Below are 143,004 nucleotides of genomic sequence, written 5' to 3' on the forward strand. Positions count from 1 at the left end.
GGCTATTCTCCTGCTGCCACAGCCCAGGATGCAGCTGGCTTTCCCTCTGCAAGGGCACACTTGGCTGATGTTCAGTTTGCTGTCAGCCAAGACCTCTTCTGTGAATTTGTTTTCCAGGCAGCTGCCCCCAGCGTTCTCTGATGCCTGGAATAAGTCTGCCCAAGTGCAGGATCTTGTGACAGTTATTGAAATTTCCCATGGGATCTCCCTATAGACAGACTTTCTGCCCTATATGCCAATTGCTGCCTGCAGCTGGGCGTCGGTGAACATGCCAGGGTTGCTCTGTATCCTGCTGTCCAGATCTTAACAAAGATGATGGAAGTCTCTATGACAGTGTTAGCTCCTGGGGGATGGCATGGGGACTGGCTGCCGATGGGACTTCACACCACCAGCTGCTGTTCTTGGAGTCTGGTTGGATGTTGGGATAGTTAAGGGGAAAAAACTTCACTACTAGCCTCTATTCAGCATAGCCAGCCACATCATCACTGGAGATCATCGGGTTGGTCAGGCTCTCTCCACCTTTACTGGATTCAGTCTGAATGTTTCCCATTTCTCTTTCTCTTCTCATGCTTGAACATGACTTCCAGGATTTCTCCATAATCTTCCTGAGAACCAGCACTGGCCTATAGCTCCCTACACTGTCACTCCTAAAGATGGACATGGTATTTTCCTTTCTCCAGTCATAGGGGACTAAGGGCAACTTCAGCTACTATTTGCCTATTACACTAGTAGCAAATTCACAGCTAACATCTTCTTTACTACTTGTTCCACCACCACTATGCTGAGGCACAGGCTCTGAGCTGGGAGAATGGGAGCTTGTCACAGGTGACTGCAGAAAACAAGGACCTCGTATTGCACTGTTCTTGGATCAGTCTGGTTTTTAAACTCTTCCAATCTGGAATGTAGAGGATCAAGTTCTGCAGGCACTGCATAAATACAGAGAAAACACAAGACTCCAGTCTACACATAAAAATATTCATGTTTATTCATATAGAGCACGAAGGGAGAATCTTATAATGCTTTATGTCTAAAAGAGTTTGCTTATTTACTCCCAGGTTGTGAATATATTATGAATAATGCATGCGTGTGTTATCTCTGGAAACAAGGGCTTAATGCTGCCTTAATGCCTGATTCCTTCAATTGCCCTTCAGGTGGCTCTAAGATCCAGTTAAATCAGCTACCAACACTTTCTGGCCGTGAATCTTTTGAGCTTAGGGATTACTTTAAAATTGGTGATTACTGCCGTTATTTACAGATTGTCACAGGTAGGGAGCACAAACTCATCTTCCCTCAGATGGTTCTTGCCCATTTTTGACAGTTGGAGGATGTGAAGCTTTTATATTTGAGAAATGGGGTGAATACCAAGCTCCTCATCATTTCGGAGAAGCCTCTAATGCTTTGTATCCTCCTCATTGTAGTTCATTACCACTGTAGATGTTCGAGGGGATTTGGGCCTTTCATTACTTTTTCCAAAGGTAATGGAGATGTATTCAGCTCCTGACAGCTGAAGTACTAGGGAAGGATATGGAATGATCCTGAACAATTTTTTTCTTTTTTTCCCCTAGAAATAAGGTCAAGAGAGATTATTGTTTTTTTAAATTGTTCTTCACTCATCTTTGAAGTAGTCTCAAGTCGTCATGACAGGAAATCGACTGAGTTCAGAGAACAGAAAAAGTGGGGGGAGAAGCAGTCATGGAAGAGCTTGCTCAGATTTCACTATGGTAATTTCACAAATGATGCTTTACAATTTTTCTATTGTCCTGAAAATAGATTTAATGAGCTCTATAGTTCCCATAGTGAGGAGGGGGAAAATGTATTAATCACAGTACAATGGATCATGGGTTAAAATGGCTCGTAGGTTAGAAAAAAAAAAACAAAAAAAACACAGACTCAGTGATACTCAGTGAAAAACAATGTTCTGAAATACTTAAGATGGTATTAAAATAATGTATTACTTTTAATCAAGTAAGAGTTAGAGACCTGAGCAGAATCAAATATTTTTGTATAAAGCTCAGATGAGAGGCTCACATAGAGAAAGGACATCATACCAGTAAAATAATATATAGCAGGTGTAGTTAAGGTTTGACACAACAGATATGTCATTTAGAATTTAGAAATTCATCAGCTTGGAAAATTCTGCAGTAAGCAAGAGGCCATAAGTGTAACAGCCAATGACTGCTGGAAAGAATTCATCTGTGTTCTTGTGCTCTCTCACATGGGATTTGTGACCGTGCTAAACCTCAAGCCATTCCAGTTCTCTCAAAATTACAATGCTGATGCCTACATGTATACCACCTTTTTGGCTGTCACCTGGCTTCTGAGTTCTAAAATTCATATCTTCAATCTCCTCCGCAATTCTGGTGTGATAAACTTGTTTAAAAAATATAAATTAATGTTTTTATTATGTTAAAAATTCCACTTTGGAAGGCTGTCCTACCATGCAACAAGACCAGGACAGACTGGAGAGTTGAGCAGAGAAGAACCTGATGAGGTTTAACAAGAGCAAGTGTAGAGTCCTGTACCTGGGGAGCAATAACTGCATGCATCAGTACAGATTAGGGGATGACCTGCTGTAGAGGAGCTTGGCAGAGAAGGACCTCGGTGTCCTGGTGGAGAGTAGGTTGGCCATGAGCCAGCAGTGTGTCCTAGTGGACAAGAAGGCCAATCAGGTCCTAGGGTGCAAGCAAATGAGCATGGGCAGCAAGCTGAGGGAGGTGATCCTCTCCCTCTACTCTGCCCTGGCTGGTGAAGCCATATTCCAATTCTGGCTCCCCTGTTCAAAACATACAGGGTTATCCCAGGAGTCCAGCAGAGGACCACAAAGATGATTATGGGCCCAGAGCATCTCCCATATGAGGAAAGGCTGAGTAACTCGAGTCTGTTCAGCCTGGGGATAAGACCGAGAAGGGATCTAATTAATGTTTATAAATATCCAAAGGGAGGTGAGAAGCAAATGGATGAAGCTAGGCTCTTAGTGGCGTGTAGCAATTAGGCCAAGTAGTAATTGCCTAAAATTTGAACATGGGAAGTTCCATATTAACACATGGAAGAACTACTTTATGGTAAGGGTGACAGAGCAGTGGAACAGGTTGCCCAGAGGGGTTGTGGAATCTCCTTCTTTGGAGATATTTAAGACCCCTCTGGACACTTACCTGCGTGACCTGGTGTAGGGAACCTGCTTTATGAGGGGGATTGGACTCAATGACCTCTCGAGGTCCTTTCCAACCCCTACAGTTCCATGATTCTGGCATCTAAGAAAAAGCCAAAAACAAGATTTCCCATGAAATTGAGATCTAGGAGCGGAAACATGAAAATAGAAAGGCCGTGTACTGTATTTGACGTAACAGCAGACACAAATAACATTTGCTCAGATAGTTAAGTCTCTGAGTTGCACTTAAACTGACTTCAGCTACCACTGTCTTAAAAACGTCTTAGCTCAAGATTCAGCTGACAGTACAAACTTCTGCTCTGAGAAATCACAGGCAGTACTGAGAGTAAAGGACAGCTTCTATAAATCCCTGAAAAACTGTGGGACTACTGCCATCTTCTGGGACATTAAACAAGGGCATGTCAATACTACACTGTGAAATACTTTCACTTAAAAAAGCAAAAGTAGGTTTTTTTTTTTAGATACAGCAAAATATTTTGAGGACTTATTTGGGTCCTTAACACTAGATTACCATTATTTTACAAGCACAGTAAAATTATACTGCTATAATTTAAGCTGTGATGAAGATGGTTACAAGTTCTTGTTACATTCTAGTTCTGTGAAGTTTCTCAGAATAAATGCACTGGTCTTGTGAAAAGTTTTCTTTGTTTGAAATGATTTTTAATGATTCATGATTAGGGCAGTACTGTGTGTTGTGCAAACACATAAATAGGTAAATACATAAGTGTGTGATGCATTTTGAAGTAACTTTATTGCATATTTCAAGCTATTTCTACTTTGGAAAGAACTCCAAGGAGTTAGAATGTATTCCATGTGCTTGTTTATTCTGTAGATCATCATGAACAGAAAAGTTTATCATATTAATTCAATACCCGTTATATAAGTTGTGATTGTTTTTGTTGTGGCTGACAACGAAGAACAGTTTTCTGCCTGAACAGACGAGCACAATTCATAACTATGATGAAAGTTGAAAGAAAATGGCGAGACTTCCCAAGGGCAGGTTATATTTTAGGATCACAGAAAATAAATACAGTTAAGACTCTTCATTCTTTCCACTCTGTGTATGTATCTCTCCTTTTTAAAACAAACAGCAGCTTCCGTCTAACCTTAAGATCTGCTTGAGTCACCAACTAAATTAGCTGTTTAATGTGTAGTAATATGCAACAACTGGTTCTGAAGGAACATGTCACTTCTGCCTACTGACTTAAAAATTAGCCTTTGGGATGTTTTTAATTGTTTTAACAGTTTTTCCCTGCTCTCTCCATCCTGGCTGCATGTCTCCCACCAAGAAATTATGTTCGCCTTCTGGGCTTTTTTTGCAGGACAATACAAGCAAGCAAAGACAAAATATTACCTGTTAAAAACTATCTTCTGGGTGTGTGTGCCAACAGAAAACCTGCAGCCATTAAAGCACAGTACAGCAAGATATAGGAGATCTCATGTGGCCTTTAGGACAGGGCAACCAAGCACATGTTGTGCAAGTTGTATAATAGCTGGCACCCTGCCTTGGGCTTCTCTTTGCTGTTAACACCAGCCATCAATCTTGTTCCTCCTAAGGCTGACTGTCCCTGCAAGAAACTGCCTTACGTCTGTTCACTTGCTGCCTCTCACTTGTAAAAGGCTATTTTGTACTCTTGGCTCATCTAGGGACATATGCCTGTTGGGTCTGCAGAAAAAAACCCATGTCTCAAAGAAGTCCTTGAAGAAGGACAAGAGGAAATGGTCTCAAGTTGTGCCAAAGGATGTTCAGGTTGCATATTAGGAAAAGTTTCTTCTCAGAAGGAGTGGTGAGGCAGTGGCACAGGCTGCCCACGGTGGGGGTGGGTTGATGGTTGGAATAGATGGTCTTAGTAATCTTTTCTAACCTTAATGATTCTATGATTCTAAGTCTTCCGTGCTTACGTGAAATGGTGGAGAAAAGATATTATAGTGGCTGAGGGTCATCTGGGGTGAGTTTATGCAAACTGTCCAGTGAAGGATACTCTGTGAGTTTATAGTAACAGTATTTAAAAAAAAAAAAAAAAAAACTGGCACAAGATCTGTGGAACATTTAACAGTCTGTAAGATTCTATTATCTTAAAATGTTTGTTCCTTCACTTCATTATTTCTTCACTTTAGGGATTTGATTTAGTAGTTGGGTAGGGATAGTGATAGGAGGATGGTTGAACTAGATGATCTTGTAGGTCCTTTCCAACCTATGAACCTATGAACCTATTATACCAACCAAGATGAGATACAACCTGGCAGTTCTGACCAAGATAGTTTATCAGAGATGTGATTTACATCTATAATACATAAGTTTTTGTTTTTTGCTATGTCCTGGGATTAGGCCATACATGATGAGAAGTACTTAAACTTTTATTGCTATAACTGTCCACAGAAAACAAAGCTTGTGCTCCATATTTGTCCTTTTGGCATCTCATTCAGAAGAATTTTTATTTAATGCTTGGAAAGCTGCATTTATACTACTTGCTCCATTTTTAACTATGTTGAACTGGGTTGCCTTGGCATGATAACCTTGAGCAAAAAAGAAAAGCAGAATTCTCCATTAGTTTTTGTTTGTTTTGGTCACAAAAACCCCAGGTAACCCTACAGGCTTGGGGAAGAGTAGCTGGAAAGCTGCCTGACAGAAAGGGACCTTGGTGTACCGATGGACAGTCAGCAGAATATGAGCCAGCAGTGTGCCAAGGTGGCCAAAAAGACCAATGGCATCCTGGCCAATATCAGGAATGGTGAGCAGGACCAGGGAAGTAACCCTCCCTCTGTACCCAGCACTGGTGAGGCCCCACCTCAAGTACTGTGTTCAGTTTTGACCATCTCGATACATTGAGGTAGTGGAGCAGGTCCAAAGAAGAGCAATATGGCTTATGAAGGGCTTGGAGAATACTCCCTATAGGGAGTGACTGAAGGGACTTGGGCTTTTTAGTCTGGGGAAGAGGAGGCTGAGGGGAGACCTTATTGCTCTCTTCAAATACCCAAAAGGTGATTGCAGTGAGAGCGGGGTTGCTCTCTTCTCATTAGTGACAGATGACAAGACAAGTGAAAGCAGCCTCAAGTTGCACCAAGGGAGGTTTAAGTTGAATATCAGGAAAAACTTTTTACAGAAGGCATTGTTAAGCTCTGGAATAGGCTCCCCAGGGTGGTGGCTTAGTCACCATCCCTGAATGTGTTTAAAATCCATCTGGATGTGGTGCTCATGGGCATGATTTGGCAGTAGGTTGTTAGAGTTAAGGCAGTATGGTTAGGTTGAGGTTGGACTTGATGATCTTGAAAGTCTTTTCCAACCTGAGCAGTTCTATGATTCTGTAAATTACATTAAACACTGATTTTACTGGTAGTGAACAATACTTTGAAGAACATAGCTTCCATTACACTACGGAGACAATCTGTCTTCAGTCAATGTTATCCAAGTTATGGTGTGCTGCTAGGAAACATGAAATGCAATGCAGTGTAAATTGTGCAATGACTTGTAACCTTTGAATCTTAAGGAAAACTGTTCTCCACATCTCATATTAATATTTTGAGCGATAATTACTAAGTTGGCACCATTGTTATTTACAGGGAGAAGGGGGGTTTATTGCTTCAGGCTGTCCCTGAAGCAATAGGTTGTTGAAAAAGCAAAGTCTGTCCAACTTCACCATTTCTAAAGAGACAGAAGCCTTATTCACTTTCTCCTCCAGACAATTTCACTACTTTCTAATCCTGTTGGTTTTAGTGAACGAACTGATGACGGACGGATTCTCTAGGTGTCCTGCCTTTCTCTGGCCTGTGCAAATGGATTTGTTTGTCTGATGTCTCCAACAAAACTGAATTTGTGTGACAAATACCTGACACGCACACCCTGACTTCATGAACATTTATTTAGATAGCTGAGCCTATACATTTGCTTAGAAGTGCATCGCTGTAATGCCAATTTTGATCACAAGCAGCAGTGGGCTTCTGCAAACTTAGAGAAGATAAAATAACCATTCTGCGCAGACCTGAAAACTGGATTTCCCATTTATTATTTCATAAGAAGATGATTGCTGTTTTAATTTACAAAAAATTAAACTATAAATTCTCTAGCATCTCTCTCAAATTCAAGATTGCAAAGTAAGCAGCAGAAAAGAGCATGTTCTGTGTAAGCATGACAGAGCAATGTTCTGAACATGCAATGGAGGCAAAAGTGCCAGAGCAGTATTTCTGCAGGATTAATCAGTTGCACAACTCCTTTGGTAATGTTTAAGCCAAAAGACTGCTGTGTGCATTTGTACATGCCCAAAAACTGGGTCCATATGAATGACCTCCTACCACCTCTCCACTGCTCCGTGACTTCTGGTCTCCTTTCAGTTTTGCACAGCGGAAATCCATAATGTTTCACTTGCCAACAAGGACCATAAAATGTTAGGGCACGTGCTTCATTTCCAAAGTTGCAAAAGTCTTACTATTACTCATGTCTAAATACCGATGCTACATTCTGGAGAGTTTAGGTCAGTTTATTCTTGCTAGCACTGGGAAATGTAAGTTGAGTCTTGTGCCTGGAGGGCATATGGAATAAAGGGAATTCATCTTGAGTGTAAGACACATATAAGCCCTTAATGTTGCTCGAGATAGTGGCAGAGTTAGAAGAGCCCTGTGGAATATCCATTTGTAGAGTCCTTGATGATTCCAATAACCTCTGCTTTGTTCCCTGATTAGTCAAACTAGCAAATGTCTGGCTTAAAGGCTGGAAGATGCAGCAAAGTTTGTGTATGAGGTAGGCAACTCCAGTTTTGCATTGTCATAATCCAAGTGAAACGATATTACTGACTATTTTATAGTGATTATAAAGAGAAATTTGTGCATTTCTTACTGTCAACATACTTATTCATGTACTGCTTAAAACAATAATTGACAGCCATTGCTGTTCTCAAAATTAAACTGAGCCACATCAAATTTAATGTAATTAATGCACAGAGAAGAAAAAGTATAAGTCATGCTATTAATAAATGAAAAAGTATTTTGTTTCCTGATTCAGCTATGTGTTTAAACCCAATTCTTATTAAAACTTGTTGCCCTGTTTTACTGGATCCACAGATAAACCTATGTTCTTGACACATATAATGCATTTTTTTCATAGAATCATAGAATGGCATGGGTTGGAAGGGACCTTAAAACCCACCCAGTCCCCCATGGGCAGGGCTGCCCCCCAGCATCTCAGCTGTCCAGGGCCCCATCCAACCTGGCCTTGAGTGCCTGTAGGGATGGGGCACCACAGCTTCTCTGGGCAGCTGTGCCAGTGCCTCACTGACCTCTGAGGAAAAAATTTGTTCTTGACATCTAACCTAAATAATAGCAAATTACTCAGAATATATAGATACTGTATTACCTAGCTTAGTATTCTAATTTTGAAATATCTTATTTAGAAAGACTTATTCAATATTTGATTCAGAGAAATAATCCTCCTCTTGCAATATCCAGTATTTCCTCATTTTAAATATGTATACTCATATTACTTTTATGTACCATATCTTTCTTTTCATTAATGAAGTTTGACAATTTTTGACAGGACAGAAAGGAAATTCATTATATTCAGTAATAGAAAACACATTTCTCATTTTTCTAGCAGCGAGCAGCTGCAATGAAATTGCCTAAACCACTATATCACTATTCTCTGCCTTTGTGGTTCTTAAGGTCATCCTCAAGTGTCTTCAATCTCATGTTCACAGCTTGGCACCTGGTAATTTTCACAATCAAGAAATACAAAGAAGCTATATATTTTTATTCTAAGAAGGAATTTTTTTTCATTATATGAGAAGAAATAAATCTGTCAGGTTGAAAATATTAAAAGTCAGATGGTTAGCTGCAATATTTGCAGCAAAGTCAGTGCCAACTTTGTTTAGCAAACTTTGGAATGAAAATTTCTGCATGACAAAGAAACTTTCTCATTTAAAGAAACTGTCAATCAACGTGTATGGGAATTTGAATTTTTATTTTGACAATCAATGGACTTTAAGAGTAATTTCTGGTAGTTGGACTGAAAGATGCTCAGCATTACTCTTTCTTAATAGGTTACTCACTATTTTTGCTGTTGTCAGTTTCAGTGGACTAAAACAAAGCAAGAGTAAGTAATTTTCTCTATGTATAGAATGCCCAGAATTAGTAGCTGAGGAAGAGCTAAAATAGGCAGTAGTATACAATTCAGTCAATTTCCTTAAGAATTTCTTCAAACACTTGTTTTGTTCTCTGTAGGAAGATGAGAGGGGCTTCTTTGTTATGTATCTTCATTTCCTCCAAATATATATTTATTTTCTTTTTTTTTTAATAAAATACAAATAGGAATATTTTAGTTAAAATCTTTTGTTAGTGGAAATAGAAAGTATTCTGAATATGAAGACAGTAACTAAAAGCCATAAAACTATTAGATAAATAGCATGCTGAAAATCAGCCTACATTTTATTCATTCATTTTACTACTCAAATGCTCCAGAAGTTCCATTTTTCATATTTTGTCATCAAAAAATGAGCTTGATCTATTACAGTGGTAAATGTACGCAATGTAAATTGATTCACAAAGTTAATCATAACTACCACGATGTCATAACGGGTCTGATCTGTGCTCAGTCTCATAAAATCTAAGCAGCTCAACCCCATCAGGACTTGCTTTCCCTCAGATCTTCCTGGTGCTGGGTCAGTACATTCAGTCTCACAGCTCTTGAAGGGAAGGGCAGAGGGTGTGAGATGAGCTCTGTTAATAGGTTGCAGCAGAGGGAGGAGTTTGCAATACTTAAGATTACTTCAATAATGAGGGAGACAGTGAGACAAAAAGAAATGCTTTGAGGACTGCTCTGTTCTACCATCTGATATTATCTTTCCACATCAGACCTTCTGATGAATGACACAACCTCACTGGCAGACCATTCATAGAATCATAGAATCACAGGGGTTGGAAGGGACCTCAAGAGATCATTGAGTCCAACCCCCCTGCCAAAGCAGGTTCCCTACACCAGGTCACATAGGTAGGCATCCAGGCGGGTCTTGAATATCTCCAGAGAAGGAGATTCCACAACCCCCCTGTGCAGCTGTGCCAGTGCTCCGTCACCCTCACTGTAAAGAAGTTCTTGCTCACATTTGTGCAGAACCTCCTGTGCTGCAGTTTCTGTCCGTTCCCCCTTGTCCTGTCTCCACACACTGCTGAAAAGAGTCTGGCCTCACCACTTTGTCCCCCACACCTCAGATATTTATAAACCTGGATTAAGTCCCCTCTCAGTCTTCTTTTCTCAAGGCTAAAGAGACCCAGTTCACTTAGCTTTTCTCCATAGGGGAGATCCTTCCAGGCCCTTCACCATCTTTGTGGCCCTGCACTGGACTCTTCCCAAGAGATCCCTGTCTTTTTTATACTAGGGAGCCCAGAACTGGACACAGTACTCCAGATGAGGCCTCACCAGGGCAGAGTAGAGGGGGAGGATCACCTCCCTTGACCTGCTGGCCATGCTCTTTTCAATGCATCCCAGAATGCCATTGGCCCTCTTGGCCACGAGGGCACACTGCTGGCTCATGGTCAACCTGTTGTCCACCAGGACACCCAGGTCCCTCTCTACAGAGCTCCTCTCCAGCAGGTCATCCCCCAACCTGTACTGGTGCGTGCAATTATTCCTCCCTAGGTGCAAGACTCTACACTTGTTTATGTTAATTTTCATCCTGTTTCTGACTGCCCAGCTCTCCAGCCTGTCCAGGTCTCGCTGAATGGCAGCACAGCCTTCAGGTGTGTCAGCCAATCCTCCCAACTTCATATCATCAGCAAACTTGCTGAGGGTGGCCACTATCACCTCATCAAGGTCATTGATGAAGATGTTGAACAAGACTGGACCCAGCACGGACCCCTGGGGGACACCGCTGGTCACAGGCCTCCAACCGAACTCTGCACCACCAATGACAACCCTCTGCACTCTGCCAGACATCCAGTTCTCAACCCATTTCACTGTCCACTTGTCTATCCCACACTGCCTTAGCTTTATTATAAGGATGTCATGGGAGACAGTATGAAATGCATTGCTGAAATCAAGGTAGACTACATCCACTGCCCTCCCCCATCCACCCAACCAGTGACAACATCATAGAAGGCCACCAGGTTGGCCTTCTATGATGTTCTTCTTGGCCTTCCTGTGCCTCACCATTTTTTCTAAGACTAAGTGTTCCCTAATATTCAACCTGAACCTCCCCTAGTGCAACTTGAGGCCATTCTCTCTTCTCCTATCTCTGTTACATGGAAGAAGAGGCCAATTCCATCTCACCACCAGCTTCTCTTGGGTCGTGGGAGGGGGCAATAAGGTCTCCCCCAAGACTCCTCCAGAATTAGCAGCTCCAGTTCCTTCAGCCACTTCCCATAAGACTTGTGCTCCAGATCCTTCACAATTTCACTGCCCTTCTCTGAACATGCTCCAAGGTCTCAGTGTCTTTCTTGGAGTGAGGGCCCCGAAACTGAACACATTACTCAAGGTGTAACCTCACCAGCATTGAATTCAGGGGGGCGATCTCCTCCCTGCTCCTGCTGGCTGCACTATTTCTGATATAAACCAGGATGTCATTGGCTTTCTTGGCCACCTGGGCACACTGCTGGCTCATGTTCAGCCACGTGTCGACCAATATCCCCAGGGCCTTTTCTTCCGTACAGCCTTCCAGCCACTGCCCCAGGCCTGTATCATTGCCTGGAGTTGCTGTGACCAAACTGTAGGACCTGTCACTTTGTCTTCTATCAAAACCACAAGACTACTATGTAGCAAAGCAAGCTGCATTCTCACTACATTTTCCAGAAATTCTGTAACTTGCTAGCAAACTAGCTGCACAAAACAGCTGAACATGTAAATACAGACCACATCACTAGATGTCCTTCTCCAACAATTCTTCTCATTCTCAGTTAGCAAACACACTGTGCTCTGAAAAACGCCCTGGAATCAAGCACAGCACTACACAATCACCTGTTCAAATTCGAATAACCGTAAAGGTAGGTCAGAGCTCTGCACTTATGCAATATGTTTTGCTACACACAAATTCAGCCAGAATTCTCAGAACATGCTGCATGGGTACAGACATATTCACATAGAATATCAGTTCCCATCATCAGAACTGGATAAAAGTTCATAATCAGCTGATTATGCATGCTCCTCGCACACCATTCTAATGCTCAAAACTGTGTCTTAAGTACTGATTCCATGCATGTGGAAACTGTACTGTGAAACTCATTCAACAAAGTGAAGATTCAAGAGACTTGTAAGCGTAAGAGACAATAAATTGAAATTATATTGATGGAGTGGGGATCCAGAATATATGGATTCTAATGTGCATTCTAATGTGCATTCTAACATGCTGATGTTTGGGTGATTCTGAGGAGAAGACAAAACCTTTTCTTAATTAAATGCTAGCTTCTGATTTCTAGGTTGTTTTTCAAAATTGGAGGTCTTGCTTCATTTAAGCCTCCATATTCATGTTCTATCATGCAAGTTCTGTCTTCAATGATTTCAGTATGCTGAAATAGCAATGGAAATCATTTGACTAAGTCCAAGGATTGGAATCCTCTGTATGCTAGCAATGTAGTGATAAAGATATTTTAACTGGAGAATCATGAGCAGATCATGAATCTCAATGTGGAAAGTGATGTTACTACATGCCCCACCAAGAGCTTACTAAGAGTATTCAGTTGAGCTAGCATATCAACAATGAATGCTTGCATAGTCAAATTTGTCTGTTGTAGTAGAGCCTTATGACTTTTTAGTCTGGGAAATTATTCAAGAAATCATGCACAGTGAAGGGTATACTTTGACCATAACTTTCTATATACCTTGCTATCCTGGTTTGCTGGAAAAACAGCTGTTGTATGGACAAGCCAAAGTCTGCCTTTGATTTTTCCCTATGTGACTCTATGTACGTGAGTCAATGATCATTCTGTGTCAGAATTTGACTCTCCCATTTTACATAATGTGTTTTTTTAGTAAAATGTTTTTGAGGAAAACAAAGATAGGAACTTAAAACTGTTTGGTTTTTTTTAGATAGAAAATATTCCATATTTACACAATGCATGTATTAGTGGATGCTTAGTAAAGAGGGGAAAAATATTTAAGTATATTTTTACTGTATTTTCACAAGGACATACTTGAAGAACTGAAACATTTTGCAAGATCACAGATAGGTTCATAGGTTCATAGATGCATCTAATGTAGATTTCTCTTATTATTTCAGGATTGTATAAATGCAAAATCTCATTTTTTTTCCAGCTATACCTATTAGCATTCTGTTCTATTTTCTTTTTATTTGCTAGTAACACTCTGTCTCAGCCTCTGGGAAGATCTTGTTTTATGATCACTGCTACCACACAACACATTATGATCAAATCATATTCACAGAATGGTTTGAGCTGAAGGAGACATTAAAGACCATCTAGTTCAATTCGCCTTGCCATCGGCAGAGACTTCTTCCACCAGTTCAGCTGCCCAGACCCCATTGTTAGTGTACGTTTTTCAAGTACTGATGTCCTGTAACTTAGACACTACTCACATTCTCCTTCCAAGGCAGTATTTTTCCATCCTTTTCCACTTTATTTTTTACACTCTCATCTCAGCACATTGTAGTGAAGTCTTAAGTAATGTGACCTCATCACATATTATGTCTGCACAGTCAGAGGATGAGAAAGAATGAGAAAGGATGAGAACAGAACAGAGAAAGGATGAGAACAGAACAATCAGTGAAACCTTTTTTGATCCAAATTTCAATGACTTGAATGGTGTCGATATGCACAGCACAAAGACAGAGGTGATGTGAAAGAAATAAAACCACTTTCAATTGCATCTCAACATTTAAAAGAGATTCTATGGAGCAATTCTTCATAGTACTCTGCCAAATTCTATATAATGTACTTTTATTATGGTTTTATGTAATGAGCATTGCAACCTAAAACTATAAGACTGAAGTATCTGTAATATTTTTTTTCCCTAGATGGAGTACATATATCTATATGCACAAGCCAGAAGCTCACTTCTTCCCCATTTCTCAGCAGATAGAAAAAGAAGCAATGATCACTGTTAAATCGTCTCTTCATTTACACAACATTTTATCCAGAAGTTTGTTAATGTTTAGCAGTGGTGTTCAGCAGCCACCCTGACCTTGGCTGTTAGTTATAGTCCAAGGTCTGAGAATAGTAATTAAAAATCCTCTAGAAGCATTATACATGACACCTATAACTTTTTAAAATTTCTTTTTATGTTTATCCTTTTTCTCTAAAATACTTATTTGTGTAATATTATGAGCCATTGTATATATCAAAAATGACAACAGGACTGAAGCATCAGCTTTTCCTTATTTTTACTTTCAAAAGCAGTACAGCAGCTCTTGGTTGACAATTGTTAACTTCTGTGCAAGTTCAAATCCTGGGTGAAACTCTATGGGAAGACGTCCCATTTTTTTTGCTGACAGTTTCATTTTCAAACATGCTTCAGCATCTAAGTATCAGAATAAGCTACAGGATATGACTGCTTTATGCTGACACAGCGATCATCATCTTCATTCTTGTTGAAGAGACATTATTATTATCTGGAAAATACTTGCAGCAATTGCTACTCCAGCAATTGCTACTGCAGCAGAACAAGCAGAATTGTTTTTCTCTGGGTCTCTGTGCCCTCATCTACTGTAGTTTTCCTTTTGCTGATCTGCCTCAAACATCTCTTCTGGGCTGTTTTGCAAGCTTTGAGGGCTCTCGTTAAAAGTCCTTTGAACACAAGAGCAGTATTGGCACAGTATTTGAAAGTGTTAGTTACAGCAGAGGCAAATCTATCTATTTCTTGTACTGAAAGACTTCAACAAGTCTATGTTGTATAACACATTTTAAGCTCTATATTTTAGCCCTCAAAATTATACTGACTAATTAGATGTATGTGATCAGAGTAATTATTTCTTGGCAATATGATGCAATGCATATTCAGTTTCATGGAATTTTATCTTATATGAAATAATTGCCATAAAAACAGTAATAGTTTATATGTCCTTAGAGCATGTCAGCAGTTAATCCACAAAATGATCAAGGGAGAAAATATCCTTTTCCCTCTGGCCCTGGTTTATTGATGGGTTCCCATTAATTATGATTAATTTTCTGCTGGCAGTGCTCTCCTTAATGTAATCCAGTGCTAGCATATCTTCCCAGAGGTTTATTAATGGGTAGGTTCATTTATATCATGTCGCACAAATATTTTATAATGTTCTAATCTTGACAAAAAGGCAATGCCTTCCCAATTAAAAAAATATGAGGAGTAATTGTTCCCTATTTATAACCCACCAGGCCAAGTTACACGGTTGAAGGTGTCTATTGTTTTTAAATTTTATAAGATTTCTTTCTTTGGAAGCTGCTCTTCTCTGTGTCTGTCTGCAGACAACTTCCAGTGATGCAGTTCTGACTGTACGAGGCTTGATCTTGCTCCTGTCTCAGGGGCTGCTTTCCACAGAGCCCGGCAGGTTCCACCTCTCATATGAAAGTGTGGCTCCAGGGAGACCTTCTGACAGTTTTAAGGTTGCCTTCACAGTATGGTATGCTCTTTAAATTAAAAAAAAAAAATCTCAGAAATTTGAGTTTTATTTTTAAATACTTCTGCATAAACATGTTGTTAATTTTTGCAGCTTCCTTGAGGAGTCAGATGCTCCCGTCAAGACCAACTGCATACTGGGTTGCTCTGTTATAAGCATGGCTGGCAGGAAAAGAAAGGGATTTTTTTCCCCCTGAATTTAGCACTTGTGAAGCAGTGTTTGAAGTTCTGTACCCTTCCAGTGTAGGAGAGATATTGAAAACCTGAAGGAGAGGACTTACTCTGAGGCCTGAGGGCTGGAGATATAACTTGCAAAGAGAGGTTGGCAGAGCTGAATCTTTTCTGGATGGAGGAAAGAAGGCGCGTGGGGGACATAAGTGATGTCTACTCAAAGGAAGACATAAATGATGTCTACTCAGCGTCCTGTATGGCTGTAGATATTTCACTTAAAGATATGCAGTGATAGGACCAGTGGACACCAGTTGTTGGAAATCCACCTGGATTTAAGATAAAATTTCTTCGTGTTGAGAGTGGTTACACACCTGGGGACTGAGTACTCAGTCCCATCCATAAGAGTAGGAGAGAACTCAGAGCAGCCTTATTCAGCTGTGAAAGGAGCTATACTCCTGTGACTGATGGTGACCTAAGTTTGCTCAGAGAAAGAGATTGGAGTAGGTATGAAGAGATAAGGCAGCGGCCAGAATATGGAAGTATTTTTACCAATAAGTTCTAAACCTCCTGCCTTTGATGTTCACTCTTGTCTCCTCCATTCAGAGTCCAATGCTTGGTTAAACATCGATCTTAAGATAGGTTTGTGTCAATATTACAGCAAGAGTTAAATTTTTGACGTCTGGATAGTTCTCTGACAAAAATTATTTGCTTTCTCTTCATGACTGAAATAGTCCAGATAAAAAACAATGTGACGAGATACTCCTACCACACTGTAGGTAGAACAGAAGCTCTTTATTTGGTGTTCAGCACCAACAGCTGCAGGCTGATGTATTTCTTTTTCTGTTAAATGGAAGTCATAGTGTAAAAATAGACATTGGTGTTTATTGGAAGCTTAAACCTGCTGATGTTTTATAGATGTGGAAAGTTTTCTAATCACTATCTATTAAAATGACTGTCACATTGTTGCATAAATTAATCAGGATGACGCACTCCACCACAAGGCCTACTTAAAATATTTATTTTGAAAAAGCATTACCAGGTTTAGTAAAAGAGTAGTAACAGCCAAGGTTTAGATCTGCTATGATCACAGGCATTTTTTTTAGCATCTTATAAACTTGGCCAGACTATATTACCAGTGTCTTAGCAATCAGGAGCCATCAAACAGGTTCTGGAAGAACAGAAAATAAGTACTGAAAAATATCAGTGCATGCGAGGAAAAATACAATCACATGGTATTCCCATGAGACTTTTTTACATTAAAGATTATGACCTAGAACAAAGTATTTGTTCCATGCTGCTGTGAGGGACACTGTGCTCATTGCAGTAAGCGGCAATGGTACACCAGACATTAATTTGTTAGTGAAAGTCAGCATGGGTGAACTTTTCTTGAAGATTTGTTTAAAACAAGGCTTTGAGGGTGGATGTTGTGGCATACCAAAGTGGAAATGGTGCTACCTTTGATTACAATATTGGGTTAAGTTACAGAATTTGATCACTGCTCTTCCCTCTGCTTTCAAAGGTGAGTATCCTATTCCCTCTGAAATGGCTTTCTGAAGGAAAATAGAATTAGTGAGTACATTCAGCAAAGATAATTAAAGATTGATGAATACTTTCTGCTAGAAAATCTTCTACAGTATATACATAAAGATGGACAGTTGTTATAAACCACTAAATACTTTTACTGTATGGAAACATTTATTAAACACACAGAAAAAAATCCTTGCCTTACAATTTTTTAATTAAACCTACAGAAAAAAGGAGTAACAAACAGAATGAAGATGAGAATATGCCTAAGAAAGCAGCATTAGCTTTCTCATGCAAGCAGAGGTATCATGGGAGAGCAGCTTTGATGAAAACTGCATGAGCTGCAATGCTTATAAACAAAAATAGGTAGTTAAAGTAATCTTGTAAATTATCATGCATTATTTACCTGTGTAATCTGCTTTCCAGCATAACAATGATGAAAAACTAAAAATGTTTCTCACATCTTTTCTTCCAAAAATGACTACATCCACAGAAGTACAATTTTCCACCAATCACTCACAGACAGGTAAAAATAAATGCACTATCCCACACAGAAAATGTACATAAATCAAAATGTACTGAAATCTCAGTGATTGGGAACAAAAATGTTATGCATTAAAATGTATTTAGAAGAGACATTGCTACTGCAAGCTGCCAACTGATACAAACATTTCAAGAGAAGATGGGATTGAAGTGTGTGAGAGAGGGAGAAAAAAAAATGAGATACTTTACAATTTTGGGGAGCCTTTAAAGGCAATGCTGCGCAGGGCAAATACAATAAAATGGATATAGTATCTCTTCTTGCAGTGGGTATCAGAGCTAAGCCCAGGTGCAAACAACAACACACTGAATGACATGCAATACATTGTTTAGCTTCAAGAGCACACACAGAAGGTACATACAGGTATGTTCCTCTTAAGCAGAAGGAAAGTTTTGAATACAGTACTTCCTTAACATTTCTGAATGAAGTAGTATTGAGAAAAAGTTCCCACCTACAGTAAGAAATATGAACGTTGAAGGTATGTCATGGCTTTAAACAAAAAATGTATGAACATACCGTGCTAAGACCACATATAGAAGCAGTGATTAGAAATGCCTCAAGCTGAACATCTTACTTATAAACTGTTGGTCTGGCATAATAAAGATTTCCTGATGAAGACTGGCTGAGAGAGCTGGGTCTGTTCAGCCTGAAGACTGAGAAGAGATCTTACTAATGCTTATAAATAACAAATGGGAGTGAGTCAAGTGGATGGGGCCAGGCTCTTTTCAGCAGTGCCCAGTGACAAAACAAGGGGCAAAGAGAACGAGCTGGAACACAGGGACTTCCATACAAAAATGAGGAAAACTTACATACTTTGAGGGTGACAGAGTAGTGTTACAGGCTGCCCAGAGAGTCTGTGGAGCCTCCATTTCTGGAAATACTCAAGACTCATCTGGACACTTTGCTGTGTAACCTGCCATAGGGACCTTGCTTTAGCAGGGGGTTGGACTGGATGATCTCCAGGTGTCCTTTCCGACCTCTATGATTCTGTGATACTGTGAAGACTACCACATGGTAGTTTTCCTCTCGAGAGGGCTGTTGAACAGCCAGAAACTGCTTTCTGCAGCCAGACAACAATCCACCTCCCTCCCATCGGTGATCCACTTAATGGGAATTCCACAGGAAATTAAAGCCACATTTCATCTTCATTTTCATCTGAAATGTGAACGGATCCCTTGTATTCTAGATAGCCTTTTACTACTCTTTTTTCTTCATTAATATTTATGAGCTGAACATAAAATGATTTTCAACTGTTTGACAGAGACAACGCTTGTCACTGTGATTGCAATTACTGCTGCACTAAGGCCACAAGTCAACAAAAAGTATCCATGTAGTGCAACTGTGCCACAGTGGAGAAATATGCTCATTTGTGTTCATAAGGACATAAGGGGAGAAGGTGCCCCAAACTGCAACAAAGCTGTGAAGTGTATTTTTTGTTACTTAGCACACAAAGGCTCTTCCCTCTCTCCTCCTGTAATATCTTAAAAGGAATTTTTACAATAACTTCTTTTATGCTTTTTAATATTTTTTCACTGAATTATTAGCATCAAAATGCATAGAAGGGGGGGCTGTCATACACAGCAAGAGAAGACAAGGCACACCATTTATTAGTAATTGATACTGTGGAAAAATATTATTATATGTAGTTATTGACTCATAAACTACACTATATCTCATCTCATCTCAACAACATCTGACATCTCTATTTCCCCTCTGTAGGTCTTGTTATGAGAATCATAAATAACACGTGCTAATGAGATACAAATTGGTGATGTTGGAAAATCCATCATTCTGCATGATGTTTAACAGTAGATTACCAGCAATTCCTTTAGATTAAATAAAAGAGCAGGCGGTTTCAGTAGACTAGCTCAAGGAGATGGCAATAAATCTTCTCAGTTACTATACTACCAATCTGTTTTTCACTGCTAAGGATATTATTATTTCATTTAGACTTGTTTGTGCATCATAGACCATTTTATTTCAGTCATTCGATGCAGTATTTTTCTCACTGAGCTGCAAAGACTTGGGCTTTGATAAAGTACAATATAAGCAACACACTCAGGGGCATACAAGAAAATCTACCAGTCTGAAATCAGAACAAAAGTACATTGTGAAATATACATTTTTGAAAGTAAATTTTTGTTTTCAAAACAGTTTATCTGAAAAGCTTCAACTAAATACTGCCTAAGATGGTCAGTGGGAACAGAATTATTGGATCTTCGATGGTGATTTGTACTTCTACACCTAGATCAGGTTGTTCAGTGCCCCATCTCTTTTTTTTACTTCCTTCCTGACTGGGGAAGAAAACACAGAAACTTTATTAGTGAAAACAACCACAGAAAGTTATTTTCCTTGCTAAACTGACCTTATAGCCCTGATAAATTTCCCTTCCTTGCAATGAAGCCTGGAACTTTCCACTTGTATTCACTGTTCATGCTCACCCTAGCTTAATGTCTTCATTAATGCTTAATGTCTTCAGACATATGTGGCTTTGTGTAATGGTTCTCAGAAGATAAAGTTGTTCCCAGTAGGCTTCCAAAGGGCCATAAGACAGGGATCCTATCTCCTCCATGCCACCACACTGCATGAAGTTCTCAAGATACCCATCAGCAGTGTGATCTGGTCCCAAGCTCAATGTTTTGGAGTCAGTGTTGCTTTTAGTGGGTATTCTACTCTAACCAGCTGCACAGGGATTGGAAAAGAGGCTTGTGGCCAACATCTCTCTTGCAGGAGGTGCTTCTGGGTGAGCATCTGGATCTACGCATCCTCTTTTCCCCTTGCTTCTGGTTTCTCTGTCAATTTTCATAAAAATATGGGGCTGGAGACCCTGCGCTGTTTGGCTGAAAAAGTCCCACATTCTTCACCTGAAGCCACTGTAAAAGTATCCATAGCTTATTCAGTACAGCTATTCAGTAAAATCTTAATCTTCTCTGTCTCTAATTTTGTGCTGTCCACAACCTCCTACTGAGTGTCTGTAGTGCATCTATAGGTAGAACATGCAGAAATGGTTTGTGTGTTTGTTTTTTATAATTTCAGTGCAATTGTACTTTGGAAATAAATACACCTTCTACTACTCAATGCCAAAGTCCATATTCCATAGAAATGAAGTATTTTAAGTTTGTTCATCTTGACAATGATTCAAGCACAGTTTCATTTTCAAGTAAAATAATACACAGAAAACTATGAATTTCAAACTTCCATTGTGAAGATTTTGTGCTAATTTGCAACACCAGCTTGTTGAAGTCTCACATCCTCTGCTCCTTCAGTGCATCGCTGGGGCCTGCCTCATCTCTAACAAACTGCCAACACCTAACTCAGGAAAACGGTATTTTGCAAGTGCTATAGAATGATGAAAAGAAGTCCTTCTGAAGATGTAAAAAATGTCATCTCTATAGCAGACAGCTGTTTTTTGTTTGTTTGTTTGTTTGTTTGTTTGTTTGTTTTACTCACTTATTTTACCTTCCTTCTGATTTCAACTTAACCCATTTTATTTTAACAATAGGAAGCATGTCAACTCACTGCTGGACAACCAGAGGTGTTTTGGAGACTGCCTCCGACCTGTACTCTATCAGTTCCAAATGTTCCCACTGAGCAGCTCAGTACAGGTGGTGGGGAAGCCCTGATTCATGCCCTTTTCCTTAGTTGAAGCTGTAGTTTTGCTGTATCTCCTTATGTCAGTATGAGCTATTGCAGAAACTGTATACATTTTTTGTAGTGTAGCAACATTTGCATAAAGAACAGGGGAGCAGAAAAGAGATGCTGTCCAAATGCGCTCTCATCATGACCATAAAGCTTCAGTCTGACCCTTCCTCAACCACACTTGTACTATCACACACTGAGAGCTTCTATAATCTCCAACATCTGTTTAAGCCTCCTGTTTTCTCCACTGTTAGAAAAATGGCAGCATTAAACTGATGGCTTCGCAGACTCCGGGACTCTTCTCTTTGAGCTGATGTTTCACAACATGCCTTCTCCCCAAGAAATAGATGTTATTTGCAAGTCTTCAATAATTTATCTTTCTTACACTTCTATTGAACATAAAACATGGGAAATTTGTCTTAATGAAGTTAAATAAAGTCACTGTCACCCACTGTATGGAAGCCATAGTATTAATTCACAGAAATAGCAGAAGAAATCAAGTTATAAGTTGTAGCCCTAGAAATCCTTTACTTAGTTTTATTTTGCAGTTTCTACCCCTTTAAAAATTATGTTCAGTTATCTCACAGGTTTTAGTTGACATATTCAGCAAATATTCTACCTTTTACATCACTGATTAAATTAAGAGGCAAATTAATGTAAGGCCTCTTGCTGCTCTTGATTGTCAGTAATTTGGGTACTTACAAAGTGGTTGAAAGTGCATGTCATTATTAAAGATGTAGTGCTTCACATTCAATAGGTAGCGAAACATGTAGCGTTTATGTCATCTTAATTTTTTAAGTATGATTGCTTTTAATCTAGTTGAAGAAGAAGAGTTTTAAAGGCTGCAAAGCATTATTTCCTCATTCTGAAAGAATGATTAACTACTAATTACACAGAATATGGACTTCCACTAGCCTACTTTTATAATTAGAGAAACAAAATAACTCTTACAGACTGTTTTGTCTCTGCATATTCCTAATAAAAATACCCTGAGCCCATTCACTATTTAAGAGGTTAAGGAAGACAGCTTATCAAAGCAGGGGACATGTAGTACTAGAGAGGAATCTATAAATTAAACACTGAGCTGTCACACTCTGCTCTGAACCTTTTTTTCTTTCTTTCTTTCTCAAATCAAAAACCTAGAACATCTGCCATACTCTCCAAAACAGCCCAGAAGATGCATCCACAAAAGCAAAACTAGCCATCACGTCACATGACCTAGTTTAGAAAGGTTGCCTCCTGTGAAAAACACACATATCTCAGGCCTCTCTATCATTGTCATCTCCTTCCACTGTCACATATTGGGCCAAATCCCACTCATTGCTCTTTTGGACTACAAGCAGCCCTGCAAGACAGTGACAGAAAAGGCAGCATACAGACACACCTTCCACCTTCCTCGGTGCCTGGATGATCAGAGCATGCAGGCAGATGCTTTAGGCTGCAAATGCTAATTCTGACTGCTCACTGCTGGATCGCTCACTCCTGCTGGTCTGACACAGGTCTGATGGGGCTTTATGCTCACATCCTGCATCTATCCAGTCATGCTGTCCCCAGTACTTATTCATGCTGGCTTTGCCCTTTGGTGTCACTCACAGTCTGTTACAGAAGGACATAGAAAAGTTCCTCTAGACGTGCTAGCTATAGAGATAACCCATCTTGCAGTCTTAAGTCAATCAGTACACAAACTCCTCCTCAAAAATGCGTGGAGTGATGTGGAGACTGGGAAAGGGGAAGGAAAGGTATTCATTATCTTGCTCCCTGAATCGCTAATTAAGGATATATGTTAATTAGTAATGAATTAAAGTTAATTCCTGGAAGTCAAGCCTGTTTTGCCCATGAGAATAATTGGAAAGTGATCTCCCTGCCTATTTCCTTGGACCATGAGCTTTCTTACTTGTTTGCTGTTTGGGCCAGCTGGAGCCAGCCTGCCACAAAATCCCAGGAAAACACGTCGTTTTTAAGTTTTTGGTTTAAGACCCAAGGTAAAAACACATGAGTTTGTCAGTGCCTGTAAGAACGCTGTACATATGTCTGGTGCACTTTGTACAACCAATACGGGCTGCCTGTGCTTCCTCTCCAGGCCTGTGCACTGAACTTCACGCTTGAAACTTAGAAGCAAGAATTCCTTTTTAATGACACCATTTAGTACTTTGTATGGCTATAAAATGATAGCTTTCACAAGGCTGATTACACAGTTCTTGAGTAAGAAAGCCTGTTTATCTTCTGCAAAGTCAGCTAAACCCTGAGCTGCTTTTGTAGGAGTATTCAGTTTCTACAAGCTCACCAGAAAGATAAAATCTTAAGCCTGAAACTCCTTTCCAGTTTCATATTAAGCTACTTTATATTTATTAATACAAATAAAGCAGCTTTTTATTTATAAATGTGAAGGAGGGTGTTTAACATCCCAAGCATATAACTTCCATGTACTACATGTACTACAGCCTTTTCACATCACAAAGACGTTATCATTCTTAAATCTCTTCAATATTGATTTAATTCTTAGATAAGAAAAATCTAGTTTGTGAGAACCTAGCCATTCTTTCCACAGTTCCCTTATTGTCCTGCCTGAGGGGCTCTGTGTGTATTTACAAACTTCAGAAGCTGATACAAAACACTTCACAAAAGATGCGTCTGTGAAGGACGATGAAAAGTTACAAAGCAAAGCAGACACCAGAAGAGTATTTTAAAAAAGAAGCAGCATTTATTACAAGCTTATAATACAGGACAAAATAAAAGCATCTTTTAATTCACCTAGTACGTTTACGGATTGTATTTATTCTTACTTCTTGTATTAGAACTGGAATTTGGTTTTGTTAGAAGTAAATATTTAAAGTCACAGCAGATGTAGACAATGAGGAAAAAGGAGCCTTGGAATTAACTGAAGACATTCCAGCAGGAGTCAGAAGAAGAGAATTCACTATGGTTCAATCTGTTAATATGCCCTACTTAAACAGGGAGTGTAAACTTCGTTGAAAACAAGAACAGGAGCCTTAAAACAAAACAACACAAGTCCTTTTCCTTATATTTATAATATTATATCAAAGTGACACAGAAGACCCCAGTGATCGCTTGGAAATCTGCCACAGTCTAGTTTTTCTAACCCAATCAAGTCCATATTTCGTGGAATAATATGTCCCCCTTCTGCTGCAGGCCGAAAGTAAAGGCGATCAAATCGCAGCTTGCATTTACTCTCTATGCGCAGGTTGGTGTTGGAGCTTGTGTCCCACGTATAGCGGCAGTGCTGGGGTTTGCCCAAAAACTCCCAGATGTCCGTGATGTTTTTAGGTAAGCCACCTAGTTTAGCCACCTGAGGGGAGAAAATAGAACAGAGCTGTCGTTAATAACGCTTTTTTTTTCCCCCTGCAAAACGTGAGTTGTAAAGAACAAAGCTAGTAGAGGAATTTCTAAACTGTGTTATTTCTCAGACCTTACAGCATGACCAATTTCTGTCATACTTTCTAAATCCAAAGCACGCTGTGAAACAAAGAGTTCAACTCTGAAACCTTCAGGCATAGCAGTCAACACCATGTTTTCTGAAATAAGGTCATTCCAGCTTATAGCAGTGGAATTTCACTCTTAGTGGAAAACAAAACCCCAATTGTTACTAACACAGAAACCTCACATTTAACATGAGCAGCCAAAGATGGCTCCTAATCTTGAACATCTCCATGACTTTGAATCCCAACATCTATTTCTCCAGAGCACCTTACTCTTTCACTTATTCTTTTAGTATTAGCTCTCTAGAATCAGAGAACTGAACAAATAAAAGGATCAAGTTCTCAAAATCAGAAAGACGCTTTGGAAGCTGAAACTTGATTAACTACCCCAGTACCTTCTCAGAAATACATATTGAGAACTAAGCACTTAGTGTTACAGGGGAAAAAAATGCTCTTTATATGTGAAACCTCAGCTGTAACAGAACCTCAGTATTGCAATAACACAGCTTCTAACTCTTAAAAAGGGGAAATATGATTAAGAAGCTGCAGATTTCTGCTGTGCAGTTTGTTTCTCATAAAGACAATAAGAAAAGTCTGAGAAGATGTTAAAAGAATACCCTCCCAAAATAATCAGGTTGCTTATTTCTATTTACCTCGCTGTCTCTGAGGTTTGTATCCCCCCCAAATATAACAGTGGTGGACTCAGACTCCTCCTGCATTTTGTTTAACACTATTTGCAGTTGCTTCACACGCTCCTTTGAGTGATCTTTAGTGCTCTCCAGATGAGAAGTCATAAGGCAAAGTTCATTACCAGATATGTTCACCTGTACATGAAATAAAACAGGTATCAACACCATGATATGAAGTTAACAGACAAAAACTAATCAGACAATAAATTAATGAATGACAGAGCACATATTTGTTTTAAATTGGAAAAGGGCCTTACAGGAGGAGAGCAGGCTTCTTCTTTGTTTTCAGAGGTTATCACATTTGAAAACGAAGTACAGCCAGTGATTTAAGAGATTTAATTTTGCTAGTACTGAATGTAACTCAATTTGCACGTTTGAAGAAACGTTTATGCTCTGTTTCAGACTGCCATCGAGTAAGGCCAGCCCAACTCTTCTGTGATTCCATTGTTTTGAAGACAGACACACAGCAGAAGTACTGACTGACTGACTCACATGCACAACCAAAAGGTTCCTCATCATGGAAGTTGTTGGAAAACGTATTATCTCTTGTTTTAATACTTTCACTCTTGGTTTCTTCAACAGCATGGCAGTGAAATAGCCATCTACATCACCTGGAGAGGAACAGGTAAATAAAAGGTCAAGGACATCTTCTGCCATGGGATAAAGTTAAAGCTCTTCCTTAGATCTCCTTACTACGATCTGGGAGAAAAATTTTAATTTGCAAGATGTACAAAATGATTACTCAAGAGTTTCTTAACAAGGGTGTGAATATTTTTCAATCCAAATATTTAAGCTCATCTATGGTTCTTCTCAGGATAATTTTGCTATCCGTTTTTCAAAACAGACCATCAGTCAAGTAAGCCTTTCACAGGACTAATCTGCATCCAACTAAGTTGGTACTGAAATAGAGAAAGAAATTTAAGTATTTCCCTCTTCATCTTACTCTTTTCAGTTGCTAAAGAAGGTCAGAGCTTTTAGCAAGGGAGACAGATGAAAACTGTACTTATTTTTTCCAGTTTTTCTCTTAAGAAATTGAGGCTTACTTCTTACCGGGAATAATGGTGTAACCACCTGCTCTCCTCTGTAGAATACAGAGATATGGTGGGATAACCTCCTGTAAAAACACGACATCTGGGCTGTATCTGAAATCAGCAAAACAAGTTTTTAAGTTACCTACTGAAAGGTAATATTATTGCACTCTGATGTCGAACAGAACAGGGAAAGAGATTTCAGATATACTGCTTTCATCTCAGCTTTTATGTTATCATCCCTTATAGACATGTAACACCAATGGCAAGGGAGCCATTTTTCTAATAACAAATCAAACAAAGAATGTCAGTGGCCTTCTGAACTGTTTGCTCCAGAATGAAGTTACTCATACCACCAGAATGAAGCAAACAAGTTTCCTGTATTTTCACCCCCTTTTCCTGTTCAGGATGGAACTGTGAAGCATGCTCCTGATGTAGGCATAAAACGTGATATATGCAATATTGCTTATTAGCAAAAGATTTTTCAAGTAGTGACTGCAAAGTCTTTAACCCCTGAGATGCTGCACAGGCTCACACCTCCTCCAATCAGTATTAGGACTTGTACAACTGTATTACTGCATCTAACTTGAAGATAATCTGGACTTGAAGATGTTTTCATTATCTGTAATGAGAAGCTTGCTTTAAAGTTGGTACATAACAGTACAAAGACAAAGCCATGCTTACAGTGCCAGGTAAGAACAGACACCTCTAGCTCGCTCCTGCAGATTTCCCATGTCCAGCCCATCAATATTCCAGGTTATCAGTGAGAAGCTGCTGTCATCATCTTGTTGCATGGAGCCTGCACTGCTGGTATTACTTGCAGTTTCATCAGATGTGAGGTCAATACTAAAGAGATAATTTGTTTGTCAACATGCATAACATTATTCTTCCTGCTATTGCCTCTCTTATCTTCTAAAGTACAACGTTTTACAACCGTCACAATTTACAGGCAGCCATCTAAAACTTTCCCAACAAATAAGTTAACATGAATTGATCTCTCCTTGTAATTTATAAGGAGCACAGTAACTAAAACATAAAGAATTCAATCACATGGAGTCTTAGCACATAGAAGTAAGAGTTTTCTTCTTCCTCCTTATAGATACAAAATAACATTTACCATTCCAATTTAAACTAATTGGATGGCAACTAACCCCAATGCACCTGAGAAATTCATTTCTTTCACCATGCCAGGGGCAGGTTGTGCATGTAAGTTCTGCAAACACTCTTCATCCTACTAGAAATGAACTGCAGCCAAGCCTTTGTTTTTATGTACCCACCTTCTTAACGCAGCTGGGGCTTCTGAGCTCCCCTTGAGCATGTGCAAACTCACAAACACATGCAACAAACTGTTAGTCATTTTCGCTGGGAACATTCACCCCAAAATGCACGTCAGAAACATGTGCCTTATCTACCCTGCTGTCTCGAAAGACAGAAAAGCACTGTCAAGGTACAAGTGCCCGATTCAGTCACTGCCTGGGGACTAAGTCTCTGAAGAGAAGTCTACCAATGAAACACGGCCCAAAGCAAATTCTTTTAGTAAAGTGAGAATGTAAAACAAAGTACAATAGTATACTGAAGTCTGCTTCAGCTGTTGGGATACAGGAGTTTGATTATAACTATTTTGCAGTTTGAATGTATCTATTCCCTGGCATAGTGCAGTCTAGAGAAGAGGCTCAGGGGAGATCTCACTACTGTCTACAACAACCTGAAGGGAGGTTGTGGCAAGGTGGGGGTCAGCCTCTTCTCCCTTGTAACAGTGATAGGATGAAAGGTGATGGTCTCAAGTTGTGTCAATGTAGGTTCAGTTGGGATATTAGGAAAATTTCCTTCTCCAAAATAGTGGTAACACAGGTTGCCCAGGGAGGTGGTGGGGTCTCCAACTCTTGAGGTGCTCAAGAACTGTGTGGATGTGACACTGAGAGACATGGTGAGTGGGCATGGTGGGGGTAGCCACAGAGTCACTCAGCTCGGAAAGAACTCCTTCCAGGTCGCGGTTGAGAGCTGCAACTTGTTTATAGAATAACGACCAGAGGGGCTCCCCCTCCCGAGGCACTCACCAGCTGCCGGACCCCGCCGGCTCCCCTCGTGTGTGCTCGCCCAGCGGTGCCTCGAAGTATGCGTCCAGCGCCCGCTGAAACACAGAGGCACAGTGCAGGGGAACGGACTCCATCGCTCCCCCCAACCCCCCCCCCGCCGCCGGCCCTACCTCCAAGCGCCAGCCGCTCCCCTCCAAGAAGCCGCTCGCTACCGCCTCGTCGCCGCCGGTGATGGCGACGAACTCGGAGCACAGCACTTTCCTCCGCTTGGCGAGCCGCAGCGCCTCATCTTCATCCCCACCGTCCTCCTCCCCATCTCCCTCCCGCGGGGAGCGCGGCTCGCCGGGTGCCGCCACCTCCATGGCTGTGCGGGCGGGGCGGAAGCGGGGCACAGCCGTTCCGGGCCGCGCTGCCGTCACCGGGCGCCGCGTCCGGGCGCCGTGACCGGGACTGGGAACCATGCGGTTCACCGTGGAGGGCCTGCGGGACGCCATGAAGTTCATGGTAGAGTCGGAGGGTTTCGACAGGGTGCTCGGCAAGGTAGGGCCGGCTGCAGGGGAGCGGTCTGTGCGCTGACGCTTCTTTTCCAAACAGCTCTGCAGTCGCGGAATCATAGAAGGGATATTGCAATAACATAATGCTCCATTACGATTAAAAAAAAAAACAAAAAAAAAAAAAACCAAGCAGTTAAAATGATGTTACCGTGTCTGTTACGTATTGCAGCACATGGTAGCATAGCTGATGTGAGCTCCAGCAAATCAGTTTCAGGGTATTACATTTTGCAGAGCCAGGATTCTTCTTCTTATGTTTTCTGTGTATGCGTGGAACCCTGATGGGCAGAGGTGAAGTGAATGCATCTGAGCAAGCAGCAGTGCCAGAACCTTTGTTTTTTGAGGTGGCAGGATAGCAGGAGTACTCTCCTTGTCAGCTCTGTCTTCTGTTGTTTAAAGAAAGTAACTGTTCTCAGAGAGGAAGATTTATACTGGACATAAGGGAAACGTTTTTTACAGTAACAGTGGTGAGGCACTGGAACAAGTTGCCCGGAGAGGCTGTGGATGCCCTGTCCCTGGAGACACTCAAGGTCAGGCTGGACAGGGCTCTGAGTAACTTGATCCAGCTCTAGGCCCCCCTGTTCATTGCAGGGGAGTAGGACTAGATGGCCTTTAACAGTCCCTTCCAGTCTTCTTTCTATGAAAGCAACTCCTATCGTTGTGTTTCCCCAAGACATCTTGGTCTTATGTATAAAAATTATAAAGCTTTTGGGAGCTCATTTAGTTGTAAGGAGTCCATTATAAAGAGTCCAGTCAGTTCCAAGTGACATGTTCACCTTCCCTTCACCATTTTATTCTTCTCGCACCTTGAAATTCCATTAACTGGATAATGGGTGCAGCATTCAGCTCAAAAAGGTAACTTGCTGGAATACAGCCTGGGGAGGCAGGCTTCTTACCTTGCTTTGGGAAATGTTGTGACTTGTTCTGAAACCTACTTCTAGAAGCAGAATGCTAGAAAATCCTAGTTTTGTTTGAATTGCAAGCATCTACTGTTGTCATAGCCAGCTGGGTAGATGTGGAGAGAGCAACAGACATTGTGTTCCTTGACTTCAGCGATGGAATTGACACTGTGTCCCGTAACACTCTCGTAGGTGAGCTTAAGAAGAATGGGATCGACAAGTGGACAGCCTGGTGGATTGAGAACTGTCAGACTCATTGTGGACTTCCAGTATTTAAAGGGAGTTTATAAACATGAGGGGAATCAACTTTTAACAAGGGTAGATAGCGATAGGACAAGGGGGGGAATAGTTTTAAAGTAAGGAAGGGAGATTTAGATTAGACGTCAGGAAGTCTTTCACTGTGAGAGTGGTCAGGTGCTGGAACATGCTACCCAGAGAGGTTGTGGATGCTTCATCCATGGAGGTGCTGAGAGCCAGGTTGGATGGGGCCCTGGGCAATCTGATCTAGTACTTGATGTAGTGGCTGGCAACCCTGCCTGTGGCAGGGGGTTGGAACTTGATGATCCTTGAGGTCCCTTCCAACCAAAACCATTCTATGACTGACAGAGAGTAGTGATCAACAGCACAGAATGGTTGGAAGCCTGTAGCTACTGGGTGTGGTCTTATTCAACAGCCTCATCAGTGACCTGAATGAAAGGACAGAATGCACCCTCAGCAAGAATGCTGTGCTGCCCTTAAGTGAGACAGGGACAGGCTGCAGAGTTGAGCAAAGAGGAACCTGCTGAGTTTGAAGAGCAAGAGCAGAGTTTTACACCTGGGGAGGAATAACCACACGCATCAGTACAGGCTCACCTGCTAGAGAGGAGCTCTGCAGAGAAGGGCCTGGGTGTCCTGGTAGAAGATGGACAATAGTATCCTGGGGTGAAAGCAAAAGAGCATGGCCAGAAAGTCAAGAGAGGTGATCCTCCCCATCTTCTCTGCCCTGGTGAGGCCGCATCTGGAGTACTACATCCAGTTCTGGGTTCCCCAGTTCAAGAAAGTCAGGGAACTTCTAGAGAGAGTCCAGTGGAGGGCTGCAAAGATGGTTGAGGGACTGGAGCATTCACCCATACAAGGAAAGGCTGAGAGAACTGGGTCTGTTAAGCTTGGAGGCTGAGAAGGGGTGTCAAGTGCATGGGGCCAGGCTCTTTTCGGTTGTGCTCAGTGACAAGATCAGGAGCAACAGACACAAACTGGAACGCAGAAGGTTCCATATGAACATGAGGAAAACTTCGACAGAACAATGGAATAGGCTGCCTGGCTGTTGGGTGTCCTTTCCTGTAGATACTCAAAACCCATGTGAGCACACTCCTATGCACCTACTGTAAAGAAACTGTTTTAGCAGGGGGTTGCACTAGATGATCTTCATAGGTCCCTTCCAACCCCTACAGTTCTTTAATTCTGTGAACTACTTGAAGCCTTTATTTCCATTACTAAAATAAGGCTTGAGATTTTTTTCCTGTTCTGAAGAGGACAGATTTTAGGCTGAGGCTTTTCAGCTCTAGCTTCAGAGGGATTTTCTGGTTTAATTCCAATGCAGTATCCATATAGGGCTGAACAACTGTGGGTTTTAAGCCCATTCTTGAAAGTAGTGCATCACAGATGTGACTGGGAGCTGAAGCAGCTCGCTGAGATGCCTGGGAGGACAGTCACAGAGGCTTTGAGAAGTACAAACCAGTAGCTCTAGCTGTGTAAGTTCTGGAAGCATTCAAGTACCCAACTACTGCTGTCAGGGAGAAGGCAATGAGTGCCAGATCAGAGAGCAGATGCCATCCTTAACTTGCTGATAGGTTGGAATGCTCCCTAAAGGTAGCGGAAACTATTGTCTGCTCTCAGTGTCAGGCATGGGGAAAAGACCCTTATTGCAAATTGTGTCTGAAACTTAGTGTATTGTAGAATGGCTGATCCCTATAGGCTTGGGATCTTTGTTGGTCATGGAGTTATTTTTACACTAGGACATCGTCTCAGTGGTTTCCCCTTTGCTTAACTCATTTTTTTTTTCCATTTGAGGTTGGACTGAGTACTCAGTTACCACTTATCTTGTTATCATTTATCTGTAAATTCTTTTCCTAAATCAGAAAGGGACTTCAGTTGGAATTGAGCTCTTATGCCACATGATAAATAAGCAGTATTGAAACTGGGAACATTTCAATCATACGAGTAAAGAGAATAAGTCAATCCAGTTGATATGGTACAGAAACACTGAAATTATAAAGACACTGAAAAAAAAAAGAAAAAAACACACTTTGGAGCAACAAGTTAGAAAAAAATAGTAGGAATTACAGTAAATATTGCACCCATGTTTCACTCGAGGCAGTCTAAAGATATTTTTAAGTATTCATTACAAGCATATATATATATATATATATGTGCGTGTATATACTTATCTCAGATGGGCATCTTTCTTCAGTATTTGAATGTAGTACTACTAACTGAAGAGACTTGAATAAAATAAACAGTTGAAATGTAGTAAGTTATTTGTCTCAAAAATCCAGCTTCTTTTGTTGGTTACATGAGGAAGCATAGTACTACAGATGCACTGTAATTCTCTGTGTAACACCTTTCAATATAACACCTATAAACATGTATACACAAGCTACAGGGCTTGTAGTACAGTGTGACACAGCATTGGATAATTGTACTGGATAATTGTACCCAGGAATGCAGATTTCAGTTCAGGGAAGCCAATGGGATTAGCTCAGAGTTTATGGAAACGTCTCATGTGACGAATTACTGCCTTATGTCTTTCCAGCTGTTTCGTGAGTCCAAAATAAGATTCCTTCTCAGCTTGACTCAGGGCAGCACCTGCAGTTGGTATTCTTGTCAGTAAGCTCTTTATTCCTCTTTTGGTCATACAGATGAAACTTCTTTCCGCAAATCCAGGAAAAGTTGTGTGCGAGCTGAAGGTGGAGGAGGAGCACACCAACAGAGGAGGCACATTACATGGAGGCTTGACAGCCACACTTGTGGACGTGGTATCAACAGTTGCATTGCTGTACACAGAAAGAGCAGTGCCTGGGGTCAGTGTGGACATGAACATCACGTAGGTATCTTCCACCACATCCAGCACAGCTTATTAACTTCTCTTCCCTAACAAGATATTGACTCCATTATGCTTCCCTTTGCGTTGTACTACCTGCTTTAGAAAGGTGCCTGAAGTCTTGTTTTAAATACATGAAGTTGTGGGTGGAGGGAAGTACATCTGAGGATATTGCCATTTGGCTGCAAAATTTGAGCACGAGTTTTCATTTCTTATGTGCATTGCTACCCATTCATTCACAGAGTGTTAAAGGGGTGGTACGTTGGTAAATCTTAAGACTTAAACTGGCTTATTTCTTTGCTTGGGCAGATTTGTTAACATCCTCAAACAGCAAAATCTAGGCCAAACAGCTTTCAATAAGCCCTTCTTCAACATTAGTCCAAGATTTAAAAAGCAACCATTTTAGCTCTGTTTTAGACTCTGATAAATTACAAATTGAGCCAGGATCTCTCACTGGAAGAAAAATTCCTTTACTCTAGAGCATTTGAAGGTTGAGAATAGTTCTTCCTGTAATGCAATTTTTAAATAGTACCTTTAAAAAAAAAAAGCCTGAAACCTTCTTTGGTTGTGCTACTACAGCTTGTTAGCTTTGCTTCATTACTTCCACTGAATAGATTATGACTGCTTGGAACAAAAGTAGTCCTACTTGAAGTAACTAGTACTAAGAATTAAAAATGTTGGAGAAATAACTGCTCATTAAACCTGCCTAAAAAAAATTAGGGAAGTATCTGGGGAATGAGCTGTATCTTTACCAGATACCTTCCTTTCCCTCAGTACCTTCTGATTACCCACTGGTAACGTGGGACTGGAGCTTTCCACTAACAGCTGACCAGGAAAGTTCTTGAAATGAAAACCTGAAATGCACGTATGATCAGTTTTGCATTGCAGCAGTGTAATGAGAGGCTAACATTTTAATTATTTACACCATCAAAAATATCTGCTCAATTATGAGCTAAATCTCAAGGAAATACTCTCTGGAGGTGAGCCAAAATAATCAAGTAGCATAAATTTTAGGAAAGACATGGGTCAAAGAAAGCTGTAAGTCTTGCAGTGGACTACTGCTTTCAGTGAACAATTAATATTGGATATCAAATACAGCTGTTTTACACTTTGTTTTCCTTTAGAGGAAGGATCTTTTTTAAAAGCTGTCATGAGGAAGCTATTTCAGTAATGGTATGAACAGGGAGAAAGAGAAGGCTTATTTATTTATTTAAATCACAGGAGGATCAGCAGCCTCTGGGAGGCTGAAACCTTGCCTCCTGCACACTAATAGGGCTTGTGCAACATCAGCATGAGGCATGATCGACTTCCTGGACAGTGTGTTTTCAGAGCACACCCACACACTTAAGTAAATAAAACAAAAAGTCATGTAAAGAATGGAAACAGAGTTAAACTAGGAAAGTTTTGAAAGCCTCCCAGATTTCCACAGCTTTTCTCTGGCCAGGCTGTGGGAAGCAGTTAACCTATGATTAGGTTCTATACAGAAGTGACCTTCTGGGTATGTTAGTTCCAGAGACATTCTGCAGAAACCAGCCAGACTGGTTTAGAAAGGCCACAGGGAGCCTGCTGCGGGTGGAATTGGACTTGGAGCTGAGCTTGTAACAGAGATTCTTGGTACCTAATTCTTCCTGATCTTAAAAGGACATTTCATGAGAACCAAGCAATGGGTTTCTTCCTATCCTCCACTTACTCAGAGAATTGTTATACTAAACTACTGCTGCAGTACCCTGGAGGAGCACAAGGACTTTAAGCAGCAGGGACCTTCAAGCAGGCAGTTATAAGATGTGACTATTGTTTAGATTTGCTTAATTCTATTTGTGATAATCTAAAATGAAGAAATAGATTTGGATTTGTGCTCTATACGAACCCTTACCTGTTTTTTTTTCTTCTTCATTTAAGATATACTTCAGCTGCTAAAATTGGAGAAGAAGTACTGATTACAGCTCAGATTTTAAAGCAAGGAAGAAATATTGCATTTGCCAGCGTGGATTTAACAAATAAGGCAACTGGAAAGTTAATTGCACAAGGCAGACATACAAAGTTCATAGGACAGTAATGCAAGTAATTTCAAAAGTAATTAACACTGGGTTAGGAATCCCACAAAGAACAACTTTCTCTCTTACTTATGCAATGACAGTCTACACAGTTTAACACGAATTGGTCTCAGTACCATGATAAATGAATTTAGTACCATCAAAATGTTTAAATGTCTAAAATTAACGCCTGTTTGGGGATGAAAAAACATGGGAATGCATTTGTTTGGACTTTGAGGGTCAAGGTCACAAAGAAAGAGCCTTTGGAACAGCAGCTTAGTTTACTAGCATGACAGTGTTAAAAGATCTATTTTGTTTTGGCTGTGATGTAGTAATGTGAGTAAGCAACCCACCCTTCTGGCATATGACTTGCATTCACACACCACAATGTGTGCTTACTATTTGTACTGTAGGAAGGTGGTGAAGGGTTCCTATAAGAAGCTACTTTCACATTATGGAAAGCATAAAGCAAGCTAGGACAAAGCATAATTCACTGATGCTGAAACACATTCAAAACTTTTCAATAAAGCTTTCTGAAACAGCCTTTTTAAAGGATCTTCTTACCTCTTCATGTCAAATAGAAGTTAAAAGTGGATGTGGCAGAACAGGAACGCAACAGTTCACACAAAAAGTTTATCTTCTCATTGATTCTCTTTTTGAAAGTACAGCTACAGTACGACCACTTTCCAACTCCTAACTAAAATTCTATTAAATAAAAAAAATCATCAAGTGAGACTCAGAAGTGTGTGAAAGGTATTTCTGAAAGCCTTGCACCAGGCCCCAAGTTGAAGGTTGTCTGACACATGTTGAGTGTGGTAGAGTTCGAGCTGCTGTTTCATCAGCTAAGACTTGTCTCCTCTTGCACTGCTGCTGACAGGTTTAACCGTTTTCCTTAAACAGATGACGTGATAGTCCACAAGGCTGTCACACTGTATAAAAAATAGCAATGCTACATGCCCAGTCCAAGCTCCTGTAAACAGTGCCCTTAGTTTTACTCCAGTGGACAATTTGAAGTTAGTGTATGCTGGTAAAGTGCATGCAAAGTTCTTTTTGTCATGCAAGCTGAGTCCTCAGTGATTTTAGCTTTGTGACTGAACATGTATTTAATAAGTTTAGGACTTCTGCACATTCTAACTGAAGAGTCAGTGACTTATGTATCACCTGTTCATGCAGCCCAATTCCCATCTATTTTGACTACTATCAGAAGCAAGAGACAGAATGACAATGACAGAGGCACTGAATTCAAGTGCTGGTTCAGAGCACTCTGCAGTCGTGTAATAACTGTCCCAGTACAATTTAACACTGCTCCCTTCCATCAAAGCTGGTTGCCTCAGGAACTTACCCTAGCTAAGTGGTCTCATTCTATCACATAGTATTCATCATATCTACATAATTGCAATTGAAAAATGTCCAGGCAAATTAGGAATAGCAAACCTCAACAAGTAAACCATATCCTTGTGTTCCTATTCAAGCCTGGCAAAGACAGTTGCAGGCTGAGAGGGAAACCTTCCTGGAATAACAAGTGAATTCTTTTCTCCCATATGACAGAATAGTCTGTGCTAAGGGACACAGTATTTCAGTGCTGCCTAATTAATAAGAGGGACATCACTAATGCACTGACCAGTTGTTTCAGAAGCAGTTGATTAAAGCCATTATTTTAAGACATCCTTGTCCGTTAGCCCTCCATCAGCAACAGCAGTGATAATTTATTTCATGAAATAAGAGAGTTGGAGGCCTTTGAAGGAATTGTTACCATTGAGCTTACTTCAGAACTGTAGTGTTTTCTACTTCCACCCTAACCTGTTAGAAAATCTGCATCTTACCCTAGCTAAGTCTGAAAGCAAAGAATGGGAAATAATTAGCATAATAAGGACAAATAGCACATGGTTCCAGCTGGCATCAGAACAAGCAGATCTCCTGAGGGGTTGACCTGGTTCTATCACTGCAGATTTAGGCATAATTCCCTTACAAGCAAATAAAGTGACAGACATCACAAGATGGCCTTATATTTGTATAAGAAATCATATATTCAGAAACTCACATTTGTATCCACTGTACCTTACAGATGAGACTGTCTTCCATATCATGGAGTTGGTTGGTGGCTTTTTTATTCCTCCAGCCTATCAAACACCTTTAGACATGTAGGAATACTGTGTAGATCTGTCCTTACATGGGATCAAACTTCTACGTAGTGGTATATGACACATCATAGAACAGTTCATCTTTACCTGTGAAAGCAACTGCAGCTTCCCACTGTATGCAATATATTGACCAGCTAAGTGCTTCATGCTGCTTTCACCTTATTACTGGCTACTGCATCAATGCACCCAGACTGACACCTGAGTATTTCTGTATTTTTTTCAGTAAGGATTCCAGCTCTTGGGAAGAAGCAACTTGACAATGGCAAACTGAAGAGAATGAAGGTTAAGGAAGTTAGACCTGTTTCAGCAGTGCCCCTCAGGACTCATTGCTGTTTTTTTCTGTTGAAGCCACCTGCCACAATGGGCTGAGCAGTTTCAACCAGGCTTCTCTGCCAATTTAATTATGAGTTAGTTGGTTTACAACTCTCAAATTGGCAAGCCACTTAGAGGGAAAAGGGTAAGGAGACGGAATTAGAATTAGGCTGTTAAGTAACTGTTCTGAACAGCAGCTAAGTTTTGTTCTGCTGCACTGACTGGCTCTGAGCCACTGCCAGGAGATGTGAAAGGGCTTCTGATCATGTTTTACCATTAGCCATTTCACAATTTTGCTCTGTCTACAGAAACCATCTGAACAGTAGTAACAGTAACCCCCAAACCTCTCTGTTACCTCACTCTCCATGGGTGAGGAGAAAGAGGGACTCTGATTCCTGTTTCACTTCTTAAGAGTTCATGGACAACATGCTGACAGTTACTGCCTTTGTGACCCTATAACACATTCACTGAATGACTGCTATTACCAAATCTCGTGGTCCCAAGTAGCTATGGCTATGGACTTCACCATGTGCAGTTCTCATTTAACAATAGCAAGTTACCTGGAAGCTCATATCAAGAATGCACTGGCTATCCTGAAAAATCCCTGCTTTTGCTTGCTGAAGCACTACAGCAGCAGGAGGCTGTATCTTTAACATTCCTCCACTTCGAACAAACAGTAGCTGCTCAGATAGTTTTTCAGAAGCCCAGAAAAGCAGCTTGTAGAGCAGATGCTGTAGGCTCAGCATGGCTTTAGCACACAGTAATTGTGCTCAAATTACGGGACCTTCCCATATGTAAATACTCTTCAAGCAGAAAAACTAGGTCATAGTTATCTCCAGCCCTAAAAAAGCATTGCAGTCAGTCATGCAGAAGTTATACTTGCGTATCACTTGCTTTCCAGGTTAACTGAAGCAAGCTGCTTTATCTATCCTTGTGCATAACCTGTGAGGGACAGCCAGCCTCAGATATGCTGCAGGAAAAACTAAATCACAAAACAGAACCCAGAGTTGTAGACAGCTGTAACTTTCTTAGTGATCTTGATGCCTCAAAACTTTAGCAGATAATCTTTTTCATTTTTGCACAATTCAATTATAGCTCTGTCTCAATTCCAGAAAGCTATCCCAGGATCAGTAGGTTTATGCAGTTTCTGTATTTGCTGCTTCCCTAACTGCAAAGCTGAAAATGAGAGCAGCATTTCTAGTCTAATGTTAGAGAATAAGTAAATATATGCCATGTCTGTGCTTATGTACATGAAGCTGGTAGTCTATAAATTCTTGACTTCATAAACTTTCATACAACCAGCAAGAACTATAACACAAACTTAAATGAATCCTGTAACAGTGCATTAGAGTAATGTCATACTCAAGCAGCAAAAAAAAAAAACAACCTCCAAAACAACTACAAAAGACCAGTTTCTTCACAACCCTCAGAGAGCCAGACTCAGTATGAAATGGACTTCATTAACTACACATCACTTACTGACTCAGCAAATGACACGCACAAGAAAACATGCTGTTCTCCTGGCAGCAAAACAGAAGTGGGCAAGGAAGGAAGCCTGTAGAGTTCACAAAAGGGACATATGTACAATATGCAGTTCACTGCTTGCTAAGCTGCAAGAGCACAAGCTGGACATGAGCCCTCACAGCCCAGAAAGCTAACCGTATTTTGGGATGCATAAAAAAGAAGTGTGGTCAGCAAGGAGAGGGAGGTAATCCTGCCCCTCTGCACTGGTGAGGCCTCACCCAAAATACTGAATCCAGATGTGAAGTTCTCTGTATAAGAGAGACATGGACATGTTGGAGTGCATCCAGAGGAGGGCCACAAACATGATCCAAGGGATGGGGCACCTTTCCTGCAGAAAAAGTTGGGTCTGCTCAGCCCAGTGAAGGCTCCAGGGAGACCTGATATCAGCCTTTCAGCGTCTGAAGAGGGTGTACAAAAAGGGACAGATTAGCAGGGTCCATTGTGAGAGAATAAGCGGAAATAGCTTCAAACCAGAAGACTAAAACTGGATATGTGGGAAAAACTTTTTTGTTTTTTTGGTGTGTTTGTTTGTTCTACAATAGTGAAGTACTGGCATGAGTTGCCCAGAGAGGTGGTGGATGCTCTGGTGTTATGGTTTTATGATTTATGCCCCTCTGCAACTTGTTACATTGTGGGTAAGCACCGCAGATGGAAATCTGCTGTGTGGAGCCCCACACGACAAGTTGCAGAGGCCACTGAAAGCTAACTCCCAATACACCACATGATGTTATGATGTGGAATATCAATAATACAACAAAAATCATAAAACCATAACACCTGGCAATGCTCAAGGTCAGGCCGAATAGGGCTCTCAGAAACCTGAGTGAGCTGTAGGTGTCCCCATTCACTGCAGGGAAGTTGGACCAGGTGACCTTTAAACGGCCCTTCCAACTCAAATGGATTCTATGATTCATGCCACTGGTATTAAAATTAATTAAAATTAGAAAGTGATCCATCGGGCCTTACTAAAACATGCTACCAAGAACATGACATTCTTTGAAACATACGATGTCCTGAATATCGAGCATGTCCCAGCAAGTCACTGTACTCTTGTGTAATAATACACCATTAAGCACAGCCAATTACTACAGATCTCCAATACTTTGGATGGAATACAACACAATCCCAAGCCAGTGCATCACAGGTGGAAAAGATGGGCCAAGGACCAGTAAGGTTTCAGTCTACAGAGTGGCATTAGGAGTAAACAATCCAAGCTTGGAAACACTTCCCAAATTTCCACTGTTTATACCCACATATTTCCTGCAATGAGATCATTCACAAGGACACTTGGAGCACCCACCTAAGGCAAAGGTCAAACCTCCGCTTGTTTTTGTTCTATTTCAAGAGATCTTTGAAGAGATTTAATTTTAAAATAAGTTTAGAAAACTGAAACTAATAGAACTACCATCTTTGCACCAGCTTTGTGTTTGAGAGGTTTAGCACTGTCATGCAAAGCATCAGCCAGGTAGCAAAAGATCAGTGGCTTGATTTTCAGTTTTCAAAGCTTAAACATTATTTCAGAAGAGGGGTTTTATTTCTAAGAAGAAAATTGCTGAATAATCCTAATGCATTCTTATTACCTGACATAGCATAAATACAGCTATCTTTAGCATAATAAACCAGTTCTTAAGCTATTTATGTTTTGAGACATGAGAAACTGCAAACTACAAACCTATTAAACGTACTTACCTCTGGGCAATGCTTGTACAACCAGTGACATCCATCTTCCTGTATTTTTGTTAACACTTGTGCAGCTGAAGATGTTTTAAAAGCAAAGTTAAGCTATATAGCCACATACAGGCTTCACACTGACATTTATGTTTTTTAAATAGAATGCAATAAGCTTCCTTGCCCCAGCTATTTTATCTAAACAAAAAAATTAACAGGCCTTAATTTTCTACATTGTACTGATTCCACATTTATTCTTGCCCCATTCACACTTGCCAAGTTCACTTGAGAAAGCCTCAAGTAATAGTCTGGTAAAACTGCTATACTCAGGTGATATATTGAGCATACTTCAATACTTAGTAACAGCATACCAAAAGGAGCCACCCAAGATCCGTGCTTCCTAAGAAAGGCCTCAGCTCCTCTGAAAAATAGTAATTAGGCTTACACAAACTGTGCTTTATAAGCATGAATACTGTGAGATTAAGCCTACATTTTGAAAGTAAGAGCCCATCAAGAAGCCACTATGACAGAGGGCCTGAAAGCATAAGCCAAGTATTGATTTAATTGATTCCCAAAGGGCATTTCACTACAGAACCAAATAGAATAACACTGACATTGAACTAGAAGATCCATTAGGAGTACAATAACTTCAAGCTTAATCTTTTCCCTCCTAAATCATTTTGCAAGTAGAGAAAGATGCCTCCCGAAGATAGCCAATATGTATCTTAGTGTATGTAGTAAACTTACATACACTAAGATTTTCATGCCTTTGAGTCTGTTTGCTTCCCCTTTATCTTCGCTACTTACGAAAGGCAAAAGTCCATCAACTCCATCTGACAGCACAGCAAAAATCTATTTGTTAAGCTGTGTGGAACAGATCACTTATCAGAATCAATATTACACATCTACATTCTATTCCCATGACAAAAAGAATTGTACACAACCACCTAGGCCAACACTGAAGGTGTTTTTCCAGACTGCTCCAGTTGAACCAGTAGGACATAACGACCAAAGAACTAAAAATACCCATGTAGCAAACACTACGCCAGTGATTCGGTGACTTCCAGCAGCTGCTTTTCCACAGTAAACATTTTCCCTGCATACAGAATACCTTTGCCACTATGTTATATTAATCATAACACCATTTTACAGTTTGTATTTTTTGTGTTTGCAACAGGTGACACTGTCAAAAGATAAGACATCAGCAGAACTCAATTCATAGGATTTCCATGAATAAACACAGTTATCTTTCACCTAATTTATTTAAGTTCCAATTTTTTTTTCCAATTCCAAACGAAAGCTAAATACAAGTTTTAAACAGGTAAGCACTAGCTTTATCCAGAGGGAGCAGGCTTATACAGTTTTACTCCAGTAAAGTACTTAACCCTTAAGCAAAACCTTCTTTGTCATCAAAACTATACAGTAGTCTTCCTTTTATCATTGCACAATCTTAAAATGTTCTGTCAGAACCAACTTTTGACACTCCAAACACTATCTTACATTGTTTTATAATGTCTATTCCAAAAGAAAAAACCTCAACAGGTTTTCCGTAAGAAATGTTTTAGAAACCAGTATTTCCTGCACAGTTCACCAGCAAGTCTACAAGTCTCAACTCTCAAGAAAAAATAATCCTCTACCAACATTGTTTCTGCAGCTATTATTTTACTTTATTTGTAGCTGCTTTAGCGACTTCAGACTCCAGGTCTGCCTCATCTGTATAAATGCATCCAACTCAAAAGAATACTTTCATACAGTTATACAGCAACTTGGGGAAAGAGATCCAAAATGAAAGTGCCAGTAAACTCAGACATGGCCCAGCAAAACAAAAAAAAAAAAAGGCAAGAAATGCCTACACATTAAGTGAGATGCTATTTTTTTTTACTTTAAAAGAGAAAATTCCTCCCCACATATACCTCCTATTATAGTAGCCACTTTTCTGTTCATTAAAATGAATCTGATAGTGCTCTTTGATACAATCACTAACAGCTAAGCTGTAAGGCTTTTAAACCCTTTACATTCACTTCTCACCCTCCAAATACTGATGGTTAACACAGATGTTAAGGGGCATGACCAGCACAAATGGGAACACCACCACAAATGATCACCTTGTGCTTTCAGATGCAATTGTTTCAGTGTACAGTCCCTTCATTTCACATTTTAGTAAGATGCTGATGCAGTGCAGAAGTATGCAGAGCATCCTCTTTCACAAGGTCCATGCAGAAAACAACTGAAAAAAATTTTACAGTTCTGAGATACAAATGACAAAAAAAATCCAGGATGATTAAGTTTCACAATGTATAGTGTTCTGAACATGAGTCCGTTTCCTTCTAAATCCTGAAAGAATAAAGTGGTGAGGAAAGTGAAAATTCACTGCTGCATTCTGTGATCTTCCCCATTTTGCTGGCCAGTACCTTACTCTGGCATGTAAGGACGGAGGTGATCCTCTATGGTACCAACCGTCCAGTGAGTGAGCTGCTCCTGTGGCAGGTACAGGCAGATGCTGCATAACTTGAAGATTGTAGCTTTGTTTTTTGGAGTCTAGGGGCAAAGAAAACACAAAGTTATTAAACATGTGAGTCAAGACTAATAGGCAGACCCTCAGCAAACTCAACGCAATGAAACAGCATGATGCTTGTTGTGGAAGAATATGGGTATATAAAAGCCACTGTCTCTCACACAGTCTGAACAAAAGTCTTCAGCTATTAAAGTCTTCTCATTACTTTGTTCATTTTTCAGTCTAAACATTGCTGCAGCGTCACACAGACTAAGCCGATGCTTTAACGTCTCCAAAATGCTTTTAAGGTTATTTCAGAACTTTTGTTTTGCATTAAAAATTACAGAATTGTGCAGCCAAATTTGTGCCCTGTAAATAGCTCATGCATGCACAAGTATTATTTATAGCACGTTTCCTGTCAGAGCTGAAACACAAGCACAAATGCACAATCAGTTTTTCCACATGGATATTTTGCAATATAAGTCACTAACATTCCTGAGAAGAAAAAGCATTTTATGAGTCAGACAGTCCTAAAATGCTTATGCCCTGGGTAGCAAGCTAAAAAAAGGACAGATTAAGTTTACCTGCAAGTGCTGTCTGTCGATGAAAAGAAACACTGACTGGGTAGGGTTGTTGACAACAATTCCAGTCTTGTCCTTTCGGCTCAGAACATGCAGAAACTGTTTTTCGTAGTCACCATGATGAAACTCAAACTTGGCCTGCATTGTGTGAGGGAGAGGAACAAAACATTTATCCAGATAAAACTCAGGTATAATCAATTAATTTCATTCAATCTGGGGCTTTACAACCCACTTCCACTTCTTTCCTTTTCTCTCATCTGTGACCAAAACAAAAAAAAATCAAGAACCTTAGCACAAGTACACACTTAAGTCTAGGCACAGAAGTTAAAAAATTGCCTAGATTAATTCTGCCAACATGCAATGGCATTTACAATTCAAACCAAGGTGCAACTTTAACTGCCTACATAAATTCAGCTTATTCTAACAGAACATCTGTGCATCAGCTGCACAGCACATTTCTTCCAATAACTTACTACTGCAACTGAAAAGTTACTTTGGAATGTTTGAAGTTTGTTTCTTCCAAGGTAAAACTACAATGTAATAATCCCACCTATTTCAGATCTGCTTCTATTTACAAAACACAGCAACCTGGGGGTACTCACAGAACATTCATGACATACGCAGATAAAGATCTGATCATACTGAGAAGAGCCATGTTGAATCCATTTCTAGACACACTAGAATAACGTATCTATCTATACATGACATTTGAAAAAGTCCTTCACACAGTTTTCTTCATGCTAAGATCACAATTCATGAAGCACAACTCAGGAGATTAACCATTTAAAAAAAAAAGAACCAGCATACTTTAAGATGCACAGAAGTCACAGAATCACAGAACTATAGAGGTTGGGAGGGATCTCTAAAGATCATGTAGTCCAACCCCCTGCCAAAGCAGGTTCTCCAGACCTTACTGTGGTTAAGCAAAGATAGTATCAAGCCTTCCCTTCTCTCCTCTGTGTAGTCCCTTCTTCCCCACCCCCAGATACACTATTTAAGTTAAAAAGAATACCTGAACAGGCCTAAAGGGTTCATCAGATCCCTTCCACCGAGAAAAGAGGAGACAGACTATCTTCTCAATGTCATTACGAGGCCAAAGAATGAAGTCCATCTCCTGGGTACAGCCGATCACATCCTGCAAGTAGTAAAATTCTGCACTTAAAAGCCTCTCCACCAGCAGGAGATACAGATAAGCAACTCGTCTATATGTACAATTAAAAGGTGCTATTTATTATCACGTTTGTGAGGGTTTTTTTTTTCCCATTTGTATTACTAAGATGAACTAAAATCTTCCTTAACCTCCATTGAATTTTAAGAATCCAGTTAATATAAATTCCAGCTTCAGGAAAAGTATCATTCCTAGGAAAGGTTATTTGCTTCCCATCTAACAAAACCGTTTAGTTATACATACATAGTTGTTTCAATACATACCTATTAACAAATGCCAGCAAAAACCCACCAAGGCATATTTCAATGAGATAAATTAAGATGAAGCACAAGCACTGGAGATTTAAGCAGAATTTCAGAATGCACATGCTAAGCTACCCTCCAAACTAGACCCTACAAAAGCAAGCCTTCAGAACTCCCAGGCAGCAGAGATGAGAAAATAGGGAAGCACAATCCACATTAAGATTCACACGAAGTACAAGAATTCAAAACTCAAAGTGAAACTCAGCAAGCGTAAAGAATAACCTTACCCTGCGCATAGACTGGTAGCGGGGTGCATGAAGCTGTACTACATCCTTCTGCAGAAGCTCTAAGGAACTTTCCAAAGAATAGCTGGAATCCCGCACACCTCTCAGAATATTTTCTTCATAATTATTGGTCATGACTGGTATCACTTCAGACACTTCAAAAAGCGCTGACTTTTTCTTCTGCAAAAGAAAACACACATTGTATTAAGGTGACAATCATTTCTAGGTACTTGCAGTTAATTTATTTCCAGAACTGCTAATTTTCTATTAGCAGCCACGTACAAAAGTATCACCTCAGTTAAAATCTGCACACAAAACACAGCAGAATCAGAACCAGTTCAACAGCTTTTTTGTTACAGAAAATGAACATGTTTCTATGGTCCCCAAAGATGCAGACATCTTATGGGTCAAATATCAAGGGTCTACCTAGACATTGTTAGAAGTGAACTGCCATTATGCAGAATGCATGATTTCAGGCTGAGAGTCCTCTTCAAGTTTTTACATGCCAATCAAGTAAATCTGGTGAAGTCTACCAAATGTAAAAAACTACACTTTTAGTTAGAATAAACAGTTTTAGTACCCATCTACATGTTTCCTTGTTTTGCCTGTTTAGTTGACATTTTCTTCCATATTCATTCAATTTTTCATCATATTCACTTATTCTCAACATCTACTTTTCCTCTTCTTCTGTGGATGGAAACTCTTACAATTCTGGCACTATGTTAACTTTAAAACGCCAACAGGTTTCCCATTTTGGCCCACATTTACAGCTTCCAATAGCCTTCCATGAGGCAGCTGAGTAAAAGAAGACTTCCTCTTTTCCCCCCCACTTTCAGAAAGGGGAGGCAGCTTCACATACACACCAACATCCTCAGGTCACTGCAATACTGCCTTTAACAGCTCTCTTCAGCTGCCAAGATCTCCCTTCCGCTTTAACCATGTAAGTGCAGTAGCCTTGTCAATTACACTAGCCAGGTCTCATTTCTTAATTGAACCATTTCACAGCAAACAATTACACAACTCAGACTGTAATTAAGCTGAACAAAGTACAACAACTTGTACTTCTCCAATACAGAAGCTGCCAACTTATTAAACATGGCATTAGCATCCCCAGCGTTACAGAACTACAAACACACGGAAAGGAAAACCAAACTGATAAAAAATAAGAACTATAGAAGAGAAATACCAATGAGCAATTAAAAAAAACCTTAAAACCTTCAAGGGAACAAACTAATGATAAAAAGACTTGGCCCAGCATAAGTTATCTTGCACTGCAACACAGAAGCAGATAAACAAGAACCAAGTTACCTTGTCCTTGAACACAAAGGCAATGTACATCTTGAAGTCAAACTGGTCAGCTAAAGATTCTTTTTTCTTTCTAAGCTGAGCACGAAGTCTGTTCAGAGCTTGTTTCTTCCGGGAGTTTGGGTCCCCCATTTTGTTATATAGGTGGTACTAAAGCCTTTGGAAACTGTCACTAAACTATGGGCACTTTTTCATAAGACTCAAGTACAACAGAAACAAGTCATTTTATTCCTGCTAATACGACTGAACAGATAAAAACACGAGTGCAACCCAAAACTGCACCTCAGGCAGTATTTTATGGGAATGTCGTATTGGAAGGGTCAAGAAACAAAATAAGCAGTTGCCCAGTCATGGCTGGACAAGAAGTTTGACCATAAACCAAGAAAAAAAACCTAAGAATTTTGAACAACAACAAAAAAAAATTTAACAGTTTGGCTGCAGGAATAAGTGGGCGAGAATGAAAAAACAAATCTTATCACAATTTATGTGTACAATAAAAAGCAACTGGCACAAGCCCAATCCATGGGGGGGTTATTTTTGCTCTGCTTACAAAAAAAATGAAGCTGGTATTACAAACTGCGTTTCACCCCAGCCAGATTCATGACTCTACTGATTATTATTCTCAGATTCCCACTACTGCTGTGTTGCTTTTTACTCTTCACAACGATTACACTTGGTGGATGGCAGAGAAAAGGGTGCAAAGGAGGAGCGCACATCCTGGGAGATATGACATTTCTCTGCCAACAAGAACAAAATCAACTACGGACAACACAGTGCTGGTTCGCAGGGAAGCAAAGAGAAAAAACAGCAGAGTCATTTCTAACTTCATCCTGCTTATCATCGGGCACGTCACTGCCCCGAGGCTTCTGCTGCCAAAGGGAAGAGAGAGCATGACGGCCACCGATGAGAAGCGGGCAGGGGTTATGAGACAGTATTATCTCACCTGGAGACTAACACCCAAACGGACACCCCAAACCCTGACTCCTTCCCAGTGGGAGAGCCCTACATCCCCCAATGCCCCACAGGCTCCCTGGGCTGCTGACCCCCGGGGGATCCTTCTCTCCCCACTGCTGCTGCGCCCGCAGCGTGCTCAGCTAGCCGATGCTGTGCATGACCAATGCTCCCTGCTTCTCCTTGGGCCTCCCTATGCAAGGCGGCAGAGGCTGTAGCGGGCGGCCCGTACCCAGGGCCCGGCACACCCACAGTAGTGTGGCACTTCCCCCTCTCACTTCATGGTCACGACTTGGAAAACATGGAGAGTTTTGCTTCCGCTTTTCTTGCCAAACAAGATTTCGGTGGCAACTTTTTTTTTTGGCGAGGTTTTTTTAACCACAAGCCTAGGTTGCGATTTTAAACCTCTCAAACACCCTCCCCCATAAAAAAAAAAAGCAAACCTCCAATTATCAGGTTATTTTCCTTCTCTCTCCAGACATTTTGCCCCCCGAGGTGTTTTGATTAGCAGGGATTTAAAGGTTGGAGGTTAGCAAATTGGTTGGACCAGGTTAAAGAGGGGGGAAAAAAAATCCCACCTTTCCTTAGAAAGGAAAACAGAAAACAAAAACACGAGAAAAAAAAAGAAACTCCTCCCCAATTTTCCCCCCAAATGAAGCAAGAGGCTGAGAGACTCAGACAAGAGACCAGGGCCGTGGCTCGCTCGCTACCCGCAGCCGGCGGGCGCAGGAGGGGCAGAGGAGGCGGCGCTGCTAGCAGCACGGAGAGGAGCCATGTCAAGATAAAGCCACCAAGCCGCCGAGCCCCCCCATCCCCGCCGCAGTGGACACGGTGACCGGGCCGCCCGCTCTGCCGCTGTTCAGCCCCAGCCTGGTCCCCATAGTCTAGCTCAGTGCCCCGGTGCCGGGGAGTGGGGAAATGGTGGCGGAGAGAGGAAGAGGAGAAGAAGGAAGAGGCGACGGCGGCAGCAGCGGAAGGAGGAAGAGACGGCGGCGGGTCGCTGCGCTAGCGGCTCCCAGGGAAGGCGACGGGCATAGAGGCGCCGGAACGGCGGCGGAGGACGGGGACAGTCCAAAGGAGAAGGAGAGCTCTCTTCGCCCAGACGGTCCTGGGACGTCCTCGGATGCGACGACAGGAGGGAGCGGGAGCACCGCGGTCCGCGCCTGAGTCTCCGCAAGAGAGCGAAGAGGGAGAGCAGCCGCGCGGCAGGAGCGAGCGCTCAAAATGGCAGCGCCTGAGTCACGCCGGTGCCGCCCTGCCCGCACTGCGCAGGCGCGCTCGGCCGGCGCGTACCAAGTGCTCGGGCCCGCGGGGGAGCGGGATCTGGGCTGCGGGACGGGAGGCTCCGCGGCAGCCGCGGCAGCCGCGGGCACTCGCTTCTGGGGGAAACAAAGAGGGGACAACAACAGCGGTAGGGCGATCCCGAGCCAGTAGCAGCAGAGAAGCCGCATGGTTCTTGTCTACTCCCTTGTCCCCCCGGCGCCCCGTGTTGCTGCCCTCGCTCCCCACGTGTCCCCGAGGGACGAGGACCCGGATGGAGTTGCTCAATGCTGTACGTGGGGCGTGTTCAGCCCTCGGCTCTCGCCCTCGCCCGCCGCGAGCGGACCCCTGTGAGTCAGGCATCCATCTTGCCTTCCCTGTTGCAGGCTGGACTAGGACACTCCCCTGTTGTTCTGAACAGAGCAGAAGCAGGCCGTGTCTTACCCACCTGCAGCCTGCTGTTTGCTCCTCCTGCCAGTGCCTGCTGAAAATAACCGTGTGAGTGGAGGTAGAAGCACGGTGTCTAACCAGTAGCATTAGCTCTAGATTGCTGGGACTATCAGAACGCCAACCTTTTTCAGCTACAACGTCATCCCTGCCTTAACAGTGCTGTGTTGAGATTCCTCATTGCTCGGTTGAGGCAGTTTGCTTTGCTGTGCCGCCCCATGCTGCGTTTCGCCCTGTGCTGTGTCCACTGCTATTCTGAGCTCTGAGTCACGCTTGGCTTGCAACCCTCATTCTGACACACAACAGGCCTGGTGCAGCAGCACGGCTCAGAGAGGGATTGCTCTCTGAGGAACTGGCACCTTGCCCACCTGTAGAGGTGAAAGGAAGGAGTTTTCTTCCAACCCAGCGATTCTAGCTGCCTTCTCCATTGCTGTGCTTAGCAAAGGACATTTTTCTCCTTGATCACAGGCTCGTAAAGATACCCTGACAATGTTTAGACAAACTAGTAGACCAACCAGCTGAAGTGTGTTTATTATATGTAGGAATACATGCACAGAAATATCTGCCCTAATAAAGCCATGAGTAATAGCTGTCTTGTCCTACTTCTATATCATTGTGCTTCTTTTTCTCCGTGGTTTGTGCAATGCTGAAGCTCATTACGTAGAAAAAATGTACACCCTTGTAGTAGGGACAAAAATGTGTCATAGAGAAAAACACAATTCGTACAGTAGAAAAAAAGTAGAAAACATACATCAACACCTCAGTTAGAACAATACACACTATTATTTCTGTAACATTTCTTCTACTGAATAGAGGGGAGAGTTAAGATCTAGCAAAATAAACAGTTAAATGCTATTGATCTGTAATTCTCTTGGCCAGCTAATTTGTACTGTTATGCTCCTTCCTAGTTATACAACTTTATACCAGTTATGAAAGAATCTTGTTTGCCTAAAAGCCTGTGTTTTTTACACATGTATAATTTGGTCAAGCGAGAGACTACTCCTCTCTACAGGTCTTGTTTCAACTAAGTATGAACTTCTTCATTAAAGAGAGAGAAATGTGGGTACTATACAAAACAAACCTGAGAAGTGGGTTGTGGCAGGTTCTGCAAAATACATAATGGCTCTTTTTGAGGCTTCAATCCCACTAGAACAAGAAACAAACCAACAGCAACAACAAAAAAAAAAAAACAGTATTTTTTCTAGGTCAATAGACATGGTCTGCTTAGTTAAGATAGCACTAGCGAATGAGATGCTGTCTTCTAGTTTTTCTTCCACCCAAAGCAAGAACTTTGCTAATGTGTCACTGTAGTCCTGCAGTTTCTGGAGGATCAGATATGTGCACCTCCTCAGGGACTCCTGTCTGGTAGCAGGTTGATGTTGGTGTTCAGCTCTCACCCTAGAGAAACACTGGAGCAAGCAGCATGGGCAATGATTGCCTGTGGAGGAAAGCTTGTGTCACAAAAGTGTGTCATCATTAAAATTTTCCTCAGGAGACAAAGTGAGAGCGCAGTAATTCTGAGAAGCACTACAAATCTGAAATGTTTGGTTGCTTATGTTTGGTTGTTTGTTTGTTCCTTTTCTGCTGTGAAAAGCTTGTATTTCTGTTCTTCATTTAACGGTTTCCATGCTCTATTCAGTGAAGTACTGTAGTTTTTCACATTCAGGTTTCATGATAAGTTGAGGGCTTTTCTGCAAATTATTGACATCTTTATGGAAATATGTTTCAATTTTGGTGGTTTTGTGTGTGTTGTTTTTAGTTTGTTTATTTGCTTGTTTCCAAAATCAGTGTGATTTCAAGTTCTAGCTCCTGTTTTCACAATTTAATGGTTACCCATAAACATGTCAGATTTATTCTAATGCCTATGCCTCTGATCTCCAACTTAATTATTTGTTCCAGAACTTTTAAAGATCGTGATCAATTGGACATAGATAGGAAGAGATGAGATGGAGTCTGATCTCTTCATGTTTGTACTTTCCATTTGTATTGCGCTGGCTGCATATGTTAGAAGTAGTATCAGCCCTGAGGTTACTTGCTTCAAAAACAGAACTATGATTAATTCAGTGCCAAATGTTTATGAATCAGACAAAAAAAAATCAGTATTCCTTTATAATTCAAACAAGACAAATTAGTGGCAATTAGAACTCTTTCATATACTTAAGAGCGTATTGTAACTCCCTCTTTTCTGCCTTTATAGCAAACGTTAGTTTCTAACACATAACAGGAATGCTTTTGCATAGAGAAATGGCAATGTTTCATGAGGAAAGCGTTCCCTACAGCATGTTGTGGACAGCTTACAGCACTGAAGCTTCATTCATCTCTTCCCTATGTCCTGCCTCTTGTCATAAAGTGGACTGCACATCCTTGGGTATGGAGATACTGATCTTTAACTTTGGCTGAATTATACCCACTGTCTTGCTGGGTTTGTTCCATCTTAGTAATTACATGTGTATATATGTAATACTTGTCTCTAAAACTTTAGCATTTATTTTGAGAATGTCTGAAATTCACATTAAAAGAAAGAGTTCCTGCCCACAATTTGTACATTAACCTGCAAGTCAAATTCTATTGGACAAAATGCTTTGATGGCTGAAAGCCAATTGACTCCTTGTCTCTTAGCTGTGTCACCTTTAACTTACGTTTTCAGTGCTGGGAAAATGCATTCATCTTTATTAGACTGGTACAGTGGGCTGGCAAATGTAGTTCCATTCCAATGAATTTTTTATGTTTGCTCAGTAGATGCTTGCAAGAATAAAGTAATATTTGAAACATGTCTTAATTACTGAGTCTGTAAACAGTATTATAAATACTGACAATCAACAGAATTGGAGTTGGCTTTGGATTAATCAGTTCCATGATTCATTTTTTTAATCTGAAAGCATTAGAGAAATGATATTTTTATAAAGTAAATATGCCAGTGAGGTTAGGATCTGACCATCTTTTAATGGATGTCTTAGTGACTCTCACAGCAGTTAACTGAGGAAAAAATCAGAAGAGGCACAGATTTCTCTTTTAATCTTTCCCCTCTGAATCACTACCACTATTTGCAATACAATCTTCTTTTTACTATGCAGAAAGAAATTACAGACTCTCTGGAGAGATTTATTTTACAGCAGTGGTAACCAGAGAAAACCTGATCAGATGGTGCTGTGTATATAACCCTTTATTTGGTCAGTTTTATCATATAGATATATATATATAAGGCAATCAATCCCACAGGAACAGTACAGTGACGGAGGGGCAGCGCTAGGCAAAGCGAGGCCACGCTGCCACCTGCTGTCGCCCAGGGGACGGTAGTGGGTTGATTTGCATAGGCATACCGTGCTCGCAGCAAGCAGAGGCTGGAAACAGGGCCGTAGGCACTTAGCCCAGGCTGAGTTCTCCCGAGCCTCCTGCGGACTTCTGAGGAATCCCCAAAAGCTGCCTCAGGGCCATGTCTCTCAGAAGATGCCAACCGCAGACTAAGAGCAGTGATTAGTTTGCTGCAGACAGGCTTTCCCTGTATTTTTTCCCCTGCTTTTCCTTGCATCCTTTAAATAAAACAAATGATCCTGTTATTGGACAGAAAGGTAAAGAGAACAGCAGTAAGGAGTCCCACAAACCATCCTGTTTATTGATCCAAAGATCTCAAATCTAGGCTCAAGGCTTCCTCAGCAGGACCCTTCTGCTGTGAAGGCTGCACCCAGAGCAGGACAGACATGAGATATTCGCATGCTCCCGAGGCACGGCGCTGGAGCACCCCTGCAGTGGTTCTCTGCATCTGAAACAGCCACAGCATTTGCTTATGTCAAATAGTAACAAATAGGAAAGCATTTGTGATACTTACGTAATAAAATCATTTACAAAATTACAAATAACAAATCCTGCAGTGAGCTCTGCGGCTTAATGCTTAGGAAGTTTCTGTGCAGTCTGAGCTGTATAAACTGATAATGTTTATCAATAGCTATAGAGTATAAAAGCTCTAAGAAGTATACATTCTCTACTGCCATGAATAATCTAACAAATTGGCTGAGCTTTAAGGGAAACCTTGGTGTGTTTGCTCAGGCTCACTTGAAGTGCAAATAGTCATAAGTATTCACCACTCCAAGTTTTATTTTTTCATGACACATACTTAAGTTGAAATGCAACATGCTGCACTCCATCTGAAGAAGTGTATATTCAGCTACTAAATGTAACCTTTAGTCACAGAAATGGGAGTTACTACAAAAAAAAAAAAAAGAACACTGACCCTTGTTTTTTATTTTTAATTTTTAATATAATTATTCTGATTCCCACAGTTAATCTATGAATAAGCTATTAATAAGCTCCCACTGTTTATGACACGGTGAAGGAATTCTTTAGAAACTTTTCAAAGCAAAGAAATTCAACAGAAGGAAAACTCTTGAGAAACAATGGTTTATTATGGGACGTGTTCTTCAGCTGGATAAATTGAAGGAGTGGCACCTTTGTAATAAAACTCCAGATCATATGCCTCCAGCAAGGAACGGATTAAAAGAAAAGCAAACAGAACTGTCACATCAGAGCCGTCACCCACTGCCTTGGCCCTTTCCAATTATCAACATCTCCAAAAGCAGTTATTCCACTTCTTAACTTTCTTCTTTTTTTTCTGAAAACTTTTTATAAATTAAAATTGAATTGTGGAAAGGCAATCTTTAAATAGGTTTTACTTGAAAACGTTAGCATTATATCACAATAGCATATATTGTATCATAGGCAGAAAATACGTGCATTTCTTTTCATGCAACTCAAGTCATGCCTGTATTTAATTTAAATGTTCTACATAAAGCATTTCCCACTGTATATGTTTATAGAGTTTAACGCTGGAAAGACTTCTTTCCATGGTTAATCAGAGCTTAGTGTAACTGCTAGTGTTCTGGAACATGGAAAGCAAGCAAACAAGCAAAGCTATGGGAATCAGGTTCCAAATTAAAGTAACAATAAATAAAAAAGTAGAAGGTGAGGGTTCTTCAAACAACAGCTGTTTGAGCTCTGGAACTACTTGTCACAGGATATTATGAACAATGGCCCTTTGAACAGCTCAATGGGAGACTGAGCAAGTTTATACAAGAGAGCTGAGCTTTCATTACGCCCGCTGTTGTGGGCGTGACTCCCACCGGCGGGATGCGGCCGGCGCGGCCCGCGATTGGCTAGGAGCTCGAACGTCTCCTCATTGGCTGCGCGGCGCAGGGGGCGGGGTTTTGTCTCCCGCCATTTTGGGCGTGCGTTACTTCAGGCGCGAGTTGGGGGTCTCTGTGGGGTGTGTTTGGGCTGTTGCGCTTTTGGTTATTTTGTCCTGCAGTGATCTGATGAATTCTAAAATGAAACAGAGTCTGAATGTGGAGAACGCGTCTGGATCTCTGCAGGTATGAGCTTTGAGCTGTTGCCGCTATAAAGCAGGACGGGGATAACGAGCAGAAAATGCAGCTTGGTGAGGCCTGCGTTTTGGATAACCTTGACGTGTCTAGAGGTGCTCACTGTGGTGTCTTAGAAATGGGCTGTTAGGGACGCAAGTCATATATCCACTTGAGAAATGAGGTGTGCTCCCACCTGGCTTAATTCTCTCAGCTTGGGAGCACTATGTTCTGCTTGTGTGTGCGCTTATGAGTGCGCTTCTTCAGTGCACAGCAGGGGTTTGTTAGTTTAAGACAGAAGTAACTTGCTGTCTTAAGGCTTCTAGATGCTGCTGGCCTGCTGCAGTTTGGTTACTGGATTGGTCTGGGTGGTAGGACTCTGTAGAGTGGGTTTGTCATGGGGATGAGCTTACAGATGAAGCCGTCTTGGTTTGAGCATCCTATAATTGTAGCTGTGTCACTTTCTTTTTTTCTGTATCCACCATAATAAGTCCTTGTTGCCTTGAGATTGATGAAAAACCTTAAAAGACATTTTCCGAGACAGCTGTTTTGAACTTACCCAAGGCTATATTGAACTTGCTTTTTTTTTTTTAAGGGTAAATATGTACCTCCTAGTATATTCCTTAAATGAAATTGTAAAAAAAAAAAAAAGGCACAGTGTAGTCTAATAGCACTCAGTCAGGACAGATTGATTGCAACAAGAATTTATCTGTGGAGAATGGTCTTTAAGTCTGTCTCTGTTTGCTCTTTTATATACTTGTGATGTGTTCAGTCAAGTATTAGTAGTTCCTTAGCAGAGCATATTGAACAGCGATCCTCAATAGCAGCCAGTAGTGTCTGAGAATCACAATGTGTCATTCTCATAGTGGTTAGTGTTTGTCCCGCAGTTTAACAGCGGGGTAATTGGTGGCAGAAACTACCGTGGGAAAGGTGAGCTCCTGTCACATGAAGCATGGTGTGGATCGGTGACTTTCTCACGCTGGTGTGTCATTGTATTCTGGCTATTTTTTGCTTGGTTGTCTGCCATTGTTTGCTGTCCCATGGTGGCCACTTAACCAACCCAATTGGAGAGCATTAGTGCAGGAAATAGGTATTTATGCATGACAAGAAAAGTGATAAACACGCTGCTTATACAAAACAATAGCCTGTCTGGATCCAAGCAAAGAAGCCATGACTTCAGTCTGGCTAATTGAAGCAACACATCTATGTAAATGAATAGCGCTTACTTGTTTATAGGCAATAAAGCTCTGTGGCTATGCTAAATAAACTTGCGATCACAGCCTTTTCGTTTCTGTTCCCCCACAACATAATACTGCTATTGTCCTATATGGTTTGGGGAGCTTTAATTGTAGTGTGTGTGCCACTGCATTCCAACTGGCCTTGATATGTAGTCACAATATTTCTACCTAATGGCCTATACAAGCTCTGTTAATAAGACTGAGGGTGGAGACAGAGCTTGACTTGATAAGATTATTGCTGTTGTAAATGACTATATTCCCTTCTTTGCACAAATTTTTAAAATGGGCTGGAGTGTCATCTCTTCTTGAAGGGATGAACCATCCATTATGCTAATGGAAGCACAAACTTGAGTTTCAGTTTATGTAGGAAAGTGTGGCAACCCTTTGAAGCAGTGTTTCTTCTCTTTAGAAATACCTCACAGATGCTGCATGCAGTGCTGCCCCAAGACGGACTCTGAAGATGATTCAGCCTTCAGCAAGAGGTTGCCTGGTTGGAAGGTGTAATGAGGTATGAGGAGCACCTGTAGCTGTGTAATTATTTCTACTTGTACTGAAATGCTTTTAAGCTTTAAATGAGAGATTATGTCACTAATTAGTGGATTATATGCTAAACTTACTATTTTAGTAATAAACAATATTTAAAATCAGTAATTCTAGAGTACTTCAGGGAAATGTTTTTGAATGTTCTTATATTAAACTTGGTTATGGACGAGGCTGTAAGTCTGTAAGCTTAAACTATGTGAAGAAATTGGAGGTGGTAGTCTTTACTTGCAGTCCTGGGTGAGTTTGAACTTGTAAGTTTGTAGGTTTCTGTTGTGTTTTAATACATTTAAATGTTGCTCTGAAGTTAAACCTGCCTGTTTTTTATGCAGAAGAAATCTTCAGTCAAGAGGAAACTCTGGAATAACAGGCTTACATCCTCAGCTTGCAAAGCTGAGACATCTGTGGACAAAGAGCAAGAGAATGAGAATATAGATGATGGCGTTCAAGCTGTAGATCTCATTAAAAGTATGTGATAATTCTAGAAATATTGTCTTGCTCTTAAAATGCTGCCCTTCTACTAGGATATAACTTGAAGCATGGTTGTTCTGTCAGTTACTTGAACATTTTTGTTTATTTGGAACTAATTACACTTTCCCTCTGTAATATGCTAAATACAGTATAGCTATCTGCTGTTAAAGAGTGGTTGCCAGTACTGGTTACCATGAACCCACTCTACAGTGTTAAATCTGTTAGTTCTCTACTTCAGCTTGCCTATTGGCTTTGAAGTGACTAAGCTGAAATGAAGGTCTGTTTTGGTGCAGGGTGCTGATGCTGAATTTCCTGGGTTCTTCAGAACTAATTATGAAGTACCATGGGTTTAGTGGGAATCTGTTAGCGTTCAGCATGGACAATGACTTTGGAATAAGATACATGCTGTAATGTTTGAGGCAGCTTCTAGAAGACTCATCCTGTGTAGCTACTAATATAGTGTGGGGTCTTTTTCTGTGAATGTTGCTCATTGTGAATTTACTACTGATGTGTGGGGAAACACTGCGTGGTTTTTATTCTTGCAGTATATGGAATGCTTGTATGCAGTATGCAAGCTAGGTACCTTAGGGTGATCTCCCAAGTTCAGTTCTAGCTTGGACTTAACTGTAGCTTCTTACTTTAGAAAGTCCTTCATCTCAATATTGGAAAGAAGTGGCTGAAGAAAGGAGGAGGGCTCTGTATGAAGTGCTTCAAGAAAATGAAAAGGTAGCTAGTGAAAGCTAACTTAACTTTTGTATCCCTGGTTATTGTTCTGCTGTTTTAACACTTTGTTTTGTTGAATCCAGTTGCACAAAGAGATTGAACAAAAAGATGGTGAAATTGCTCGCCTAAAGGAGGAAAACGAGGAGCTAATGTCGCTGGCTGAACACGTGAATTTTTTGACTAGTATGATTGAGGTACTTACAACTAGCTTTGTAGAATGAAATGTGCAAGGCTGTTCTTAATAAATCATGACTTCATTTGTGCGCTCATAGAACTGTAGATGGCTGGCTGAGCTGCTTCCCATGGGCTACCTCTGATGAGAGGCATAAAAGCCCCTTCTGGGGAATGAGTTCTTTCCTACTTAGACTCCACTTGGGTAAGAGCCTGCAACAGTACCTAGATACATTTTTCCAAAAGAAAGCTTCAACCTGTTTTACAAAAACAGGCTTTGCCTGTTAGAGCTGGTGGTGGGGAGGAAGCATTCATTTGCACTTTACTGGATTGACTTACATTTTTTGCTACTTTGTGGCCCAAGAGAAGCCTAATGTACGGGGACTGCAAGATTCAAACTTGTAAACTTCAAAATGGCTTAAGTAAAACTTAAGTTAGTGGTTAAGGTAGTGTGGATGCTAATATTGCCAAACTCTATAGGAATTTAAAAGTATGCTGTATCACTATAAGGTATCAAGAAAGAACTGGGAACTAGAGCTTAGTGGCAGCCTTTTCCTTTCAAGGGAGAGCACATCTCTACACTTCACGCTTCTGGATGATGTCTGTCACCTGTAAGAGCAAGCTCTGATTCCATTAGCTGCTGAATATATTTTGAAAACAAATATTTTACACTTCAAGGTGCAAGCCTACCATAGATGAACTTCTGAAAGTAGCTGCTTTGAGAGAGTTCTCTGGGAACTGGCAGCCTTGTTGCTGCATCTGTGGAAGCAGGAATAGTTTGTCTATAATAGCCCAGAAACTGTAATGAATACACAGCCATAAAACCTGGACATTCAAATGATCATCTAGTTGGTTAGTGTCTGAATTGAGCTCTCTTCTGAAATGAGAAGCTGAGTGCCTGGCAGGCTACTTCAATTGTCTGATTGGACTGGAGGAGTTGGTCAAGTTTACTTCTTTCTTAATGAATTTCACAGTAATCTTGAAGTTCCAGTTAGTGTGATTATTTAGATCCATCTTAAGACTCCATTGACTTGCCCCACCTGATATGTTCATGATTCAGGGAGTGCTGTTTGTTACTGTCAGTCTTCCATGCAGAGATGATACATTTAAAATTAACACTTTAGCATTATTTCATGTGAAAGTGTTTTACATATTTCTCTGAGGAATGATGTATATAAACCATATGTGCTTGAAGATAAAGAACTTATTAAATAAGCAGTATTTCAGTGATTACTAAATTCATTTCAGACTATCTTACTGGTTATTAAATTCATATTGTCTCCTGTGTTTTTCTAGAGGCTAACGGGGCAAGAATCTGAAAGTCTTGAGATGCTGGAAAGTCTTGCTTTAGATGAATCCAATAAAAAAAATGAAGAATTTAACCTTGGAGGTGATGGAGAGAGCACTTCTTTAGAAGGGCCCTCACAAGTATCCTGCGACTTAAGGAAGAGTGCATCAGATCTTGCTTCAAGTGAAGGCAATTACTGACAACTGTGACCTTAAGTGGGCTTATGTATGTGTTCTTTTAATTGCAGACTTTTCCTTGAAAGGATATACTAAATCTTCTCAGGTATAGAAACTCTTGTGGAAACATGACAGTGGCTTTTAATTGAAATTATGTAGCAGGGAGTATCTCTACACTGCTTGTAAAGCTGATTACAGGCTGCAGTTAGTTGCTTGTTTAAAATGCAAATACTGTGTATTTCAAACTGTTGTGTAAATATCAGATGGTCTGACATGATGCATGACAATTGAGAAATAAATTTTTCCCTTACCAAAGCAGTGTCTTGTTTGAGTTGAGGAATGGCTAGTTCTAAGCTCCACAAATTGGATGTGACTGCTGTAGATGGGAGTTTTCCATCTTCTTAGAAGGACTGTCTGGGCACTCTTGAACTCCCTTGGTTTTATTTTCCAGAATTCTGGAGAACAGGATGGTTTGAGTAGACAGGGAAAAATGAAGAAAAAAACTTGAGTGCTGTTGGCAACATGTAAGATTTTTCTGATGGATGGTAAGATCTGAGATTGATTCTAAGGTTCAGTTAAACTCTTGCTTTATTTATTTATTTATTTTTACATCATTGCCTTTTAAAGGACCCTTTTCCAAGTTTTCCAAGATGTGTGGGTGAAAGCTTAAGTAGAAGATAGTGTAATCAGGGATTCTGGTTAATGGGTTTCTATCAGGCCTTGCCAAAACAGAGGCTTCAGGGTATGCAGAACACCTGTGGAGCTATCGGATTGGTATCCTTACATTTCTTCTGTATATTATTGTTTCCATATGGCTGTCAGTTAACACCTGTTTCACAATTGATTTAAGTGAGAGTGTTGGAATCATTGAAGGAATTCTGGCTTCCTTTTAGTCTTGAATCTGGTAAGCAGAATAAGGCAGCATGTTTTCCTGGGAATGTAGTGAACAAGAGATTACACCTTTCAGTTGTGCTCAAAGGACTAAGCGTAATCCTTTCCATCACGTGTGTTTCCTTTAACTTGTAATAATGCTCTGTTTAACAAAATTAAAAACACAAGACAGCTAACAGCTTGGATATTGGATAACTGCTTTGTAGAATAATCCCAGTTTTCTTTTCAAGGGGGATGGATAATACATTCAAGTGACTTTGTGACTTGGACTGTAAGATACTGAAGATTTGTTGTGCCAAAGTAGTTAAGCAGTAGTAACTGAGGAAACAGACAGTTTTAACTTTTCATAGTAGACCTTTTATGCGGTGGCATTGAATTTATTCATAGTTTGTAACTGTTCTTTGTAGGTAGTGTTATTTTCAACATTGGAGTAGTTTGCATTTTCTCAAAGCTGTAGAAGGCTATAAAGTTCTCATGTAATTCCTTGGCTGGTTAGACTGATCCAATGGAGACAGCTGTTGCAACTTTTTCACTATTTGGTGTTTTCTAGTTGCTATGACACAAGCTCTAATGCTTGACAAAAGAATTGTCAGAATGTACTAAACCCAGAGTTCATATACATCATCTTCATCTTGCTTCTGTGTCTCATTTTTGTTATTCAGCCAAGAAGAACGTTTATTAGATCTAAATTATGTGCCGTTTTTTGATAGTTTATATTCAAGTAACAAAGGAAAGACAGCTCCTTGAGTACTTGGATTCTTCCTTGCATTGGTAAGGACTTTGTGCTAAGTAAATCTTTCATATCACTCATATATTCTGTGCATGCTGCAGCACACCTGTAATAGAAGACCTTGATTTCAAAAAACAGTTAGTAAATACAGTATGCTTGCACTGGAAGACTCCAGTGCATACTGTGGCTTTATCAACTTCAACTAATTATCAGAGAAAATAGTTACTGAAAAAACATACTGTGTGAGAAGACCAGCTGTGAGAGACAAACTGTGGCTTGAGAATTGAATCTGTATGTGCTCTTTGTTTGCAGATGTACTGGACGCTGATCAAGTCATATCTCCTTGTTAGTTGAGAAATATTAATCCATAGAAACACTGTCAGGAGCTGCTGCATTCATCGCTGTTCAAAATGTCCTAAAGTTGTTTCATTTTTTTTGCCCTGAAATTAGTTTTTTTTAACATACAGTAGAATTGTCTTATCTAAGTACGATGACTTTCTCTCCATGTGTGCAAAAACTTGTCAAATGTATAGAAGCTTTGTGTGGGTTTATAATTAAATCTATTACAGGCATCTGACCTTTTATTTCCCTTAAGGAAATAAGGGAACTCTCATTTACCACTGAAACACAGTTCTGTAATGGCTGAAAAACATCACTGAAGACAAAGATAGTTCATATCCAGCTAAATTACAGGGAACTTTCTGTCATGCAAAACAAAATTATCTGTTCTGGGCCCTAACTGGAGAAGGTGATTTTTTCCGAGAACTCATAAATGCTTTTGTGCAGCAACGTGACCAGCGTGCTGACTCTTTCTCATTGTACAGCCTGTGGCCACAGTTCTATCTTTCACTGATGGACCTTAAAGCTTCCCAGATGTGGGATGCATCTATGGGTCCTGGCACTTCTCCACCAAGAAGCATGCAAGCCTCAAGGACAGAATGTCAGGTATGCAAGACTGAAGTGTTGGGAGTTGGGCTGTGTTTCAGGAAGGAGCAGCTGTGCCTGGACTAGCAGAGACAAGCAATCATGGGGGCGGAGGGGGCTTGTGTGAGAAGAACGTTTTAACTGGAGGACAAGTTCAGTGAAAATAACCCATTTTAATGTAAAAGCACATTGTATTTAAGATAAAGCACAGATAAGTGAATTAGACATAATAACTGCTTGGTGGGACAGCTGGAATCACTTGATATTTGGTGTGGTATTGCTTATCTGAGTGCGTACAGCACTGTTGTGTGTTGCAGCTTACTTTGCAGCCTGTGCACAAATAGCTGAACTGATTTTTTTTTTTCCCAAGGAAGTATGCTGTGTATTCATTTCCTTAAGGGCCATCCAAGGTTATTTTTCAGAATTGGATTTGAAATTCTGAGCAGAAGGTTTGAAAATCTACCATGCCCACATGTAACTAGTGAGTTCCTCCTGAGACTGAATTGCATAGTTCCCAGCCCTTTCTTCAGAAAATGTTAGTGTGCATTGTTAACTTATTTTTCAGTTCATGTAATAACAGGATAGTAGAGCATGTGATAAGGGTGAGCAAATGATAAGAGAATATTTTTTGCTGCTTTTTAGGTTTACCAACTCACTGATGAAATGTGACAGGCCAAACCCCTGGAGACAGCAATAACTCTGTGGTACCCTCTGGGGCATCTAAGCCAGCTGAAGGGGAGCACTGTGGATCCTAACATCAGGTAGGACTGGAGGAAAGAAAGGCTGTGGGGTGACCTAATTGCAGCCTTTCAGTACCTAAAGGTAGCCTACAAACAGGAGGGGAGTCAACTCTTTGAAAGGGTAGATAACAGCAGGACCAGGATCGAGGTCCATATGTAGGGTATACAGTCCGGTGATCCTACAGGTTTTGAATGCTTCAAGTCAGCAACAATCAGTATATAACAGACTGCAGCTCGGAGCAAAGCTACATTAGATGGATTTTTGGAGGTATACTGGATCCAGGAGCAGTTTCATGCATGGTGGTGTGAAGCTCAGAGCAGGCAGATTGCAGCTGCTGCTGCAGCTAAAGGCTCTAGGTGCTTGTATCTCCCAGGCAGAACCCAGTGATGCTAACAGCATGGTGAAAACCATGTAATTCACAGAAAGTGCAAGGGGCAAAAAGTAAGAACAAGCCACCAACACAAGCACCGGGCAGACCCGCTTCCTGAGTGCACTTTACCTGGCAAGCTCTTCAGTCTGCAATGCTGCTGAGTTATTTTGGTCCAGGAACTTCTTTCTTCACATGCTTTTCTGGGGTGCCCTGGGCCTGGTTTTATTCGTCTTAGGTTTTGGAAGACTTAAGGTGTTCACTTTTTCAAGTATTGGTAACGCTGAGGGCAGAAGCTTCTGAGATTCCTGTTTGGTTAAGTTCTGAAACTGAGCGTGATTATTTTTTATATGTTGTCACAAATCATGTTAGGACAAGAATTTTTGCTTTAGAAAAAAGTAAATAAAACAATGCTGATGTTTGAAGTTACCTTTAGCCTTTATACAGCTATATGCCAGGTTCTAGCTTGTCAGTCTCAGATATCACAGTAGGATCTAAATGAGACTCAAGTCTGCACTCAGATTTCTGTGTATTTCCTCATCCACAATCTTCTCAAGCATGTTTGGTGTCAGCTACATAAAGAGGGATTTAATGATTAGAATAGTGGATGAGCTTTGCATCAACAAACTCATTTAAACTACAGTGAGACAGAAGTAGATATGTGCCATCAACTCCATTTGATACAATACCTGTATATGCGAACAACCCAGTGCTCTCTGCAGCTTTGGTTTTATGATCTTCAGGTACTTCTGTGTCCCTCGGGTCTGTGCCATATTCCAAAATTTTCTCGAGATGAAATAATTAGTTTCTGTTGGATGGTTCTCGATCTCAGCAGGGAAAAAGTAATCAGTGGAAGCACAGTCATGGTTTTGGAGCCTCCAGAACATGGTTTCTGCTAGCCTTTCTGTGTAACTATTTTGAATAACATACAGTTGTTTTGCTCTCAACTTCTACAAGAAGTAGCCACAAATTCAGGGTGCTTGTGCTTGCTCAAGGGTAAGCTCAACTAACTTGCATGTTAGCAGCAGTTCAGAATGCAGTACCTATCTTCTGTTGACTTTGTAGCTTTTCCCCTAACAAAATTGCATTCTGCTCTGTGATGCACAAACTGTAGCCAAGCAAGCTTTTGACATGTTGTTCTGTCTTACATGCAGGGTCTGTTGACAGATAGAGGAATATAAGAATATTTCTGGTTTCTTTTTAACCAGTCTGTGCTTCTTGTGGATGCTCTGGGTTGGGAGGAAGGGTGCCCACATACAGACACTTGAAGCAAACAGATAAGGAGTGCTAAGAGGATACAGTCTTCACCTTCTTTCAAAAATACCATTCTAGTTTTGAACTTTTTTAATGTGCTTTGTTCACCTCCCAGAGATACAGCTAAGAGCAGTTACTTTCACTGTTGTTTCATCCCTCTATTTTTCCTGCCTTTCTGATTTGTGTGCTCATTTCTGTTACTAAAACAGCTTGCTACTTACCTTCCCTTGGCCAACAGGAAAAATGAATTTGCAGCAGTTGTGTCTACTGAAACATGAGCTAGTATTGTAGCATTTCTGTGCTGCTCAAGATGTTGCAGTTCTGCCTGCCTTCGCACAGTACTATTGTGTGTATTATTTGTTTGCTCAAATGTAGATATTTGTCAGATCTCAGTGTTCTTCCAAGTCTTAACATTAATATGGTATGAAAAATGTTTCTTCAATGCAGGAAATCTAGCAGGTAATTTTGCACAGTATAGCTAAGTTTTTTAATATCATAAAATCTTGCGATGACCAGGCTTGAAAAGACTAATATTCCCTACAGGCTTATACTGTGAGCTACCAACTGCTGAAGGGTTTACCCCAAACCCCTTTCCAAGTAGGCAGTTCCCTCTGAGCTATGTACAATAGAGGAGGGTGATTTCCATGGCAGTTTGAAGGATCCTTACTACAGTGAGGATGCTGGTAGGAAGGAAGGATATGGACTGATGTGCTTAGTACTTAAAAAATAATCTTTATTATAACTTAGATATGATAGGAAATAAATGCCACAAAACTAAAGAGGGGGAAGAAAAAAAACAGAGTCAGTAGAAAAGAACACCTTGAAAGAATTCAGCTGATGGGACAGGCGTGGTACAAAAACCACAACATGGTTATTTCACCTTCAGTATAAAGAGTCTATGTCCCTCAGTAAACAAGTAAGCATTTTGAACTGTACAAAATGTACCTTTTTAATTAAAGGAAGAATATATATTTATAAATATACAGATATGTACATTGCTGTAACATTCACAATAAAAAAAAAAGACAAAAACCTAAACAAATTTTGCCTGCCAATGTGTTTGGCGCTGAAGGCTTCCTTTTGATGTGAATTGTTTGCAATCTTTTCTATGCAAATTCGGATACTATAATTGACATCTAAATATCATTTCATGCATAATGAGCACAGTACAGGAACACTCTTCTGTTAAATTCTGTTCACCTCCTCTGTTATCTTCAGGCTCATAATCAACAGCTTGAAGCACTGTCTTTAGTTCTTGCAGTGGAGGAACAAATGCATTCATTTCACTCTGTTTATTACTGCCTCCAGGCTCTGCTTTAGTTTGTTCTAGTTCTTTATTGAAATAATTCTATAGAAGCTGTCCTCCACTAATTAGAGTGTATGAAATCCAATCCTGCTTGCAACTTGCTGGACAGAATGGCTTTGGGGACTCATGCAATTAGCTGTATTCATCACAAGTTCTTGGAATAAATAAATGCACTTTACCTTCTCATTTAGTTTTTCAAAACCTATGTGGTTATTTGATTCCTCCTCACAAATCTCTAGATTAATATGGTTCATTGCTGGAGGGTGTGTGGAAGGAAATAAAAGACCAGTAGAGGCGTTCAGAATGAGTCACTAAAGTGACACCTCCTGGGGCTTGCATCGTGCTGCTTCTGGAGGCAAGAATTGAAGAAACTCTTTCTGTGTTTCATTACTGAGGCAGCAAGGTGGTGTTCTGGGCTGTGGAGTGGTTCTGGGAACGCTGCGAGGCAGCAGATGCTTGGTTCAGCAGTGGAGAGAAAGCTGCTTTGTGGTTCTGCTCAAGTGGCCTCCTACTCATCCATTGCAGATACACGTCATGTGTCTCAAGTTTTCATGTCCACTTCAAGGAAGTAAGCGTAATTAATGCTCAGTAAAATATACAGAGATGCCAGATTCTAAAAACTCATAGCAGTTTGCTGAGGCTGAGTAACTGCAGTTGCATTATTCATTATAAATCAGTCAAGAAAGTGTTGTTCCTCAGCATCCAGCTGTTCCATCATAAGCTGCAGAGAGGAGCCAATAGGAACTCTTTAGCTGTGCTTAGATTTTGCTTTTTCCTTACAAGGTCGGTGAATTGCTACATTTTGGGACCTTCCTTCAAAATCTTCATTCTACTTTGCATGCTTAATGACAGCTCCATCCTTCTTTCATGGCTGTTACACTTAAGTGGGTACTTTTCCTAAAAAGCTGTGCCAGTTTCAGTTCCACGGCGACTTCCAACTCTGACAAATTCCCGAGGAAATTTGTCCAGCTGTTCGTAGGCCAATCTCCCATCTTCACCTGAACGCAACACATTAAAGCATCATAGCATCCTGAATTGTTACCATACAACATTTAAACTATTGGATTCTCTGCTATTAGAAAGTTACCAGAAACTCCTTTCTCTCTTACAATTTCTTACACTGTTGAAAGCAACTTCAGATATTGCTTGGAAAGTTAAGCATGCTTGTCCAAAAAGCTTAAGGATTACTTGGAAATAAGAATGTTCAAACTGTTTCTTATTTTGCCCTTGTGGGTTGCTGGTTTTATTTAGAGCAAAACAGAAGCAGCTGTGGCATGTATGACTAGATGACAGAATCTGTACAACTGTCTTACTAAATGACCTGCACTGCTCCATGTCTCAGCTGCAGCTGTGATGTACTTGAGGCAGATTACTTCCCTGTCTAGGGAGCCTGCTTTAGCAAAGGATGCCCACAAGGACAGGGTGTGATATGCAGCAGAAGAGGTGCTACTCCTGCCTCCTCAAGGAGAGGTTACGCTCCCTAGGAGAAGCAGAACACAAATGCTGTTCTTCTACATCACTTTAATAAAAGGTGTACTGAATGCCTACAATTTCCAAGCACAAAGTCCTTATGAAGTACATCTCTTTTGTCAACATTTCCTTTGTTTTTTTTCCCTTTCTGCTTCCTCCTCCAGATTCAGACAGTTCAATTTCTCTCTTTGTGATCCATTTTCATGATTTTCAGAATGAATGATTTCTAAGAACATATATTTTTAACCTGTTTTTGTGTAATCGGGTGTTTTATATACATTTCTGTTGAAAAAGAAAACACAATGCTGCTGTAAAGCAGGCAACTCACCAAGTGAGAGCAGGGTTTCAGAGGCTATTTTTCTAATCTCTTCATTGTCAGACTGGCAGAGCGTGACCAGCATTTTAATACTCTCAGTAGCCTGGAAAGTAGAAAAAAAGAATTGTATTAACACTGTCTATTATGGTTTAATTTCAGAACATCATATAGAAGTATTTACCACCCTCTGTGTTTCCTACTTGCTATGCACATGGAAATGCCATATTGTGTCCTTGATCTCTTCTTAAAAGGCTTCACAAACCAAACTGCATGACAACATGCACACCGCCCCTCTGCCCTGTCTCTCTTCATGCAGGATAGAAGGGCTCCTGCTCTGCTAGCTCTGGCCAGGAGGTTGTGCAGGGGATGCTGCTGGAACACCCAGCTTGCTGCACTCACCTTTACGCAGCACCAACACGAGAAACCCCATGTCTCAAGCCTGGAATATGCTTTTTTGCTGTGTCCAGTACCTGCTGGGTTAGCAAGCAACTGTTTTTTCTTTCTTTTATGGGAAGTAGTGCAAAAGTGGTACCAGAAGTGAGCTGATGATATAGCATGGCATAAACTTCCTCTTACAGTCCCTCAGTGCAGTGTCACAAATGAGTTATGTATCTCATCTACTGCTGCAATCTGTGTGTATTATAGCTAGTTTGATCCTGGAAAAGGATTATTTTCTTCCTCTCCTTGGAAACAAAGCTTCTAAACTGTTCCCAAACAAGGAATCTGTAAAATGATGTGTGGTGATGTGAAACAAAAGCAGTACTGCTGCTGCTATTGGAATTTCTATTTTATCCTTCTCACCTCTCAGATTTTCTTTCTTTAAAGTAACACCGAGCACAACAACTAAACTCCTTGTCTCTTACCTTGAGGTATCTTAGAGCCAGACAGGCTGCTTTCTGCAGCTGGAGGTTGGGCTGGGTGAGTGCTTCACAGTAATAAATCAAGGCCTGGAAACATAAAGAGGAGTAGCCATGAAAATGTCTGTGTCTGTGTGGAGTGGCAGGCTGGAGACTGGAGTCAACCCCTAATTTCTTCTCGTTCCTTTTCTCCTATCTCTTTAACCTCTGTGTTTAATTTGGCCCTATTTCCTGCCTTCAGCATCTGTGCTAGACTCACATCTTAGGTGGGAGATCTCACAGTTGCCAGATTCCTTTGGGGAAGAAAAAAAAAAAAAGTGACCTACATCTTTGTGTGCTGCTGATGCTGGGAATTTGCCTTCAAGCCGTGTTTAAGGTAGGCTGGCACAAATGCTGAGATGTGGGAGATAACTGAAGAGTACATGCATGGTCTGGTTTAGTACCTGTTTACTGTAATGGCAGGTAGAAGCACACTGGCTTCTGTAATGACAGAAATAAACCTGTGCTTTTGCAGGAAAAAAATAGGTGGAAAATCCCTGTGGTTCAGTTTAAACCAGACTTGGAGCGATTGTTTTACAAATGTAGACATTTGAGACACACAGGCAGAAAAAAGCATCATGATTATACGGGTCCCTGATGCAATAGGTGATTTTCTGCCTCTTACCTTCTCCCTGAAGTGCTTGTTTTCTGCAGTAGCTGTCAGGAGTGATGCCACAGTCTCACTGACTTCGTTTTTGTTTTCATTGAGAAGTAAAGCCAAAGCTCTCAAAACTTCTTGCTGTGGTGGGAGGTTGTTGGAGTTTATTTTGGACACGTTTTGATGCAGTTTTCCATCTTTCACAGACTGCAACATCTGAACCACAGAGGCTAGAAGTGCAAGAGGAAGGCTTTTGTTACTTTTATTTATCCCCTGTGTTTCATATTTCTCCTTTCCCCACCAGCAGTCCCCATCTGAATATTGCAACATTGTGGTGTATGTGCACAAGGAACTGTCTGGGCTTTAGGATGGGCTTGTTTCTCAGAAGTTCTTCTACAGAACAAGTATTATATATATATATAAGTAGATGGGCTAAATGGGATGTTGTGTCACTTCAATTCTCACCATAGGTGGAAACCAATACCCTAGCCAATGTATTGACTTCCAGGACACTTTTGTGGAAGTTTTTCCTAGGCAGATTGATGTCTCCCACGAAAAGCCAGGGCTGATGTGTTTCAGAAGTGAGCTGAAATGCCTTTTTCCTTCCAGGCTTTTGATTAAAAACTCTCCAGTGAACCCAAATAAAAGGGAAAACTTGTCAAGGTTCCTCAAACTGCATCTCAGCTAGCCCACAGCAGAGACCTGGAACTCTTTGAGGTCCCTTCCAACCCAAGCCATTCTGTATCAGGTGAAAACTTGACTTGCCAGGAATTGCAGTCTAGCATGCTTTGTGGAACATCTGCTACTCTCTTTAAGTCTTGGAGGCAGAGCCTACCAGTGACCCAGGTGCTGTGATCCCTTGGCTCCTGAGAAGATCTCAGCACTTCATAGAATCACAGCATTCAGATGTCTCCATCAAGAAGGATGAAAGACTGGAACTCCATCAAAGCTGTGGGCATGGAAAACTTGCCAGGCCTTGGGCCTCAGCACTATCAGCCATTTCCTAGAAGGTAACTTAACACAGTTCTTTCTTATTCATATGTGGAAATATAAAGAACTGAGGGTGTATCTGAATCAGCTCCTCCTCTTTGAACTGTTAAAGCTCCTCCTCTTTTGCAACTGTTGTGGTGCAGTCACATTTAGTGTCCAAGGTATTTCTTTGCCTCCTTTCCCCCGCTCTTTTGTAAAATCAGAAGGACACCAGTGCACTCAACCGTCAGCTACTAGATTTTGTATACCCTACCTTCTTTTGCAAGCTGCAGCAAATAGCTTCCAAGGTCATTAACACTGTGGCTGGCAAAGTAGTTGTAATACTGAAAGACTGTAATGATCTCTGAGGACATGGTGGAGTAGAGGACGGGCTCTGTCCGGTCCAGAATCTGAGATACCAGGATTCGGAAAACTGCAGGCACGAGGGACAAAAGGATGTGTTAGTGTGAACACAGGCTGCTGGCATTCCTGCCCAGGTGTGTGGCATGCAGAAAGTGAGCCTGAGCATGTCCTGGAGGTTAGCAGAATGCAGCGAAGGAAAATCCTGCCCTGGGTGGGCATCAACAGTCTGAGCAAGCTACCCTGTTCCTGCCCAGGGAGAGCTAATCAATGGAGCTGGGAGTTTGACAAGTGGTACATCCAACCTTAGTACTCTATAAAATTGAGAGGATTCCTACTGCACTGTTTCACTTTCTAATCTATATTTGGGAATGCACTGTCCAATTACCTCATACACCTTTAAACTATGATTTCTTTTCACTTTTTTCTCCGATCCCGATCTGATTATTTCAGGCCAAAATTGTTCCAAGAATTGTTGCATCAGTTTTCAAATAACATCTTGGAGCCGTGCCCAAACAGACCTCCAAGGGATTGGAAAACAAAGCCATGAAAGCTGAGTAAAGCCCGGTACAAAACTGTTCTCCGTTTTGATGACAAATAACTTTTTCTGCAGCAGGAGGTACCTGTTTCTGCAAGCCCGGGACATTCCTCATTCACAGTGGTGGCAAAATTGATATCCAGCTGCTTCATCATCTTGTCTGCAGATGTGTGATAGACTCCTGAAGGACCGGTACACTTCATCCAGAAAGCCAGCAGTGACAGCTTCTTGTGGAACTCTGGGATTGCTGAAGAAGACAGAACGAATGATGAAATGAAGCTGTGTGCGGTGCACTGTCCTCCTGAAGGGAAATGTGATAGGTGTGGAGGACGTCCACTCCATCTCACTGACAGAAGGTAGGTCACCCGTGCCCACTTCCTGCGGGTCAAGCAGGATAAGGATCAGTACAGCCCCTTCTCACCTATTTATTTCTATATAGCAGCACTTAAAAGAGAATAAGGCGAGGCTGGATCAGGCCCTGGGCAGTCTGATCTAGCTGTGGTGTCCCTGTTCATTGCAGGGGAGTTGGACTAGATGGCCTTCAGAGGTCCCTTCCAACTCTAAGGACTCTATGATTCTAAGGAATAAGGTCCCTGACCAACTACAGTGACTGCTACATCTGTCTGTGAGCTGTCTCCTGCTGTGGTGGCACCCCGTGCAGTCACTGTAGTTGTTTCAGCAGGCTCACTGCCCAAAGCAGCCCTGTTGGAAGGAAGAGCCCTAATGTGTCTCTTACCATCGGTAAGGGAGGTGATGCTTCCCAAGTTCTCGGTGCTGATCTCCGTAATATTCTCCAATACAAGAGTATGCCTAGACAGCTTATCAAGGAGGTCTCTTGTCACAAATGGTGTTTTACTGGAGAAGACAATTTGCTAATGAAGACAAGATGGAAAGGAAGGAAAGGAGTCATTTTGAAACCTCAAAACAAAATGTAAACCTCTGAAACACCTGGCACCTGAAGAAATGCAATGGAAAATTCTTTGTCTGGAATTATCAAATATTTCTTGTTGCTCTGCTCTGTTTTGGCTCTGATCCCCCGCCCAGCTGCCTGTGTATGTTTGGTGCTTTCCCATGGCCAATACTCCCTGCTGCTGACATCTGCATTTCCTTCAGCAGTCCAACATCATTCATATCAAACCTGGACAGAGTTCAAGCCTGCCTCCCTCAGCTGCATATTTACTGTGTGCTCTCATATTTGAGCCAAAACCCCCCTTTTTCTCACACTTGTGAGTCAGCAGAGTGTCCAGCTCAGTGCTAAAGGCACTGGAATTAGGGTTGCTCTGCTTTGCTCCAGTGGGGTTCTGGAAAAAATTGTTGATTATATCTAACATTGAAGAGTCTGCTCCAAAATGCTGTGACCGTTGTGGCAGGGGGTAAGGAATATCAGGAGGAGAGGCTCCTGCTGCCGCCACGGCCACTCACTGGCCTTGCCAAACCATTTACACCCACAAAAATGTAAAAACATAATGCACAAATGAGCCGGGCTCGGTACCTGGATGAGCTGTGTGCAGTACTGCAAGTGCTTAACTATGGTTATATCGAGGCTGTCGCTTCCTGTGGTCAGGGGCAGAGGGCTGCCAGCAACGCTGGTGCCCACCCCCGTGTCCTCAGTCAGGGCTTCGCTGAGGTGGCCCCTGGCTTCGGGGTGCTCAGTCCTGTAACTGCAGAGGGAGGAGGAGGTCAGTGTGGGGCTGCAGCTGCCGGGGCAGACAGACACACGCTCACTCAGAGATGGGCAACGAGCACGGAGCAGAGCTGAAAGCAGCGCCTGGGACCACAGAGCCCTCAGAAAGCCAGAAACATGGTGATGAAAGTATCATGTCACACAGCAGTGGTACGTGGGGTATGGCTGGGACAGGCCTTGAGCAACACGGTGTCTGCACCAGCAAGTCTCCGTAACCTTGCTGTCACATAGAGGCTCAAACACTGAGAGCAAACACCCATCTCTCAATAAATCATCTCAGACATTAGTCTGTAAGAAGCAGCATTGCAATTTGTGTCATCTTAAGTACTGAGCTGCCGAGAGCAGATCTAGACTAGCAGCATCTTCCTGGTGCCAAATTTCATGGTCATCGCAGAAGGAAAACCACTGCTGGAATAAGGGACATGATATTTTCATAGGCTGTTTTAGGCACGCTGTGTACAGCTTAGTTTGCCAGTAGTTTCTCTCAGAGCGTAAGGCTGTTCTCACTGTGTTTTTAATCATTATTTCCAACGTCATCTTGCACAAATGTGTTTAAATACGAAGCCCAAGGTCAGTCCCCAGACTGCAAGTGTGCTTGGCTGCAGGTCGAGGTGCGTCAGCGCCTGCGATCCTTACACTGAGACACACACAGCTAAAAGTGGAAGTAGAAATCCACACTGTCTGGGATGAGCCCAGGGGGGAAAATGAGGTTTTAACTTCTACTTTAAGATTTCCATTAGGTTCCAAGTTAGCTCACAAGTAACTTCAATTTCTTCTGCTTAAGTTAAACTTATGCTGAAGTGCCTGCTTAAAGCCAAATCTTTCAATCTATGGCCTAAGCTCAGAATGCCAGAGCAGCAAGCAACACCATTTGCTGAGCTTTTTCTTCCCACCACGTCTCAGCCTGGGAAGAGACAATACAGTGAAATGATGGGAACTGAACGGATGTTGCTCGTTTTCACTCAGCATTGTTTTGAACAGGCCACCATGAGGTGTGAGAAGTACAGCTCTCCTGCTGGAAAGCACAGGGGCTGAGGGAGCTGCGCTCTCTTTTTCCTTTTCTTTTCCAGCCCTTGAACCACACATGGGCAGTGCTAAGGAAGCAGATGTGCTTTTAGGATCTAATGATCGAAACACAGTGTCTTATGGACACACAACAATGGCAAACCACAACACGAAACAACACAGCTCTTTTTTCTTTTTTTTTTTCTTTTTCCTCAAAAAGACCAGAAGTGATGAAAGAAGGGCAGGTAACACGCAGGGCCATGGACAGAGTACCAGTCATCACTCTTACATTCCAAAGGAAACCTACACCATGCTGCTTAAATCTGGCCCTGTGTTATTGTTATTGACAAGCTTAATCCACTGCAAAGACTCATTCGGCTAGAGAGAAAAGACAAAGGGAGGGGGGAAAAACCACAGAGGAATTAGTAATTACATCCAAGGAAAGCCAGGTCCAAACCTATGTCAAGGAAGAGGCTCTGCCAGTATCAATGACAGTTTAATTGAATTCACCCGTCTCTTTTTGGGGGCAGACTGTGCATATTTGAACAGGAAAAGATTATCCTGGCAGCTAAAGATTTGGTATGCAGCAGCCACCGGAAACCCTCTGACCCTATAAACTCCTCCAGGATTTGTCAGTCTTCCTTGAATAATGTGTGCACCGGGATCCTCTGTTAGCGACAAAGAGCTGGGGTATCGGTTTGGCTCAAGCACAGCTGGCAGTTGCTGCAAACTTACCTATTCTTCTCAATCTCAGTATCTGAAAATACTGAGTCTGCACCTCCTCCACCATTACAAACCTCCTCACCACCACCATCCTCATCATCAAAGTCAGAGGTGTTCAGGAAATCAAAGCTTTCTAAAGCACTTTCAACTGTTAGACTTAAACTGGAGGACCTGCTTCGGCTTACAGCCGGCTTGCACTGCAAAGGCAGAATGAACCAATGAAAACCCCAGATATTAGCTACTACTGAAAGAAAAAAATAGAGGATAAAGCTTAACATTTTCAAATTGTTCATTTTATTTATTATACTTCATTCTACTGGGTATTTCATTTCAAACCTTCATATTCATAGCATACACAGTCAAAACTTGGGAACTGGAAAATCCTTCCCTTCCTCCTCCCCTCCCCATCCTACCTCCTCTCCTGCCCAAAGAGAAGAGCTGCAAAGGCAAAAAGCATCATGTTTTTTAGAAAGGATGAGTACATCTCAAGTCCAAGTGACACAGCTTTCAACATGCTCCAAAAGGAGAGATGATAATTAGAACACTGGAAGTTGAAAAGGAAAGGCACGTTGTGTAATGGCTGTTAGAGGTACAGAAGCTGATTTATATGAAAATATATATACAGTGACACTCCTGAACGTATTCCAGATATAACTCCAATGAAGCTTAGCCATACTAGTCCCATGTCTGCTGATCTATACATGTGATGGATGAGAGAGGACTTCTGTGGCCTTCGAAGCCACATAGCTTATCAAGGAAAAACTAATCATGCATTGGCTTCCTAGGTGACAGAAAAAGGCAGCATTCTAACCTGCAAACCAACAGTGCCTAGAGAGGGAGGAAGTCATCCCATCTCACGTCTGGGATGAAATATGACGGAGGACTTGGTAGTGCTGCAGGAAGTACCAAAGCCCTGGTTACATGTGGTGGTTCATCCAGGCGTGCCAATAGACTCACTGCCAAGGTTACTTTGCCAGGGCAAATGATGATCAGCAGCCAGAGTTGTCTGAGGACTTCTGCACCTCATGCACTGTGTGACCACTGATGCAGGTCCAAAGCTGCTTCTTCCAGTTCCAAGTAAAAGCCAGGACTCTGTTTCAGCTTATGAAAGGAAACAAGCTGGCCTCTGTGCCTGGACTTGGCTCCTCTTAAAGTTGTCGAAGCTTGCACAGTTTTGCTTCTAGTTTGTTTGCACAAATTGCACATTAGCATTGATGATACTTGTCACCTTAAACTGACAGTGCAGCCTTTTACTGTTCAAACATGGACCACAACATCTCCATAGGGCTGCGTTGTGCTTCTGTGGCACAGATGGCTTTAGATGCAACTTCTTTCAGGGCTTGTAGCACAGCTTCTTCGAGCAAAAGCATCAGCAACACATGGGCTTCATGTTTCTCTGACCATCTGACATGGCCAAGAAAGCTTTCTTCAGCCACAGCTGGATTCCAGCTCAGTCTTCTGAGCCCAGCACGGCCAATGGGGATGCTGCATGTCTGCCTGCAAGCTGGTCAACAGCCACAAGCAGATGGAAAGTAGGTTTGGGAGGAGCAGCCATCCCCAGTGCACAGGGCTCCAGTCTGCACATCTGTCCTCATGTCTGTCATGTCTGTCCCTTATGGCTTCTGATAAAAGCAATGTGAATGAGCAGTCTTCATTGTCCCTCTGCTGCTTAGACACTCAACTTCGTGGCAGAGCAGCCATGAAGTTGAAAATTTAACAGCAACAGTAGCTTTGTGTGCTTAAATACTGGAGAAATAGTGCAAAAATCAGGGGCTGCAGACTGTCAAAACACCCACTTGGGGAAGTATCGTGCAGCTGCATACACTGATGGAAACAAAGACATTAACAAAGCTGGGGTTTTTTGTTTGTTTGTTTGTTTTGTAAAAAGATGAATGCTTCCCTCCTTCCTCCTCAGCCTTGTTTATAAATGATGAGGCTTAAATGACTGTCAGACCAATTTGCATATGAATATGAAGCATTTGAAATGATTATTTCCCATGTGATACTATTTGCACAGTAACACGTCACCACTTATTACTCGCAGGGGAGATATGAGTCACAGTGATCAGCAGTCAACATATTAACAGCACGCATACAGAATTCATTACTTCCTTCTAACCTTCAATGTTTTTGGTTTGTCCTGGCGTAAAGACAGGATGTCTTGTTTTAGAAATGCATGGGGGAGAAAGGAAAAAGGTTTGGGAAAAAAGGAAAAAGGTTTGGGAAAAAAGCAAGGAAGGAATGGCAACCTTCAGGAGGATTTGCACTTCAAAATCACTTTGGCAGGTTAGAACATTCAGCTGCCATGCCTACATGGCCTGATTCTCAGCTGATGTAGTTTTACAGAGCTCTGTGTAGTTCAGCACCAAAGTACACCCACCAAGGATGTGGCCTGTGAATTTTAAAGGCAGAAGATTGGCTTTAATCTGATCTCCAGTATGGCACAAATGACATGCTCTCCAGTGGCTTCTGCAGGGAAAGGCATAATGTAATTTGCCCTCTGCCATCCTAAATTTTTCTCCTTCCTCCAGGTTTCAAATAGATTAAAGAATCTGTTGCTTGAGCATACGAGGCTACCATCAATACGCTGCAGACACACGTTTAAAAATAAAACACTGTGAAAGGGTGCTCCAACAGGAGCAAATCTGTTCAGTGATCTCTGATTTGATGTTTGTGAGGAACGGGAAGAGATTCTACTTGCTCAGATTTCCTTTAGCGTAGTACTTTCCGAAAGCGTACTCACTTTTAGGATGTCATCCAGATGCATCACTTCCTGGTCCAGGTCCTGAAACTCTTTGTACTGCTCTTTATGTGGCTCAAGAGCTAGGAGAAGCCCTTGCAAGGCTTCTTCAATGCTTCCATCAAGGTAAGACTTATAGCCTTCTGATTCCCCACTGATGGACCCCTCACACGGCAGCCTCTCTGGGGTCCCAGGCACCTCAGCAGATGTCAGCCTTTTCACCAGCTGCTTGGTGATGTTGCCCTCATAGGTGTCCAGCTCCACCGGCTTTAGCTCAGAACCTTCATCTGTGTCCTGCAGGAGAGACACCGGAACGCTCGTCTCCAGAAAGACACGATCGCTCCCAGCATCGGAGGGCTTTTGGCAAACTGCAGAGTGTGCCCTGGGAGCGGCCTTGTTCCCGGTCACTGCTGCCTCTCCCGGGGATGGCAGGTCCTTGGGCTCAGGGACAGAGTCTCCACAGGAGTCACTGCTGCTGCAGTCCGGGCTCGAGCCTTCGGATGACTTGAGAGCTCGGTGCTCAGTAGGAGCGGCGGTGATGTCGGGGCTGGAGCTGACATGAGCAGAGGAGGGCTCTGGCGGGTTGGCAGGGGGCACGGGGTCTTCATAAGGCAGGTCGCCAAAAGTGAAGGAAAGAGGCCGCTTCTCAGTGGTTGCCGTTCCGTTTTCAAAGACGTCATCAGGCAAGTTTGACTGCAGAGATAATTGAGAAAGAGAGAAAATGTCTTTCACGGCTCATTGGAAAGAAAAATCATAATCTGTGTCTGGGAAAGGCAAATGCAAGGAAGAAGATTAGAGAAGCAGTCAAGACTTGAAAAATGGGAAAACCATCTGAAATCCAACTTGTGCTTTCATCTGGCACAGCTCCTGACTCCAGCAGGATTCTGCCGGGAACCCTGGGGTCAGATCCGCTTTGGGGCAGGGTAAGCCAAGAGCTCTGGTGAGCATGTCCCATAGCAGCACTGCTTGTCTAAGCAAATTGACTCCGACAGCACTTCCATGGCACTGCCCCACTTCTTGTGGGAAACTTCCTTCTTGGTGGGCTGCACTTAAGCTATCTTGGCTACATTTTCATGTCATTATAGATTTCTGTTGTATTTATTTTCTGGCTTCTAAAGTAGCAATCCATAAACTGTAAAACAGTCTGTTCCAAAAGTTTCTCCAGTGTCACATCATTTTAACGGGGATATGACCGTGCTATTCCTTTCCTGTATAAAATATGCTCTGCCTATTGTTGAGCATGAACTGCAAAGAAGTCACGTTCAACATGAATTTAATCCAAAAGGAAACAGAAGGATTTGTGTGGTGCTGTAATTGACCAGGACACTGATTACTTAGGAAACAAAAACAGCATATACAGATCCAGAATTGATATCATATATACACCCCAAAGTGCTAATCAGCACATACATATGTTCACCTCTGGGCACACTCACTGCTGGTTGTCTACCTGACCTCACTGCCCATCTGACCTACAAATTTTGCCTTAATTATTATCTCACATTAAGCTCTCTTACTGCACACTGGAGTAGAACATTTTTGCTGGCTCCTTTCCTGCTATCAGGTTTGAAGCATCTCAGAGCTTCAGTACAAATCCTTCTATTACTTAATGCAATTTTTAGAACAGAGAGAAAGGCAAAAAGTGGTAAGGAGGGGAAGTACGAGAACCTGCCTGGAGCCAGAATGTAATAAATCAAAGCCTGAAATTTCACACTGATGGGCACTGAAGCAAATTTCAGCCTTCACTGCGTGGCAAACTCATGCAAAAGCACAGCACAGATGAACAACAATTAGTATTTTGCTGACAATTTGCTGGAAGGAACCATAGGCACACATGTTGGCAAGGTACTCACAGTTAAAACATCCAAAATTTGCATCATTTTCCCAGCAGCTTTTTTCCTAAATATAACGATACTCTAAGATTTACTTCTTTCCCCTCACAAGTATGCTTTCAACCTCTCCCTTACTGCTGAAAGTGTAGTTACTCAGCACATGTATAACACCAATCAGTGTGGCACACTGCTTTTAAGAATGCCATCTTTAAGAACACTGTATCAGCCTGTGCTCCTGCCCTGCACACCCCCTCAGATCATTATCCCTGCAGAAACTGAGGGGAACTTCACTTTACCACAAGCAGCGTGCGCTCACACGCACTCCCCCCTGCCAGCAGTCAGCAAAATAAGCAAGTTGCACCAGAGAGCAGCACACGGAGCACGCATGGGAATGGAGATGCCACACAGGGACTGAAAGACTCCTTCAGCACACAGATACCAGGACTCACATATAGCTCTAGCCCCACTTTTGGGCTTAGCCTGAGCGATGGCAGATCACTAAAAGAGCGACTGCGCCGAAGCTTGTCAAAGAAAGTGTCTTGCAGAGCATCTAGTATTGCCAGCTTTGGCCTGTCTTGCAGAGGGTGCAGCCATTTCTTCAACAGTTAAAAGCAAACACAGTGTGAGGATGGGCGGGTTCACTGAACACTTTGTAGCAGAGTATTTAAATGAAAGGCATGCGATGTAGCACTTGTAAAATACATATCTATGGATGGCCTGTTCAGCTCAATACACTGTCCTTTCTAAGCCGACAGAATTTGTTTCACACAAAATGTAAGAGCACCTTATGGATCTTTTTCTGAGCACAGGATACATTAGAAACACTAGTGCTGCGACAGCTGTTTAACCACTGCCACAGGAAGGACATTTTACACAGATCACTCAAGAATCACAGCAGTCAGGCAAGAAGAACAGCTACTCAGTAGTTGGCCATTTAGCATGCCAGGACCACCGTCGCCTTCGAGGATTAGCAGCTAGAAATGCATTGCTTTATAAGTATTTCTAAGGGTAACTTGCTGACACCAAGGGAAAAAAAAAATCACAGACATGGAAAGCAGTGAAGCTTTTGCAGTGTTTGAACTGTGCTAGGGTTTCTCATTACATAAACATGCAGCTGAGGAGGGCTTACAAAGAACGAGTGGTCCTTGAAGGTTGGTGTCTCTGGAGTGCCTTGGCTGTACATGGACATTCTCCTATGGAGAGCAGAGGCCTTGCTCACATTTCCCGTGGAGGGGGTAAGGTCTTCCACATCAAAGGGGCTGCAGGCACACAGGCAGAAAAAAATATACATCACTGTGATGGAGAAGGAATTTCAGGTCCACAGAAAGGATTATTTGAAAAGGGCGTTCATTAGCACATCACAACTCTGAGGTGGCACTTTTTTTAACTGAGGCGTTTAAAAGAAAATGCTGTTAATTAAGCAGCAGGCTCTGAAGGGCAGCTTTTGCTTCCTATGAAAGCATTCTATTCTCAGAAATCATTTATGCAGCATTGCCTGCTTCTCATGTGAGGTGTATTCTTGGAGTAGAGTTGACAAGGGGCATACATGATAATATGGAAGGTGCTCAGCAGAGTTAACAGTAGCCAACAGAGATGTTGTATTATAAAAGAAATCAGATGCTGCTATTGCTGGCTTCATTTTTATTGCATTACAAGAAACAGCACGCATACAAATTAAATGCACCAACACTTCTCAAGAAACAACAGTTACCTATTTCATTAAAACACATGGAGAACTGGGGCTGAAATGAAATGTTGTCAGCCTACCCATGCTTACCACTGCAGACAGACAATACTAGACCTCCTACTGCCTTCAGGCCTTGCATGAAGTCTTTAAAGTCAGCTTTTAAACTATATTTTTCCCCACAAAGAGAGAAGAGACAATGCTGATAAACCTCTTCTGTGTGGTTGATTTTTATTATTTTTTCAACAGCCACTGGACCCAGAGACCATCCAAACAGTTCTACTTACTACCAGGTGATTTCAAGGTTCAGCTTGATTGTACCGAGGTCATTAATGTCTACTGCAACCACCTGAGGCCGAGCTGCAAACAGGTCTTTTGTTTCACAAGTAACGCTTCCTACAAGGATGTGAGTAGCAAGTCCCTTCACTTCTGTGACCTATAAGCAAGAAAAAAAACCACAACAGGACATCCAGGACCATGCAAGGTACTGTAATCCTCACAAGGAATGGTTTTGGTGTTTTTTTCTGGTCTGAGCCTCTTGCTAAAAGGCTTTTAAAATGTGACTATATTTGTTGCATCTTTGTTACTTAGGAGACAGTGAAGATTTATTTTCACTTTTTACACATGTATAATTGCATCCAATCGTGCTTGGAAAATGCAAGCATGTATCTCATACATTTCATTTATGGTTTCTATTGGTGTCAGAAGAGAACAAGCATGCTGAGTCAGACCAAGGACCATCCTGCATTATAGTTGCTCTTTAGCAGTGAATGTATGCAGGGTACGAGGGAATGGCAGTAGCACACATAGCTTATTTGGTGTTGTTTCATCTAATTTTCTCTTAACAATGGGCAAATCTCGTATCGGGACATCTCCTCATGAAGTCTGCCTACCTAGTAACTCCTAAGGGGACTCATGTCTCTGTATTTGTTTCCTGTCACTCTGAACCTGTGTAATCATTGCATCTACAATGGTGTTTGGTGAGGACTTGCACAGATCTAGTAGGGAAGAATCCCTCATAAACCATGTAAGTATTTACAGTAAGAGTAGAGTACACCACCATTCAAACTTCTGTGTGAGTATATAACTATTCCTGAAAGTTCAGAGAGATGGTTATACGTGCAGATCCTGTGTACAAAAAAAAACCCCACAACTTCAGCTATGTGCTTGAAAGTCACTTCCTGAACCTTTTTTGTGAAATCATACTTAGAGACTCCATAAAGGGGAGAAAATTTATCTTAGCAGCACTGGGACTCATTTGTAGCTCTCAAGTGCTACAAGAAAGGGTTTTTCTTAAAACAATATTGTTAGGTTAAGGAGAATGACTCATGGTGAGCTGCAACCTGACTTTCTATGCACATTCAGGGTTATTTTGTTGGCGGTATTGAAATTGCTTGTATTTTTTTTTTATATTGTCTTATGAAGGTTTTACATTTCCCTTGACTTTCAAGACTCTCCTTTGCTTTACTTGCCTAAGCAGGGATGCCCACTGTAAGTATTAGCAGCAATTTTTAGACAGCAATCAGGGAATGACTAACTCTGGATTAGCCTGATTGTCCTCTGCGTGTGTTTGAACTGGAGACCTCTATATTTCTCCAGATCAGCAGATGCTGCTTTTTCATCTGAGCGGTATCATCAGCAGTGGAATTATTTTTTGGTTTTCAGTTCGTTTGTGTTGTTTTGCTGAATGCTGGTAGCAAACAGGTTTCTATAGATCTGTTGCTTTGGTGCAAATAACTAAGTTGTTGGAAAGTGATGTGAGGCAAGGGTTGTGTTAGTAAAGGCACCCATATAGGGAGTGTTAAGACAACCTTTCCCACAGCGCTACCAAAGTGATTAGCCTTGTAGCATCTAGGATTGTATAGTACTGTGGCACTTCATTCAATTAGGTGTGTTTGAAATACTAATCATAACACACTTCAAAGAAGTTTAATGATGTACTTCTGTATTTTTGCTGATGGTGCTTGTAAAGGCAGCCTCTTGGCTCTCGCCTCGCTTGCAGGCAGAGGAGTTAGTATGCATACCTTTATGGAGATCAGCCCAACAATGAGAGGGAGGAAGACCATTTCTTCTCCATCCCAGCTCTGCTTGCCATTCACTTCTATTTTGCCTTTCAGTTTCCATCGCTGGCGACCATAACGCATGAAAATCTGAAAAAGAAAAGTCCTCTTATTATCTTGAGAAATATACTCATCCCATTTTGCCAGGTCTCTAACTGACAGCTGGATGGGTGGGCTAGATGGGGTTTGGCAGTCCCCTGCTGAGAGGCCTCTGCAGCTGCAGGGCTTTGGCTGATGATGAAAACAGAGTGACAGTGGTGTGCAACACCTCAAACTGAAGTAGTGTGCTGGTAAGGCCACCATAGGCTTCAGAGCTAGCTGGGTGAAACCAGCACCAGTGCTGGGCCTGCAGAGGAAGCAGCTACTGCTTGCAGGTGTGAAAGTGGTAGGAAAGACTGATGATAAGATTGGGGAATCAATGACCAAGACAATGAAGTGCGGGTTGTGGAGGAATCTAATCAAATTACTGCAAATTCCCTGCAGGTGTAACTCTGCTCTGGACTGAGCTGGAGATTTTTAATTCGACCTGTTTCTAATGAACCTGCTCTTTATGTTCCCTAGGCCACTGCAGTGACCTGAGGTACTGACACAGCCTCACAGCATATAGCACTGGGGTCTCATTAAATGATTCCGTGTCCTTCTGCTTGATCAAGAAAACTTCAGCATTCAGTAAAGAATGCTTGCAAGAACTTGTCCAGTGAGCTGCGTACACAGGATAAGCATATGTTTTATTTCCAGAAGAATTAGAAATGATTCTTGAGAACAAGATGTTGAGAAGCATGCCCTAATTCTGGGAGACGCTTAAACACAAGAAAAAAGCATTATTTTGTACTTCACAGAGTAGCTATCACCCAGTGCTCCAAATATAATTGTCAGGTCTTGTGACAGATGCCTTAACACAGGCAGATAGAGATCTGCAATGCTTTTCAGAGAGCTTATAGGAAAACTAACAGCTGTTTCTTGGCATGGAGATGTCAGTCAGTTTTATTCAGTGTGGAATAAAATGTGGCAGAAGTCTGCCTCCATTTTAGTTCTTCTTCTGTTGATCCAGAAGCCAAGTGCTACATACCTCATACTGATCCCCAGGGCAGAGCCGAGCAAAGCCAGCCAGACCTGGGGAGAGAGACAGAGAGTGAGGGTCAGTTCAGGCAGACAGCTCCCTGGGCCTACCCATGCTGTGACAAGGGAAGGCAGCAGCTCCCTGTCAGCCCATGCTCTATGGGGATGTGTTTTTGTTTGCTGTTATTTTTTGGTACAGAAATGCATTGTGTGGTGGTTTTGTGCATATTAAAGACTCTGACTTCCTGGCTTTTTTTCCTCCAAGCATAACGTTCCCTTTTGTATAATAGCTATATGAAACAAGAAATCACTTCCTGACATCATTTGGCTTCAGAGGCTGAGCTTCTGCTCTGATTAACACAAGGTATAGGCGAGCTGCTGATTACCATGCAGTGCTTGCTGGTTAAGCCAAATAGCCGCAGCTATCTGTTCTAACAAGAAGTCTGCGTTACAGCTCTACAGAAACACAGCGAGGGAGAGGGGCTCCTTCTGTATCCACAATGTAACCACTGCTGTAGTACCTGAGTCTTTTTAGCACTGACTACACCAAGAACCACAAGTGACCTCTGTAATAGGATATCTATCCTGTCTTCCCCAGAGGAGTGAGATACGTGCTACAAGAGCTTTCCTGCACTGTTTGCTTGAGAGCTTTTCTTAAAAGGCTGTCACGATGCTATTTCTGCATTGGCACTGTGCATATGAAATGGAAAGTTTCCTGGGGCTCGTGACCATCCTGGAGTCACAGGGAAGCCACCAACCCCCTCTTGGCCTTGCAAACCATCCGCCTGCAGAATGCAACTGGCCACTTTCCGGCCACCCAACCCTCCACACAGGGAATCTCTCCTTCCTCCCTGATCTCCTCATTAAATAGCTACTGTGTTTGTTTTCCTATTAAGAAAAAAATAATTGCTTCATTTCCTTCAGCTGCTCACCACCTCAGGCATACACCATGTCTTTTTTGCCTCCTCATACCAGCTGCTGCTGGTACACATAGAGAGACAGAGTGAGAAAGAGGTGCATTAGCATCAGCACAACTAAGATGTGGCCTAGTGTTGGCTTCTACTACTGGGCTGCAGCTGGGCTGTGGGACCAACTAGATCCCTATTGTGCAGTCATGGTCTGTCCCTGTAACCTGCTGATCTTTCATTTCTTTCACTAGAAAACAGTTTTCTTCACTCATCCTATTGCTTAGCTGAACAAAGATGCCCTTGTTCAAAGCTCATATTACCAATTCCTGTCTAATTTATTTACTGTTTATAAATAATTCAAACTTTCTAGCACTCCACTGCTGCTCCTCTCTCCCTAGATACACTTTTACAAAGGAATCTGATCTCTGCTGGGACATCTCTGAAAGCATGTTAGGAACATAAAAGGCCCCTTCTTTGTTCACTGGATGGGGGGGATGTGACTGGGGCCTGCACGTGCACACTGTGTGGAGCTGAGGCCTGTGCCTGGTGACAGGCTCTGCCAGGCACCAGCTTGGGCAGGAACCAAGATCTGGGAATGAGGTCCTAAGGCTGCTATTGCTGCTCGGGTCTCTGCAGCACGATGATGGCAGGCTGAACAGTGATGTGAGCTCAGCAGCTGTGTACTGTCACAGGGAATATTGGTTCTGGTGACATGAGTAGCTCTTGGGGCCTAAGCGTACAGCAGGAGCCAAAGTCTCTCTTCATAGAACTATTAAAGTTGGAAAAGACCACTTTGATCATCTAGTCCAACCATCGACCTATCTCCATCATGCCCACTAACCATATTCCTCAGTGCCACATCCACACAGTTCTTAAACACTCTCCTGTGCAACTGCCTCACCACTCTTTCAGAATTTTCCCTAATATCCAACCTGAATCTCCCCTGATGCAACCTGGGGCCATTCCCTCTCATCCTATTGCTGTTAGCTGGGAGGATAGGCCGACCCCCACTTCCTGCTTGAACAGCTTAAAAAAGCTTTGTAAAAGCAGTGCCCTGGGTTCGAAATACAGGTGGGGATGGGAAGTTGGCTGCTCCTGGGAGGTCAGGGCAATTCATGGCAGGACAGAGCCGCTAGGTGGCTGTGTAAGGTGTCAGAACATGAGCATATTTTGTATTCAGGGCCCTGGAGGCTCTGCATGTGGGCAGGTGGACTCTAGTGCTGGACCAGAGAGTTGCTCTGAGATGGCTGAGTGTTCCACTGTCTGCTCTTCTGGTGCTTCAGAGAGGGGCAGGGACACTTCCCTGTGCATCATAACAGGGCACTTGACTTACTCACATGGATTTCTACAGTCTCACATTGGGTTTTCCTGTTTAATTTCAGCTGGTTAATCCTGAGCTACTGCTCATTCTGGCAAGCTTATTATTTTTATTTTGAGAAATGATTAGGCTTTAAAAAAATTATATATCAATCATAAAAACACCGTGTGGGCTCTCTACTTCCTGATGGTGCTGTGTGGGTTGGCTCGCTTTCCATGTAAGTGACAGAGCAGACAAAAATAACCATCACTGGAGTGGCTAGGAACAGATAAGCTTTGGGGGAGGAATACTGTGATTTTTAACATTAGAATCTAGAATTAGCTGGATATGCTGTGGTGTAATGGAAGGATGAAGCCTGCTATGTGATCACGAGGCTTTTGTGCTGGAGGTGCTCTAGCTGTGCCAATAGCAAGAGCTGGACTGTCCTACTGGATTCCCATTTCTAGGGAATGTGACCTAGATAGGAGTCATGATGTTCTAATTAGAAAATACTTAGTGATATGGCATTTCTCTTTAATTTCTCATTTGGCTTCTTCATGGTACAGCAATGTTTAGAAGTAGCTGTCATCTGTGGTTTGCTCTCTGCTTCTCTGCAGCCCACAGGCCTTCCTGGAAGACTTGGGCATACAAGGGAGAAGGGGCCAGACCTTTTCAGCCCAGCTGGTTCTGATGCCCTCTGCAACATGTCATCCTGTCTTGAACTGTGTATTGCACTGCATTTACAGCAAGTATGGAAATGCCCTGAGGGGCACTGCTTGATGCAATTTTCTTCCTTTGCTGTATGGCCTTGGGTTTACTATTTTGAAGTTCAGCTCCGCAGATGTTCATGCAGCTCTTAAAGGGCTGCAGAGATAGAGGCGAAAGGTGCAGCAGCCTTCAAAGTGAATTGGTTTGTCTGTTGGGAAGAGCCTTTGAGAGAGCCTAACTAGCACAATTCCCTTGAAAATATGAATTGTTGTGCTGGAAGAATATCCCTGCAAGCTCTGCCCCCAGCTCTGTGATCCTTTCCACATGGCAGTGGTGTAAGTCAGGGTTTGAAGGCTAAGCAATTGGTGCAGCATGGGGAAATCATGCTTGTAAGTGTGTATATAAAACCAATGCATCTCAGTGCCTTCAGTACCAGGCACAGACTGACTTCTGCTGTTCAGTGAAGGGAAAGGTGGAAAGGTAATTAATTACCTTTCATCTTGATACAGAACTCCCCCAGCAGGTTTTCCAGCTCCGCTTCTATGGTACACATGTTCTGTGTTGGAAGATAGAATAGTGAGGTCAGTCAAACCCTCTTTTTAAGGTCTATTTGGAAATAAATACTTCTGTTATGCAGAGGGATGGTATTTTTCATTAAAATCGATATGCCACAGCCACTCCTGCCGTTCAGCAAAATCTGGCCCTAAAAACAGCAGCTGAGCCATGCATGCTCACACCGAAGCTGAATGTAACCCTGTGATCTAATCCAGGCATTGGCAGTGGGCAGCTGTGACCCTTAAAGTACAGCATGGCTACTGTCCCTGTCTTCTCCAGCCAGGATGCGGGCCAGCAACAGCTCCATGCCAGAGTGGCTCCCAGCATGTTTTTCATCTCCCAAGAAACATGGACGACATTAAAAATAAAGACTGTATGAAATGAGTACTTGACCCTCCCCAGAAAATCTAGGCAGGGTGTCACAGCTTGTGTGCTGTGACGTATGCAGTGCTGTTAGACTTCCCTTAATTAAACTGCCCGTTTAATACGATAGATGGTAATCACAGCAACAGAAACTAGATGCAAAGCACAAGATGCCTGCTTGTTCTAGCTAACCTGCCACCCTAACATCTGCAGGGTGGGAAAGAGCAAGTATAGTTGCAACATACACAGGTTCAGGGCAGATTTACTTCTGTACATGCGGTGGTTCCTGGTCTGCTGAAACACAACCATTATTATTTCAAGGAGCTTTTTGGACTTATGTAGCCCATCTTTATAAGACATCAGGCATTCCACTTGAAGACAAAGAATTAACTATCTTCTTTCACTGATTTTCTTTTAACCCTTTTCACTTTTTTCACTGAAATGAGTGGCCAAGTTTCCAAGGCTTTCAACTGTGCAAAAATGAAAGACCAAATGGAAGATGTACCTCTGTGTATTCCTTGTAACTCCTGTTGATTTCAGTTAAACTCTCTCGAGCTGCTTTGCTGGCAGGAGACATTGCAAAGGCTTGCTTCATTTTGCTGGCACCATCACAGAGGCGTCTCTGGATACAGTAGGCCTCGTAAAGCTCATCCACCTAGAGCGAACAACAGGAACATTGAGGGGAGGAAAAAAACAAGTGAGAACTCAATGAAATGGAACAATTACATTATGAGGAAACTAAGTCAAACAAGTGATAAACTCTGAGATTGAGAGTGAGCAGATGAAACTGTGATATTGTCACAGCTGACCAAAAAAAAAAATCAGCACAAGATAGAAGCATCTTCTACTGAAAAAATGCCATTACAGTGATAACAGATGCTTCCAGCAACTCACCTGCTTGCACTGTATGCCTGTAAGTTTTGCTACTGCCCTTCCCTCCAGTTTGGGACATGTGCAATTGCAGTAGTACAGCAGGAATGCAGCAAGCTTCTAAAATTTATTGGTGTTGGGAGAGCTTGTTCAAAGGTGTGGACAATGTCCACACTGTCAAATGAGAGTGGGCATGTTAACTGGTATATTTATTAGGGCCGGCACCAGCCATGCATTGAGACTGTTGAGATATTGGACTGACAGGTAATTCTGAGAGAAGGAAGTGGTTTTAAAACCTTAAGAACTGGGAGTTGTAGACAGAATAAGCAAAAGTTTAGAAACAGCTGATGTCAAATGAAGTATTTCGAACTTCAGCTCCACGGGCACTTGCATAATCTCCTTGTGAACTTCTTAGAGTCCCTGGCATGACTTAGGCTCGAGGCATTCAGTAAGCAGTCTGGAGGTTTTGACCCCCTGCTGCTGTTCTGCACAGTGAGAACATACTCATCCACCTCAATAAATGAGTGTGGTCTGCTGCTGTGTGCTTTTTCCCACCCTTTGCTTCCTGTACAGCAGGTGCCCTTGCTCACCACAGGGTTGAAAGAGTCCTCTGGCATCTGAAACAAAACTGTGCTGTCACCTGAACAAGCCCACAAGTTTAATGCAGTGTAGCTCTGCTCCTCCTGCCTCTGTTGCTGTGGGTTACAGAAAGAGAACTAATGTGCACAGGTGACCACTGTTATCCTCTTGCATTTGGTGCTTTTCATTCCTATTATAAGCATAGAAGCTGTTAGCTCTGAGAGGCTTAGAGTGGGAAGGCCTTGAATGGAAATGTTCTCCAAGCAATAATTTTGCCATTCATGTTGCCAGCAAGAGAGAAACCAGTTAGGGGAACAAAATTTCAGCCTATTGCCTGGTGACTTTTCTCAGCTCTCAGAGTAAAAGAACATGAAATTAAAAGGTTTGGATGGGCTGTCATAATTGGAGCACTTCAAGCTGTATGAATGCTTTTCAAATGGCTCTCAAAAGACGTTTCATCCATCACAAATAATTCCTTCTTTTGTCAGGCTCAGAAAAGTAACTAATAGCTAGCAGATATGTTTATAACCAAGAGAGTGCATGTCGTGGGCTTCGTCCAACTCTAAACTGTATAGGTATAAATCACAAGTACGAGAGACTCATTCTCACCAATGCAATCAAGTGAATGTGAGCCCACCAAACCATGCAGCAAAAAACAAGATGACCACGACCAGCAAAAACATCCTAGAGATGGTGTGCAGTAGATGGAGTTTACAGCTGGAGAACTAGATGACTTTCAACTCTGTTTCTACCTAGAGTTTAGAAATAGGCATGTGATGAGAGACTTGCCTCAGAAGGCAACCACTCCCATGTTCTCTGTATGGCTAAAAGCACATGGCAATGTTGTGGGGCATGGAGAGTGGATGCACATCAGATGAAAAACAATGAAAATCCTCTTTATCTCTGACCACTGAGCTATTAGAGCAAAAATACTGAATGTGGGAGAGGCTTTGTTAAATCTCCCTTCCTAGAGAGGGGAGGCAGCAGTAAGCCAGTCAGGTTGGAAGGGACTTTAAAGACCTTCTAGTATGCCCAGGGTATTGTTTTTTCTAATGTCAGACATGCTTGGGGTGCTTGTTACCTTGCTGATGTGGAACTCCAGCCTCCTCATGTATCGCTCAACTGCTTTGATTTGCTGGGGGAAACAGAAAGGCAGAGAGTGAGGCACGTGCGAACATATCTGATAGATTCTGCATCAATTTTCTTTGATGCAAATTCCATAGTTCATTTGAAATTAAAAAGCTGAGCACTTTTGGCTTAAGAACTCTGTATTTTCACTACTTTGAAAACCTATACTAAAACCGATTAAATTTTTGCATTTCAAAACCCATCCTTTTCCTGAATAAACTGGTTTTTGAAAGCAAAATCAAGCTTGGCATTTTGGCTGAAATGAACCTGATAGTTTAGGAAAAGCTTTTGAGGGCTTTTATTTTGTTTCACCCAAAATTTCCCACAGGGAAAGAATATTTTCAATCCTTCAGCTTGTTCTTCCACAGCAGTGGCTGGAGCAGGAGTGGGCAGTGACCACTTAGGCTAGAGCTACCCCAAGGACAGCTCCCAGTGAGCCTACCTCTGTATGATTTACAAACAGGATAACATACCTTATCTAAATCGTACAGGACGCCCTGCAACAGAAAAGATGAAACTGTGATTGATTTTGCAGCACAACAGTGCCAGAGCACTGTGAGACAGTGTCAGTGAATAGAAGTCAAAACCAAGATGAGAGTTGGAAGGGACAAAGATCGTGCATGCAAATGCCCCATTTCCCACCCCCAGCACGTGCCTGTACCAGTACCCCTGGATGGGCACTGTGCTTCTCTACACAATCACAAGTGTGACACGTACCAGGCGTGAGTTTCTTCTCATGTCTTTTAACTGAGCAGTCAGCTTGTCCAGCTCTGTCTGGTGCACTTCCAGATACTCGCTGTAAACACAAACCAGAGAAGGGAGGCATGAGCTCTGCAGCGTGTCACGGAGCCGGCTCCTGAGCGCTATACAAGGAAATCTCTGCAACAAATGGCCTTCCTCAAAAAAGTTGATCCATATTGATCTGTTCTAAAAACAGTTTCCCTGCTGCCTTTCTGTGAATAAGTAGAAGCCACTTGTTTAGCTGCGTAAAGCAGCCCTGTGTTTTCCTGACACTAAACAACCACTTTCATGTAAGCTATCTGCTGCTTAGTTTACAGGCTGGTGCCTTCCAATTGCTGCTATCGTGTCTGGCTGGTAAAAGCCCTCTTATCATCAGGAGCATTATCTTAAGGACAATAGAAGCCTCTGATGTAACTCCAGGAAACCTGGACGAAAAAAAAATATCTACTGTTGAAATCCCCACCCTTGGGACCTTTTCAAGCAAATAGAATAGGAATTCTGGACTGATTCATAGGTTCATAAGTTCATAGGTTCATAAGGGTTGGAAAGGACCTACAAGATCATCTAGTCCAACCATCCTCCTATCACTATCCCTACCCAACTACTAAATCAAATCCCTTAGCACCTCATCTAAATGTTTCTTGAACAGCGCTAGGGATGGTGCCTCAACCACCTCCCTAGGCAGGCCATTCCAGTGCCTGGCCACTCTTTCAGAGAAAAAATGTTTCCTCAGGTCTAATCTAAATCTTCCCCAATGCAACTTGTGGCCATTCCCTCTCGTCCTGTCATTATTTATCAGGGAGAAGAGGCCCACCCCCTCCTCACCACAACCCCCCTTCAGGAAGTGGTAGAGTGCAATAAGGTCTCCTCTGAGCCTCCTCTTCTCCAGACTAAACAATCCCAGCTCCCTCAGCCGCTCCTCATAAGACTTGTGCTCCAGGCCCCTCACCAGTTTTGTTGCCCTTCTCTGAACACGCTCCAGGGCCTCAATGTCCTTCTTGTAGTGAGGGGCCCAAAACTGAACACAGTACTCGAGGTGCGGCCGCACCAGAGCTGAGTACAGGGGGATGATCACCTCCCTGCTCCTGCTGGCTACACTATTTCTAATACAGGCCAGGATGCCGTTGGCCTTCTTGGCCACCTGGGCACACTGCCGGCTCATGTTGAGCCGAGCATCAACCAACACCCCCAGGTCCTTTTCCTCTCTACATTCTTCAAGCCATTCTGCCCCAAGCCTATAGCATTGCATGGGGTTATTGTGGCCAAAGTGCAGGACCCGGCACTTGGTCTTATTGAACCTCATCCCATTGAGCTCAGCCCAGCTATTCAGCCTATCCAAATCCCTCTGAAGGGCCTCCCTACCCTCAGGCAGTTTGACACATCCTCCCAACTTGGTGTCATCTGCAAACTTACTGAGGGTACACTCAATTCCCTCATCTAGGTCATCAATAAAGATATTAAACAAGATGGGCCCCAAAACTGACCCTTGGGGGACACCACTCATAACAGGACGCCAGCTGGACTTAACTCCATTAACCACTACCCTCTGGGCACGGCCCTCCAGCCAGTTCTCCACCCAGAGAAGAGTGAACCTGTCCACACCACGGGCTGCCAGTTTCCCCAGGAGAATACTGTGGGAGACCGTGTCGAAGGCCTTGCTGAAGTCCAGGTAGACTACATTAACAGCCTTTCCCTCATCTACCTGTCTGGTCTCCCAGTCATAGAAGGAGATGATGATTTTCACTATGTGCTTTTCCAGTCCTAAGTGTTACTCCAACAGGTACATTATTTTATCATTAAGGATCTGTCTCTGTGAAATGTTTTTCTAGGTGCTAAAATGTCCCAGAAAGCTTCAGTCAGCAATAATGGCTCTTACTCCAGGCCGTTCTTCAAGGCCCTGTAGACCTCTTCCATTCTTTTGGGCTGGGGCTCCTTGGGGGTGGTGCTGTTCTTGTGGCCCAAATTATGCATTTTCTTCACCTTTGCTTGGGGCTTCTTGAGCGCAGAGGAATTTTCAATAAAAGAGTTACACCTGCAAAGTGAACACAAAAGAGGAGAAAATCCCTGTAAATCACAACAATCTCAAAGAAGCGTAGCTTAAAGAAATCTTGATTTTATCTGTGCTAGATAAATGGTTCTGCTTATGTGCCTGCCTCCGGAAGGTCTGTGTTTGTTTACAAGTTGAGAGGTCTGAGCAGTCTGGGACGTGTGCCGTTAGCTTTTGATGTGCCAGTTGCCTTTCTCAGATATGCTCATCAGGCATTTCTCTGTCTTATCCCATGCCCGTCCTGTCTCCTGCTGCTTTGCCTCAGCTGTGAGGGCTAAGAGCAAAGGGGAGCCTAGATAATTTCAGGTGGAAAGTCTCAGAGTTCCTAAGACTGGGGATTGGTTATGTGTTTGTCTGGAGGCCTGATGGCGGCTGCAGCTCTCCCAGGGAGCGGAGGGGCAGCGCTGAGCTCTGCTCTGTGTGTGTGACAGCGACAGGGCCCGAGGGAACGGCATGGAGCTGTGTCAGGGGAGGGGCGGCTGGGGGATAGGGACAGCCCTGCACCACAGGGCGGTGGGCGTGGAACAGGATGCCAGAGTTCAAGACAACACTCTCAGACATAGGATTTGAATTTTGGGTGGTCCCATGTGGAGCAGGAGTTGAACTCGATGATCCCTATGGGTTCTTTCCAACTCGAGTTATTCTATGACTCTATCACACTGCTGGTCTTGACTGTGGACCACAAATGGAGGACAGCTGTGCTGCATGTAGGTGGTTCTTTGGCTCCCCTCCTGCAGGTCAGCATCTAACCCTACAGCTGGCAATGGGGAGGTGACCTCCTTACCCTGTGGCTCCTCCCTGACTGCTAACTAGTGATCTGGAGCTTGGTGAGGTTCACACCAGCTGAAACTAATTGGAAAGCAGCTCTGGAGGCATCTGGCTGACCCAGTAAAGAGCCTGGCTCAAAGCCGGAGGTCCTGTCTAGCCAAAGGACCATGCAGGGAAAGGTTCTGCACTGGGATCTGCTTCCAGCAAGATGCTGAAGCAGCTCTGCAAAGAGAATGAGGCTGGTTTAACTTCACAGCAGCAATGAGAAAACTGACTTAGGTAGCAGCAGTGTGAAGCCGGGGGCGGTGGAAAGCATATCGTGCTTCTGCACATTTTACTTGTGAAAAGATTGCTGCATAAGTTGAGGAATTAAAATTATTCTCTGAAATGTTCTCACAACTCTGAGGCATGTGAGGAAGCCTTGTGTTAAAGGTGGAAGCGCTTGGTAGTTCAGATACAGGGTGACAGCTTAATGACACGGACAGTATATAGGGAGATTTTAGACTGGAAGACTTATTCCTGCAAGCTGGGGAGAAGGAAGTTGTCCCTCACCTCTTCTCCACCTTCCAAGCCCCCCAGGCTCCTTTAGCACCTGATTGTGAAACGCCTCTTAAAGAACACAGTACTTGCCTGGAGCGTCTCTCTTGCAGACCGCTGAAGCCAGCAAAGGACTGGCTCCTGATAATCCCATTAGGACCTCCTGGAGAGAATGAATGTGATCCTATTGACATGATTTCTGGAAGCCGGGAGGATATTCCTGAAAAACAACGGGAAAGAAGGTCAGGGACTGGGGTGGGCACCAGAAAGGAGAAAGGGCAGCCCAGCCCCACAGGAGCTGTGAGCCGGGGCTTGAACACAACCCCCAGCTCCAGTCTGATGAGGTCCACTGCTCAGTTTGCAGAATAAATCACAAGACTGCCTGCAAGGGCGTTGGATTTCCATGGAAAACAGCAGAGATGATGAGGGTTTCACCAGCTCATTTGTTTGCCAAACTGTCGCACCTCAGAAACGAAGTGGACCGGTTTCCACATCTGACTTAACAGCCCAGGGTCTGTATGCTAGTCCTGGATTATGAAAACCATGCTATGGCTGCAATGAGGATCTGGATGTGGGGCTGGCAACCAGCTGCTGCAATGCACTAATCCCAGCAGTGGCCCCAATTTGTGCTGTGCCCAGCACCCTTCTCCCCCGACTCCAGCGTCACCACCTGCTACACCAGAAGTGCTACTTCTCAGCAACTACACTATGCTGAGGAGGTCAGTGAACTAAGAAGGGCCCTGTTGCTCCCCAGGTAGCAAGGCTGGAGCTGCCTGCAGGCAACAGAGCTGATGCTTTGCCAGACTGCGCCTATGTCCCCACAGATGAACAACAAACCATAGCTGAGTGCCCCAAAGGGAGCCACGTGTGAGGACCACAGATTTACAGTCACAACCAAATGTATTTATTGCAGATAAGGAGCAGAGCTAGGCAGTGCCTCCTCAGCAAACACTCACTGGAAAAAGCAAATATGTGGGGAAATGTCGTGCACAGTCCAGTTATGTTTGATTTGTAATGCTAGGCTGGACAAATACTTGAGGTGGCATTCGGCACTGTGGCAAGCTACTACTTCTCTCTGGAGAGGATTGTATTGCCCAAGAAGAGCTGCTTTGTCAGGAATATTTCTGTAAGAGCTATGCCAAAAATATTTCTTCCAGCCTTGGAATTGTCAGCACTATTAGCGATGTGAAATTTTCTCCGTTACACAACCCAAACAGCATCGATCTCTCAGTTTTGGAAGTGATAACTGATCAGTACCCTGTAACTGGGCAACCCTCACAGATGCAGCCTTGGCTTTGTGATAGGTATATTTAAGCCAAATTTTCTCCACTGTTGTGACCAGCAGGTTGCTGTGATCTGCCCGGGAAGATCTGGAAAGGTTTCTGTCTCCATCCAGCCTAACGTCTGCTCAAGAACAACCACTGAGGCCTCTCTAGAGCCAGCAATGCCAACCAAAGCCTTCCTGAACAATCCTCAGGCACATCTAGGGAATTAGCATGGGCCAGGGGCTATTCCAGCTACTCCATCAAGCAGCCTGGATGTGTCCAGACCCCATTTTAGGAGATTTTTATAGCTGGAGACAATTCCAATCCACCTGGCCTTATGCCTGGAGCACAGAAGCAGGAGTGATGGGTTTATGGCAGAGCTCCACAGGAGCCTGTGCAGATGTGAGCCCTGGCTGCTGCTTGTCCAGCTCCCAGCCACCACTTCCCACCTCCATTGTCTCCCAGTGGCTGTGCTGGTACCTGCTAGAATCAGCTTTGGGATACAGAATTGTCCTCAGTAGTCCAATGCTGTAACCTGGAAACAAAACCTCACATCTACCAGCTAGGATCATGCCACAAAAAACCTTCTGAGAATGAGCCCAAATTCCTCTGAGGGGAGCAGAAAGCCTTGAGGGTGGCCAGCATCTGGTGACATGTGAGGGTGGAAGCTAAACCTCGCTGACAAAAAGCATCAGAGTATATCCTCTCAGGGGAACAAGAGCACACCTGAAACTGGGCCCTGTCATGGCTATGTTGGCCATAAAAACATAACTACTTCTTTTGCTTTGGAAAAATGCAACGATCTCGAAAAAGGAATTTACTGATTTATTTATATTGCTTGTTTTGCTGGAGTGCTTGAGGGCTGTGCAGTGCTTTAGTAGTGAGGGCTTTGCTCACAGTACCAAAGAGAAGTGTGGATGAAGTGCAATTGAAATGCAAACTGGAGACCTGCCTGGAGCTACTTCTGCTTTGCTATTGCATAAAGCGGTCAGAACTCATGCTCAATATATACGTTCATCAGGTTAGAGTTTGCCTCTACCATACAAACACAATCTGCTGTTAAGATTTAACATTACACTGCTAACATCTCAAACATTTCCAGCTGACTGCATGCAGCTGCACTGACCCCATCCAGAAGCAGTAGCCCCTTAGCCCAGATTTGCATGGGCACCACATTTGTGGATTATTTATGATGCTGACATCTAGCAAATACCCCACGGGTGATGAGTATTTGCCGTGCTGTGGGAAAAACGCTTTGCTGAGGAGCAGTTCTACTCCTGCTCATTATTAAACCATTCGTAATACCCTGTGCTGAACGAGCCTACCTCTGAGTTTAATAATACAGCTGTACTCTGATTGTATGTAATCACTGGGTTAATTTCTGTAAGACTTGCTCCATGAGGATTCACCCAGATCTGTTATAGAACTGACTGCTGTCCCTACAGATGCACAAAATTCCCAGGGGAATTTTGGTGATGCTCCAATGAATTGACCAAGTTTCTAAGCCCACAGTTAGTAGTTACCTGATATAAAGCTACCACTTTCTAGTTACAACATGCAGTTTTCTCTCAGTGTTAAAGCATAGTGCACATCTGAAATGGTATTAAAAGCTTTGGAGATTCAAGATTCTGCTTCAGTAGTAGACTGAACCAGCAGACTGACTTTTTAAAGCCTCTATGGATGATGAACTGACAGTGTTTCACTTTAAAAAATCATCAGTCCACTTCCTGCTAATATAAACATTTACTGTGTGTGTGAGAGCATAATTAATACAATTAGTATTGCCCGTGCTAAGTGCCATGGCAGCTGAGCAATGAACCTAGCAGCAGTGCTGAGGGATTAGGTGAAATTGTATCAGTATTTTTTCCTGCCTGACTCAGTGACAGTGTGCAGTGGGGAATGGCAGATAATTGACGGTGCCTCTGTCCCTGGAGAAATAAGCCCCATTGCTCTCATCTCTCCTTACAGTTGAAACAGCTGAGCCTAAGCTAATGAGAGGAGAAGGGATTGCTGAGCCCATTGCTTCCAGAGGACTGCCCTCTTTCAGTCACCCTCTGAATGGACTTGCACCTCCTGTAATGCCAACGTATCTGACAAACAGTGCAGGTTTCAAGCTAAGAGATGGGAATTTCAGTCAGAAACATGTTTGCCAAATCAGGACTGACCTTGTTGTTTGCATTTCCCCCATGATTGACCTAGAGACCACCAGTACATGGCAGCAGTGCCTAAGGTTGATCCTGCTCTCTCATAGCATCTGCAGTTATGGCACTCATTCTCAGGTATGCTGTATAGTGTTAGGGAGCTGAGGGCCTGTGGCACAGCAGCTTTGGGGATGCTTTTGGATTAAATATAATCCTTGATTAAATGGGAATGTGAGGGTAGATTCAAGAGTCAATCTGATCCTTGATAATCCTTTGTTCCTGTCTTATTTTTTTGTGTGGCGTGCATCTCAAGGCCCCCTCTGGATCTGCAAGGATGTAATCCCCACAGTGAGATGTTTTGTCTGATGTTCCCTGTGCTGATCTGTGGTCTGCAGACTGTGCATTAAGGTTTGGTGATGATTGCTTGGGGTAATTTAAGATGAGAGGGTCCTCTAAACTGCTCTGAGCAGACTGCTGCAGCAGCCAAAGGGCTCGGTTGTGAATGTGAGAAACCTCTCTTAACTGAAAACCTGTCAACGGGGTACGTCTAACAAATGAATGGGAACTTAGTGAATAATGGAAGAATATGTTCGTATCTTATCTATGCCAATGATTATTGTGTGCTTATCAGACTAGCTTGTTAACTTAGAAAGGTAAAATGCTTTGTTGCAATAAAATCTCATTTTGCAGTTTGCACTTCCAAACAAGTTAAGTCCAACGAGGGCAGAAACTGACTGTACCCTACAAGTGACGGTCTCCACACAGCAACCCAATTCTTTCTGCTTTGGATGAACAAACCTGAAGAGCACAATTCAGTTCTGCACTCTGTCTCAGTCCAATTCTAAGCCCATTCAGTGTACATTCATAGAATCACAGAATCAGTACGATTGGAAAAGACCACTAGGACCACCTAGTCCACCAAGCCCACCCCCACCATGCCCACCAACCACGTCCCTCAGTGCCACATCCACATGGCTCCTGAATACCTCCAGGGATGGTGAATCCCCCACCTCCCCGTGCAGCCTGTGCCACTGCCTCACTGCTCTTTTGGAAAATAAACTTTTCCTAATAGCCAAGCTGAGCCTCCCCTGAATGCAGCTAGCGCTGCATTTGTGTTCTACAATCTAGTCTTCATTAACATCAATTTCCCAGTTTCTTCCTTCTGGCTTAATTGAATTACCCTGGCAACATGAGGCCAGCATGGGCCAGTAGCCCAAACCACCACCTGGAATTTACAGTTTCCATGTTCCCCAGACTCCTAGGAGGCAAAGAGATATGTATCTTGGATGACAATTTACACATTCTTGTGGATGAATTTTTAATATAAAAGGTTGACAATAATATATGAGTAGGAGCCCTCAAAAGCATTATAAAAACTTCCACAAGAAAATTAACCCTCTCACAAGAGTTTTAACGTTTCTAGGACAAAAATCTTATGCATTAGCACGAAGGCTCCTCATTTCTGAATGTCTCAGGATCATTTCTGTAGGATGGGATCTCCTGGAAGCATTGGAAGATGAATAGATTACATACAGTAAAACTTCAATGGTGTTTTTATGCTCCCAATAAGTTCATAAGTTCATAAGTTCATAAGGTTGGAAAGGACCTATAAGATCATCTAGTCCAACCATCCTCCTATCACTATCTCTACCCAACTACTAAATTAAGTCCTTTAGCACCTCATCTAAACACCTCATCAATGACTGGGATGCTACTTCTTGTGCAGAGTAGTGTTTGCTAGAGTGGTACAGACATCTGAGCTCCATCTGAAGAACTATTCTGGGTTGCCAGAACAAAATAATGTGCATTTGTTCCATCAGAGTCCAAGACAGAGATACTCCTAAATAGGAGCATATGGCTACACTGACAAGCACACTTCCCAAGCCTACATCAGCCAGTGAAAGGCCAGCAGATCTGTAAGCTTCAAATGTTAATTTTAGCACAGGAAAAGAGCCACGTGGGCTTATCAGCATGGCTGTGGAGAACAGTATTGCACAGACAGGAGCTACAAGCTGGCTCCCTCTCCTGATGGGAGATGTGCGAGTGCCTGGATTGTGCTGGGGTAGGCATCAAGGCAGTAGGCAGCCTCTTAATCTGGCCCCAGCACAAGGAGCATTCTTCTGTCAGCCCCTTGCAGCCCCAAGGCTCTGAGGTGGGGCCCCTCCTGACCAGCGGGATCACCTTAAAGGCGTGGGCTTGCTGCTGGCTGACAGCTCTGCCCTTGAGGGGATACTTTCTTTTGTCAGTTATATTTTTATATCTTCGGTTTGGGTGGATTCAGTTTTTATAGTGCACAAGGAAGTGCTTGTGTGTGTCCTTTCAGGCCCTGCCCAAGTGATAGCTGAGAGCTCTGCTTGGTTGCACTGTGAGTGAGCACGAGGCGCCGTTACCTATTTTTAATAAATGTTAGCTTTGGGTATTTTGGTGCCAAATTTTAGCTTTGGTTTCAAATAATACCTTCCCAAGTCTTGATACTAATAGCAAGACTTGTACTTTATTGTTCCATTTATGAACGAACATTTTTTCTGTTGTATGTAAGGACATTTTCAGCTGAAACGCTGCAGTATTTGCTAGCTCATCACAAGGCAGCCTGAGCAGAAACCCAAGTTGTCTACCATCTGGAGTGGCTTGTGCTGTTTGTTCCGCTTTTCCTACCTGACTGGACGAAGCACATAAACCAAAAAGCAGTAACAACAGTAATAAGAAGAAAGCTAAGCATTCAGGTCACCAGCAGAATGGTGACAGCATCTGTGCCTGTGTATATATGGGAGTTGGCAGTTGATGCTCCTATTGTAACATAATTCCACAAATTCAGCATGCATCAATCTGTTACACCAGTACAGTGCCAACTTTAACACGGGGACTTTAACTTGCTTTTTTTATTTTCCGGTCAAACCTCTGTTTGCTGTCACTCCCACTGCTTAGCGGGTGGCTGCAGCAAAGCAGCACACTGCTGCCTTGCAGCCACGCTGCAGAGCTCCTAGCACATGGAGCCCTCTCCTCTGCTTCAGACCTCCTCAGAGAAACACCTCCAGCATCTTCCTCAACTTTGGCTGAACACATGCCGAAAACATAAGGCGAGGGAAACGCTAAGGAGTTATTTTGCTGTAATAAACCCAAGGAAAATAAATTTGAGACTAAATGGCTCCCACACATGACAGATGGGTTCGCGGTGGCTGACCTCATTTTTTCAGTTCCAACATTTGTTTCGCGCTGGCAGCTGGAGCAACTGTGAGCATGAAATACACCCAGGGCCGTCCTTAATGCCGTCCTCTTACAGCGCTCTGAGTACAGAGCGACCGCATCCAGGCGGTGTTAGTGTGGCTCAGCAGAACCAGGACGGCACACAGGAGCGTGGCCGAGGGATCAGGGTCTGCCTGTCTAATTAAGATTTCACGTTGCTTCATTTAAAACTAACCCTGGTATGCAGAATTATCTTTGATTAGAAGTCAACTCCCATTCTACTCATCACTGATCGTTCTTTATGTCAGTTAAAGAATTAATTAAAAGCAAAGCCCCTTCTACTCAAGTGTCAGAATATGACATAAAGAAAAGCATTCCTTAGAATCAGCTGAGGACGATCTCCTTGTGCTTGAAAGCCAGCTTTCACTGCATCTGCAGCAGCAGCTCCGTGCCTTGCTGAATCACACCGACATTTTACAGTGCTGTGGGGAGCAATGCAGCAGGCTTTGTGTTGCCGTGTTATCTCTCCCTGTAGCAGGAGATGTACTGAAAGATGTGATCTTGTGAGAAGCAATAAAACTAGCAGGATGCAGGATGGGCTGTGGGATTACTGCTACTGCCGGTAGCAGTCAGGCTGCTTCTCTACCTCCACAACCATAAGCAGGCAACTACTGTAAGGTTGCAAAGGGATGAACCTATCTTGCACTTTTGCCAGCATTAAAGGTAGGACCTGGGGAGTCGGCAGTCCTCAGTGTCCATGAGTGGTGCTGTCCTGTACTGACCAGACGTCAGCCTTGGATGAGCCCAGCAGTGAGATCTGAAAGCAGCTGGGTGAGCCATCCCTGACGTAATGACGTGTGACTCTGGTGGGACTCATCTGGCAAAAATCCAGTGAGCACTGACCTAAAGCTGCACGTCAGGTGTAAGCAGGAGAGTGGCCTGATTTCACAGACTGTGTAAGCAATGAGCATAAAAATCTTCCTCTTGTCGGGAGAGAAAAGCAGTGGCGCAGCAGCGTTTAATACAACACACTTAAGAGTGCTGCTTTCTCTTCCCACTTTGCACCAGCATTTTTGTTTACAACCCTCATTTATTTGCACGTACGAGAAAGTAAATGCACCAAGCTCTGTGTAGGATGGTGCAGGTAACTGGTGGACTGCTCTAGGGGTTGTTGGGTTTGCTCCAGCCAAGACAAACCAACCACTGCCATATTCAGTATCCCCTCCCAGTTCACTCTAACATAAGCAGGCATGAGATAAATTAAACAAGCAAGTCAGGCATTTCATCCCTGAAAGTAAAACATCGCTGTTGTCAAACCCTTTCAGTCGCTAATGAGATGCAAACACTTTGCTGCTCCTCTTTAAATACTTGGGATTAGGGAGATTTAAAATGCCTTCGATGTTTACATGATAGTTCTGTTTCCAGGAGTGTCTTAATGGCACGTTGCCCATTAATATATTGTTGAAGATACATTGCTGCACAGTTCAGGACAGAACATTGTCCTTAAAGACAGACATTTTTGTCCCAGGTGTGAGCACCTAAGCCATCTATTTATTTAGTCTTTTCAACACTTCACAAGCGTGTCTGTTCCCAAAGCATTGTCATAGAAGTCCTGTGTTACTTCACTTATACTTGGCCACAGTGTACGGCTGAAGTTCCTCTCTGGAACATCAAACAATGGAATACTGTCCGTGCACAACCCAGTGAGACCGTGTGCTCTGTTGGAACTCCCATCCTTGGCTTCAGCTCATCTACACTCAGCTTGAATCTTACATCAGATGGAGCTGATGTATATCACCTCGACTTTTAAAAATGAAACTTAAGGTAGAGGATGGTATTTTTCTGATGATAATCTTTTCAACTCTTGGTGAAGAAAGGCTGAGGGAGCTGGGCTTCTGCAGCCTGGAGAAAAGGCTCCTTTGCAGCCTTCTGGTATTTAAAATGAGTTTTAAAAACAGGAGAGAGAGGGACTTTTTACATGGTCTGACAGCCACGGGACAAGGGAGAACAACTAAAACTAAAAGAGAAGAGGCTTAGGATCAGTACTAGGATCACAGAAATCACAGAATTGGAGGGGTTGGAAGGGACCTCTAGTCCAACCCCCTGCCCATGCAGCTCCCTAGCCCAGGTTGCACAGGTAGGCGTCCAGGCGGGTCTGGAACGTCTCCAGAGAAGGAGACTCCACCACCTCTCTGTGCAGCTGTGCCACTGCTCCGTCACTGCACTGGGAAGAAGTTCCCACGTACATTTGTGTGGAACTTTCTATGCTTCAGTTTGTGGACATTTCCCCTTGTCCTATCACCACGCATTGCAGAAGTCCAGCCTGAAACGGTGCCTGTTGCTATTAATACCAGAGAAGAATCCCAAGCAGATACAGTTTACTGCTACAGACGTGGCCAATGCAAATCTGATGAGACTCTTGAGTATATAGGAAGTAGTGCTAGTTGGGTTCAATTGGTAAATTTAATCTGGAGTGAATATTATGAAAAGAAATCTTGAGTACCATACACTGCATCCTTGCTACTAGTCACCATTTAAGTCTTTGCAGATACAGAGACATGAAAAATAAACCGAGGCAGGATTAAACAGATCTGACGGCATTTATTTTGCTGAACTACAAGGCAACGGTCCGGTGTAACTTTTCATTGCATAAATGAAGGCTGTGTGCATCTCAGGACAGGCCTGCTTTTTCATGTTCTGCTGTTTAAAAACAAAACCCACCAGGGCCATTGCAAGCCAGTGAAAATTTCCCAGGCATGGCACCGCACTCTGTCCTCCACTGCCCTCCTGCTCATTCCTCATTTTGTTCTCTGTTGAGGTTTCTGCATTTTCCAATTCACATAACAGCAACAATGGGCATGGGCTGCCATTCCGAGTACAGGAAAACAAGGATGCAAAGACTCTACCCTTAAAAAGGACATCAGGCAGCTTGTACTCGAGCATAGGGCAGGGAAGCCAAACCCGCTGCCAGCCCTTCCAACCTGGCTGTGCCTGCAGCAAGGCTCTGTGGTCCCATTGCTCTCTGACTGCAAAGAAAGCAAAACCTTGGCTTTGCTATAGCAGAGTTTTAAGCTGATTATTCTCCAGCCAGGGCATCAGCTGGTCTTAACCATTTTTAATACGGCCTCGGTTTGGTTCTGCGTAGCACAGATGATTTAATGAGTGTTTCCAGTTCTTGGGTTCATTAATCTAAATGTCTGATAAACCAAGCAGTCCCCTCTGCTCACTTTGGCAGATGTCTGTTTTTATTAAAAAATATGTGTTTATCTAAATGGATGTGGCCTGCGAGCGTTACGCCGAATTCAGAGAAATGCCTCATGCTTCAAGGAGCACCTCACAGCCAATTGCTCCCCAACCCCCCGTGCAAAAACCCAAGTCCTTCTCTGAAGCAGCAAAATGGCATTTGGCGGATGTACTGATCGAGACAAGGAAAGGGCATTCATTCATGCAGAGCTTGACACATCATACACTTGACTGAGCAGCAGTATTTTTTCAACAGCTCCATCACCCTCAAGCATGCCTGTACATTTGGGATGGCTGCTGTTACCATAACCCAAGGATGCTTCCAGTGATGGGTAGAGAAGGTGCCTCTGCAGTCAGGGAGATGTCCTGGCCAAAAAACACTTGCTAGGATGTCATTGCACAAAGTTGCAACAGATGCCTCTACAATTACAGATCCTGTGATTCTATTCCTTTGGTCAGCTTGAACAAGAATGGCTAAATATAAGAAGGTATGGTTGGTCCAGGCTGACCTTCCGTGGATGTGAAGGCGAGCTGCAGCGATACATGCAGAGAAGCTAAACCCAGCACCTCAGTGACAACTTTTTTCTCGGCTGCAGCTCTTCAAGCCTCTCTGGGGTTGATGGATGGCTTCAAGTTTTCCCTTCAGTGCTTTTTTTAGGAGAAAACCAATTCTGAGCAATCTCTGGGTGTTGCAGCTAAGTGGTTGTGCTGTGTGGGGTTTTGTTGAATTAAAGACTAAAAGTGCCTCAGAGAAGTGATTATCTGAAATCAATCGGTGGCTGGAGGCCCACCAGCAGCTGCCTGACCCAGGAGGCTCTGGTGGCTGCAGCACATGGGGTGCTTGGGGCCGGCGGAGCAGGCGTTCAGCAGCAAGGCTGAGGCTTTAAAAGGGCTGGGAGATGGCTTGTGTTATTGTGGCTGCTCCGTGGGTTGCGCTGCTTCCAGGGAACTGTCAGCTTCAATTTGTGCCTCCCATTGAGGAGAAGAAAGATGCTCCCGTACTTCGGGGCTAATCCGTCATTTCTTTTGTACCCAGCGGGGGTAAGAATGAGAGGATCCCCTTGTAACATGAAAACGCAGCAGAAAAAGACATATTTAAAGAAAAACAGAAAACAACAACAACAAAAAACGAGACAGCTCTTGCATCACACTTAGAGGACTTGCTCCTTACTGAGGCCACTGCGTGCAGAGCCTGGATACAAAGAGAGAGGCAAGGTCGGTGCTTGCAGCTGCCAAAAAGCAACTGCGGTGTGCCAACAGACTGGCCCTGCTCTGGGGCAGCACATCCTGGGGCTGCTCGCTGGGCATAGCTTTAGGAAAACCAGAGCAGCACAGGACACTGTGGGGAGCACACAAGTGGAGACCTCCATGCTCAGCCCTCCCTGAGGCAAAGCTGTGCAGGGAGGAGCTGGTGCATCCCCTTGCTCTTTATCGTTTCCAAAATCTGTTCACGGGCTGCTTGTTCCCACTGCACGTAGCACGGGGACAGAGGCAGAGCAGCCAGCCCTTTTTTGGAAACGGCAAACGCTGTCTCTTGTCTTCTCTGCTGCTTCTGCTCAGCAGGGAGACGGGTGCACTGCCTGGGAGTCACCTTGTTTCTGGCTGGGCTTTGGAAGAACCACAGAGAAAAAAGCAGCTCTGGGGGCTCATGCACACACTGTAGTGGGGTTTGGGGCATGAGCTTTGTGCAGCTGTCACCCTGAGTGTTTGCTCTGTGGTAAAATGGAGTTGATAAAGTATCACAGAACCATAGAATATCTCAAGTTGGAAGGGACCCACAAGGACCACTGAGTCCAACACCTGGCTCCACACAGGACCACCTGAAATCCAAACCCTATGTGCGAGAGCTGCTTGAATTCCAGCACTGGGGGCTGTGCCCACTGCCCTGTGCATCCCGTTCCACGCCCACCGCCCTGTGGTGCAGCACTGTCCCTATCCCCCAGCCGTTCCCTCGGGCCCTGTCGCTGTCACACAGAGCAGAGCTCAGTGATTTCATGAAGTTGAACGAAATGGCCGAGCACCTTGAGAGCACAGACACAGAGCACCCTTCTTGCTTAGGGATGCCAGGCACCCATCCTGCACAAACCACAGACTTCTCCCATTACACACCTTCAAATGATTGCTCTTTCTATTGCAGAGAAGCCCTAAGCCGCAACTGCATCATTATTCCAGAGAGTACTAAGGACATATGGAAAAGCAAATTGCTCTGTTCCTTCAGTGGGAACATGGAAACTCATTGCACCTGTTGCTCCTCAAAAGGAAAACCAAAACAAACAAACAACCAAAATCCCCTCTTCCTACCAAGGAAATGCTGCTCAGATGCCATAATTTAAAGCAGGATCGGGTTATGGATGCTGGGATTTTCAGAGTCCACTATGTGCAAGTGCTTGCTGTACCGATAAGCAGCACAGGCACCATCTTAAGTGACTGCCCAAGTGATCTAGTCAGTGACTGCAAAAATGCTGCATTTATGGAAGAAAAGGTGGATGTGGTGTCTTGAAAATCACACTGCCCCATATATACCCACCCATACCTACTGAGGTGTGGAGGCTGTGTGGGGCAATCTGTGCCACTGTGGACATCATCCTCTAGCCTGGCTGTGGCAACCTGGACCACATTACATCTCTTCCTGCCGTGTGACAAACTAATGAAACTGAATACCTCAGAAGAGGCAGGGCAGGTAGCACGGGAATCTCACGCCTTCCTCCAGCCCTCGTTGGCCTATGCCCCCCACGTTTATGCAGAGGAGAGCAATGGTGGTGAAACCTAATTAGCTGCTGGGGAATATGAGGCTAATGCTCCTGCCCTGGGCTGCGGCTGTGTGACAGTACCAGAGCACCGTCAGGAAGGTGAGCGTGGCAGTGGGCACAGCTAGATGAGTGAGCACAGCTGGATGAGTGGGCACAGAGATGGGGCTGGGAACACATCGGGCTCCCGATGGAGGGGACGGACGAAAGGTAGCGCAGGAGGAATGAGCACACATATGCAAACACACCGCTTCCAGAAAGCGTTGCAGAACTTTGAATGAGGGTCGGGAGAGTGCCCAGCAGTGGGAAGGTCGGCCCCAGGATCGGAGCGACCTTTTGTAACCGGGGCAAACCCGGGAGCAGTGCCAGGCTGTGATGCGTTTGCATCAGCCCCTGGGAACGAGCCAGGGACCGAAAGGAGAACTTAAGAGGGTCTGAGCTCTCCTCAGCCGTAATACCGTGGAAGCTCACTGGAAATAGAAAGACAGCACCCAAGGAGACGCCGAGACGCTATTTTAGGACGCAACCAAGGCAGAGCACTTGGTGAGAAGATACGAAGACATCCCCCCCGCGCAGCTCTCCCTACCCACTACGAGCACGCCAACAATTTTACTTCATTTCCACGGCAAAATCCGCAGACGCCCGCACCCCTCCGCTCCTCGAGCGCCCACCTCGCGCCCCCTCCAGCCCCGCAGCCCCGGGCTCGGCTCGGCCGCTCGGGAGGCGAAGCTCCGCGGAGCCCGGCCCTCGATCCCCGGTACCTGCAGCTGTCGCCGGGTCCCCGCGGCTCACAGCGTGCCCCGGGACGTGGCTCGCCCGCTGCCTCCGCAGCCCCGGGCTCCTCGGGCACAGCGGAGCTCCATCCTCGGCAAAATTCACAGTAATAATTTAAAGGAAAAAATATATATAGAAATATAGAGAGAGAGTTTTGTTTTTAAAGAGGAGGGGTGCAGGCTGCCTTCTACTCGCACCGCTCGCTCCTCTGGCGGCCAGCGCAGCCGTCGCCGGCTTTTCCCCGCCGAGATACGGGAGGAGGAGGAGGAGGAGGAGGAGGCGCGGCTCTGCCCGCCCTCGTCGTGGTGAGGGCGGTGCGGGGCCCCGGCGCGTCCCAGTGCGGCTCCCGACGCTGTGCATCCCTTAGTGGGAGCGCCGTGCGGACCCTGGGGGGAGCTCCGTAATTTTGACTTTTCCCATTGTTTTTGGGATTTTTTTTTTTTTCTCGTGTTTTAGCAAGAGGAGACGGACGGGTTCCTTCCTTCCGACTGCCCATTTGCTACTTCTTGTCCCATCTGCTGCATGGAGTAATGTACCCATCCAAAAATGGAGTGTTGAGAGAGTAGGAGGCAGCAACCGAAGGTGTTACAGAGGGGAAAACACACCGATGAACTGGACCGAGTTTCTCCTTTCAGCCCTCTGTGCTGCATCTCAGTGAGAAAGACAAAAATACAGGAATGCTGCATTGGACCAGAGATTGTAGGCTGTTTCAGTCATAGAACCACAGAATCATCGAGGTTGGAAAAGACCTCTAAGACGACCTAGTCCAACCACCAGCCCATCCCTACCATGCCCACTGACCACGTCCCTCAGTGCCATATCCACGTTTTTCCCAGGGATGGTGACCCCACCACCTCCCTGGGCAGCCTGTGCCACTGCCTCACTACTCTGAGAAGTAATTCTTCCTAATATCCAACCAAAATGTTTCAATTTCAGTCTTCCATCCAAAATGCATAGTCCAAGTTGCTATAAAAGCATCTCCACAGAGATGGGGTTCCAAATTGCTGGCCTTAGGACTTCATCCCTTCTCTTCCAAAAAGCTCTTTTTGTACGAGATTTTAGTTCAGCCATCACCCAACAGCAGCACCCAACACCTATGCCCTATTTGCTATAGCATTTGCTGTCCTTCCTCCAACAGTTCAAGCTGCTGCAGAGCCCTTCGCCAAGCTCTCCTCATGTCTCTGAAATAGACTACAGTGTACAGTCTTTTGGGGGACCCCTGGCAAGGCTGTGGGTTTGGTGGCTCAAGAAGCCCCTGCTGGTTTTCTTCCCTTGTACCTGGATCCTTCCCCATTTGGGTCACATTCACCCTTCCAAATGCCAGTGTTGTCCATGGAGCACACAGGGTGATACTGTATGGAGAAGCTTGTGAAATTGCACCAAAAATAAAGAGTTCGGGTTCCACAGAGCATTGTGCTCAGAGGACAAAAAAACCTTACCAAACAAACAAAAAATCCCAGCTGCCAACTCCAGCTGACCTACAATCTTAAGTAATTTCCAGCAGCACTAATGAACATGTGGTATTTATATCGTGTGCTGAAAATAAACAGCACCCTGAAGCCTTCAGAAGTAGAAACAACAGAAAATGACTCCAGACTCTCTAAAACCATGTGGGTTCATGGAGAAGCATAGAGGATGCCACTGGCGCCGTGGTGCTGCTGTAGGGTCCAGGGCATGTTTTTAGGGTCATCCCTACAGGTCTCTGCCTGGACCATCTCCATGGGATGTGAATGGGGAGGGCACACTAAAGAAGTCACTTTCTGGAAAAAAGCAGCTGCGCGTTTCGAGCTGTGGAATGTCAGGGGAAGAGGAGAGGGAATATTTGTGGCAATGCTGAAAGCTATAAATGTCTCATCATGCATACTTAATATGCTTTTGAGTCCATTTCAGCCTTTTAGGGGGTGGCAGCTCTCACTGTGGAAGTCTAGTTAATTTGCTATAGGTTTTCAGTGCTGTCAGCTAATTGCAGCATATGACTGCAACCTTGTGCCTCCCACAGTAGTTCCTGGCAATTGCTTTGTGTGCCCCATGTTGCAAACTCCCTCTGGCCTCATCAGCCTTCTCTTTCAGAAGATTTTTTGAACCTAAGGTTGCAGATGTAAATGCCTCCTTCATTTTCAGCCTCCTCTCTCAAGGAAATGTTCTCCGTCCTATGCAAATACATGTGCTGAGGGATGTAGGAGCTGTTTCTCTTGGTTTCTTAATACTATTTGCATAGCAAACATGGAAGTCTAATTCTCTGCTGTCACCCCTAGCCCTACACGCGTTCCCACTTCCCTGCTCTCAGGGCTGCTGCTTGCCAAAGGGAAGGCTGAGCAGGTTTGAGGATGCTCTAGATAAAATCTTTGCTCCACACAGTCCTTCCGAGCATGCATTCATCATGACACACATGCTTTTGAAAGGATCGGGTCAGTCATTCCATGTGTGTCTTGTTTTGCTAATTCAGTGGAAAATGCTAGAGAGCTCTGCCTCCCTCCGTCATTAGGACAGACCCAAAGCTGCCATTGTATTGTGGCCATGGTCATGCTACTACCCCTATAAATTATTCACTGGATTGCAATGTAATCTGCTGTTATGTTAAAAATAGGTCAACACAAATGTTCTCAGTGCAATTTCTAAGTGACAACAGCAAAACCGATTCTGGCTTTGTCTCCACAAGAGAGAGTGACCTCTGCAAAACAGCAATTGCTGGTTGTGCTGCACTTACATATCCCTGCTGGGCTTCCGTGCACCTTTACAAGCAGCACTTCCAGCAATGGCAGACCCACGCTGTACTTGAGAGATCTAAGCCCGAGTTCTTCAATTAACTGCTGGGCTTCACAGGAACACTCTGCTATTAGCCTTTGCTCTCAGACCAAAGAGCAAATCAGGCTTATCAGGGGAGAGATTAGAGCACACCTAAACGCTGTGCTACTTCCAGACACCTGGAAGGCTTCTTCCAAGGGCTGAGCAGGATACACATTATAGTAACACAGGATGTTTTGGGCAGGAGGGGCTCTCACAGCCCACACAGCCCCACCCTGTGCTGTGGGCAGGGCTGCCCCCAGCAGCTCAGCTGCCCAGGGCCCCATCCAACCCAGCTTTGAGTGCCTGCTGGGAGAGGGCACCACAGCTTCTCTGCGCAGTTGTGCCAGTGCCTCACCGCCCTGTGCGAAAAGAATTTCTTCCTGATGTCTCACTTCAATCTCCCTCTTGAGTTTTACACCATTGCTCCTTTTCATGTCACTACAATCTCTAATAAAAGATCCTTCCTTGTCTCTCCTGTAGGTCCTGTTAGGTGCTGGCAGAGCAAAGCAGTGGCCCTCAGGTCCACTGCCATCATCCTCTACAGAATATGGAAAGATGAAGCTGGGGGAGAACCTCTCCCCATATTAAATGCTCTGAGGGAGAACCCGGTGAGGACCACAGGGAGAGTGTGGGATATTGCTGTACCTTCCCTGTTACACCACAGGGACACATCTGCCATGCAGATAAGGACATCCCAGTCCTAGCTGACTTGAGACACCTGGAATCTGGGGGCTGGGGTTGTCAGACAGCTCAGTGGCAGTGCTCTGCACAGCGTGCAGACAGCAATTTGCATGAATGTCTCTCATCAGCACATTTGTGTCAGCAAGAGGCGAGAGGATGTGGCCGCTAGACGGTGGCCTGGGGCTTTGGATGTCTGAGGTAGATTAGGCCCGCCCCAGCCTTCATGGAAGACTGTATGTTTTTGTTTTTTCCTATTGTAACTCCTTGCCCTGTTTCCGTGGAAGTCTGCATACCCTTTTGTGTGGGAGAGAGTGCCTGGGTTCATTTTCACCTCACTGACAGTCATCCCACACGAGATGCCAACAGCAGGCAGCATGCCCAGGAAGGCTCCCCTAGGAACACAGGTAGCAAACCTGGGACCTCAGTGAAAAAGGAGGTGAGCAGTCAGGTTTGAGAGCAGAGAGCAGGACAGATGCTGCCACTGGAAAAGGCCTTTACTGGAGAAGTAAAAGTCAAAGGCCTGATGCTGATTACGAGCAACCTGGGCAGGGCTAGCCATGCACAAATTCACCTTTTTTCTTGGCTAAATGCGCAGCTCCTTGAGTTGACTACTGCATTCCTATGTGTCCACTTTCTCTGTCAGATGGGGCTGCACGGTACATCAGGCCTGTGTTCACTGTCCTCCTGTGGCACTCGTTGCTCACCTTCTGCAGGCTGTTGGTACTCACTTGTTTTTCTGCTCACACCCTTTAACCACTGCGCAACCATTTCCCCCTTGTACTTCCCGTCACTGTGTGGCTGCTCCACCCTCAGGTTCCCCATTTTACTTTCTTCTCTGCATCGCTTTTGTAGCTCTCACGAGTCTTTAAGGGAAATCAAAAGGTCACTTCAGCTGATGTTCTGTGGTGATTCAGGAACAGATGCAATCTCCTGGGACCTCTGGCCAGATGCTCAGCATTGCTGGGTCTTTGGGAATGACTGACGTGTACATAAGGCAGTGGAGGTACCTCACGATAGTGGACATACTGACAAGCCTATACCCTACCTGCCCTCACATACCTGCCCTAGAAAAGCAGGAGGAAGGAGCCACTGACCATACTATTTTACCCCTAGAACCATCTCCCTTCAGAGTCAAGGCAGTGGGCAGCAGCCCCTCTCCCAGGCAGGTTTCTGTGGCCATGGCAAGGAGCAGAGGGGCTGGAGGGAGCAGCACATTCCAGCTCCTCAGCCTGCTTAGCAACCAGGGCTGGCTGAGTTGTTCTTGTGCACATCGAGTGTGTGGATGGCATGTCTATTGCTACAGCCTTACCCTTAGCTTTGTCCCTTGTCGTTTTCAAAATGTATTCCTTGTTTGCTTATTTAAGTCTCACAAAGATCTGCTGGAAATTCATTTTGCTTTCCTGAACAGCTGAAAGTCAGCAATGCAATGATCAAAGCCACTGTAGTGATTAGAGAGATAAAGGTATGATGGTGTCAGGATGCTTTCTGGGATGCTCATCTGTGCTGAGCTGGACAGCCTCAAAACCTCGCTCCCATATTGCCCAGAGGGGTGAGGAAAGTGGCTCCTGTGGAGAATGAGGTGTGGGCCCACTGGTCAGGTGCCTCCCCAGGACAGGAGCAAGAGGGTCCTATCAGACTGTATCCAGGACACGATTCATCCCTGTGGACAGAAGCCTTCCTGCTGGGATCATCTTGAATCTTTAAGCTCTCTCTTGGCTCCTTCCTGCTTCCTGGCTCCTGGATGCTGCCTGCTCCAATCCTCGCCGTGTGTTCCTGGAGCAGGTTGAGCTCTGCTATGTTTGGGTGTCTCTTCAGGATGGATAATAATGGCCACTTCCAAAACCTGCTGGTTTCAGCAGGACTGCAGTTTAAATGTGGGCCCAGCCACATCCAGACTGCCTGGAACTGTCTGGGCCAGCCCTATCCATCCCCACCTCATGTTACCAAGCAGGCACCAGGCTCAGAAGATCACGAAGGACCGTTGTTGTATGGGGTGAAGCACTGTGGAGTAGGAATGGACCTCTGGGGATTGGCAAGTCCAACTCCATGCTAAAATAGGTTCCCTAATAAGATGGCTTCATTACAGAAACCCAAGAGGAGCCCTCTGGTGCAGAGGCTCTGGGCAGTTTCCATCCTCTACGTAAAACCAGAGTTGTCTGTAGATCTCTTCCAACCAGACAGCAGCATGTTGTCTCACCCTGGGTCCCCAGGGAGAGATACCTCTGAGATACCCCACAGCCTTCTTCCTCATTGCCGCATATTTCTGTGGCTTAAATATAGCAGACACAAAACAAGTGCAGCGCACATGAAATGCCATTCGGGGGAGTGCGCTGAACATGCTGCCTCAGTAACATAAGGAGTCCAAAGAGCATCTGCCAAATATTTGGGCTGAGATGCCAAAGAAGAGAGGGCTCCTCAGAGCTGACCAGACCCTCTACCCATCTGACCAGAGCATCTCTAAGGAGGAGTATCCCTTGGTGGGAGGGCAGGCTGCCCGTGGTCCAGCCAGCCCTGCAGCTGCAGGAGCTGCCTTCCCAGAGGTGTGGCATGGCAGTGCAATGGGGTTACATGACACCAGGGAAACGAGGATGATCTTTGAATGATGGACTCCAGTAGTATATTCAGCACAGTGCCTTTTGAGGCGATTAACGACAACAGCTTGGCACTGACCAGTGGCTGGTGTTGCTGATGAAGCTAACTCTTCTTTGGCTCGTGGCCAGCAGCAGGAATAGAAAGGGCAGGAAGCTCCCCAGAGCGGCAGGAGAGGCAGAGCAGCTCAGGACCTTCCCAGCTGCCTGATTTTCCGTGGGAAAATTGAAAAAAAGCAATGACCACCCAGCTCCAGAGCTGTGCTCAGCCATGCTGGAGGCTTGGCTTCTTCAGCTTTGTTTGCAGTGGGATCCCAGAGATGCTATGCAGCTCCAAATCTATCTCCATCCATAAATCTTTAATGCAAGGTGCTCCTGGGAAGGAAATCTGTCAGATGCGTGTGACTGCCACATGTGATGGCTTGATCACCAGAGCTGACATAACAAAAGCTCCCCTATCTGTTCTGTTTATAAATAAGGTAGCTCCTCCAGATGCCACCACGTAAGTCAGCAGTTCCCTAGAGGAATGAGCTGTGCTCTGCACATCATCTCCATTAAGCAACTGCAGTGAACTCTGGCCTGCTGATTTCCGAGGCAACAAAAGATCTCATTTGCTTTCTGCTATCTCTGTTAGCTCCATGGCATCACCTGGGTCCTCTCCTATTTTTTTCTTCTTTTTTTTTTTCCCAAGTAAGAAAATTTAGGTTTGCTCCCTGGAGGCTGTGCGCTGAGGTGTGCTCACATGATGAAATGGGAGGTGTTGCAAACACTTGTTTGCAATGCTACTCGTACCTTGGGCAGGCACAGGCATTTAGAGAAGTTGAGGGCTTTGCTTCCCAGGACATTTCACTGCAAGTCTTGCCTCAAGGAGGGGCTTCAGTATTTGGATCTGGGTTATTTTCAGTGTTTCCTTCTCCATAAGGTGGATTGCTATTAAATAGAGGAAAACTCCTTCTCAATTTTTGCCTTTCCACTTTTACTGTTTAAGCTCCAGGCATAATTTTCAAGTTCTGTCTCTGAATTTTCCAATTCCACGCTCCTTGCACTTAAACCAGAGTGAGCCAGCACCATCCCCTCCATCCATATGTTATACAGCGAAGGCCTTGCACACAGCATTTCATGGCAGAGCTGCTCCACCTGTTGCCCAGCCATCATGTGTAGGGAGCTCTTTCAGTGGCTGCACCTCCCACCCATCAGAAGGGATGTTTTTGAGGTAGCAGTCACGCTGGGGCACTCATTCACACCATTTTACTGTTCTCATGTGGTAGGTCCAAGGATAGGAAATGCTGCTCTGAATTATGTGGAGTATGACAACATCCTTCTCCCCACTGTGATGATGAGGCAGCACCACCAGAAGAGGGGTGGCTAGGAGGGAGAGAGTTATCCCCCTCTACTCTGCCCTTGTGAGGCCCCATCTGGAGTACTGTGTGCAGACCTGAGACCCCCAACACAAGAAAGACACGCAACTGTTAGAGTGGATCCAGAAGAGGGCCATGACAATGCTCAGAGGGCTGGAGGATCATTCCTGTGAAGACAGGCTGAGGGAGTTGGGCTTGTTCTGTCTGGAGAAGGCTTGAGGAAGACTTAATTGTGGCCTTCCCATACTTAAAAGGGAGCTTATAAACAAAAGAGAAAATAACTTTTTACATGAGTAGATAGTGATAGGCCAAGGGACAACTGCTTAAAACTGAAAGAAAGGAGATTTTTCCCTGAGTGGGCAGTGAGGCACTGGCACAGCTGCCCAGAGAAGCTGTGGTGCCCCATCCCTGCAGGTGCTCAAGGCCAGGTTGGATGGGGCCCTGGGCAGCTGAGCTGCTGGGGGCAGCCCTATCCACAGCATGGGGTGGGGCTGCGTGGGCTGAGTGCCCCTTCCTACTCAAACCGTTCTGCGCTTCTATGATTCTGAAATAAAGTGCTATCCTCAGGAAACCATCCCACTACCAGAACTGCAGTGCCCCTGCAACATTGCCAAGTGCTCAGCTTCTCCGTCCTATCCCTTTAACTCATGTCATCATGCTGTTTTCTCTGTTTTTCTCTTATTTTCACTCACAGCCTTTAACCTCACGCTTCCTGATGGGCTGTGCTGTGGTGTCACGCCCTCAGCACGCCAGTCTCAGACCTTTGTTTTCAGCACAGAGAGGGGGAAGTGTTCCACATGCAGCGAGCTGTGCCTTGCATCACTAAAGTGGGGAAGCTGTTTACTCTGTCAGCCCACCCCAGCTGAGCCACATTCATTTTGTGGTGTTAAGAAAGGGGCTGAAGGACAAAAATCTTGTGTTTTACAGGGCTCTGTAAGGGGACTATCTAAAAACAGGAACCAAAATGTGGGAAGGAAGGCAGTTTGGCTTCAGGCTTTGGTGAGATGCTGGTTTGGAGAGCCTAGAAAGTTGCCTGAGCACCAACACCTGCAGTCTCTCACTGGCTAGTCATTTCCTTTTCTGTGAGGACTGGTTAAATGCCACTTGTTTATTATTCAACCTGTTTTTTTCCCTCGTTGCTGTTATTATTAGTGATCTAGAAATACTGCTGACAAACAGAAAGCAAACAAGCTGTTTTCAAGACATGGAGAAAGGAAAAAAAAGATCAAAGACCTTCAATTAAAATATAGGGAGACAGCAAAGCAGAATGCGCCCCTGATTCCAGTTATTTTTAAATTCCAGGACTGATCATCCCCGTGGCAACACCCCATTAAAAATAGGACTCCAGCTGCCTCAAGACAGCTGTGGGATTTCCGGGGTGGTGACGGGCATCCCACACAGCCCCTCGCTCTGGATCAGCTTGGACCTACCCACACAGCCTGCAGACCCAACCCTGAACAGCAGCTGTGCAGAGCAGGGGATCCAAGCACTCTGCAGAGACAGGAGCAAGAACAGCTGCTCCATGCTGTGCAGCCACCTTGCAGCTCTGCCTTCCTCTACGTTCAACAGGTCTGTGTCTGCTCTTGGGGCAATGTTCTGAAACCCAAGTTTATAGGCCAAACACATCATATTAAAATCCATATATCTGGTTCAAGTAAACGCTGTTGCCTTGGTGATGAGGAATTGGGGCTTTTCCTTCCTCTGTAGTGCAGTGAGCATACCACATGTCTGTTCCATTGCGGGCATGGGAGATAAGCTAAAAGGGCTGGTGGGAGCTGCAGGAGAACCATCAGTGGTCCCCCAGTAGTCATGCTGGGGATGCAAGACTGTTCATCTTTGCTACAGGCTTCCCGTGTGCTGGGTGCTCAGCATGTTGGGAAACAGACATTTCAGACACAGCTTGGGGGGAAAATATAAAGTAAACTAAATCTATGAGGTACACACCTGCTGTAATACAGCACTGCTATGCACATGGGAACATCTTTAGTGGATGCAGCTTGCTCAAGATGGCAGCAGTTTGATGTGCTCCATGAGCAGTAGCTGGCTCTATCCAAAGAGGCATGGATAGGAGCCTGGCCTCATGGACAAACTGTGACACCAATCTCCTCATGCAGCTTTAGACATGGTACCTGAGAGGTATTTCCAAGGAAAGTGTAACATCTTGTGTTGTTTTAGGGGAGAGAAAGGTTGCTTAACCTGAATTGTTGCTAAACGAAGAACATGTCTCAACTTTGAGAATGAAAGAAAAAAAAAAAAAGGGAACTCTGAGTTAATCATAGAATCACAGAGCAGTTTGGGTGGGAAGGGACCTTTAAGATCATGTAGTTCCAACACCCTGCTACAGGCAGGGACACCTCTCTAGACCAGGTTGCTCAAAGCCCCATCCAGCCTGGCCTTCAGTGCTTCCAGGGAAGGGGCATCCATAATGCTCTGCCAGTGATAGTGCAACAGCCTGGCAATGTGTCCTGGCCTCCTCAAGGAACAACTGATGTAGGAGTAATGCAGGCAAAATTAAAGGAGAAGGAATACAACCAGCAGCACTCATTAGAGTTTTTTAGAAAAGAAACATATGCAGAAGGCCCCATGTCTGAGGAAGTAGTAAGTAACTGGGAGAAAGGACTACTGTGAGAGTGAGCTTATTCACCCGGGTTTAGGATAGGCACATCCACAAGAGGAGGATATGGGCCATGATTATGGAATAACATTGATGGTGATCTCAGATTTTGATGAGAAAAGTCATTTGCTCTTCTGGGCAGCAAACTCTAAAACCAAGTCAAATTAACACCAAAAGTAAGATGTAGCTTTTTTTTTTTTTTTCTTTAAACTGTGATAGCAACTAATCTCTAGGACAACCTTAATAGGTGGGGGGGGGGAGCTCTGCCATCACCTATTTCAAAATTATGCCGGATATGAAACAAAAATAAAAAAGAGAACAAAACAAGCCCACACCCTCAGAGCTATGGTCTAAAAGTCCCAGCTCAGCAGCTGCCAAATGGCTCCAGCTGGCCCAAAAACCCACAGCCAGGTTTTAGCTGGTGTGTGCTCTCTGCAGTTTGGGGTTTTAGTTGTTGTATTGGTTCTGGCTCTGCCTAACGTACCCTGTGGGGTACCAGGGAGGGTGCACCCAGCCCCCACGTTTAGCAAGCCTCTGACAGAAATAGAGCTCTTGTGTAGTTACACAGAGACAGTGTTTTAATTTCCAGTCTCACCCTAAGCAAGCATGAAAGCACAGGTGCTGGCACAGCCCCCTGCAGGATTAATGTAATTGGGAGAGTTCATGTGATGAGCTGTGCTCCTCCAAACCCTAGCAGGGAGGATGAATGTCTTACCCTGATAAGAAGAGCAGGTCTACCCCCAGCATGGGTGCACTTACATGGTCTTGGTAGCTCAGCAGAAGCACAGCAACACCAGCAAACCCACCAGAGGTCTTGTTAGGCACAGATCTGCCCCTGCATGTAGGCTGGTGCTGGAGAAGTTCCTATCTTTGCTGTTGCCCATTTTTTTCCCCCCACACCCTGTAATTGAAACTGGTGTCAGTCCTCCCGGTGCCAATCCCAATCAGCCAAAAATATGGTGTTTACCTGCTAAACTGCTCAGGAGAATGAAGAGAGGGCTGAAGGGGAAGGTGAATGCTGTGCCATACTAATGTGGGACTTCCAGCTGCAGGTGTGGGAGCCTGCATCCTACTGAGAGCTGCATGCAGATGAGTGGAAAAGGTAGGCACCAACCCATAAGCTCACAGGGTGATCCAGGTTGGAAGGGACATTGTAGAGTGCCTTTTGCACCCAGCAGGGCTGTGGAGAGGTTCTGAGAACACATCTGTCCTGGAAAAGCCAGCCTCCTCTGGTTGTGCTGGGTCAGCCCTGTCAGAAACATAGCTGGGAGGCTTGGAGGAAATTCTTAAGTGCTGTATCTTTCCTGATACAAATATCAGATACCTACCCCTCCTACCCTGCTGGTTAAGATCATCAGCTACAGGCTTCAGAAACAGCAGCAACGCCTAAATCCTGTTGCAGAAACTCACATGCAATAGGAGCAGGTTGCTGATCATTGCTAGAGGCAGCCTCCCCTGTGTGAGGATGAGCTGTGGGCATGCAGCTCCTAGCACAGGCTGATCTGCCCAGCAGTGCCAGCTCCTCCCTGGGCTGTTGGGATTTTTGCCCAAATGCAAATGCTCCGACCTCTCCTTTCTGCAAATCCATTGCCCCTCTGAGCCAGGACTATGACACAAGGCAAGGATCCGGGTCATATATACGTGAGAAATGTATCTGAGCACAGACAGTACATCACTGAAGCTGCTTTCTTTTCTAGACCGATGCCTTTCAGTGAGGCTCGGATAACTTGATTTGGCACCATTCACTGCTAAGTTTTCCATACCAACCGCAGCTGAGCTTTGTTTAAATGAGGTTTGCTGAAGCATTGCTGCAAGTGAGTTTAAAGGGTCACAGTCCCTGGAGCTGGTCCAGGCAACTCTTTGTGCCTCCAGCTCCCTTGGAAACTACTTGGGGCTGGGAGATTTGCATGAGCCATGTCCCCCAGCCTCACTCAAATGCAAGGGGGAGCAATGAGCAAAGCACAAATTACACCTTGTAGGCCCTCCAGTTGTAGGGGCAAGAAACCACGGCACCGACTCTGCCCTGGGCTGCAGAGGCTGGAGAGGAGGAGGCTGATTTTGCAGAGATTATTTAGGTAGCCCATTGCCTTCAGCCCCCGTAGACAGCCCCTAATGCTTTAAGGACAGCTGCACGTGTGGCACTGAATGGTGAATGTGCAGCTTTGCAGCTGTTGTAAAAAACATGCTTGGTGTGTCCCCCCAGCTTTCTTCTTATGCAGTCAGCTACTTGCCGAGGAAGCAAGCTGCTGAGCAGTGTGCAAGTTGTTTTTATTGTGTCTGGTGTTGCTTTTGTTCCCCATTCTCTCAGGGAAAAAAGAAAGCCTGATTACCCTGACACTTTGGATTCAGTAGAAAACTACAGATTTACCCAAGAAATGCCACCCAAGCTAAGAACTGCCTTTAGTGTGTGCAGTAGAAGGATTAGTTGAATAAAAGATGACTTTACCTTCCTCAAAGGCATCATCTTCTTCCCCAGATGTATTTGGATCCTCTTGGGTGTGCTGCATCGTGGCGAGGGCACAGCTCAGGGCAGCAGCCAGAAGTGAATGCTCACACCGGTTCCTACACTAAGAGAGGCTGTTTCCTCTTGCTGGTTTCCTAAACATCGTGGTTGCAACAGCTTCCGCTTCTGCATTTGCAAAAGCAGACTCATTCATGCAAATAATGCTCCACAGTCTTACTGATGTCCTTGGGAGCAGTTCTGAGTTGTGGAGAGGAGGGGATAGGAGGGAAGAGATCAGCAGAATAACAGACGTTATTTGCAGATCTCTCACTAATTCTGCATCTCAGCATCCCTTTCACTTACTGCTTTCTGAACTTTATGAAGCAAGTTGACTCCCTCCTGCCAGTCCTTCAGAGGAGAGGGCCGTGACCAGAAACTTACTCTAGACTTGTCCAAAGACACACTTGGTGTATACACTCAGGTGATGCTTGAGCCTTGGATAGTCCTATTGCTGCATGAGGCCACTCACATTCATGTACATGAGTGTACCCGCAGGTGTGGGAGCTGAAACTGGTAGCCTGCCCCATCTCTGCCATCAGCATGGGGGCAGTGGATCTACACTGAACTCTGATCACTTGGTTTGTAGTCGCTATGTGCCACCACACCCTTGAAAGTGCGACTCCCAGCACAGTGGAGGCCACTGTAGTTTCCAGCAGATGAGTCACAACCAGAGATGAGTTCATCTCTAATTAGCATGGTTTGGGGGGTTCTTTTTTTTTAATCTTTTTGAAAGCTCTGCCACTAGTTTTCTGCAGGGCTGAAAGTGGAGACAGCTGGCCTTCTAGGCGGCACACAGCTTTTAAAAAGCCCATGTGGAGAAGATGAGACAGAAGACGGGGCAAGTCCCATTAGGGCACCAAAACTTAACCCCATGCCTCAGAGCCATGTGCCTCTGTCCCTAAGCAAATCCTGCGGCTGTACTTTTGATGATATAGGAATGCCTAAATCTCCTTCCCAGCTTGAATACACTGTTCCCCTGCTCCCTGGAATGTTCCCCTTCCTCTCCCCTGCCTTCATGCTGTCTGCTTGGCCAGCGAGGCTTCCTTCTGCCTCCTTTCCCAGAAGGAAGCTATTTTCCCGGTTGGGTATGGCAGAGGCTGAGAGCCTCCTGGGGCTGAATTTTGGTGTAACTGCTGTTTGTTCCAAGCAGCAAGCCTCTCCCTGAGGAGCTTGTGTACCATGAGGCCCTCTCTTGCTTGGCTTTGCTTTAACATCACACTTGTTAGAGTCTCCATGGGGAAAATAAGGAAGTTTGGCTTAGTGACTGAGGGAGAAGACTTGGCTCTGACCTTGCTGGGCAGGCTTAGGGATAACACTTCTCCGTTCTAAACTTCCTCCCTTCATCTTTTTTCTTCTCCCATTTATTGAAATGATTTCTGCAGGTGGGGACCATTTCTGACTAGCTCTGGATGCTGAAGCCTATTGTGTTCACTCCAGAGGAGCATCCTTCAGCCTCAGTAACACTCTCCTGACCTTGGGGTGCTGGCTAGGAGATGAAGAAAGTGGTAAAAAGAGAGAAGCTGGGATGCTAAGAGGAAATGGAGCAGAAGAGGAGATCAGTAAGAGAGAAGAGAGAAGTACTGATGTGAGAGAAGGGCTGGCTCCTCCCTGGGCATTCCTGAAGGGGAAGTGCAGGGTGGTGGTACAAAGCCGTGAGAAGGCTACAGGTCAGTCACAGAAAGGAGAAGTGCAGAGGGAAGGGCAGCCACAGGGTGTACTGTGCAGCAAAGTGCTTCCTGGCAAGAACTGCTCCCAGCAATGCGTAGTTGCTATGTATGACTTTCTTGAAATAGCAGGAGAAATGTGAACTTCTGAAAAGCCATGGAGCACATAAAATGGCTTGTGTTGGAAGGGACTTCAAACCAGCCAGCTCTACCCCATGCTGTGGGCAGGGCTGCCCCCAGCAGCTCAGCTGGCCAGGGCCTCATCCAACCTGGCCATGAATGCCTCCAGGGATGGGGCACCGCAGCTTCTCTGGGCAAAGAGAATCCTCTGAGGATTAATGAGGACCAGAAGAGCTTTTTTTCTGATCCTGATGATTTTTTTGGAGCTCGATTCTGATAAATGTTAAGGTTAGTTGTGCTTCACACAGGGGTGTAAATTGCTCAAACCACTCCGGCAGCCTTGCAAGAAGAAACCTGGGGAATACACTGCTACAGAAATACTGACTCTGCTGTGTTATCCTGCTACAGGAGCTCTTTTGTAAATCGGTCATGGGAAGTGTTAGCCATTTACTGCTTCCTTGAGAAAGATGAAGGAGCAAGCTACTCTATCCTGGTTATTGTAGCAGTTCCCTTTTGTGCTGCATTTCCCGGGGACTTAAAGTTATTTCCTCACAAACTGTTTTCAGTCAGCATCTCCGGATGCCTGTTACCTTGACAGCCTTTTTTTGTTTTTAGTTTTGAGAATTAAAAGGGATCAGAAGCTGTCCTCTCTCCCCAAAACAGCTGTCACAATCATGAACACACCAGCCAGGCTGGCGATGAATGGTAATGACTCAGTGCCCATTGCAAATGCACAAAGACGAGTCACTTTGATTCGTTCCCGTTTGCCTCATCGTCTCATGATGGCAGCCTCTCCTTCATCCCTGCAGCACACGGTGTTCCCACCAGGCCTCGAGACAACCATCGTGCCCTTCCCTCGAGATGGGATAGCTCAGCATAGAATATCACTGGGGTCCCTGCCCACCTTTGCATTTGGAGAGCTGTCATTTCACCCTGCTGGTTGGCGTGCTTGTGTCTCTGCTGCTCATGGATCTCCCAGGTTGGATATTAGGAAAAATTACTTCTCAGAAAGATTGGTGAGGCAGTGGCACGGGCTGCCCAGGGAGGTGGGGGGGGGTCCCTGTCCCTGGAGGTGTTCAGGAACGGAGTGGATGTGGCACTGAGGAGCGTGGTTAGTTGGCACAGCAGGGATGGGCTGACAGTTGGACTAGCCGATCTCAGTGGTCTTTTCCAAACTGAATGATTCTGTGATTGTACAATTATATGATTCATCCATACAAAGTGGCTTCTTCCCAGCTGTATTTTGTAGCTTCTCAGCGTTTTTTCTGCCCTCTGTATGCACAAGTACCCTGTCTTTTTCTTTCTGAGCTGTTTCAAGCCTTAGTAACTACTTGTCACCTGTTGGCTAGTGAGGCCCTACTCCACACCAAAAAAAAGAAAACAACAAAATCCAACCTACAGTCACTGCAGAGCTCTTGTGTGTGTGCTTTTCGTGAAACCACATCTGATACTGCTACCAGAAAAAGCCAACACCCATCATCTAAGAACCCATCAACAAAGCACAGGGGAGACAAAGACAATGTCAAAAACAAGGGCGGATCAAGCAAGAGCCAGCAACTTTTAGAACAACTATTTTTCTATCTCCCTACCTTTACTTCTCTTCCCTTGCAACTTGCTTTAAGCAATTCCTGTCTCAGCAACCTGCCGTGCCATCCAGCACTGGCCATGGGTAGCACATGGCTTCAGCCTCCACGTGTCTGCTGTTCCAAGAGCCACATCTTCTCTAGAGGAGCCTGCTGAGTCTCACTGGTGTCTTCAGGAAAGCGCACTGGGTCTGAGCAGGATGCATTAGTCATGTGCTAAATATGGGACAGAAATAATAATTTAGCACTTGCAAGGAGGACAGTAGTTACTTTGTGGTTAGCATGTAGCCCGAAAAAGGGGAATTATGCTCAGTGCCACATGTGTAGAATGGGAAAATTGCCCTCAGTGGTGAAGGGTTGGGTTCTTGGGCAGTATTTCTACCGCGTTGCAGGTGGTCTTCTCAAGGAAGATTTTTGTCAGAGGGAGGATGCAAGACAGCCTGGATGAAAGCCTTGCAGGATGAGTATAATCAGAATGAGTGTTATCTGGAAAATTTTTCTCAGTAAGTAGTTCCCAGTAGTTCATTATTGAAAGAGATTACATGGTCAAGTGCAATTTTGCTCAGCTTTGGACCTGGTACCATTCAGTGTATCCTTTAATCCTGCATGAAATGAATGAAATGGGTATGATAGCTCTTGTTACATTTGCCTGGCTTCCCAGGAGTACACATGCATTGCTGTACAGAATCAAAATTCAACCAAATCTTGACAGACTGTAGAGGTGGTCCAGAAAGAATTAAATGCAATTCAAGAGGGAGAGCTGTGAAGTACAATGCTCAAGTAAGAATAATTAATCTTATAGATGCAGGTTTAAGTATCATGTTTTCAGAAAAAAAGGCTGGAGGCAACCCAGTGTGAGTCAGCAACAACAGTGGAAGCAGCTGACAATATGCTACCTGGTGTGATCAGAAACAGAGGCATGAAGTAATTATCTCACTATGATCAGGGTCAGCAAGGCCTCTGACAATGGAGATGCCATTTGGGAGAGGCTATTTGGTGAAAGCCCTGTGAAGAGAAACAATTCTGATCAGAAAGCTAGAAAACTGGAAATTAAGGAAAAGATAGGAGGAACTGAAATCCCTTTGCTTGAAGGAGAGAAGATAAAGACAGGATATAAAAGTGGTCCTGAAGCTCTCTTCTTGACCTCTGTGTTACACAAGGAGTCTCAAACTTGACTACAGGAGGGAAGATGTAATTTAGGTAGGGCTAGCAGAAACAAGGAAGAAGCAAGTTTGGAATAAATCTGTGAAGCAGAAAAATAGTGCTTGAGTGATTCAGTTGATTGAATCAGGGCTACCATAAACTTAGAAAGCATCTGTAGGGCTTTGAAGAGCAGAGTAGACAAGTAGCTGTTGGGAATAACGCAAGAATAGTTGATTCTATCTTAGAGAAGGGCAGTGGGAATAGGAGATCTCCTGAGGTTACTCTCAACACTATTGGATACAGCAGCTGTTGAATAATACTTCATTTCTATTTGTTGGCTTTCTTTCTCAGTGATGCTTAGCTGAGATCTTCATTGTCCCACTGCTTGAAGGGTTCAACACATTCCAGTGGCTCTCAGTTGGCATGGAAATATTTTTGCTCTTTCAAATAATAAGTATCCCTATCATCTTTGCCCACCTCCAAGAAATCTTCACTTTTTTTTTAACCTTCTTTCCTTTCTCCTAGTTATTTTCATACCTATTCTTTTGTAATCCAGCAAGATGAAGTATTTTGTCATTCTTTGATGTTTTAACACCAAGGGTTTTCTCTCAGAATTATTTCAGATTGTTTCCATAAACTGTAGAAGAGAAGCAATCTGCATGCGGTATTAACATTCAAACTATCTGATGCTGTCTTCTGCAAAATCAGTACATATGTTTGATCACTGTAAGCATTAAAACCTTATATCTCAGTAAGGGTTACGCATCAATCATGTAATCCTTTTACCAACTTGAACAAACTCTAAAATTGTCTACAGAGGTCTATGCTGTGCTGTAATGCTGTTACCAAATCCACAAGACTTTCCCCATTTCCTGTATCCTAGCATTTTTTAATCAAATGATTATGCCAAATAATCGTCTTGGAGCTTAGAGGAAAAACAGGGGGGGAAGCTCATCTTGTTGTTAAGCTATACGTCTCCCATCTTAGGTATGGCAAATTCCAAGTTGATTCACAACAAATCTTGCTAATATTTCCATAAAGGTGTGGTTTCTTTTTCTCCAGGTACACTATGAGAAATTGAGTTAAAGCTTGGGGTCACTTATTTTAGACTCTTAGTTCACACTGTCGAACAAATAGTGTCTGCAGATGAATGCTTCTTCATCACATTAAATTAAATCTGCTCTGAGGTCTTTACTGCTCTGCACTGTGTACAGTTTCTTCATCCATTGGAAAGAGTTCAGGAGCTGGCCTTCTCCCTTAGTCTTCTTCACATCTTTCAACTTCAGCCAGCATAGTATTCATTCTGCTGCAGCGAAATGGATCTTCATTACCCTGGGGGTGCTGTACCTGGCAGATGTAAGGAATTGCTGCTAATTTCTGTGGAACCTGGCTTAAGTTCTTTCTTTCAGGCCGTGTGCCATTCACACCTGCTACCAGGATCCCAGAGGTCTGTGTGTTTAATTCCAAAGCCATCATACAGGCGCTTGTTCCCTCCTGTGCACCGCTAGCAATCATGGCACAGTTTGCTGTGGGGCCTCACTGAAGTACGACCAAGGAACTTGGTCTTAGAGAAATATACAAACACATGTCTCCAAAGGATGGAGAAGCTCTCCTTCATTGCTTGTTCTGAATGTGATAGTGAAGGAGAAATTATTGTTAAGTACACAGAGCTGAAATGGGGATGTTCTGTCCTGAATTTCAGCCCATTTTTTTGAGAACTCTTTCTGAAAAATAACCCTGCTCTGTGCTTGCAACCTCTTGGTACACTGGTGCCACTCTGGGATCGAGTTCTCCGAATAATTGCAACAGCAGGATTTACTTCTCTTTCTTCAACCCTAGAATAAAAGCACAGCTGAGAACGGAACCTGCGGTAAAGGAAAGCTCACCGCAAGGCATCCCCGCCCTGCCTGCCTTCCTCCCTGGGCAAGCCTCACAGGGCAGGCGTGGGGGCTGGATGTGCACAGGGCTCTTAATAGCTCTCCTGGAGGAGCTGCTTCATTTGTTACTCCTACTAAGTAGGACAGAGAAGAGGAATGTATAATTTCTTTAGCACAGTGCTTCACTTTTGCAATTTGCTGAATGAATTAGCAGCTCGGAAATGGTGTAATGACCACAACAGACCGCATTTCCAATGCCCAAGGTACAGTAATTTAGGATGGGACATAAAGAACAGCTTCCTCACCTTCATATGATGCATTAAGACATACACCTGACTTGTACTGACCTTGGTGTGCTGGTCAAATTTCACTTCTTAAATGCCCCTGAAGCTTACTCTGGTGGCACATGGCTAGGAGTTTGTTCCCCTCCTGCTGTACTGCTGCACAAATACTTTGCTGGCTCAGGATAAGATCACCACCCACTGCATCAGTGTTTCTTCAGCAGACTTGGTTTTGTTAATCAGTCTTTCATTCTGGCCTTGTTTGCTGAGAGAGCTACTTCAGAGAGAGCCTAACAACACAAGAATAAAAATAGCAACACAAGTTTCAGCGAAATGTGGCATTTCATGCAAGTTTTTTTTCTGCTTTCATCCCCTGAATTTTCTTTTTCTTATCAGCTTAACTCCTGCATAGATGACCCCTCCCTCCTAACATATTTAGCCTATACAGGAACTCTTCCAAATAGTGGAGGAACATGGAGTTAGGTTCTTAAAGACAATAAGAAAGCAGCTTGGTTGAGGTACAGGAGTTAACAGGTATTAGTATTTTATACAGAGGCAGCTCAGAAATAATACTCATGACGGACAGAAAATGACATAAATGGGCCAGAAAGAAAATCACCAACAAACTAGCTTACCCCCAGGGGCAGGCTCTTGTTCCAGTTCAGGATGGTACTGATCTGACAACCCTGTACAGGCTTCAGCACTGCCGAACGAGCAAGACATTGGTGACAGCAAAGCAGTGTCTTCTAGAGAACAACAAAATAGCTACTGCGGGAGATGCACCAGCGTGCCCTACTTAGGGCTCTGTGCACAGAGAGCTCAGCAGTCAGTGAAACTGCTCTAGGGGGTGGCAAGGGGGGAAGAGAATATTGTGTCTCTATTTGACTGCATGCTGCCCACCCGCCTGTGATGACAGGCAGAGAAACAGGTCACAGCACAGGGAGTGCTGTAGGGATGGAGGAACCCAGGTGCTGGGGATGATGTGGGACTGGGAGTCCCAGAGCAGGGAGCTCTCAGCAGACTCTTGCAGTCTCTGTTCTGGGACTGCTGGAAGGCAGAGATGTGTGAAGGACACCCACTTTGGCCACAGAAGCTGCACCCTGTGCAGCCAGTCTACCTGCAGGCTCATCACCCCTCCTTGTTGCTGAGGCTGCTGCTTTCTTCCACACTGTGATGCCATCCAATGCAGAGCAGTGAGGGGCAGCTGTTGTCTGCAAGAAGGCTGGAGGGCTTGTTCCAGTTTGGCATATCTTTGGCAATAATATCTCCTTCACATGAAGCTGAAAGGGTTGCTCTACAATGTCCCTCTCCTACGTCCTTTCCTCCAGAAAGGAAAAAAAGGTTAATTTCTCTTTTATCCTGCTTCTTAGCAACAGCACCTACATGAAGATCTGAGCGTAAGAACCTCTCCCTCCTCCCAACACCCATTTGCAAGCAATTAGCACACTGAAACACAGGCAGGAAACAGGATGCCAATGTCAAAACTGGGACACATGAAGTCTGTTGCCTTTTTGCAAGGCTTTGCACCATATGGACCAAACTGACTGAGAGCAGTTTCTCAGTCTTTCTCCTCCCTATGGGGACTTGCCTCCAGTGCATCTTTGGTTACTGCCCCGAACTGTCTGCTTTTCATACAATCATAGGATTGCACATATCCCAAGCTGGAAGGAGACATAAAGATCATTTGGGTTGGAAGGGACCTCAAAGCCCACCCAGACCCCACCCTGTGCTGTGGGCAGGGCTGCCCCCACCAGCTCAGCTGCCCAGGGCCCCATCCAACCTGGCTTTGGGAAACTCCAGGGATGAGGCTTAAGGTCATCAAGTCCAACTCCTAGCTCCACACAGGACCACTCAAAATTCATATCCCTTATCAGAGAGTATTGTCCAATCCATGGGGAATTGAATCATGAGTGGTCACAGCCATTGAGGCTAGGCCTGTCTCTGAGAATTTGCCTGGGGCAGCAGGGTTCTCCCCCACAAATGGGATGTTCGAGACTTCCATGGGCAACATCAAAGGAGTGCTGCATTAGAAGAAGTGAGGCTGTACCTGGCAGCAAACACTTCATGTGGGAGAAGTGAAAGAGGCTGTGGTAGTACTAATGTTCCTCCTAGCTTTCACTACCCTTGGGGGAGGCTGCCAAGCGGAGCTCCAGGCTGTGGCTCAGTGAAATTAGGTTGCTCAGAAACACCTGAGAAATGTGGAAAATGTTTCTGTTTGAAGTCACTTGTCTTTTGGAGCAAAGCGGAGCAGAGAAGAAAGGCAGCTGGTGACATATCCAGTGCAGTGCCAGCGCTGCTGAGCTTCACTTAATCAGCCAAATTTTAAATTGCTTTCAATCTGGTCTCTGGATCTCACAGGCAAATTTGGAAGAAAAAATTATGACTTAGAAGAAAACAAAGAAAGATTTGGGTCAGACAATTCATGTTGGGATTTCCAGATGTGACCAGGTATGCCTGCGCTGAATGGGCAGGGGGCTGCTGTGTAATTTGTGGCCTCACTTATGATTGCGGGTGACGGAGCACTGGCACAGCTGCACAGAGAGGTGGTGGGATCTCCTTCTCTGGAGACGTTCCAGACCCACCTGGACACCTACCTGTGCAACCTGGGCTAGGGAGCTGCTTTGGTGGGGGGTTGGACTCGATGACCTCTAGAAGTCCCTTCCAACCCCTACAATTCTGTGACTGTGTGATTTGCAAGTGGGGTGGATGAGCAAACATCTGAAAAACCTCCAGATGTAGGTAGCTGCCCACAAACCCAGTTTGAATGTGCTCTTGAGTTGGTGGGGAGGACTTGCATCTTGAATAGAGAATCAAGTGAATCCAAACCCTCTGCTTTTGCTGTGTTTATATTGTAATATATAATAATATTGTAATATATAATAATATAATATATATATATTATATTATATATAAAAAATATGTATGTATTTTTTTAATAGTACCCAAGCAAAGTTATTTCCACACAAGATTTTGTCCTTCAAACTCACATTTGGGAGCTGAGCAGATGAAGCAGAGCATTGCAGTGTGAGGAGAATGTCACTGAGGGCAGGAGAAAAGGTGGAGGTGAGAGAAATGCCTGATAGCTTTCTCACACAAGGTTTTAAGAAACTGGAATCTCCACAGGGTTTTTCTCTTCGTTTCTTGACATTCCTTGAGATTTGCTCTCTGGGTGTCTCATCTGACAGTCTGACTCTTCTCTGGCTCCACGTGGCTGGGAGGATGCATAACACCAAGCCACCCAAATGCCTCTTCCCAAATTTCCTGCTTACCCCTGTACCAGGTCTGTGGCTTTGTGACTGATCAACACATGCTAAATGGTGCTAAGAATTTAATAAAACCCCCAAGAAGCACCACTTACGTTAGCAGTTATGTCAGTGGCCATCACTGCTGTGAGGCAGGCCTAGCTCTGTACGTATGCCTGGGTAAGGTTATTGTCCTTTCCAAGGCCAAAACCAGCATTTTGGGGCAGTAAGCCTGCAATTAAGCCACTGGAGTAGATTGTGTTTTAGAAGCTGCAGTAACCTGTGGAATGGATCACCAGACTGGATGTTGCCTGGCTTTTTTTCCTTAGTGGTCAGAGTTATGTATAAGAAGAGAGTAACTCAGTGTAGGAGGACCACATATTGACCACTAATTGAAGGTCTGACCCAGCCCTGTGAAGTTGTGAGGTTTGCTTTCTTAATTGCTATTCTCTCTCCAGAGAGCCACTGGAAGAGAATATGCCGAGCTTTCAGCCCATGTTCTCCCATTCTTTCACCCCCATCTCACCTTCAGTCAAAGCAAAAGCAGAGCTGGTTGCTGCTCTTGCCAGAGCTGTGCTTAAGGTGATGCTTCCTGTGCTCTAAAAGAGAGGTGCCCAAGAACACAAAAATATATTACAAAGCAGCAGAACCCTCAATAATTGATTTTCATCACAGACTAGATTTTATTCCAACCCAGAACAATGTAAAAAACCCTTTGGATTCTCACAGCTGGTAAGGGAAAAGCTGAGACCATTCAACCCAAAAGCTGTCGTGAAAGAGGCTACATATGATATGATCTTATCCCCATGCAGTGGCACTCTGACTCTGGAAAAACATGCAGTTTTCAGTGGTATATGTCAGTAGTAGAAATACCAAGCTGCAGATCCCTTTTCAGTCCTTCTGTCTCATTTTGCAATTCAAAATGGTCTTGCAAAGTGCCAGTATTACAGCAGCCCAGGAAATTCGGACATTATTTTCCATTAACAGAATGTTCTGCTCATTCCTGACATTACTCTCTGCTCATATACAGCACATCGGTGATTTGGGAAATTGAATATTTTGAGTACACTGAGGCAGGAAGGGCTGATATATGTACGATATCCATACTACTTTACGTGTATTGTGAGCAGCTAAATAATTCCTTTGCTGAAGTAATGAGATATAAATAGAAGATCATGATGTTCTCAGAATGAATAACTCAAATAACTCAGCTCTGTGGTCTGATAGTGATAGGATTGCTTTAAACTAAAGGAGGGGAGATTTAAGTGAGATGTCAGGAAGAAATTCTCTATTCAGAGGCAGTGAGGTGCTGGCACAGCTGCCCAGAGAAGCTGTGGTGCCCCATCCCTGCAGGTGTTCAAGACGAGGTTGGATGCAGCCCTGGGCAGCTGAGCTGCTGGGGGCAGCCCTGCCCACAGCACAGGATGGGGCTGCGTGGGCTCTGAGGTCCTTTCCTGCCCAAACCATCCTGTGATTCTACGATCCACTCAAGTAACTTGAGCTGGGGCCAAATAACTATTTTCATGTACACTTTGAGTGGCAGAAGGTGGAGAGGCAGTTATGCTTGTGTACAAAAGCTGTGGTGCCTATATGATGTAGCTAGTTTAAGAGAAGAACTAACAGAAGAGGAGATTTTTCTATGGACACAAAAATAAAATGCACACATGAGCAAGGAGTCTGCCACAGTGATAGCTATTATTAGTACTTTTTTCATTAGGGGATGCATAGAGTCTCAACTGAATGACATAGGAAGCACCTGTATTATTGCAGACAGTCATGTGTGTACATGACTGGGATACAACCACAGAGAAGCCGTGCTTCACGGGCATGCAGCTAAACCCCGACAGCCACTGTAGGCACAACACTAATGCTGTTTTGTTCTGTGACCAGGTTCAATACCACTCTGACCCTGTGACTTGCTGTCATTGCCAGTAGGCCCTGCCTGGCTGCAGCTTGGCACCAGTTTGGCACTAGCTGGGCAGGCACAGCTCACGTGGCAGCATCTTTCTGCAGGTGCTTCCTCAGCTCTACCCCAGTCTACAGCCTCATTCTAGAAACAAGAGCCAGGCATCCCAGCTCCTGCTGTCGCTGCAGAGGTTGGAGCCAGGAAGGTTTCACGTGAGGCTGCCATTTCCTCCCCTCTTTACCCAGAGGTTGTGGAAATCGGAGACCAGGGAGGCTTGCCTTTACTGAGGGTGCTGCCATTAAGAGGTGGTCATAAAGGCATAACGACTGTGTGGCTGACAGCCAGCAGCAGATTTGCAGCCCTGTGGCAGGGACAGCACCCATAGTGACACGTTATAACAGCTCTCTCCCAACAGCCTGCTAGAAAAAGCCATTTCTCCTTCATGCCAGTGACACGTGAGTTCTTATGGCAGCTACTTTACAACTCACTTCAGCGAGTTTCTTCAGATTTCCCCAGTCTGAAATGCTGTGTGTTCCTATAATCAGGATGCCACTCATCGCTTGGAGGCATTTTTTCATACATTATTTATTCATTCAGTCAATGTGATGAATGTGGGGAGTGTTAGGAATCTGTGATAAGAGGCCTGAAAGTGGGCTTGTTTGCATTTAGAGCTGTGTGATTAAAAAGAAACTCTCTGCTTGCGTAGGCAAGGAAGGTATTGAATTTCTTTTATCACCGAGATGATAAAAAAACTTGATTTCTTTAATTTCCTCTATCAAGGAAGCAATGACTACCTGCACAAGCACAGGGTGTGATCTGTGCAGAAGATACAGTGCTACTTAGACAGAGCTGTTCTCATCACTGGCAAAATGAAGAGCAAGGAAGTTTGTAGCTAAGGGACCGAACCAAATATTTAGGAGATAAAATCAGTGTAGAGTGTAAAATGAGAAATTTAATCTGTACCTCAACTTGAAGCCTGGCTCTGGTTTTCTGTCTAGTATATCAAACCCAAAATGGAATATTAGGAGAGATTATGTTTGGGTTCAGATGATGCAGAGTTAAAAATTGCTGGTTTTGGGAGTGTTCTCACTCAGTCTTTTTTTTGCCCTTGACAAATGTACAGACCTTAGCAAACAGATGAGATAGTCCCTCCTCAGATGTCTGATGGTGGTGATTGGTTCATGGTAGTTCAGGAGTCAGTAAGTGTGGCTGCAGAGACACCAAAGGTATTACTGGAGACATCGTGTGGATGGATGTAGTGCTGGTATGGGAGGAACCTGCTTAGCCAGAAAATGCCCATAGGGCCTCTACCTCCTGTGTGCTCTACCTTAGGCTTGCCCTGCACATCTGAGGCCCAGAAATTCCCAGAGCCAAGAACTCAAAGGAGGTTCGTTTTGTGCAGAGCTTTCCTCCACTTCTTGTGTGGTTTCATTTCTGATCATGTTCAGAATGTTCCCTCTGGTGAATTGTAGCACCTTGCTGGGATGTAACTTGTTGTTTTGCTGAGTAGCTAGCACTGAAGGAGAGGTCTCAAACGGGGAGATCCAGAAGTATAACATCCTTTATCAGGAGGCCAAACAGCCTCCAAGTTGGAAATCACAGGACAGCATGGGAAGACCTGCTTCAAAAGGCCTGATATATCAAAAGTCAATGCTGGCTATTGGGCTAGGGGCTCCCAAGTCACCTGTAAGCAAAGGAACAGTCACAAGATACAGCAGACTGAAACCCAACCCTGGAGACTGATGCTCCATCCCTGGAGGTGTTCAGGGTCAGGTTGGATGGGGCCCTGGGCAACTTATCTAGTACCTGATTTGGTGGTTGGCTACTCTACCCTCAGCACAGAGTTGGAACTAGGTGATCTTTGAGGTGCCTTCCAACCCAAGCTATTCTAGGATTCTCAAGCAAACATCCAAAAATTTACTAGTTTATTTTCTTTGTTTTCCAGAGAATCTAGGATGGCAACCACCATCAGCCCCACCAACAGTAATGCACCTTGCACCTTGCATCTGCTTGGTGTTTTTCTGAGAACAAGGAAGCTCTTCTGGCATGTGGCAGCACTGTGCCACTGTCCTGGACCCCTGCTTGCAGCTTTTGTCTAATCCTATCTCAGTGCTTGCAAGGAGAACAAATTCCTCACCCAAAGGCTTTTGGTGAGGTTTTGGTGATGTTCCTGGGGACAATCCAGCAGTGATTATGAGGTGTCACAAGACATGTCTGTCACATTTTATGAGGTGATGAGGTGGAACCCACAGCAGCGAGCAGTGGGCAAGTGCTGCGTAAGGGTTATGATACCATTGATCTCACCATCTCCCAGAGTGAGTGGTGAGAAGCCACAGCACTGCACCCTTAACTGAAGCTGCTGGGTACAAAAAAGCTAAGCAGTCAACTCCTGACTGAGTGGGTGAAGGATATAGAGCACAAAAATTGGGATATGTGAATATTTAATCATCCTAGAGTAATTGGAAAATGAAACCTAGTGATTAGCCCTATTAAAAGCAATGAAATTTTGAACTACATGAGAAATAAGAATACATTGCTACAGCTTCCTAAACACATCTTTGCTGATAGAAATCCTTCCCTGCTATTGAAATAACGGGAGTTAGATTTTTACTTCAACAGCAGGAAGTGGGCTCTAAAGACAGATTTCCTATTGCTGTGCTTTAAATTGATGCCAACTACAAAATCAATAGAAAAAGACCCCCAGAATACCCATAGCAGCAATACAGAGTTTTACAACTTTTTGCTATACAGCTGACATTTTCATCTAAGCGTGCAGGATATTTTTTTCCTATAAAATAAGAATCAATTAAAACAAATGCAGTAGGCAGGAGGGTGAACATATATGCCATGAAATCAGTGTGCTCACAGGGCTGGGAGCTTGGCAGAGCTTTGCTGATGCCTTAGTGATGGCACCTCAGAGGGGCTGCAAGCACTCTGGCAGATTTGTGGGCAGCTTCTGACATCAGTGTGCACTTGTGAGCCAAACCCTGATTCATACTGGCTGTGCAACCACTTAATCTGATTATGGGCTGGAAACACAGCTGTCAAGAAGACAATCTGTGATTTATAGATAAGTGATGGGGTTACAGAACTGCACAAGGAGGGTTAGGAAGATCCATGGGCACTACAGCTATGGTGTAGTTATGTCTTTACCAGTTTTTTCCCCTAGAAGAAAGGAATAAGAGAGAGGGACGAGGAAGGAGGGAACTTAGAGAAGTAGAACTTAGCATCAGCTAAATAAAGAGATCCCAGCCCAGCTGAGACCCAATAGCTGGATCAGAGAGCCACTCCCCACCAGATAGAGATGCTGAAACCCTACATAGAAATTGAAGTTAACCTGATGTTGCAAATCTCCTTAGAGATAGCTTTCTGACAGGACGTTTTTTCAAAACCATCTCAGCAAACTTCTGATGAAGGCAGAAATAACTATCAGTTATAATATCCATTTGATGTGATAACTGTGGCCACATGTGGGGATTGTAAGGGCCCCTTTTACCAGAAACCCTCAGCAGCTACAAAATTCTCTCATAAACATTTGAAAGCTGACAGTACCCAGGCAATAACAAGGAAAATGGTTATCTAAAGTCATTCAACAAATCTGTGGCTGTGAATGGAAGGGAAAGGACATTTTTTCCTGAAACAGCTTAGCAAAATATCTTTTCAGAGCTGAACTTTGAACATGTAAGCCAGTTAGTCTTTAAACAGCAGGAAAAATGTTAAAAGATAAAACAATAAAGCAATTACAAAGTATTGAGCCTTCTGCTCAGTAGCTTCGTGCACGTTCCAAGGCTGTGGGAGCTCTAAGAACAGGAAGGACTCCCCACTCACCTCTCAGCCCCAGGATGGCACCTGCCAGTGACTGCCACCCAATGTGGGCTGGGGACATAAGGTTAAGAACAGAGTTGCAGAGAAGAAATCTGGAAGTGTAGAAAATAAATTCATAGAAAAATAGGGCTGGAAGAGACCTCAAGAGATTCATTCCCTGACCCAAGGCAAGGCCACTCTTGATCACAGAATCATAGGGTCATTAAGGTTGGAAAAGACCTCTAAGATCACGTAGTCCAATTGTCAGCCTACCACCATGCCCACTGACCACGTCCCTCAGCGCCACATCTGCACAGTTCTTGAGCACCTTCAGGGACAGTGGCCCCACCACCTCCCTTTGCAGCTTGTACCACTGCCTCACTGCTCTTTCTGAGAAGAAATTCTTCCTAATATCCCACCTGAACCTCCCCTAGTGCAACTTCAGGCCATTGCTTCTCGTCCTATTGCTGTAACCTGAGAGAAGAGGCTGACCCTCACCTCACCACAGCCTCCTTTCAGGTCATTGTAGAACATGGTAAGGTCTCCCCTGAGACTTCTCCAGACCAAATAATCCCACTTCTCTCAGCTACTCCTCCTAAGAACTGTGCTCCAGATCATTCACAGCTTCACTGCCCTTCTCTGGATGTACTTCAGGGCCTCAGTGTCTTTCTTTGATAGATACCATCCATGTTGTTCCCAAGGGTCTTTGTGACGGGGAGCTGGGCCTTCCTAGGCAGCCTGTCCCACTGCTTGCTGGTGTCCACCATTAGGAAAAGCTGCCTGCAGACTGCCAGGGGCTCCCCAGCCCTGTCCTGCTCTGACCTCACAGATGGTTTTACACAAATAAAACAAAGCACACCTGCTCTGTTCTACTGCCAGGAGAGGAGGTTTCGGATGTTTAAGCATGGCCACAGCCCTCACATTTGGCAGTGGTTCAGCTCTGCTTGTTGCTGGCCACATGTGCAAGCAAGCATCTGATATCATACATATATCACATCAGGCATAACAGAGAACGAGCTGCCAGAAGGCATGGGGTGACATGGAGATCAGGCAGTGTGGCTGAAGTTGGTTGTGGTGGGAACCCTCCTTCTGTACCTGACAGAGAGGGCTGAAACTTGTGCTGCTTGCAGTGAGGAGTGAATGGGCTGATTCAACTCAACAGCATCAAGCATCACCCATTGCTGCTAGTTTCCATAAGCAAAGGAAGTACTTTAAGTAAGGGATTTTTAAAGTCAGTAATCAAGCAAACAAAAGCCAGAGAAGTTCATATCTAAGTCAGCAAACATTAGGGAATGTGGAATGCCCAGCTGCAAGCACTAGAGCACTCCAACCAGCAGTGCACATAGATGATGCTATGCTGTACTGCTGTCATTAGCTGCTGCTTGGGAATGTCTCATGGAGAAAACTGAGGGAAGTCATAAAATTGCACATTATTTATTCACCTGTTTCAGCAGGAGAAGGGATTGAAATCCCAGGGAGGATAGAGTGGGAGCAAGGGAACACTACCCGAGATTGCAAAGTATGGGCCAGCAGCTCCAGCAGCCCCTGGGGAGAAAAACCCTCAAAATGAAATGTTCTGCTTGCCTCCTCGGTGTCACAGAAGGGTTTTGACAGGAGCAAAGTCTTTCTGTGTGTTGTCAAGATGGTGGGTGCTGCAAAGTGCTTGTTAAAGCTTCTCTAAAACCATTCCTGGATGTCACATGGTGTGATTGCTTAGATGCTGCTGTTGCTGCTTCACAGGGGTGCAAAGTCCGGATTTCTGGGGAGATGCAAATAGATTTTCCTCACTAGTACATGGTATAGTGGAGCTACTGAGGTCTTACTGTGCGCGACTACTTCAGCCACTCACTCAGTGTTGGGCTGAGCACACAGTGCTCACCTTGCCATGGCCAAGTGTTGTCAGCACTCTGGAGCATCAAGCCCAAATGCTTCCAGGGTGGAAAAATGAAGCCCTCTGCTTTCAGTGCCTGCAAAGCTTTTGTCTGGAATGTTGGCATCTCACATTTCCGCCTGCCTGCATTCCTCACCTGAGTCTCTCCAGGACCTGTGTGCCACAGGTACCAGGCACCGCACCATGCTGCACCAGGAGCACTGCTCTCTGAGTGCCTCCATGTCTGGAGACAGTTCACAGCAGCATATGGTTTGGGAAACACCTTTTTAAACAAGTAATCACATATCTCCTCCAGCTGAGCTACTGGAGCAGCCCAGCTAAACTCCACTCCATCTGCATTATGAGTGAAAGCTCTGCAACTGCACAATAAGGAATCTCTAATGATGAGGTGCATTAAGAAAGCATGTTGGAGATGAGATCAAAATAACTTGAAATTGGAACACTCTAAAACTTGGCAGAGAATCTGCTTAGAAAGTTTACGTGGCAGGGAGGAGTGCGATCCCCCAAATGCTGAGGATTAAATTTCCAAAATTACAGCAGGGCTATGCAATAACAGCTCCATAATATTTTGATTCAGAAGGAAGGAAATAACATACTGCAGGATGCTGCTGCTACAGCACACCCCTTGGCAGCACCCTCTCTAAGAAAAAAGGAAACAAAGGGAAACCTTCCCATTGCTTGAAGATATGTAGGCGTAGAATTCAGTGTGCATTTTCAAGAGCTCCTTCCCTTGCTACCATTTTCCACCCTGAATTTATCCAACAACAATCTGTGTCAACAGAAACCCAGCTGTAGCCAAGCAGAAAATCTCCTGTTTAAATCCATGACAGCCGGCAGTGGTTTCTTTGGGATCCAACCAGTCTGACAGGCTTTTCTCCTTTGCTTTCATAGGATTTCTCTATGCCTCATTTCTGGTCAACCCCATTAACTTAGCATGCACCATTCCCTGGCCGTTGGCTCTCAGACAGTAATGTGCAGTGGTCTCTGAAAGTTAGGAGAGGACAACTTGGTTTTGAATGTTCTGTTTCTGACTCTTCTGGTGTTCAAGGCATTTGAGGCTAGGGTTTAAGATGCAGCCATAGCAGGAACCCAGGAACTGTTGTTGCTTTGCAAACTAGCTTGTCCTTGAAACCACCTTGCTGAGTGTCAAGTAGGACTCTCTGTTCCTCTCTTATGGGTGCTCACGACATCACATAAACAGAGAAGCACCCCAGAGGCTGTGTATCTGACCAGGGCACAGAAGGAAGGTTGTGTGATGTTCTCTTCAATGCTGCATTACCTACATCACCCATGCTTGAGTTCTGCTTTTATCCCAAAGGATACAAAACAAAACAAAAACAAACAATCAAACAAAAAACAAACAAAAAAAAACAAGGTAGGCCAACAAAATGTTTCTAAAGACTAGACAAGCAACTGAAATTCATAACTCCACTAATTTATTTTAATATTAAAATTAAAATAATTAAAATAAATTAAAATAAATAATTAAAAAATAATTAAATTAAAAGCAGAGACATTGATTCCATAACACACAATAATTCCTTGTGGCTTATTCCAGCTAACTCCTCAGTAACCTACCACTCTCTTGCTCCTTGTATAACAGGAGCTAATGACTCCATCACTCTAATTCTTCCTAGCATTCCCCACTCTTCCACAGGCACAAGTCACTCTTTTCTCTCAGATAGGATTCTTAGGGTAAACTGTAGTTTTCTGAAGCTAACAAATGCTTAACTCTGAGTGCATTTGTCTTGGAGTCAAAATCTTTTGCTTTAAATCTGAGGAAGAGCTCCTGTGCCCCAAGGCGTGTCTCTATTTTCAGTTATGCCTGTTGATTTAATAAAAGAAAGTCCCCTCACACTGGTCTTGCTGCTAGCATTAATTTGTTGGTTTCTCCCACCAACATCAAAGGTTCTTGAACCTGTTGACCTACATCACCTCTAGCGCTGAACAGTTTTACTGGGGAAAAAAAGCAACGAGTGTGTATGTGAGCATTAAAACTGCCCCCATTTGTGGAGAAATGTCTTATTTCAGACAGATCAGCTACCTTGCACTTTGAGAACAGACTTTGAAAATGCTGAAATTCAGAACTGGGTTATATTTCTAACCCTTTCATTATACAGTTTGTAAAATCAGACATAATGACCAAGTTACTACTTTGTATCTGACATCTGGTCCCCCCACAGACTCCAGTAACTTAACATAGCTCCATAGCTTTGCCTTGTTTTCCTCTCTACATGTTCCTATTGCCAGATAATAAATGTCAGCAGTTAGCAAGTAAAACCACTCACATCTAAATGGTATTCCAGCAGAATGCCTTCCAATCCAAAACAAATATTTGGTTTTATTCCTGACACTATAAAAGTACCTTTTACCAACCACTAATCTAATTAAAGTAAGTCTCTAGAAAACACAGTGGTTACCACCGATGTTATCTTGATATCATTCTCCAAAGAGAAAGCAACCCTGAAAGTAACTTTAGCAATCCTGAATTCCTCAAGAACATTGTTACAATGATAAAGAAGTTGCAGAGGAAACAAAGAGAAAGGATGATACTTTTCAGAATTATGTGCTGTCACGAATGCAGACACAGTGTAAGGCAGCGAGTGAAGTACAGTGGAAATCTATCAGAAGGATCTCAGGAACTGTTGTGAAACTAGAGTTTCAGTGACTCTCGTGTGTGATCCTGGTTGCTTATTTGTAATGGACAGGCTGAATGAAGGGAAAAAAACAACAAAGCATGTTTGTACCCAGAGAGCACCTTTGGTAGGACGTGCCTGCCATGTCCCCTGATGGAACTGAGACCCAGACTGGCCAAAGCTCCTCAAAGATCATAGGTGCCCAATTTTCACCAGCTTCACACACACCTAAAATCCCACTGCTGATTCCCAATGTTGGCACCAAATATCCCAGCACCTCTCAGACCTGAGGCCTCTTTCAGTGCATCCAGCTGTCCACAGGCATAAAACCCTTTATGTGGGCTTCTAAGGGAGCCATTCACCCTAGTGCTGGCACCAGTGCTTGCCTATTCCCACCAGCATCTCTCTGATGGAGCTCAGTCAGGAAAACCCAACCTACAAAACATTCTCAAGAGCAGCTGGGTCTCCTGGCTGTGCTCATGGAACTCCCAACATACGCACAAGTGAGTGGTTTGGCACAACATAAGCAGCTGTGTCAGCTTATGATTCAAAATGCATAATTGTCAGGGGTGCTGGCCACACTTAAATCCTCTTCTATCTCTGGGCTTTAACTAGCAGTGCGCTCAGAGTACTTTCAGTGCTTCTAGACAATAGCTGTAGGTGCCTGCAGATGTCTGGTGGTGTCAATAGCCTCATCCATAGGGGATGAATGTAACTTGATGTTAATGAATGTCACAGATGCTTAGCATCACTTACACAAGCTAAAGAATGAATTCCTACCAGCATCTCTGGATATTTAGCAAAGGAACAACAGTGGCAAGTCAATTGTAAAAAGGACAGAAAAGGAGGTGTTTAGTCCAGTTAAAATCTGAATGAAACCACTGTGGCTAATGAAGATGAAAACAGGAACTGAAGATAATGAGAGCAAAGTCAGCTATGACCACATGAGTCTCTGTCCATGGAGGACTGCAAGAGACATGGAGATGTGGCACTGAAGGACATGGTTAGCGGGCATGGTGGTGATGGGTTGATGGCTGGACTAAATGATCTTGGTGATCTTTTCCAGCCTTAGTGATTCTGTGGTTCTATGTACAAATGTGGAGGAGCCCCAGTGCAAATACTTCACCAGAAGCACACTGTGGTGCGTGCACCTTCCAACTTTGTAGCAAACTCTGCCCTGTGCACACTCAGAACAGTGCTAACAGGAGCACTTCGACACTTTCCCAGTGTTCAGTCTAGTGAACTGCTGCAATAAGCTTGCTCTGCTTCCCTTGTTGACTTTCTTATTATGCCACAGCCAGGAATGTGTTCAAAAATGGACACTGCTGAGCCATGGGCTGCCTGAGTTCACAGAGCATCCATTGCTGTAGCCATGCTCCTGCTCCAGCAGGGAGCTGCTGTCTTGTAAGAGTCACAGCTCTCAGAAAGTTATCTCACATGAGGTGAGAAATGCCTTCCTTACCATCTGCCACACTGTCTGAACAATTGTATATTCATTTGATTTACCTTGTGGTTTAATTTTATGAACTGCAACATCTCAGCACAACTTTTTTTGGCAATTGTTGATAATTTTGTTATTTTTTTTTTCCATCTAAATTAAGGCCCATGACGTCTAAAAGCAAAAAGAAGTCACATTATGATGTATATTACAGAAATGCTGTTGATCGTCAGCTGCTCTTCTTGGAGCCAACAGACATGAAAGCCTTGTGAATAAGGCAGGTTTTTGTTCTCGGAAGAAACAGGAAATTCTGTCTTACCTATGTCTTATCCCAAAATCCTACTTCTGGGACAGACTCGGTAAGAAGTGTCTCATTTTTCTGCAACAACCACAAGCAAATTGGATCTCACCTCCCCCAAGCAAGAGTTCCTTAGGGTCATAACTGTACAACAGACTGTAAATTTTTCAGCAAAGCTTCATGAGTCACAAACTCTATGGGAAAAGATTCATTCAGGCAGAGATGGTAATTCTGCATATCCATTGGTGGCCCTCAGTCCTGGTGCCTAGGAGAGGAGGCTGCAGCTCTGTGTCAGGGTGCAGGATGAGCAGGTACAGGCAGCAGGCATTGCTCTGCTCCCCTTCCTGGGGAAGCCACAGCATCCTGCTGGACCCACAGGGTCTACAAGAAACAAGAGTTAAAGTCACCTCAGCTCTCTGACAATCTGCTCTAACAAAGATGTGGCACCAACAGCACTGATGTGGACTTATCAGGAAGTATAGATTAATTATTATTTTTGCAACTTTCTTTTAATGAAGAGTTTATAATTAGACTGGTCTGGAATAAGCAACTCAGCATCTCTGCCACAGTCACATCGTAAGGTCAACATGGAAAGGAGCTCATAAGGTGGCCACACATTTGCCTTCAAGGAATAAATGCCCCCTAAATGCCATCTGTCACCAGAGCAAGTAGGTCTTAAGCTTCTGCTTAAGCTTCTGCTCAGTAACAGCTAGAGCAAAACACTAAAGAAAAAGCCCCCCAAAAAACTGAAGAAGGTCTCCAAGAGGGGACTAATACTGCAGGATGAGCTGCTTGATGGAACAGAAAGTGATGTCAGGAGAGGGAAAGGGCCCTCTGGGACCATGTACAAGTGCAGACTCTCCCTTCTTCTCCAATACCAAATAATACCAGAATAATTATGTCATAGTACAAAAGCAATACACACGTGCCAGAAA

At 43.8% G+C, this 143,004-nt stretch overlaps 5 protein-coding genes across 6 annotated transcripts; 2 read left to right on the top strand and 3 right to left on the bottom strand.

Moving 5' to 3' along the window:
• Nucleotides 1–24,248: 24,248 nt before the first annotated feature.
• On the bottom strand, nt 24,249–29,260 carry TDP2 (tyrosyl-DNA phosphodiesterase 2). The gene is made up of 7 exons (XM_065753430.1): nt 28,928–29,260; nt 28,779–28,852; nt 27,406–27,567; nt 26,744–26,835; nt 26,186–26,304; nt 25,658–25,828; nt 24,249–24,874 (listed from the first exon to the last, which is right to left on the bottom strand). The coding sequence occupies exons 1-7, from the start codon at nt 29,258–29,260 to the stop codon at nt 24,593–24,595; spliced, it is 1,233 nt and encodes a 410-aa protein (XP_065609502.1). The 3' UTR covers nt 24,249–24,592.
• ACOT13 (acyl-CoA thioesterase 13) lies at nt 29,214–35,397 on the top strand. The gene is made up of 3 exons (XM_065753432.1): nt 29,214–29,297; nt 33,105–33,289; nt 35,186–35,397. Exons 1-3 carry the CDS (start codon nt 29,217–29,219, stop codon nt 35,340–35,342), a joined length of 423 nt encoding a protein of 140 aa, XP_065609504.1. The 5' UTR covers nt 29,214–29,216; the 3' UTR covers nt 35,343–35,397.
• Nucleotides 35,398–42,207: 6,810 nt separating this feature from the next.
• CUNH6orf62 (chromosome unknown C6orf62 homolog) lies at nt 42,208–48,568 on the bottom strand. Its single transcript, XM_065753230.1, has 5 exons — nt 47,042–48,568; nt 45,737–45,913; nt 45,052–45,174; nt 44,043–44,177; nt 42,208–43,502 (listed from the first exon to the last, which is right to left on the bottom strand). Exons 1-5 carry the CDS (start codon nt 47,168–47,170, stop codon nt 43,377–43,379), a joined length of 690 nt encoding a protein of 229 aa, XP_065609302.1. The 5' UTR covers nt 47,171–48,568; the 3' UTR covers nt 42,208–43,376.
• A 6,373-nt stretch (nt 48,569–54,941) lies between these two features.
• Nucleotides 54,942–59,969, top strand: GMNN (geminin DNA replication inhibitor). 2 transcript variants are annotated; one of them, XM_065753113.1, is made up of 7 exons: nt 54,942–55,059; nt 56,695–56,793; nt 57,158–57,293; nt 57,940–58,022; nt 58,103–58,213; nt 59,487–59,580; nt 59,726–59,969. In XM_065753113.1, the coding sequence occupies exons 1-7, from the start codon at nt 55,003–55,005 to the stop codon at nt 59,764–59,766; spliced, it is 621 nt and encodes a 206-aa protein (XP_065609185.1). In that variant the 5' UTR covers nt 54,942–55,002; the 3' UTR covers nt 59,767–59,969. The 2 variants fall into 2 exon arrangements, with proteins under 2 accessions (XP_065609185.1, XP_065609184.1); XM_065753112.1 differs by having other exon boundaries at nt 59,487–59,969.
• A 6,097-nt stretch (nt 59,970–66,066) lies between these two features.
• Nucleotides 66,067–120,238, bottom strand: RIPOR2 (RHO family interacting cell polarization regulator 2). Its single transcript, XM_065753105.1, has 22 exons — nt 120,130–120,238; nt 94,396–94,522; nt 92,827–92,982; nt 90,927–91,005; nt 90,683–90,706; nt 90,163–90,216; nt 88,138–88,287; nt 87,207–87,270; nt 83,812–83,855; nt 82,707–82,832; nt 80,970–81,118; nt 80,128–80,257; nt 77,170–77,859; nt 74,439–74,623; nt 72,507–72,675; nt 71,751–71,886; nt 71,100–71,261; nt 70,391–70,549; nt 69,175–69,377; nt 68,517–68,600; nt 67,666–67,756; nt 66,067–66,865 (listed from the first exon to the last, which is right to left on the bottom strand). The coding sequence occupies exons 1-22, from the start codon at nt 120,188–120,190 to the stop codon at nt 66,765–66,767; spliced, it is 3,144 nt and encodes a 1,047-aa protein (XP_065609177.1). The 5' UTR covers nt 120,191–120,238; the 3' UTR covers nt 66,067–66,764.
• Between the last annotated feature and the right edge of the window lie 22,766 nt (nt 120,239–143,004).

This window comes from Cyrtonyx montezumae, unplaced genomic scaffold (genome assembly GCF_038088225.1).
Source record: "Cyrtonyx montezumae isolate F1298 unplaced genomic scaffold, pur_monq_1.0 scaffold_8, whole genome shotgun sequence".
Classification (NCBI taxonomy): domain Eukaryota; kingdom Metazoa; phylum Chordata; class Aves; order Galliformes; family Odontophoridae; genus Cyrtonyx; species Cyrtonyx montezumae.

Excerpts from the sequence above, each read along its gene's own strand:
- GMNN (XM_065753112.1), top strand. The coding sequence starts at position 55,003 with ATGAATTCTAAAATGAAACAGAGTCTGAATGTGGAGAACGCGTCTGGA. Across the intron at positions 56,794-57,157 it reads TGGTTGGAAGGTGTAATGAG|AAGAAATCTTCAGTCAAGAG; the intron begins GTATGAGGAGCA and ends TTTTTTATGCAG. Across the intron at positions 57,294-57,939 it reads AGCTGTAGATCTCATTAAAA|AAAGTCCTTCATCTCAATAT; the intron begins GTATGTGATAAT and ends TTCTTACTTTAG.
- CUNH6orf62 (XM_065753230.1), bottom strand. The coding sequence starts at position 47,170 with ATGGGGGACCCAAACTCCCGGAAGAAACAAGCTCTGAACAGACTTCGT. Across the intron at positions 45,175-45,736 it reads GCTACCAGTCTATGCGCAGG|GATGTGATCGGCTGTACCCA; the intron begins GTAAGGTTATTC and ends TACTACTTGCAG. Across the intron at positions 43,503-44,042 it reads TCGACAGACAGCACTTGCAG|ACTCCAAAAAACAAAGCTAC; the intron begins GTAAACTTAATC and ends CTTTGCCCCTAG.
- ACOT13 (XM_065753432.1), top strand. The coding sequence starts at position 29,217 with ATGCGGTTCACCGTGGAGGGCCTGCGGGACGCCATGAAGTTCATGGTA. Across the intron at positions 29,298-33,104 it reads TCGACAGGGTGCTCGGCAAG|ATGAAACTTCTTTCCGCAAA; the intron begins GTAGGGCCGGCT and ends TTGGTCATACAG. Across the intron at positions 33,290-35,185 it reads AGTGTGGACATGAACATCAC|ATATACTTCAGCTGCTAAAA; the intron begins GTAGGTATCTTC and ends TCTTCATTTAAG.
- TDP2 (XM_065753430.1), bottom strand. The coding sequence starts at position 29,260 with ATGAACTTCATGGCGTCCCGCAGGCCCTCCACGGTGAACCGCATGGTT. Across the intron at positions 27,568-28,778 it reads CCGGCGGGGTCCGGCAGCTG|TATTGACCTCACATCTGATG; the intron begins GTGAGTGCCTCG and ends TTATCTCTTTAG. Across the intron at positions 26,305-26,743 it reads TGGTTACACCATTATTCCCG|GTGATGTAGATGGCTATTTC; the intron begins GTAAGAAGTAAG and ends GTTCCTCTCCAG.
- RIPOR2 (XM_065753105.1), bottom strand. The coding sequence starts at position 120,190 with ATGCAGCACACCCAAGAGGATCCAAATACATCTGGGGAAGAAGATGAT. Across the intron at positions 90,217-90,682 it reads TCCTGTACGATTTAGATAAG|CAAATCAAAGCAGTTGAGCG; the intron begins GTATGTTATCCT and ends TGTTTCCCCCAG. Across the intron at positions 67,757-68,516 it reads TGGCTCTAAGATACCTCAAG|GCTACTGAGAGTATTAAAAT; the intron begins GTAAGAGACAAG and ends TCTACTTTCCAG.